Below are 144179 nucleotides of genomic sequence, written 5' to 3'. Positions count from 1 at the left end.
CTGTATTTTCTGTGGTTGTTATGCAGGCTTAATACTGAGCATTATAGCATGGGTGATGGTGAGTTTTACATGTATGTGCTGTTGTATGAAGGAGTGTAAAAAATAAATATACAATAAAATAAAAACAAGCTAAGATAAAACAATTATAACAGAACAAAGGCCACAGTACAGTACATTTGATAGAATCTGTGCATGTATTCTTCACTAAGTGTTCCAGCCACAGCCTGATACCTGCTCATATATGGACTCCTGCCTTTTTGCCTGTTCCCAGCCCAGTTAAGTATGCCTTCCTTTATTTGTGTGCTTGGTTTTAGTAAAGTCGATCTGTTATCTCTATCTGCTAGGTCTTCAAGTCCTGATTTTAGGTCCAAACTGGCCTTTACCACATTGTAACACCTTTTTGAAGTCAGATTGGTCACTTGGACCAAGAATAATGTGTAATGGCTGCCACACAAGTGTCTAATGTTCATTTGCAGATGAATTTGTGCCAAAACTTAGCCTGGACTTCACCTTGTCTTTGTCCTTTACATTAGTCTTTCTTATCACACTGATAACACACTCCGTCTGAAAACAAAGTGCTCAAAGTTCAAACCCAAAAAAACAGTTTCAAATTGAGTGAAAGGGGAAATTCCACTTATTTCATCAGCTTTGTTGAAGTTGGACAAGAGTCAAATGAAACAATGGAGTTTCGAAATGCAAAGAAAACAGGAAGTTAATGTAAAATAAAGCAGAAGCAGAAGCAGGAATCCAGATGAGCTTTTCGTATAAAAAGACATTTAGCAGCAGCAGTGGAAACATTCGGTCCAGCCTAGAGTCCATTATGAGGGGTCTGGTGTTCCTGCTCTTGGTGGCTTTGGCCAGCGCTAAAGTCTACGAGCGCTGTGAATGGGCCCGAGTGCTTAAAGCTAATGGGATGGACGGCTTCCGTGGCAACAGCCTAGCAGACTGTGAGTATGAGCCTGTCAGTCTGCAGACTGCTGTGTCTGGAGCAGAAAATATTATTTACAAGCATTTTTATGATTACTGTGCAACATAACATCAGTTTTAAGGACTGTACCAGCCACCTTACTATATATATGTTTTTACACATAAACATATGCTACAAATTTGAAAAGCTTGCCATACCAAAGTAATGTAATGTTAGAAATTTCAGTCTATTCTTTTCACCTTTAAGGATTGCCATTGGTTTCCATTCATTTTGATACAGCATGGAAATAGCAGACTCTTGTTTAAACAGTTTAATCAATTACAGTGAACTTCAGATTTGCATCAACTTTTGCTGCATATTAATATTATCTCATATAATGTGATCATGAGATTAAGTAGTAGGAAATATGTTTGCTGAGATTCAGATGAGATAACATTCTTTTCAGGTTGTACTGTAACTTAACATAGCACAAACACTGGGCATATGAGGAAACAGCTAGCTGGGTTAGAAACCATTTCAGGGCAACCAGTGGAGACTGCAGGAAATTACTGGTCCCAATCAAGACACACGTTTCCCTCACTTGCGTCTCCTCCTCGCATCTTAGCTCCGCCCTCATAGGAGACGAGGAGAGATGTGACATCTTTTCCTCTAAAGCGTCAGCTGAAGTGACATCCGTTTCTAATAATGGCAGCAGCTTATCACAGCTGGATCAGCTGTCAGGAGGCCTTATTAACAGGTATAGAAACTTTTGATGGAGTTTGTGTCTGCACACACATACTGTTATTTATATAAATAAATATATATATATATATATATATATATATATATATATATATATATACATATATATAATGATACAGATACAGTTATTAGAAGCAGAGCAGCAATGTTTTCTCTCTGTCTGAGAAACACCTGCACATGAACAGCCATCTGCGTTCTGTATATATAATATGCTGTGTCCTGCTCAGAGTTACATAATGTGTTTATATGATTCAGGCCTTTTCATTATTTGCATCTATATTTATTGATATTCTGATTGTAAATTTATTATTTAATTGCCCCGAATATAGTTATGGTGTCTTTTGAATACTGGAAATGATTTATTAGGCCAAATGTTTCAGGGAAAATCTAAATTCTGTAACTCATCAACCCGGTGCTCAGGACTGACCAGCCTCAGTATGACTGAATGAAAATGAGGGTCAGTGATGTAAAAAGTGTTTCTTGCTGACAGACAGACTCTCTGACTTTGATTGTATTCATAATACAAGTTGATGAGGGAAATAACAGATGATGAGATTAAAATCTTTTTAATAAATGAAGAACGTTTGTTTCCTTTTCTTGTTCAGATTTTAAACTAGATGGTGAATCAGAAAACAAATAAAATATAAAACTTGGAAGTGATACTCTTGGGTTTAATCTGTTTTCTGTCTTCCCTATAATATTAACTCCAGTGATGTTGTGATGTATCTGAACAGTCCGCCTGCAGTGCTACACTGTCAAATCAATAACTGATATCCAATCAGGGAGTTGTCGGTTGGTAAAAGACTTGTATCATTGTTTCCCTCCGCTCTGAAAGCCTCCTCATTTCCTCGACTCCTCTGAAATTGAGATGTCCTACAAGATGGCAAGTCTCAGTCGATTTCCAGGTCAAGTGATCAAGGATAGAGGATAGATAGAGGATAGAGGCGTAGACCTTCCAGACAGGGAGTGTCTGTAGGTCTCAGTGTCCAACATCAGTCTTTTAGGGTGTCTACATTGTATATGCGTCTGTTCTGTTTCCTCTGCAGGGGTTTGTCTGAGCCAGTGGGAGTCGGGTTACAGCACCACAGTCACCAACCATAACCGAGATGGATCAACTGACTACGGCATCTTCCAGATCAACAGCCACTGGTGGTGTGAGGACGGCCACACCCCTGGCTCAGTGAACGCATGCAGGATCAGTTGCAGCGGTCAGTGATGAGCCCCCACACCCAAAACTTTAACTACACATGGACATTTTCATCCTATTTTATAACTTGGCATGTTTTCAGCAGCACCCCCAGAAATTTGATAAATTGTTCTTCATTTAGGCTGGTTGTCCTTTTCCTTAAAAAGACAAATATACAGCAATATGAATATAAAGAGTACATTGGTTGTAACATTTACTGTGAACACAAAATCCCCGTTTCCACCAAACACTTTCAGTATGGTAACTTTGGAACCAAAAGTACCCTTCAGACATGGTACCTAGACTCTAGCATTTCCACTGCAAACGTTCACGTTCTTAAATGTTGGCAGGGGGTTGTTGTCACTCCCTACTCCGTCCAGCACTTACTGTATTTCCTCATTATTGCTGACACCGTTGGAAGTCTGCACCTCATTTATCGTCCATAGAACCAAGGATGCATGCCAGCATTTTCAGAACAAAATAAAACAGGCTGCAGTGAGAGTCTCTCTCCGTGGTATATTTAAAAATAGCGGGTTTGTGCGGAGTGAGGATTACAATATATAATCCGGCTGAAATTTATAGATACAGTATTAACGCTTGAAGATCCACTCATTACTAAAAGTGTATGTCATATAAAAGTATAAAAAGTAATGGTCAAGGTTGTCAAATAGAGTATTTAAGGTGTGTTGATTGAGTCACGTCATCAGCTCATGCACTAACTAACTAATGTTCCACCTTAAAAATCCCTGCAGTCGGCCCAGTGAATTAAGTTACATTTTTCTCCGACTCTGGCTGCTGCTTATATTTTATAGTTACAGTCTACTAATGAAACTCTCCGTGAGCTCACTGAGCAGAGTGACCGTCCGCTACTGACCAATCAATGAACTGCAGAGTTCACAGCTCCACCTTTTAGTACCAAATCTGTGTGCTAGCTACCCCAACAGAAGGGGTACCAAAAATGGTAACAGTACAGAATGGCTCCATTGGTATCATTCACAACTTTTTCACAGTGGAAACAGAAAAAAAAAGCGTACCGAACTGAACCGTACCGTACCATACTGTACTGCTCGGTGGAAAGTTTGGTCGTGGCTCGTGGGTACCCATGGAACCCATTTTCATTAAGATATCTTGAGGTGAGGGTTGAAGGAACCCTTTTGATAATTGGCCATGCCAGTTGTTCCCTCACCAAAATTTGGCCTAAATTATTGAGCCCTGTTACCGCCAAGTTATGCTAATAGATAGATAGATAGATAGATAGATAGATAGATAGATAGATAGACCTTTATTGTCATTCACACCATGAAGGAACATGAAGGAATGAAATACAGTACTCAGGTCTCAGTACTATGATTAAAAATAAATAAATAAATACTAATAAATGATAACCTAAGAGATATAAAAAAAGATAAATAAAAACACTTTAAGTCAGTATCAGTAAATAAATAAATAAGTAAGCAAGTTCAGCAGCATTGTGGCTGTAGCAGCATACAGAAAAGTGCAACAACTTAAGGTACAGTCTTTAAAAAGTGCAGTCTGTAATTCAGAGGTGCGGCAATGTGGAACAGTTCAATAGTCTCACAGCATCAGGGAAAAAGCTGTTCTTCAGCGTGGCGGTCCTTGCCCAGATGCTGCGCAGCCTCCTGCCTGAGGAGAAGGGGGGAAAACAGTCCATGTGCAGGGTGGGTGGAGTCTCTCATGATGCAGGTTGCTCTCTCTCTGCATCGGCTGGTGTATATGTCCAAGAGGGCTGGTAAGCTGCAACCGATGGTGCTCTGTGCAGACTTTACCACCTTCTGCAGCGCCTGCTTCTCTGTCACTGTGCAGCTGCAATACCACACTGTGATGCAGGAAGTCAGTGTGCTCTCCAGCGCACACCTGTAGAAGGAGCTGAGGATGTTGGAGTTCAGTCCTGCCCTCTTCAGCTTCCTCAAGAAGTACAGGCGTTGATGAGCCTTTTTGATGATGCTGCAGGTGTTGTAACGCCAGGTGAGGGTGTTGGAGAGGTGAACCCCAAGGTATTTCAGACTGGGAACCATCTCCACAGCTACGCCATCAATGTAGAGAGGAGGGGGTACAGTGCCAGACTTCCGAAAGTCCCCGATCATCTCCTTGGTTTTATTGATGTTGAGGATGAGGTTGTTCTCCCTGCACCACAGTCCCAGACCCTCTACCTCCTGCCTGCATGCCATCTTGTCCTCGTTGGTGATGAGCCCCACCACTGCTGTGTCATCAGCGAACTTCACTATGAGGTTGCTATCATAGGGAGCTCTGCAGTCGTGGGTGAGCAGTTTGTAGAGCAGCGGGCTGAGGACGCAGCCCTGGGGGGAGCCAGTGTTGAGGGTGATGGATGAGGATATGATTTTGTTGATCCTGACAGACTAGGGTCTGGTAGTCAAAAAGTCCAAGATCTAGTTACATAGTGATGTATATGATTGGTACCAATTAATGCCTTAGGTTGCTTCACAACATACAACTACCTGCGCACTAACTTAAATAAAGCATGCCGCAGCCTCCAATTAATTTTGCCAGGAGAGGCTAGTGACGAACAGCAATTGTATCAGGAGGCCATGCCCCCCCCCATGTCCAGTTTCGAAATTGCCATTAATTACAGATTTTTTTTTGTTTGACAGAGCTTCTGACAGATGATGTCGGTGTGGCGATCAATTGTGCCAAACGTGTCGTTAGGGATCCCAACGGCATCAGAGCCTGGTAAGATCTCATCATAATGACTGTGATGTGTTTATTGCACCAACCTGCACATGTTGAGACATGGGTGATGTTCCTCTGTCTGGTTTCAGGGTGGCCTGGCGCCTTCACTGCGAGGACCGTGACCTGAGCTCCTACGTGGCAGGATGTGGTGTTTAATCAACAAACCAGGGTGCTGTCATCGACATAACAGTCCCCCATCTTCTGCTGCAGTGGATTAAAGCTTTTCTACTATTGTATGTTTGATCTCACAAAAGTAAAACACAGTTACTTAAGTTATAGACCAGTGGTTCCCAACTGGTGGGTCGCTATCCAAAAGTGTGTCGCGGGTCCATTCTGAATGGACCTCAAGGGATGCTTGAATGTTTCAAGTTTGAAATAAAACACACTTTATCATGAAGGACAGCAAATTCCCAATCAGAGCTTTTTTTTAGAAGTGCTGTTCCCTGCTGTAGAGTGAGTGAATAACTGACAGCTACTTAATAGAGACAGCAAACTAGCTTGGTGACATGGCCGAACGAAAATATGATACCGCCAAATTAATTAATTGCATGGACCTTGACCTAATGACCTAATGCTTTAGACGACTCTTTTCAAATTGAGAGATTTCAAATCTTTACTTTCAGTGTATTTGTTTATACTTGACATGATGTAACAGTGATTTAAGCTTGTATCTGTTGTATTGCTCATTTAAAAACCAGATTAAAATGCTGATTTCCACTAATGACAGTTGTCAAATTGACATTAATTTCAAAACAATGAAGAGGGATTTGAGGTCACCACAATTGTAAATCAATGTTGCGTTTCTCTCGTGCGCGCGCGCTCTCTCTTTCTCTTTTGCAGTCTCACTCTGTTTCTTTTCTTTTGACTTTTCTAAGATGACAGATGCTGAATATATACCCCCTATCTGATGCTGTGGCTGTTTGTGGTTGGCTGAGAGAGATGTGAACTCATTAGTTTTGTTAATCAAATCAGGTTGGGTTTCCAGTACGCGTGCCAAACGGTGCCAATCCCCTTTGATCTGACATCAGATGTGACGGGACAGTCGATACAGAGATACATTAATGTGCTGATTGCAGATAGCTGCATTGAATAGTGGCTTTTGTGGCTATTTATTGCATTATTAATGTGCCTGACATTCTGGAAACCTGCCTGTGAGATTTTGGTGACGTGTGCACACTGTCTGCTGGTCAGCCAAACTTCCACTTACACCGGATGCTCTCCCCCTGTGCTGACAGTAGAAGTGGTTTCAGCCGGCGAGCTTTTAGCGCACCTTTGGCAAAGCCTTTTGGCACGAAACTGTCACTGCGCCAAGCTGGATCTGTCGACACCTCCCCCTGCTGCGCCGCCACACCCATCTCAGCACACTTAGGTCTGCCAAACTACCAAACTGAGTGCGCCTCTGGTTGCGTTGCTTGAAACTAGCTCTGCGCGGGGTTCGCCACCCTGTGCCACCCTGCGCTGCGCCAGGAAACTAGAGCCCATAAAGTTAAACTCATCTACTGTTTTTAAAAAAGTCTGTGCAGTAAAATTGAAGACAATATCAAACATAAGTCCTCGTGCAGATACCACCCTATAAACAGATTCATTATTAGGTGACATGTACAACTTATTAAGAAGAAGTTGCAGCACTTACCATTTTCTCTTTAGTACAAATGACAAAATTCTTGATTGGATCAGACCTGTCATATGAGCCTTGTACAGACAAAAACACTTGTTTGCGCCTTAGGCTGAATGAGTTTTAAGTTGAATTATTATACCAAAATCAAACTATAAATGAAACAATAGCAAAAATAACCTTAAAGGAATATGTCACCCACAAAATGACCATTTGTGTATCAATTAGTCATACCATGTTACTTTGAATTCAGGAAGAAAACCTTGTTTTTCTTGCATGCCTTCATTGAAACATACAGTTGCATGCAAAAGTCTGGGCACACCCTGGTCATAATTTTGTTTACTGTGGATGTAGCGCCCTGAAACATATTTCACTTATTTCATTTGTTTCTTACTGATTTTATATCAATGTGTGAAGGTAAAAACATTTCATTTAAATAAGTGTTTTGGTTAATTAATATTTTTATTATTAATGGTTAAAAACATTACTTATAGGTATACTTACCTGTTGTGAAGGAATGGAAATTGTTGTACTTACCCTTTAGAAGAGAGCAGTGGCGGCTGCTGGTCTTTCAAGGAGGGGAAGCTCATTTTCAGCCTACATCATAAAATGTGTCTGCTTATTTATACTTAAATTCTACCCTCTGGGGCTGCTGCGCGAGGCTAGTGTGACCGCCTGTGAGTGCTTTGGGATGGTGGAGGGACTCACAGCAGCACCTGCTGCTCGTTGGGGACAGTAACTGCAGAGCGACAGAAGTCAGAGTCTCCAAACACGAGTACAGTCTCCAATAACACCAGAAAAAGATGCTAGATTTGTCACTAGTCGTTTTTAACAAAGAAAATGTCACTAAGAGGATTGGAAAAGTCTCCAGATCAACTCGGAACAATGGAATGAAACTTGAAAAATGCTCCAGTGGTGGTTTATATTTCAAGATCGCTGATTTGCTCATTTCGCTGTCAATCAAAAAGGGATTCAGCCTCAGACAGATCATGCAATCATCATGCAGAAGCCCAGCGTCCAGGCCAGCCGAGGCCAGCCCACTGCCCCATAGACCCCCAGAGACGCTGAGCGTCCCATGGGCGGGACAAAACCGAGCATTTATCCAATGACTGTCTAGTTTCGCTGCAGTGGAACAACCCACTCTATGCTTCCCCACTGAAGTCTTTGGACGCTGAGCTTCCACTGTTTAATGCACTGTGACGCTACGGGAATGAATGAGAAGAAAGTCGCGTCAGTGACCTGTGATAAGTAGCTGAGTCTGAACAAAAGTTGAACGCATTCTAGAGCATATTTAGTCAATGAAATGTAAACACAACAGTACATATTTGACCACTTATTTTTTGACATTTTAGGGGAGGCTGAGCTGCCCTTGCAGTCTTAGAGCAATCGTCACTGGAAGAGAGCGCTGTAGCTTTAAGGGGGAGAGTCTGGGAGATGTGCTGTATGCAGGCTGAAGCAAAATGTGCTTGTGCTGAACTGAGAGATTTTGTTAATAAAAGTTGCATCAAGAAGATCGACATTTTTTGGACGGTTTATATTGAGGGTGCAACATGAGCAGTTAACTAAGTAGAAGATGAACTGACTTCCAAAAGGCAAAATGTTAAGGATGACACATTTCTTTTTTTCATTTTAAGCAAGATTACTTTTTATTTCATTCTTTCAAGGTGTCAAAACAACGAAAAAAAGAAAAGCAACTAAAGCAAAAGTTTGGGCACACTGCATGGTCAGTACTTAGTAACACCCCCTTTGGCAAGTATCATAACTTATAAAGCTTTTTGTAGCCAGCTCAGAGTCTTTTAACTCTTGTTTGGGGAGTTTTCACCTAACCTTCATTGCAAAGCCTTCTAGCTCTGTGAGATTCTTGGGCCGTCTTAAATAGACTGCTCTTTTTAGGCCTACCTACAGATTTTTAATGATGTTTAGGTCAGGGGACTGTGAGGGCCATGGCAAAACCTTCAGCTTGCTCCTTTTGAGGTAGTCCAATGTGAATTTCAAGGTGTGTTTAGGATCATTGTCCTGCTATAGAAGCTATCCTGTCTTCATCTTCAGCTTTTTTACAGATAGTGTGATGATTGCTTCCAGAATTTGCTGGACTTTAATAGAATCCATTCTTTTCTTTACCTGTGAAATGTTTCCCGTGCCACTGGCTGCAACACAAGCTCCAAAGCATGATCAAACCACCTCTGTGTTTAACAGTCCAAAAAGTTATATTTTAACTTCATCACTCCACAGGACTTGTTTCCAAAAAGCATCAGGCTTGTTTAGATGTTCCTTTGCAAACTTCCGATGCTGAGGTTTGTTTTGTTGTGGTTAGGACACAGGAAAGTTTTTTTTCTAAAGACTCTTCTATTATGGAGGTTGTATTTGTACAAGTGTCCCTGCACAGTAGAACAGTGCACCACCACTCCAGAGTCTGATAAATCTGTGTGTCTTTTCCAGTCAAACGGGGGTTTTCATTTGCCTTTCTAGGAATCCTACAAGCAAAAAGTTTTCTTGGTCGTCCAGACCTCAACTTGACCTCCACAGTTCCTGTTAACTGCCATTTATAATTACATTACAAACTGAGGAATTAGCTACCTGAAAACACTTTGCTGTCTTCTTATAGCCCTCCCCTGCTTTATGGGCACCAGTTGTTTTAGTTTTCAGATAATATAGATTATAAAGCTTTGAAATCCAATCTCGTTACAGGAGAGAACCATGAAGAACAAAGGTAATGTTACTGAGCACCATTTGGGAAAAATTATACCAAAGATAGCTTCTTTTGGTACTAAATCTTTGTAGCAATCCACAAAAAACAAAAACAAATTTTAAGTATTCAAAACATGTGTTAGTTGAGGCTAAAGTTAACATAGCAGGCTAATGCGGAGCTAATGTTTTTACTCCGTGGTTAAAATGGTATTACATTTGGTGAAAAGCAAGTCTTGACTTTGGACGTGAGTGCAAAGATTTAAGACTTACTTGTAACTTGCAAAACATGACTTGGTCCCACATCTGGTGAAAGCTCATTTATCCACTCTTATGCTCACTTCCCAAATGAATGCATATTTGGTCAAACTCTTAAACATATTTACCAATACATTTTCAAAACTTTTCCATAACTTTTCCATAATATTTTACCCCATTGCAATAACTATTTTTATTTAACTAGTTTAAAATAAGCAGGACTAGCCTAAAGAGCGATGCAGCTACACATGATAAGATATGCATCTTCCAGGCATTTGCAGATAAGCAAACTGCTAGCGCTTGCTTACAAATTAGACAACTAGCTGCATAGGCCCATTGCCATTAGACCAGACTGGCACATAGAGGTACTTCACAAAATGTCAAGAACACACCTCTTTTTGGGGGTTAGAAAACCAAAGATCCTGTGGATAGATATCAGTGCAATTTGACATGTATTTGGATTACAATTTTTAGAAGTTTTTATACATTTATTTCTCGTTAAACAAACATTTGTTTTATAGGCATGTCTCATGATTGCTTTTCAGCCTTTCCTGAACCTCAGCGTCCATGATTCCTTAATAAACTAATGCTGTCATATTCCTACAGTCTTTTCCCGTCCAAGTAGATCGATGATCATAATAAAGAGGTGGCGACATGCACATCCCAAAGAAAATTTCAATTGGGTGCTGGATCAAAAAACTCAAGTGAAGACGAAAAAGAAAAAGATGATCCGCACACCAAATAGTGCTCCCATTACTTTCTAATTTTATTTTGTCATTCGTGACATTTCAAGCACGCAGACCAAGTCTGAGGAATAGCCTGCGTGCATGAAACATCATGAATGACAAAATAAAATTATGGCTGCTGCGCAGCGATGGGTCGGGTCTGAGCATTTTTAGGCAATTCTGAGCAACAAGCAGAAGAATTGGAAGACATTTAGGAATTTAGCAACACAATCTACCCTTTGCATCAGCTGAGGCTTGAACTCACAACCTGTGAGACTAAGAATCAATTTCTATCTCACTGAGCTAATTAGTCAGTGACAATTCATGTGTAGCTTCACAAATTGACTAAGCCAGATGTGCAGGTTTAGCAGCCGTCCATGCATGGAAAAGCAGATTTCAAAAACAAAAATCTGAAAATACACATATTGCATCTAGACAGCATGGAGATGTTGGTAATTTATTTTAACAATGACTGATTTGCTTCATAAGTGGAAAAACTGATGTTTAACTAGTTGAGCTATGTGCAAAGTGAGAAGTCTCACATGGTTTCACACTAGTATTGACACTGGATCTTTATGCAAAGTTTGGTTTATTTTCAAGCATGAGAAGGCAGATATTTCTAGCAGAAAAAAGACTTGAAGATGCTGCACAGTGATCAGTCACGCTCAGGCAATTTTAAGCAACAAGCTGGAGCACAAGAAGAGGATTACATTACAATGTGGATTCTGCACCAGTTGAGGCTTGAACCTGCAACCTCAGGAATCTAAGACAGTCATACACCGCTCTGAGCTAATTGGCAAGTAGCAACTCAACAGTGGCTTCACAAATTGAGTAAGCCATTCACTGTTGTGTAGGAAAGCAGCCATCCGTGCATGGAAAGGCAGATTTGAAACCACTGTAAAAAATTCAGTTATTAAGACAAAAATCTGAAAATACACATATTGCATCTAGACAGCATGGAGATGTTGGTAATTTGTTTGTAACAATGATTGATTTGCTCCATAAGTGAAAAACTGATGTTTAAATTTACCATTTTTACACCGACTCCAATTGTTCACATTAGAGCAAAATTCAAAATGCTGTCAAAAATTCAGTTTTTGAGATAAAATTCTGAAATTTGCCACACATCATCTACCATGACTCTAGAATTTTGTGATTTTTTTTCATGATCATTGAAGATTTATTTAGCAAGAATTTTCATGTATATGTTTACAGTACCGTTTATAGTCAAACATTTTTATGCACTGTAGGCTCAATTTTTGATAAATCAAAAATCTGAGAAACATAGTTTTTGTAGGACAGTCTGAAGATGCTCTGTAGCAAGTTTGGTGTCAATTGAGCAAAAATTGTGGGAGGAGATAGGTTTAAGAAGTTTTACAGTTTTTGAAAAAAACAGAGCGATGAACTTCATAATTTTTAATAGGTTTAAATGTACAAAAGTTTCTTCAGTATTGGGGCTACAGTTTGATAAAGTTGTGAAGTTGTAGCATGTATGGTTGATATGAATTTTCAAAGTTTTGAACTTTAGACGCTTGTTGTAGCGCCACTATCAGGACTATTGGCTTGAGTTTACAGCTGAGGATATCTGGCAAGAGACTGGACCTTTATGCAAAGTTTGGTGAGTTTTCACCCATGGGAAGTAGGATTTCCTCGGAATAAGAAACAAGAAAGAAGAAGAATACCTAGGATTATAATAGTGTCCTGGCAGCTTAGCTGCCCGGACCCTAATTATAAAGTAATGGGAGCTCTATTTGGTGTGCGGATCATCTTTTTCTTTTTCGTCTTCAGGTGGATCAATGACCCAACACATTGGCTGGATACTACTTTTCCACACATCTATACACGTGTAGATGTTGATACCAGGTGTTTCAATGAAATATGTATATTTGATTGAGCGCTGTCTGTAACTAGCCAATGTGTTAATGGCCAACTGTTTGATGCTGATAGGGGCTGATGCTGCTATACTGTGTGACTGTATTGTAGTGGCATCCCATTCAAACTAATGTTAGCTATCCACAGTGTTGGGGTTAATGTGTTATACAAAAGTAACGTGTTACATATAGACATACATACATTGTGTTTTAACAGTAATGAAGTAATATAACGCATTACCAAGAGGATTTTGGTCATGTTATTACATTTACAATGTCACGTAACACATTACCACCCGAAATAAACTGGGTTTTTTTTTGTTGTTTTTTTTCGTTTTACATTCATCCACACTGATCCACACCGCACCACTTCAGCCAGTACACCACCAGGGAAAACATCCCCCAAAGGTGATAGTGTGCGTTATCATGTCCAGTGTGTTTCCATTCACGTACCAGTACCTACAATTACTGTTCTGCTTTTGTGTCCTAAGGCTGCAAGAAAGTTGCGGGAATAAGGAGCTGGCCTCCAGTTTAATTGTTCCTTGTTCCGGTGATTGACACATTGATGTTAGTATATTTTTATGTGTTTCCATCCACATTCTCAAGAACTGCAAAGCAACACCAGCACACAGTCCCATTGTTATGCATTACTGTTCCTCCAACGCTGTTGTAGCTGACCCGCACACTGGGAATTGGCAGGTGGGTCATCCAGCTCTGATGTATTAATTTGCGCTCGTCATAGTGACTTGACCTCACGCCATTATGTTTGTTGTGAGAATAACTTGCACAACACTGGCAATCCATCAGTTGTTACTTTCACAAGCATCATTTAGCGATTTACCACACTGACAATGAATTCATATATCTTATGTGCCTCAGATCTCATGTACAAACCTTGATTAACCTGCTACACAACAGCTTTTTTCAGCATTTTGCCATTTCTTTCCCAATATGACAGCGCATTTCTTTCCCCCAGAAGGGGACATGGCCTTGGCTTTGGCGCAGTGCCGGTCTGGTCTATGTGCATTACATGATTCAAGTAACATTTCACTGGTCACATAGTACAACACTAGAATTTAAACATTCTCCCTTGCACCTGATTGTATAACAGCACCTCTGCTGTGTGATTTTCTCTCATTGCCCCCTTGGCTGTAAGGGTTTAGAATTTGGTAGTCACTACCAGTATACAGTGAGTCCTGAATTGTCCCCAGCAATAATTCTTGTCAAAAACATTTAAAAATTAACCACAGTTTTCTGTGAGTGTCTGTTTGGTAGAAACACGGTCAACAGGTCTAGGTCTTGACTCCCTAACCCAATATCGCTATCGGACCTTTGCCATTTCTTGCCAACGTGTGAGAGGCTGTCGGTGCTTTTAAAAGTCAAGGATGTTTCCTTGGTAGGACAGGTCCTTCCAAGTCAAGTCCTACAGAGGCTAGACAAGACTCCTTCCTATCACTCAGTGAACACACATTGGAACAGGCTAGCGAGTGCCCAGTTGTGTGTCATTCAAGAGGTCCCGCCTTATTCCCAGAAATCATGCACAAAGAACTATGGATCTTTCATGCCCGCTGAGGATACACACATGCATCCTTGAAAATTCTCTGAAGGAAGGACTCGATCCCCAATGGAATTTGAAGGATCTTTGAGGTTTGAGCAGTCTTTTAGCAGGATTCAGTGATGTAGCCTCTTTGAAATATAGCCATTTAAGGAGCCTTTCTTGACTTTGAGAGGAGCCATGTGTGTACATCTGGTTGTAAAAAGCGCCAAATCTCCGTCAACTTGATGTGCATGAGGAAGCTGAGGAAATCGGCTGTGAGCTACACTTGTAGGTGGTGACGTTAACATGTATGTGGACAATAATGGAAATATTTATTCCTGATCTTAAGTGTTTTCAGTTAGTTTGAGTTTCCCACTTCCAATGAAGAGCAGCAACTTAAACTTTGTCTCATCCAGAGAGAGTCCCAAACTGGGTTATGCGTCTGAAGGGCACACTACCACATCAGCAGAGCAATAACCTCACGCGCAGCAGACTACAGGGCCCCAAGGAAACATGACTTTATTCTCATTAAATCAAGAGCTTATTCACATAATATTACAACTTTTTCTCAAAGTATTAGGATTATTTTCTTGAAATCTCAGTGAACACAGATATGTGGGATATGTTTTGACCACTTTTGCGCGTGGCCCTGCATGTGCAGTATTGCACACCACTTCTGAGTGCATTTCTGTTGTTTTTTTCTCTCGCTCTCTCTCTCTGGCTCCCCTCTACCTGTCTCTCTCTCTTTCTCTGTAGGAGTTGAGCACCTGGAAATAATTGGCTAAGTATCAGGAAAGAACAAAAGATCTGAGGGGCAGAGTGTGTGTGAGACACATGCCGGACAGCAACAAAGTTCTTTTGGGGGATGTTTTTCCTTCCCTTTTCTTTCCCCAGCATGGTTTAGCATGTTGGGTTTTGTTATTGTAGTTTGTTATTGAGTTTGGGTTGGAGATCAATGGTAGTTCAGCTATCAAACTGTGTTTGGATGAAGTTAGTGCAATTTTAGGCAGTTTAGGGGGGTGAGCTGGGTGTAATGGCCCATTGAATGGTTGACCCAGCGACATCCTCATCTTTTGTTACTTTTGGCTGGGATCTCCAACCACTTCTGTTTGTGTCCTTTGAGTTGTAAGTATGATTTCATTTTTCCTTAAAAACAGAACTCGTTGATTACCCCTTTAGACGGTTTGTCATATCCGTTATATTTTAACTATTTCCGTTTCACAGCAAACACACTGTCACCCAATACTGAATTCTATTTAATAATCCATTGACTCAAGTCAATGGGGAAAAATAGCTGTGGTCATGAAAAGGCATTGAAAACTCACAAAAGGTGCGACCACAAATATTTGTTTACTTCTTAAATCAGATAAAGTTATTATTGTTGGCGATTTTAACATTCATGTTGACGTTGATAATGACTCCCTGGCTACCGCGTTTATCTCATTATTAGACTCCATTGGCTTTAGTCCGGGTGTACATGAACCCACTCACTATTTTAACCATACCATTGATTTAGTTCCAACTTATGGAATTGAAATTGATAACTTAACAGTCTTTCTACAGAATCCCTCACTATCGGATCATTATTTGATTACTTTTGATTTCTTTTTAGTCGATTACACGCCACTCAGCAACAGTTACTATTCTAGATGTTCAGTAGATGTATCAGATACTGCTGTCGCAAAATTTAAGGAAATGGTTCCTCCGTCGTTAAATTTAATACCATGTCCTTCAGTAACAGAGCTTTCCCGTACCGACTTTAACCTCTCCCGAATTGATCATCTTGTCGATAGCGCCGAAGGCTCGCTGCGAACAACACTCGACTCTGTAGCACCTCTTAAAAAGAAGCTAACAAAGCAAAGAAAGTTTGCTCCTTGGTATAACTCATAAACCCATAAGTTAAAACAAATATCGTGAAAATTCGAAAGGAACTGGCGATTAACCAAACTCGAAGAATCTCGTTTAGTCTGGCCAGACAGTCTCAAAACGTATAAGAGGGGCCTCCGCAATGCCAGAGCAAACTATTGCTCAGCTCTATTAGAAGAAAATAAGAACAACCCCAGGTTTCTTTTCAGCACTGTGGCCAGGCTGACTGAGAGTCATTCTCTTGAGCCTTGTATTCCTTTAGCCCTTAGCAGTAATGATTTTATGAGCTTTTTTAATGACAAAATTCTAACTATTAGAGGCAAAATTCATGACCTCCTGTCCTCAGATAGTACCTATCTAACCTCAAACACCAGCTGTAAGACCTAATATATATTTAGATTGCTTCTCCCCAATTTCTCTTCAAGAATTGACCGCAGTGATTTCTTCATCTAAATCATCAACGTGTCTCTTAGACGCCATCCCAACTAGGCTACTTAAGGAAGTCTTACCTTTAGTTAATATTCATATATTAGATATGATCAATATATCCTTATTATCAGGCTATGTACCACAGTCTTTTAAGGAAGCTGTAATTAAACCTCTCCTAAAAAAGCCCACCCTGGATCCAGAGGTGTTAGCCAACTATAGACCAATATCTAATCTTCACTTTCTTTCAAAGATCCTTGAGAAAGTAGTCGCAGACCAGCTGTGTGATTTTCTCCATGATAATAATTTATTTGAGGAATTGGCACCTCTCCAGCCACCAGTCCACGCTCCATATTTTGGTCTGGACAGGGACTCAAATAGGCGACCCTCTGGTTCCCAAACCAAGTCCCTATGGACTGAGCTACTGCTGCCCCCAGGTAACATCATTAGAAATCACTCTGCAAATTTCCATTGTTATGCGGATGATACACAGTTATATTTATCGATGAAGCCAGAAGAAATTAACTAATTAATTATTAACTAAAATTAACTAAATTTACTAAACTTCATAACTGCCTTAAAGACATAAAAACCTGAATGAGCACCAGTTTCCTAATGTTAAATTCAGACAAGTTATTGCTCTTGGCCCCAAACAACTCAGAGACTCTGTATCTGATGACATAGTTTCTGTAGATGGCATTGCTCTGGCCTCTAGCAAACCTCGGAGTGATATTTGATCAAGAAGAAACCTCAGAGTAGGGGCGCTGGTGGCTTAGTGGTAGAGCAGGCGCCCCATGTACAAGGCTCTTGCCACAGTGGCCTGGGTTCAACTCCAGCCTGTGGTCCTTTGCTGCATGTCTCTTCACTATCCTATCAATTAAAGGCAAAAAATGCCCATAAAAATATCTTTACAAAAAAAAGAAACCTCGGAATAATATTCGATATTTTAATTCTCATTTAAAACAAACCTCACAGACTGCATTTTTTCATCTGCGTAATATTGCGAAAATTAGGCCTATCCTGACCCGAGAAGATGCAGAAAAATTGGTCCACGCTTTTGTTACCTCAAGGCTGGATTACTGTAACTCTCTATTGTCAGGTAGTTCTTATAAGGCTTTAAAAACTCTCCAGCTAATTCAGAATGCAGCGGCACGTGTACTAACAGGAACTAAGAAACGAGATCATATTTCTCCTGTTTTAGCTTCTCTGCACTGGATCCCTGTAAAATCCAGAATTGAGTTTAAAATCCTACTGTTAATTTATAAAGCTCTAAATGGTCAGGCTCCGTCATATCTTAGATAGTTCATAGTGCCATATTATCCCACCAGAACACTGCGCTCTGAGAATGCAGGGTTACTCGTGGTCCCTGAAGTCTCCAAAAGTAGATCAGGAGCCAGAGCCTTCAGCTATCAGGCTCCTCTCCTGTAGAATCATCTTCCTGTTACGGTCCGGGAGGCAGACACAGTCTTTAAGACCTTAAGACTAGACTTAAGACTTTCCTCTTTGATAAAGCTCATACTGTAGTTAGGGCCGGCTCAGGTTTGCCCTGTACCAGCCCCTAGTTAGGCTGACTTAGGCCTAGTCTGCCGGGGGACCTCCTATAATACACCGGGTACCTTCTCTCCTTCTCTCTCTCACGTCCTGTTACTGCATCTTGCCAACTCGGCCATACTGCATGTCACTAACTCGGCTTCTTCTCTGGAGCCTTTGTGCTCCACTGTCTCTCAGATTAACTCATATCGCAGCAGTGCCTGGATAGTGTGACATGTGTGGTTGTGCTGCTGCCATGGTCCTGCCAGATGCCTCCTGCTACTGCTGTTATCATTAGTCATACTTCTACTGTTATTATACACATATGATTATTGTCAAATTTGTATACTATCAGATATTAATATATACTTTCAACATATTGTACCACAATAGCCAGAATCATAATTATAATATTATTACTTTTGGTAATGTTGTTGTAAGCTACTGTCATTACCGTCTGTCCTGCATCTCTTTCTGTCTCTGTCTCTGTCTCTCTTTCTGTCTCATTGTGTCATATGGATTACTGTTAATTTATTATGTTGATCTGTTCTGTAGGACATCTATTGCACGTCTGTCCGTCCTGGAAGAGGGATCCCTCCTCAATTGCTCTTCCTGAGGTTTCTACAGTTTTTTTCCCTGTTAAAGGGTTTTTTTGGGGAGTTTCTCCTTATCCGCTGCGAGGGTCCTAAGGACAGAGGGATGTCGTATGCTGTAAAGCCCTATGAGGCAAATTTGGATTTGTGATATTGGGCTTTATAAATAAAATTGATTGATTGATTGATTGATTGATTGATTGATTGAAAAATTGATACAAATTAACACACAAGTGATAATAACAAGCATAAACCATCATGCTCCAAACAAGCAAATCACAGACAATAACAATATGTTTTGCTCTCCAGTAGAGCCTTGGTTTGTTTAGAGAGGCTGTAGCATGTTTGGGGGCTTGTTCACTGCGTCCTCAACACTTCGGTGTGTTACTTTGATACTTTGTGTAGTTTGCTATTTGTTGTATAGTGTATACATGTACTGTGCTTGGCAAAGTTTTGCCGAAACGTGTGTTGGACACCATTAATTTTGGTGTTTGTCTTGGTTTGTGCATGCAGGCTGTTTTTTTGTATCAGGCTGAAATAGGCCTTTTGTGTGTGGTCAGCATTTGTCTGATACTTGCTTGTAAATAAGAGAATTTTGATTGTTATTACTGATTATTTTGATATTACTGTATCTAAATATTTGTGAAAACAAATGAGAAAATCTGATTAATGGTCTACACTGTCTGATAAAGGGGTCTTGCCTTGTGACCCTGTTATGCCGAAAATGAGTTCACCTGCTGGGATGCAAAACCCGGAAAAAGGGTTTGACTTGAGGAGCTTGAAATTAAAGTGTGCTTCTCAGATATTAAAAAAAGAACAGAGTAATGAATTGGAAAAACAAAAAATGGAGGAGGAAACTAAAAGACAGCTTTGTTTAGAGGAGGTTTAGTTACAGCAGTCTTTCTCACATACTGTGTCTCAATCACAGTAAGACTCCTCCATTTAGTGAAAAGGATGAAGATAAATAATTCAGTTTGTTTGAGCATGTCGCAAATACATTGAAATGGTCTGAGAATGTCTGGGCTTTGTTTCTCTAGTGTGTGTTTACCGGTAAAGTTCAGTATGCATACATATCTTTGCAGGCTGTTCTCATGCCCTGTTTGTACATTTTCCTTTGAAAAGTAATGTACCAAAGTTTGTACATACAGTATCCCACATAATGATCAGCCATCAATTTGTGCATAATCTACATATTTTGGAAGGCTGTGATAACGTGACCAATCTGCTGACAGGAGTAATGAAGGAAGCGGTTGCAAGCCGTCCGGTTAGGACACAGGCTGGGGCAGTTAATTGCATAACTTAACATTAAGGAAGTAACATGGCAAAACACAGGACTCCTCCCCAGGACACCAGTGTTCATAACTGTATGAACTTTAAGTGAACTTTAAGTTATTTAAGGTACGTCCTCACCAGTGTTGGGTAAGGGTTGCTTTAAAAGTAATAAAATTACTTCACTGTGTTACTTTTTTGAAAAGTAACCAGTTACTTTACTGCATTACTCCCTGAGTAACTCAAGTACTTTTAAAGTACTTTTGAGTGTTCTACATTTCCTATTGGGCAATGGACCACTGCTGAGTACTCTGTTGAGTACTGCCATTAGCATCAAGCTAGCAAACAATGTTATGTCTTCATAATGGAGACTGACATAAAGTAATAACATTAACAAATAGCGGCGGGGCTTTTACTCACCACAACTGCAAAGGCTTTATCCATTCCCGTTGTCTTTATAAAGTTAACATATTGCGCCGTCATTTCAAACTCAACACTTCGTGAATTTGTTTCAAATTAAAAACCCTGTATAACCTCGGCTGAGAGAATCCCTCCATTTTCTAAATAGGCTTTTATTGTGAAACATTTGTAGGAACTTGGTTATGGAGGATACAGTAGCTTGAATGTTTGCGTACGATACTTCAAATGGAACTCCTGCCACCTGCTAGAGCTTTTTAGGTGACTACAACAACATGTCAGCTGGCACATGAACAGACACAGTGACTGAAATAATAGTAAAAGTAATAAAAATAGGACAAGTATAACCTGATGACATCACACACTTCGTGAAAGACGACCGGGGATAATTGGTGAGTACCACTGTGTAGTGTGTCATGTCTGTCGGCCAAGTCATGGCACGATTTTATGACTCCACAATCGTGTAATGTGACATAGTGACTTTCAGAACGGGCAGAAAAGTTGTGTAGTACTAGTGTGTACCAGGCATGATGCAAGTCCTGAGTCTGACCTGTCCGTCAGCGAGTCCTCCTCCACCTATTGAGTCGTGGGGATTTTACTGAAGGATACTGCAGAATGTTTTATACTCCACCATAGACAATGGCAGCATTTCTTCTACCACGTAGCTAGCCACAAGTTTCATGGCTTCTTTCGGACTGATAGGTTTAACGTTATCTCCATTCTTAGAACCAAAAGACAGTCGTTGCTGTTTCAAAGCTGAAGGACCAGCGTTCTAAAAGTAACGGAAGTAACTGATAGCTTGTTTGAAAATGTACTCAAGTATTTGATTACTCAAACAGCAAACTAATGTGTTAGGTTACTCTTTACTGCAAAAAGTAATCAAAGTACTCTAACACGTTACTCTGTAACGCGCTATACCCAACTCTGGTCCTCACCATATTTCTTTTCTTAAACCTAGCCACAGTAACTTTGCTTGCCTAAACCATACCTTCATAACTTCACATTAATTACATAACTTTACATTAAGTAAATAATGTCATTTGTGGGGTGCCAATTCATAAGATATCATATGAGCCATTGTATGAGGATAAGTTGATCTTTGCCACCTAAGTTGAGTCACGACTGTGAGAAAGTAAAAACCGCTGTACTTCAGGCATGTGAATTATCTCCTGAGGCCATTTGCCAAAAATTTGATTCGTTTAAGAAAACCGGGGGACCAGAGTCAGACCTATGCTGAATTTGGCTGTGTGTTTGGTCTGTTTGACCGTTGTTGTCACTCCAAAAATGTCAATGTCATTTTGATAAATTGATAGACCTAATACTTCTGGAGGAATTTAAAGTCTGCTTGCCAGATGAAATAGCTACGTATATCAATGAGCCAAAGGTATCCAACGTATCTGACACAGCTGTCCTTGCAGATAAGTACTTCTCCACACACAGAAATATTTTTGAAAAGTTTAATTCATCCTCTGAGTGTTCCTGTGGCCAAATCATTTGTTTTGCTGATGAAGCCAAGCTCTGATGTGGAGGTGAAGCTTTGTAGGGAAGATGTAGGAGCTAAGGACAAACTATGGCCATACTATAAACGGTTTTGCCTTAAACAAAACAAAAAACAACAAAAGACAAAACAAACACACAAAAACTTTCCCAAAGCAGTTAATATGTTAAAAACAGAAACTTTACCCAGTCAGCAAACTTTGCCTAGTTACCCCATTTGTGGTCAACCCTTTTTGATGTGTGTTCTCCTTTTATTTTGAAAGGGTGTGTTTCTCTGACAGACAGAGACCCTTACGCTCCTGTCACCACTACGAGGGACACTTGCAGCCCCACAGTCAGCCATCCTGAAAGGGGTGTTGCCATTGTCAGAAAAGTCCTCTGTCAATTCTAATGCTTTAGTCTGAGGGTTTGGTATGCAGTTTGTGGGGGTACCTTTACACGCTGTTCAACTTGAAGTTGAAGGAGATGTCAGTTTACACAAATAAACAAAAATCATCTGTGGAGTCCAGCGATCCCAGCACAATAGTATCCCCAAACCTGGGATATCATTTGAAAATGAAAATTTAGTAGGTGGACACACTTAGTTTTGTTATGGAGAACTTTGCCTGCATTACGATGACGACACAAAATGAGGATATGTTGTGTAATGATTGTGTGAGAGCTGTCACTGGTTTTATATCCAGTAGCCACAAAACCACTATTCAATGCAACTATCTGCAATCAGCACATAAATGTATCTCTATATCGACTGTCCCGTCACATCTGATGTCAGATCAAAGGGGATTGGCACTGTTTGGCACCGTTTGGCACTGTTTGGCACGTTTGGCATGCGTAATGGAAACCCAACCTGATTTGATTAACACAGCTACAAACTAATGAGTTTCGTAGTTCCGTATATTTGGACACTGCGAGCTTGGACCTCCCGAACCAAAACATCAGTTTCCTCCTGGGAGAAATTTGGCCGTGTGACACTGCTGCTCTCTTCTGCCATGGCGAATTGAGTAACCTCTCATTACGTGTTCGCACGGCGCATTTAAGGGCGAGGAGAGGGGCTCATTTGATTGGTGTGATGTGTGTAAAACCCACTCCACGCCTTCTCTCCTACCTCTTTCCAACTTGCGCAGGTAGGAGGGATGGAGGTGGGAAAGAGGAGTAGCTGCGCCAGGCGCACGGTGTGCCAAACTTGCAAAATCCGCCTGGCCACACCCAGTTGGCGAAGCGCAGGTGCGCTGCGCCCCTGCCTCACCCGGTCTGCAAAACTAGAGCCCTATATGTTCAATGATGCCTCTCATATTTATTTGTTCACAATCTGATTTCAGTTCACCACCTCACCATCTGCATTGGGGTTTCAGTACAGCGCGCATTCTCCGATGAAGTTTTTTTGTAGAGATCATAACTTTTGCGTGGGAAATGGTGTATGCCTCTTTCAGGCTCCATTTTGTGCTAATTCAAGGGTTATAAATGAAAGCCCTGATCACCTGACGTCCCTCCCAACCAATACACCTTTTCCAACTTTTCTCATCAGCCCTGCAGATATTTACCAGCACATTTTAACTTGTTCCTGAGCAGATCGTCTCATGAACTTCTCACTAAGCACTCCTGCTGCTTGCCTGTTACCTGCCTGTATGATCTAAGGCCTTAACTATAGACTTCTGGCTTCTTGCCTGTTCCCAGCCAGAGAGTCTACCTTACTTTATTTGCCTGCTTGGTTTCAGTGAAGACAATCTTTTATCTCTACCTGCTTGGTGTTTGAGTCCTGCTATTGGGTTCAATCTCCAGAAGTCAGGTTGGGTACTTAGACCACGAACAATTTGTTATGGCTGCCACACAAGTGTTTAATTTTCATTTACAAATGAATTTGTGCCAGAGCTCTGTCTGGACTTCAACTTGTCCTTCACATCAGTCTTTCTTATCACACTGATAACACACTCCACCTGGAAACAAACAGCTTCTCAGAGTTCAAACACAAAAACCCGCATTCAAAATGAGTGAAAGTGAATTTCCACCTCTTTCAAGAGCATTGTTGAAGTTGGATGAAATTCAAAGAAAACAAGTTTGTATAAAAGAAGCAGACGCAGCAGTTTCTTTGTAGCTTCTCAACTATAAAAGGACATTTAGCAGCAGTGGAAACATTTGGTCCAACCTAGAGTCCATTATGAGGAGTCTAGTGTTTCTGCTCTTGGTGGCTTTAGCCAGCGCTAAAATCTACGACCGCTGTGAATGGGCCCGAGTGCTGAAGTCTTATGGGATGGACGGCTACCATGGCTACAGCCTGGCTAACTGTGAGTATGAGCCTGCCAGTCTGCAGAAAATATTACTCATTTACATGCAATCTTATTATTATTGTGCAACATAACACATTGCACAATTTGTGGGTCTGTCTTGTTTCTTCTGCAGGGGTTTGTCTGAGCAAGTGGGAGTCAGATTACAATACAGCAGCCACCCACTACAACTACTACGACGGATCCACTGACTACGGCATATTCCAGATCAACAGCCACTATTGGTGTAACAACGGCCAGACTCTCAATGCAGTGAACGCATGCCACATCAGTTGCAGCGGTCAGTGATGAGCCACCACACCCAAAACTTTAACTACACACAGACATTTTCATCCTATTTTATTACATGCCAAGTTGTTATGCAAGTGTTGCTACCAGTTAAAGCTACAATAATCAGTACAGTGGTTCTAATTAGTAACAGTAAATCTAATAACTGTATTATGTAGAAATGTCTCCCATGGACAATTATTACAAACTCTGCAGCTCTATTGTGCTTTTAATTCTTTCTTTAACTAATAGTTTTGATACACACTTAATAGGACTGGGTATCGCCTAAATATTTTGATTCCATGACCAAATCCAGAACCCTGAAAGTGATACTGATACCAGTAGAGAACTGCATTTGCTGCCTTTTTCTCTTCTTCATACCCGTTATATGAGGGGAAGCACTCAGTTGTGTATGATACCACTACACACTACAGGTGTGTAGTATAGCCATACTTTTTGGTGGCACCTTGTCACACTAAACTGCCAACTCCAATTAATACACCACGCTCGACGTCACCACTCACTCCAATCATATCGCACAAAATTGAGGACCATGCATTTTTCTCTAGATCTGGGTACAAAAAGGATCAAATGCAGGTATTATTTAACTGGAGAAGTTTCTAAACTACTTGGCACTGGATTATTGGTCGTTCACTAAAAGGTATTGAGTACCGATACCCAGCCCTAACATTTTGTTCTGTCTCAGCACTCTCATCAACCTAATCAGCAGCAACAGACAGCTGTTTTCAGAGAAATGGCTTGGATAAACTCACTATATTACCTACTGCGTACCAAACAGCACACAGACACAGTGAGAGACTAGCTGGTGAACATAAAGGGATGCTAGAATTGTACCAATCAAACATAAGACAGAAAAGCACTGTCTGCTTTGGAGTAAAGATGCAAATATATCAGAAAGTATCAGGCCTTGAGAAATGAGGCTGAGTGAATGAGAGGCAAATTGTAAAGAATGTTTGCATAGAAGCGCTAAATACATGTAGTCCTTTTCCCAAGTGAAGGAATCATCACTGAACTGTCAGGAGGGCTTTTTCATTCACTGTGTAGCACAAAATGTTCTTACAACATTAATGTCCAATTTTAAAATTATTATTGAAATCCAGATTTTATACAATCTTTTTGACAGAGCTTCTGACCGATGATGTCAGTGTGGCGATCAATTGTGCCAAACGTGTCGTTAGGGATCCCAACGGCATCAGAGCCTGGTAAGATTTGATCATGTGACTATGATGTGTTCATGACACCAACTTTCACATGTGAAGAGATGGGTGATGTCCCTCTGTCTGGTTTCAGGGTGGCCTGGCGCCTTCACTGCGAGGGCCGTGACCTGAGCTCCTACGTGGCAGGATGTGGTGTTTAATCAACAAACCAGGGCGCTGTCATCGACATAATAGTCTCCCATCTTCAGCTGCAGTGGATTAAAGCTTTTCTACTGTTTGTTTGTTTGATTTGACAGAAGTAAAACGCACAGAGTTACTGAGGCTGCAGATGACTCTTTTCATTAATAATCATTAATTATAATTATTACATTCATTCAATTGTTAATCATTAAATAATCTCATGGGGCACCATTCTCAGAAAGAAAAAAAAAGATAGCCAATAACTTAATTCAGTCTCACAAAAGACACCAAACTATTAATTTGGAATGCTGGTTAATAATTAACAAATACCTGTAATCAAATTCCATATCAATAGTAAAGACTGGTGGATTTTGAAGTCCCTGGTATAGCAGGGGATGGTGATTTATTCACATTCACAGCAAGTATGATTCCAAACACTTTTATTCAAAAGAAAGCAAACAAAAAAACACACATAAAATATCCTAACTAGTAACTACATACAACTCTGTGTGTGTGTGTGTGTGTGTGTGTGTGTGTGTGTGTGTGTGTGTGTGTGTGTGTGAGAGAGAGAGAGAGAGAGAGAGAGAGAGAGAACACACAAAGAAAAAATAGCTGACAACAGGGATAATTAGAAAGAAGATGGCCAAATCAAAGATGGCCACAGATGGGAATAGGAACTTCTGAAGAGGGAACTTTGAGTTCCCTCTCTAGTTATGTCAAAGCCAAATAACATGAGTATGACTGTGTGATCTATGTTGTGTAAATGTTAGTACAAGGAATGTTAAGCTGCATGCTAGACTGTCTGGGTGAGGCATTAGCTTGCCACATCAACTTAGCATTGGCAAAGCCAGCTATCCAATAACCTGACTACAAAGAGACCATAAGAATAAAACTCACTAAAAAAAAACATCAAATCAAGACATGTCACACATAGACTGACAGAAGTTCACAGTCTTGCTTAGCCTGTAGTGTTGTACTAATGCTATGCCCACTTGTTATGTTACCAGTCCATGAATGGAAGGAAGAGTTACGATGTTGAGCTGCTTGTTAACCAGTGGTCATCCAAGGTGGATGGCCTGGCTTAGCAGAAGGGGGATTCCAGTACTGTCTTTGCTGTGCTGTGTTCCAATGGTGCAGCTTACAGTAGACAACAGTAGCTACCGTGACGTCACCCACTGGTTTGTGGACTCTTGTTTTTAAGCCTCGAGTTCAGCCACTGCCATGCCATCTTCTTTTGTGGAGACAGAAGTGTCTACATTTGGACGCAGTGGCGGAGCTGTGGAGGAGACTGTAGTGATGCTTTGCAGACCTGTCAATCAAGGCACCACACTCTTGAATATACATAAATTTAAGCTTTAATAAAATGAAAATGGGTGACTTATATAAAAATTCACCCCTGTAAAGTTGTCATGAATGGGGAAATTAGCTATAGAGAGCAAAACTAGTTTTTGTACCAGACATTAAACATGTTCATTTCTGTTGTTAAGTCGGGCATTTTAACATGGGGGTCTATGTGGACTGACTCGCTTTAAAGGCCAGCCTCAAGTGGCCATTCGAAGAGCTGCAGTTTTTGGCACATCCATGTTGTCCTTCTGTTTCAGCCCCAGATACTGCAGCTTGTATAACAGCACCTCTGCTGTGTCATTATGTCTTATTACCCCCTTGGCTGCGAGGGCGTAACATCTGGCAGTCCCTATCAGTATTGAGTAAGTACTAAATTGCCCCCTCGCAACAATACTGATCAAACAATTAAAATATAACCTGTTACTGTTCGTGTCTCCTTGGTACACATCCAGTTAACAAGTCTTGGTTTTTCCCAGTGTCTCACTTCCCTAACCCAATATTGCTGATAGGATTTGCTTTCCCATTTCTTTGTAACATGTGAGAGGCTGATTGTAAAAAGCACCAAAATCAACTATATGTGCATTTATCCTCCAGTCTTTATTTCTCATCTTTTTTTTTTCTCCAGAATATTTTAACTATATCCTGGACTTCTCAGAGGACACATATGTGGGATGTGTTTTGAATGTGTAAACAGTTTTGAACATGAGCAGAAATCTTGTTGAAACATGTTAAAGTCCAGGGGTTTGTAAATTATTAAAAATTATCGTATCATTGACATGACTAGGTGCCACATGCACATTTAAAGAGGATTTTGCAATTAAGAATTCCAATATATTATTACCATGGGTAATAACAATGGCTTTATTCTATTGTAGTGTTCTCAGTTCTGAAATAGAAAATATACCCATATAGACCGAATCATGATGTTTAATTATAAATACCTTCCAGGTAGAAAATCAAGGCGTCACATACATAAAATCAAAATGTGCCAAGCAAAATAATGATAATAACAATAGTAATAATAATAAATTTTGTTTATGCAACACTTTTCAAAACAAAGTGACAAAGTGCCTTACGTGTTTGAACCAGGAAGAAAAAATTTAAAATAAAAAATACAGGACTGCAATGAAATAAATCAGACAATACAAAATGAAAAGGGAATAAAATACCCCAAAGTAATATAAAAGATAAACAGCAATAACATGTTGGGGAAAAAAAGGGGATTGCATTAATAAAATATATGTTTTGAGAAGTGATTTAAAAGATGTGACTGATTGTGTAGCCTCAGATCCTCAGGCGAGGCCCTCCCTGCCTGGTAAACACCCACGTTTCAGTGCAGACTCAGAGTTTCTGCTGAAAATATCAAAAAGCTCATCCAAAATACAGAAGGATCTGTCTTGACTCCGCAGATAAATATTCAGTTGTTTAAATAATCAATCTGGGCTCAAGGTTGGTGACTTTGTATGCAAAAACAGAAATTAAACATTGTATGTAAAATAAAAAACAAAGGGCCATGACCACAAACAAAAGACACAAACTATGATTAAAAAGTGAATTATACCTAGGCTACATGTGTGCTGACTCAGCAGAGATAATATTAAAAGAGTTAAGTTGATCAGGAGAATAAATATAATATAATATAATATAATATAATATAATATAACAATATAATAATATAACTGTCACCTGAATTTTTGTTTTCCTTTCCATTAACGAAGACATTTCCACCAAAAATTGGTGCATAGAAACTCACCAGAATGTAGAAAATTAAGTGTTTGATGCTCAGAATTTCTAATACTTCCAAAACTGTGTCTATTTTTTCATTTTGCAAGTCTAATATTGTGTGGGTAGAAAACAGTCAATGTATATTATATTTATCTTAGTTACTGCGTTGTTGTCCAGGCCTCCATGAGTAGTTTAGTTAGGTCAGTGTGTTCAGTTTTGTTTGCTGTTTATATCAGATCAGTTCTGTTTCACCTTTATCACCTTTTATGGGCTCAATTAATTAATGATAATCAGTCGTCAGTTGTCATTGTCCCACTCAAGTTAAAACAAAACTCCAGTGTGTCAGTAAACATCTGGAGGATTTATTTGATAGTGTCTTAGCATAAAGACTTGGAAGGAACCAAATATCTTAAGAGTTTATTAGTCATTATTTAATCATTGTCACAAACTGATAACGAATTGACTCCTTTGATTAAGGTCACATGATGTTTGTTTTAAATGAGCAGCAGCTGTTTCTGGAGCTAAATGTCACGTTGGCATTTTTGTTATTTATTTCAGACAAAACAAACCAAAAGTCAAAACTCCATTTAGTTTAATAGCATGTCATCACTTCAGTGGCAGGAACAAACAGGAAGTTGTTGTATCATTAGAGTGAAGCAGCAGAGGGAACAGAAGCTGCTGCTTCTGCTTATTTGTTTTCCCATTAAAAAAACAAAAACAAAAAAGGCTGTTTGTTTGGATGAAATCAATCAGATTAGGTATTCAAAAATAACCACACAAACACAAAAACAAAGCGTACTGATGTAATGGATTTATTGTCTAACCACCACACCACCTTAAAGCGGCCCTAATTAATATTTGTGCACTAACAATGGATGAAATGACATGTGAAAGGGGTCGCTTGTAGTAACACAGATAATTATGCTCTGCAGTTCCTCTCAGTTTTACAGTGTGTCTTTTGGCATATTTCAGTTTTGTTTTGTTTTTTTGATTAATACAATCTTAGTGTTTTGGTTCACTCTCACTCATCAAGTAAGTTCATGAGGAACTCACTGTACTTGCTCAGCACTCAACAGCAGACAGACAGACACAGTTAGAGCATGGAGCATTTAGCAGCTAAATGGACAGATATATTTCTCAGAAGTTGGTGGAGACCAAAAACAGAGCTAACAGAGATTGGACATTGGACTTACACTCATCAAGAAGACACAGACACTCCAAATCAGTGATAATGTTGCTCAGTGTCTGCTGGATGTATCAATAGGCAGCAGATTGTTGACAAGTTAGCCATATCAATTTTAAGGAGTACAGTCAGTATGTTTACATGAACAGTAAAGTCGAACTACGGTTATAGCTCAAATGGGCCATTTTATTCGACTACTGTCCTTGTCCTAGTATACAAGCACAGGAGGGGAATCGTTTTATTGACTGAAGTATGTCCAACTCTGCTACTATAGGTGGTGATACACCTCCTTTCAGCTTGTTAGTATTGGGCCTTATTCCTGTTGACCTATTACGTCACAGACTAAACAATCGACAAACAAATTAGCTATGGTTAGCTAGCGGCAAACTGGCACTATGGTGGACAACTTTACAGCTCTGTACATTTTGTCCGTCCAAAAATGGATGACCCTGGATGTATATATCACCTTGTCTTTAGTGGCTTCTTCTTTTGTTACACATTTAATGCTATTTGACTTTCGGGTCAATGTCTGGAGTTGAAACTGTGGAGCATGAGCAAAGCGCCACAGCCAGTTTGGGTCAGATTGACTGTATACATGCAGGAGTAATTCATCTCCCAATTGCATTATGTTGGTGTGTTAGTCCAACTTTGAGAACTTTGATTTAGTATGATTTCAGTTGGACTAACATGTTTATGTGTATTTTAAAAGTCCAGTTTTAGTCAGATTAATAGAATAAATTGATATTCTCTAATGTCATGTAAGCGCACGGACTGAACAGCCAAAACATTAATTAAAACCACAGGTGAAATGAATATCATTGATCTTTTTTTTTTTTTTTTTTTTTTTTTAACAACACAATGTTCTGCGGAGAAACCTTTGGTCCTGGCATTCATTTGGATGCCACTTGACTTGACACACTCCACCCACCCAAAAACCGTTGCAGACCAAGTCCCCCCCCCCATCCCCACCCCCACCCCCCACCCCCCCCCCACCCCCCACCTCCACCCCCAAACAATGCAAACAGGGAGAGGAAGAGCATAGTTTTTTAAGAGGTTGTTGGCAGTTTTGAAGAGGTGTGTTTTGGGGGCTTTGGAGTTTCTGATGAATTTAGGGAGTGAGCTCCAGAGGGAGAGAGCAGCAATGGAGAGAGCCTTTCCCCCCAAGTGCTGTGGTTAGTCCAGGTGGTGGTGGGAGCCAGGTTGTGGAGGGCTTCATAGGTGATGATGAGGGGATTGAAGTGGATACGCTGGGGTATAGGGACCCAGTGGAGGTTATGAGGGAAAGGGGTGATGTGGTCACAGGTGCAGGAGTGTGTGAGAAGACGAGCAGCTGAATTCTGGGTATAGCGTAGTTTCTTGAGTGTTTTGGATAATGAACGGTAGAAGAGACTGTTGCAGTAGTCGAGTCTCTAAGTGGGAATGGATGGAAGGAGGCTGGCAATGTTTCTGAGATAGAGGAAGGAATCTGAGATAAAATAAAATAAATAAAATATCCTGTGTGCGATTGTTGGGCCGTCGTCCCTGTTCCCTCCACTGTGTTGATGATTCAGAAGCCATATGTTCCATTTAGGACTGTTGTGATTGGATGTTACCATTTCAGAGTTACGCATATTAAGAATTCCTTATTTTCAGTTCCTTATGTTTAGCAGGATTTTTGGCACATACAACACACCCACATACACATACTCATTTTGGTGTAAGAGGGATACCATGGTTCTTCCCAGTTGTCATAAAAATTCACAAATATATTGTTCATAGAGTTTGGGGAAGGCCTTTTCTTGTTTCAACATGACAATGCCCCCATACACATTATAACCTGACACTTATTACTGGCTATTCTGCCAATGCAGCTCCCTTGACCACCCCAAACTTCTCTATATGTATTAGGCTTTCGGCAGGTTGCAGAATCCTTGTTGCTGCTTGGACTGTAAGAGCTCCCTCAGAGCGGAGCCTTTTAACCAAATGTAACTATGACCATTTGCTATAAATGATCAGTTCCTTGACTGAAGTTTCTCTGGCTGAAGTGTACTGAATGGGAGCAAATCCCAGTAGCCAGATTCTAAAATCTGGTGAAAAAGCCTGAAACCAGAAGAATAAAAACTGTTATAGCAGCAGATTATGGTTTTGGAATTATATGTTCATGACTGTAATATCTGAGTGTAAATATATAAGCTTTATCATGACCAGCAGCAGCTTCGTGTCTCTGGTTTAACCTCAGCTACTGTTTTCTGATGCAGAGCACGAACAGAGCTGCTGTTACAGGATGGAAACAGGAATCCCTGGACGAGAGAGAGAGGGAGAGAGACAGAGAGAGACAGAGAGAGGGAGATAGTAATAGAGAAAGGAGCATCTGGCAGTGAAGCAGGAATTTAAATGTGTAGTTGCAGTGATCAGAAACTGGCATCATAGAGCCATTAGCAGATGCAAATGAGGGCAGAGCTGGCAGGCTGGTTTGTCTCACTCTGTCTTTAACACACACAAGCACCACACACAACACAGAGTTGCACATACAGACAAAGTCCAACATCTGGACTGGGAACAGTTTGTGCCAAGTATCTGACAGAACAAACAACACACTGATGATTTAGCTATTCTTAAAGTCTAATCAGCACTGGAGCTAAAAAAGTAAAGGGTGGTGCTAGAGGACAAGCCATGGGGTCATTTAAATCTTAAGGGTTTGTCCTCTGGGGAACAGGAATGTGATCATGAAATTTCATGACAGTCTATGGTAGATGTTGAGATACACTTTATGGCCAAAAGTACACACAAATATTCTAGCCCTATGTGACCATGGGCATTAATCTGGTGATATCAGTGAGCAGACAAAGTTCAGCCTATGGCACATTTAAAAACAGAAGGTGTAAAGTGCTTTTTAGGAAGACAAAAAGGGAGAGAATATAACATGAAGGCAAGGAAGAAAAGCGTGTATAGAGTTTCAACATCCAAACAATGTCATGAAATTTCATGATCACATTCCTGTGATATATATATATATATATGTATATATATATATATATATATATACACGTGTTAATATGTGTATTTTTTTTTACTTTTGACAGAGCCACAGAGCCAGGCTAACAGCTATATATACATACATATCATGGCAACATCCAGGAGGCATCACATCTTTATACAATTATACAGAAGGAAGAAGGACAATAGGGTGTACGTGTGTGTGTTTGTCTTTAAATGTAAGCGAATATAAAAAGAGCAGTCACACACATCCAAAAAGTGAAGATGGTGCTGGACTAAAAGAATTAAACTACACAAACAAAAAAAGTCCGCACACTTCAGCTCCCTTTTTAGGTCCATTTATTCCATCATCATGGATCCTCTTATTGTGTAAGCACAATAAGTGGAAGTTAATGTGCCTGTATCTGTGTTTGTGCCCGTGTGTGTGTAGAGACAAGGAAAAGGAGAAGTAGAGGGAATGTAACAACCATTTCACATAACTGCTACTGCATATGAAAACATGTCCTTCCCCATACAGCTTTGAAATCTGCATGGCACAAAATTATTTGAGCTCCCTCTGGTGGGATAACTATGGACATAGACAAATAATTGCATAAATATTTGACAGTCCTCTGAAAAGTATTTTATATTACATTACATCACCTGTATATGTATAGGTTAATAGGCTTCAGCCAATATTCTTTTTCCTTATTTTGCACAATGAATGAATATTACATACACTGAAAAGCATTCTATTTCATGTCTCCATCGGCTGGTGGGCCACCATGATAAATGTACGCATGCATAATATGATGTTAATTCCACCAAAGAAGAGACTTGATGATCACTAAAATAAGGTGGGGAAAACAGTGGATATATCAGTATCAGTATCGTTTATCGGCAAAAGATCCAATATTGTGCATCCCAAAATTCTTATGGAAGGGATAATGCCCTTCGAGGTGTCCATTATTAGGAAATAATGGCCATTATTTCCTAATAATGGACACCTCGAAGGGCATTAATGTAATTGCCAAAGAACTCTTTAAATTCATCCTATTGTGCATTTTGTAATAAAATACTGTTCCTTCTAAAATAAGTCTATCTCAATTGAAATACTGTTATGCATATTTACTCAAATGAAATGTTAAATGTCAAAAATCTTTGATCTCAAACTACATTTTGAGCTCCATGTGAGGTCACTGACCCAGTTCTCACTGTGGAAAAAGTCATCCATGTTTTCACTGTCATATGTTAAACAGCTTTTCAGCTGACTCAGTAAATCTTCCACAGATGGACTCCAGCTGGTCTCAGAGTCAGATAAGGAGGACCTGTTGGTGTTAACCTATCTTGGCATAAAAACTGGAAGTAGAGGCGAAACAGCTTGCCTGGCTGGTGTGTGTTTGGCTACCAACACCTCTAATCTTTTGAATTAATACATTTTACCTAACTTGTTTGACAAATATTTAAACAGCAAAGTGACAATGTGTGCTTTGTGCTGAAACTAGTGTCTTCTGCTACAACAAAAAGGGTAATTGAAGCACATTGGTACTAAACCTTGCATCCTCACCAGGATGACAAGACTTCAGGCAGCTCCACACAGCTACTTCACCTGACTGTTTGCCAAAAAAGTAGCTCCAGCATGTAATTCCCAATAAAAGCCCAAAATCCTGCTTTCTGTCCCATTAAACCACGAGAGTGAGAGCCAGGCTAACGGCTTCTTCTTGCTTTCAGTCTTTGTGCTAAGCTAGACTAACCACATCCTGACTGCCCAGACACATCAAACTGACAACACAAATCTAATGGCACGAGGGTCAACTGTTGTGTTGCTTCGGAGATGGCAAAAATACATTAAAATGTATTTTGATACAAAATAGAAAATACCCCTCAAATAAATGTATCAAAATAAAATACATGTATTTTGTACTTTCAAATACAGAAAATACTTTTTTTCTTTCTCTTTTTGGCAGCGACCCACAGCTCTATAGGTCACTCTGTCAGTCGGTTAGTTGGTTGGTTGGTCGGTCGGTCCACAAAAGTCCTTGACCAAAAATGCTCAAATTTTGCATATTGCACCTAGAGACCATGAGTAACTATACCAGAAAGAATCCCCACGATTCGTCCATAGGTGGCACTATACTAACTGATTCAATTCTTTTTGTGAATAACTCAAAAAGTCCTTGACCAAAAATGCTCAAAATTTACATGCTGCAATTACAGACCTCAAGTAACTATGCCAAAAAGAACAACCATGATTCATCCATTAATGGCGTGATAGTAGCAAATTTGGTCACAGCTATTGCAAATTTGTGCTTGTTTTCTCACAATTTGGTATAGCAGAGTATTCAGGTTTGGGCTATAGGATATACACAGTTAGCAGTTACACAGTTAATAAGACAGTTAGCATAAGCATCGCTAGCTTGATATTATAAATATCAGCACCATGTATTTATACAATAGGCTATGTATCCAGACTCAGACATAAATCATATATCAAGCCAGCTGACATCTGTCACACTCAGATAAAATATTTACCTTGACAGACAATTGGTTGAACTTGGAAGATGTGAGCAGCAAGGTAGTCTACTGGTAGTGTGGGTCCATCCACATGAGCAGCATGCCTGGCAAGTCGAGTCTAGCTGTGCTGTGAACTGTCCACCAACGGTCTAGCTAAACAGCAGCAACATACTGTAGCTACTGTAGCTAACTAACTTGTTTGCTGTCTAAATTGGAGCCTTTGGAGCCCTGTTCTCAACTGTTTTCAAATGAAAAAGAGAAAAAAAGCTGGGGACATGTCCCTAAAATATCATTTATTGATTCAGATTTAGATTCAGACAACTTTATTGATCCCATGTGAGGCAATTCATTTGTAGCATACTCATCCCAAGCATCAATCACAACAACCTACAATTTCCTATGTTGTTAGGCACAGTCCAGTAAAACAGACCACTAGGTCATTGAAGGGCACATTGAATGGCCCAAGTTTAAAAAAAATATATATAGATACAAATATTTAAAAAAAAAAAAAAAAAAAAAAAGTAAAAAATATTGTTACATCCAATATTCTAAGAATGTGTAGCCTATTATTTTTGTTTTTTGATTCGTGGAGAAAGTATTTTGAGTATTTTAAATACAAAATTACTCCACTCAAAAGTATTTTGTTACAAATTACATTTGCTTTTGCAAAATACTCAAATGTAGTTGAAATACATATTTTAAATACAAGTAATAGAAATACTGCCCATCCCTGCGTCGCTTCACGTTGCAAGTGCCTTGGCCAAAAAAGTTGTACTTGAGCACACCGCAAAGACTACAGCTGACTTCCAACTAGCACATACGTTCTGTACCTGTGTGGGAGGAAATAACTCTCCTCACCAGCAGACAGAGGTACTCTGTATTGGTCATTCAATGAGGGAACCCAGAGGATTGTCAGGACTGATTCAAGATGTTAGTTAGCAAGTTGGCACTTTAACCAAAGGAAACAACAAATTACTTTTATTGTGCACCAGCAAACAGTTAAACAATTACAAACTCTTTCTACTAAAGAGCTAAATGGCTATAAACATTCAATAAGGATAGACTCATTCTGAGAGAAAAGCATAGGTATTTACATGTGCACATCAGTAAGAGAAATGTGAAAAGGCGATTGGACCCCATCGTGATGTCATATATTCCAGAGGATGGTAGAGACATACTGTAGTAGATTAAGGACCGCTGATTGGAGGAAGCGGTGGGAATGGGATAGAGAGAGAATTGTGAATGGATATAGCATAACGAAAGTCTTCCTGATTGAATTTATGCTGAGCTTCATAATCTTACCTAATATAACAAGTTTTTTTTTGATCTCACTCCCTCTTGAGTGGTTTGCCTTCTTTCCTTACTTCCATTTCTCTTCTTGTGCGCTGAGCCGAACGGTCAATCAGAGTGATTTCTTTCACCGACAGGCTCCGTTGGCTCCAACCTCAATTCAGTAAATCAGCTGAATTAAAGCCAGCTAGCACCAAAACTAGGGTGACAGACGCACATCGACAGCCTGGCATTAGCCAAAGGCAAACTGTCGGCTTGATGTATCAGGGTCCTAACATACGGATGTCGATCTTATCTCACTGTGAGTAAGACAGCAAGTTAGTATATTTCCAAAAAAGGCTGTACATTTCCTTTAAAGGTCGAGTTGTCTGCAGTGTGTAGAATATTGATTGTCAGCATAATCAGAAACAGTCATCTATCAGGAAAATTTTTCTTTAATAAAGGCACCATCAATGGGATTTGGAGAGTTTGTGTGGAGGGGCCTGATAAATGCAAAATATATGTATACGTGAAGTTGATATAGTGGATGCATAATTACTAATAAAATATATTCCCAGGGACGTTGGTGGTTTAGTGGGTAGAGCAGGCACCCCATATACAAGGCTATTGCCGCAGCGGCCGGGGTTCAAGTCCAGCCCGTGGCCCTTTGCTGCATGTCATCCCCTCTCTCTCTTTCTCCCCCCCAAACTTACCTGTCCTGTCCCTTAAAGGCAAATGCCCAAAAAATATCTGAAAAAAAAAACCCCATATATGTTCCCAAAAAAAGCTCCAACAAACATTTGTGAATATAATCATTTATTTACTCCAGTCCCAAGAAATGTACACACATGTTCGCTGAAGGTATAAAATTTGTCTTAAATAAGCAATTGTTCTATTTCATATCCATGTAAATTCTTATTGTTTCATTAAAACCCCTGAAGACTTTTTTTTTTTAAAAAAATGACAACAATCTGACACCACAAACAACCAAAATCATCAAAGAGCACAACAAGAGTTAGTAGTTAGCAAAAGCCGTCCAGCAGTTTGCAGTCTGACTTTGGGTTTGATGAGGACGTTGCTCCTCATTATTTTTTTTTATTATTATTTTCATTTTTTATCAGCTTTATATCAAAAAGAAAGAAATATCTCACTTTGAAAATGAGACAAAATAAGCGCTTGCTGTAAAGTTTGAACAGATGATGAATCTCAGAAAGGATTAAAGGCTTAGGTTGTTGGTTTGAGCTGGTGGATACTCAACGTATTGCTGCTGCTGCTGCTCCTGTTCATATTGTGCAGTGTCTGTTGTTTGATGTCATATTGTACTTGCAGCTGGTGTTGCTGGTGTTTTTTTCTCATTGCTGATTCCATTATTGCTACAGTTGTTGCTCCCATTGTTAGTGGTGTTGCTCTGGAAAATCACTCTATGCTCCAGATGCTGACAGATGTCTGGTGTGATGTCATCCTGAAAACGGTTTCCTTAACGGGAAGATGAGGCAATTGCCCACTGAGACAACGAATCAGTGCAGGTGAGTGTCAGTGTCAGTGTGGGTGGTCTGTTTTTGGTTTGTTGTCTGGATTAAGAGGAAGATGATTATAAACCTGAGGCTGATGAACACAGGGACTCTGGGGAGAGGGAGAGAAACAGAAAGAGAGTTATTGTCATTGAACAGAACAGTTTAGTTTCCAGATTTGTAGTTTGTTGTCAAAGTGAACACAGAAGACACATGTGATCCATCAGCTGACTCCCTTCCATCAGTCAGCTGATCCATCAGTTGTTTGGGCTGATTAAGATCAGCTGATGTAGCTGGGATGTGGGCTGAGCTTGACATTGTGTCCTGCCCTGGTGTGCCTGAACTAACGCTGTTCTCAGTTTGGGTTTCCTAAACCTCCAAATGTAGCTCAAATTTTATGCCAGTTTTAAGAATATGGGCAAAGGAAAATGAGGATTTATGTGCTTTTCCAACTACACAAATATTGGAAGTTGGTTAATTGAGATCAGCAGTAGATGGTGCTTTTTCTCCAGTCAGGTGCAGAAGAAGAGGGCGCAACCATAGATGATAAAAATGGGGGGACTTTTGTTTCCAAGCTCGAGAATGAAGTTTAATGTTTAGGTTTCTGCTGTGTGTTGATTATAAAGATCACTGAAATGAAACTGAGAATCAGAAAGTGACATGTGGGAAATTAAGTTTGGTGACAAAGCAACAACAGTCCCTGGGATAGTGTTTAATACTGAAGACAAAGCATATCAAAACAATGCTTTTTCAGTATCTCAACTTACTGAATATAAACATGTGCTATAAAAGCTTTCTGCTTTCATCAGTGTTTAATGAACACAGATAGGACTTCACCCAAACAAAATAATTAAATCTAAGATATACTTTATATACACCCGAATATAGTGAGGGTTAGGCTTAGTTTGTGTTTTGTGTTCAATCAGAAAATATCTAATAACAGAATATATAAAGAGCACTTATGGAACATTAAGGACTTACAGTCAGTTCAAGACATCCTTTGGGAAACTGGGACATAATAAAAAATTGGGGGACTTTTTTTTAAATAAGTGAGGACAATTTTCAGGACATATTTGGAAGGTAGGAACATTTTTGGTAGAGTAGGAAGAGAGAGGTTAGAGAATGAGTCCAGTGGGGACATGCTGTTAAGTGAAAAATACTTAGAGTGTATTTAGAGAGAGTATTTAGAGTGTGTAAAATTTAGGAGTAAGGTCATCAGGAGAATTCAGTGCGAGAATTCAGCGGGTACCACGGAGGAGGTAATCAGCTCGCTCTGTTAACTCAGGCTCTCTGCACGTTCACAAAACAACAAGTCAAATAAAACATTCAGCGCATCATTTGACACTTACAAATTATAGACTGCATGCTGCCTAGTTCCGCCTTTGAAGAATATTTAATTAGTACTGAAGCAATACTGTTGCTACAATTAAGGCGAGAGAGGAATGCTGGCAGAAAGTTACCAATTGTGTAAATTACCAAGTTTACATGGCCTAAAAAATATCATATCATATTCCCTCCACTGGGAATCTATATCGCTCATTTACTGACTATTGACTATAGAGTAACACTATCCTAAAGAATTGTGAAAATAACTTTTTAGCCGATTTCAAGCCGAAACTTGGAACAAAAAGGTTAGGTTTGCAGCATCACACACTGTCATGGGCGAGCTTGGCTTGGTTTAGTTCAGTTTGGGCCATCAGCACAGTGTGGCAGGAATTTGCATTTCCATTTCAACAGGGCTACCTTCTTGAAGGTGTGTCTTTAACTGATGACGGCTTGTCTTGAGTGATGATGTTTAAAAACAGCAGACTGATCCACAGCTAAAACCCCCTGTCATTTTTGCTACATGTGTTTTTCCACAGCAGGGCAGGTAAAAGAAGTTTACCAGTTGGAGGTGAGCTGTTTGTAGAGGTGCAGTCAGAGCCTGTTGTCTGCAGCTCTTCATCAACATCTCGCTGTGGTTGTTTCTGCTTTTATTTTCCTACCTGCTGTATTATAAGACTTGCCTTTAGAAAGCAGAAGAAAAGCCGCTAATAAAGTTCTGCTAATTCAGTGAAAAACACATTTGATTTCCTGTAGATTCTTCACAATAAAAGTCCCCCATTATTTTGTTATGTAAAAACTTTTATTGTGAAGCAGCAAAATAAGGAAATACTGAGTTTTTGAGCAGCAACTTCACACAACTTCTAATATGGCTGATAGTGATCATAAAACAGTAAAATAAAGCAGATATCTGAAGTAAGAACAGGACACAGGAGAGAAACTAAACTCCAAACTACAGAGATTCAGTCAGGAGCTACAAAAGTACTGAAAGCTGAACACACTTTTAAAATCGCCCTTACTCTGGCCACTTGAGGTGAGTAGAATCTTGCAACACACACACAGCTGATTTGTGGGGGGCGAAGAAGGGTCAGAGGTTGGCTGCAGTCGCCAAAAAGTCATTGCAACCTGCTTGAGGGTGGGCGGCCTGGCTTTTGGACCTACTCTGGAGAAGGTCCATCTCTGGCGCAGCTTGGCATGGCACGGCGCGTCTAAGCTGACAATGGAAACGCAAATCGACATGGCATGGCTTGACTCTGTGACACCGAAACTGACAGTGGAGAGGGCCCAAAAAGCCCCGTTTCCACCAAATTCTTTTGGTATGGTACCTTTGGAACCAAAATTACCCTTCAGACATGGTACCTAGACTCTAGCATTTCCACTGCCAACAGGGGGTCAGCTCTATGTTCCCACAGCTCTGTGTCCCCACATTTCCTTTTTCATAAATTTGTATCAGATTTTATCCCCCTTTCTCCCAATTTGGTAGCCAATTACACCCAACCTATTATCCCCCCTAACCCTAACCCTTGTGGGAGGATAGGGCTTAAATTGAAGGGAAATGTAGGAAAACAAGACCTAATTTTGAAAATGTTCTAGAAATGTGGGAACATAGGGTTTAATTTTGAGAAAAATCTTAGAAATATGGGAACTGTGGGAACATAGGGCCTAATTTTGAGAAAAATCTTAGAAATGTGGGAACATAGGGCCTAATTTTTAAAAAAAATCTTAGAAATGTGGGAACATAGGGCCTAATTTTAAGAAAAATCTTAGAAATGTGGGAACATAGGGCCTAATTTTAAGAAAAATCTTAGAAATGTGGGAACATAGGCACGTTCCCACCAACAGTACTCTAAAATGTGGGCGGGGTTGTTGTCACTGCTCTGTCCAGCACTCACTGTATTTCCTCATCACCGGTGACACAGATGGAAGTCTGCACCTCGTTTATTGTCCACAGAACGAGGCTGCACGCCGACATTTTCGTGACGAAACAGAATAGGCTGCAGTGAGAGTCTCTCTCTATGGGATATTTAAAAATAGTGGGTTTGTGCGCTTAGTCCTTCTCAGGTAAGCTCAGAGGTTTAGTGTTGCCGTCTCCCATTGGAACAAGGTTCCGCAATGCTTTTTTTTTCTCAGAGTGAGGATAAGAATATAGGCAGTTCACATAACCCAGCTGAAATTAATATATATTTTTAAACGCTGAAGATTCACTCATTACTAAAAGTGTTTGTCATAGAAAAACTAAAGTAATGGTCAAAGTTGTCCTATGGGATATTTAAGGTGTGTTGAGTGATTCACATCTTCACCTCAAGCATTGAGTAACATTACAACTTAATGTTCCACCTTAAAATGTGCTGGTAGTCTGCCCAGTGAATTAAGTTATTTTTTCTGCAACTCCAGCTGCTGCAAGAGGCAGCAAAACCTTTTATTCTATAGTTACAGTCTACTAATAAGTCTCAAACAGAAGGGGTACCAAAAATGGGAACGGTATGGAACGGATGCATTGGTACCATCCACAACTTTTCGCAGTGGAAACGGAAAAAATGCGTACCATACCGAACCGAACCGTACCAAACTGCTCAGTGGAAATGGGGCTTAAGTTACTATGGAGATCTAGCCAGGTTGAAAGAGAGCCACATTTATAGGACAGAAAACCTTGACTTAAGACTCAACTTTACTAACCCACTTATCTCACTTCATGGTACAGCCCTCTGGTCTAAGTGCAAACCCTATATTCATTTCCAACCTTTAGGTTTTGATGTGTTTGGTTTGTCTTAGTTGAACTTCTCTTTTAATTATGTAATATAAACCTATTTTACTTCCAGCTCATGTGGTCGTCTTCTCTTATGTCCAACCTTCTGCTGGGTTGTGACAACATTTATGGAAAAAGAGCACTTTTTGTTAGAATAATTAGAATAAGGGGAATATGAGAGAGGGCCCTCACATGTATAGAAGTACCAACACGTTTGTGTTTGTGTGTGTGTGTGTGTGTGTGTGTGTGTGTGTGTGTGTGTGTGTGTGTGTTAATGAGCACTCAGGTCTATAGTAATGTCTTCTACTTACAGATAAAGTGTGAATATAATTGTGGGACTCTCTGCAGACACCTCTAAACTAAACTCCGCCTCCTGCCTCCTTCCTCTATTAAACCCAAACTGACTCATTAAGCTTGTCTTAGTAAAACCCACTTAATAAAAACAATCTACAGAACAAACTGTCTCTCTGCCGCCTTTTTTCCACCTCCTGCCGAAACAACAAACATCAGCCTCTGCACAAAGAAACATCCAATTAATGTGGGGAGCCTCCATGCTAATCATTAGCTTCTCCATTAACCCCTCGACACCTCCTCCCTCCTGCTGCATTAATGAGGGGGGCAGGGCTACAATAAGGACCGCTCGTCTGCGGAGGCCTTTTGCCGGCACAGAAAACATTTTAATTATACATAAAACACCAGAGTGAAGTGCTCACACAGCGGGAGAGCAGGAGTGATATCAAACATTACCATGTTCTCCTCCTCCTGCTGCGCCTCCCCCTACAGCACATTCGGACTCCCATATTCAGAGCAAATGCAGCCATTTTTAAAATGTCAGAATTGACAGAAAAAAACAAGTGAGGTTTCTGCCAGACTACAGACTACTGGGAAATCCTGGTTTTACAGCAGTCCACCTTATGAAGTGGTCCTTCTATTTTCTTGTGCCATTTTGAATCCTTCCTTTCATTTTCAATCCTTCATTGTGACATTTTCAGGCCCTCCTTTCAATTTTGAGTATCTCATTTTGACATTTTTAATCCATTATTGTGTGTTTGAAACCTTCCTTCTTTCAATTTAAATATTGTGCTATTTGGAATTGTCCCTCTTTTCCATTTTAAATCTTTATTATGTCATTTGAATTATGGCTCTCCCGCTGTGCCATTTTGAAGCCATTACTGTGCCATTTTGAATCCTTTTCCCCCTATTCTGATTCTTTCATTGTGCCAATTTTAGTCCTTCTTTTTGTCCTCCCTATTTGTTGCTAAACCATTTTCAGTCCTTTGATGTGCCATTTTAGTCCCCATCTTTCCAATCAAAGGAACACCTGATTTTCAACCAGCTCTGTATCACTGGAGTGCATGCAGTTTGTACAGATGAACAGTGTTTGGCTCCTCCATATGATGCCATCGACAGATCTCCCTGCCCATTTGCCTGCAAAATTACACCAGGTGATGCATTTTGCGTAACCTATGACACATTATGACTCATTTCACTTCAACAGGTGGAGCTCAGCAGGAAGATGGGCAGGGATCTCCATGCGCTGGCAACACAGGGGTAAGCCAAACACCAGTCATCTGCACATACTGCAGTGGCATTGCCTGGGTTCAGATGCTTTGCAGCATCATGACGTGATTAGCTGACCTGATTAGCCAATCAGCACCACAGGCAGGACTAACGCCATTTTCAAGCTATTATCAAGTGCTGTAAAGTGGTGTGCTGGAGCCAATGAGGAGCAATAACAATAATGGCACAATAGACCAAAAAGAGAACAAGGCTGTTCTAAATGGACATTATCTTCTCAACATCGCCCGACATAGTATTTGTTTTACTTTTCTCTGCTCCTCTCTTTAACCCTGGCAGAACAAGTACGTTGGCATGGCCACACATCACGGTGGATTTGCTATGATGGTAGATTCAGGCTGATTCGTTGGTCTCTACTGATTGTAAGGAAAGATAGAATAATCCTCCCCCATATAAATCAGTTAAAGTGGACACAATGACTAAAGATGGAAACAGACTGTAATGAGGTGACAATTCTGTCTGATATCAGGCAAGCAATGACACAGAGCTGGCTGAAAATTGTTGAAGTGTCTCTTTAAAATCCCTTCTTTCTGTTTTGAATATTCAATTGTGCAATTTGAACCCATTCTTCATTCAATTTTTAGTCCCTTATTTTGTCATTTTGAATCCTGCCATATTAACATTCTGAATCCCTGATTTTGCCTTGTGAATCCATCAGTCTTCCAATGGAGAATGCAGGTGCCACCAAACAGACTTTATGATAAACTCTTTGTTTCACAGTTTTAGTATTTCATTGTTTTACTGTTTCAGTGTATTAATGTGTCTGTATCTGAATGTTTTCTTCCTTCAGTGCTTCAGTATTTTCATGTTTCAGTCTGATAATCCTCAGCTCAGTCTTAATTACTCCCTAATAATTAGAAAATCCTGATAATCTGCTGCTTAATCGAGGCAATTCAGCTGACTGACAGCACACACACCACACACATTCAGCAGTTATCAGCCTTGTGAATGACTTTGAAGCAGATAATTCTCTGTGTCTCAACATCCACTAATTACCAGCAGCTGAAAAATGCTGCAGGAGTCTGAATCAGCTCCTCTGGAAATTACAAGATACACAGTTAATAATCACACACACACAGACAGACACACACAGACACACAGACACACAGATACACAGACACACACACACACACACACACACACACACACAGGCTAGTGTGTTTGTGTGTCTGTAACGGTCACAGTCTTTTCTCAGTCAGCAGTGTGAATCTTTAGTCTCGATCAGATAAAAACACCAGTCTGCAAATTTAAAGGAACAGTGTAACATTTACTGAAATCCCTCTTTCTTGTCATTAGCAGAATCAAATGAGAAGGTGGATATCAATTTTGCCTTTGTGCATGACCAAAATTTATTTATTCATAAGCTGAATGTTGGAGACAGAAGAAAGTTTTAGGACTGAACCTTTTATATCTCCTTTTGCACTCATAATCAGCCACTGAATGTATCGGACTGCACCATGGTAAATGCGTTACAGATAAATATGTGACATTGTTATTTTCTACATTAAGTACATTAAGGGATATTTCTGACCAAGCTGTGTGTATTGTTTTGACATATTCCACAGTAGATCAAAAAAATAAATAAAAAGAAATAATATATATATATACATATACATATACATATATGGAGCATTCTACCAAATGTGTGCAAAGTTGGGCTGGAAATATTTTGAAATTTTGTATGTTTTATTTCAAAAACTTTGTCCCTATATATATATTGTACCATATGTAAAGGTCACATATCTAGTAAAATGACTGTAAATTTTTATATTGTATTTTCAGACTGTTTTGGAATGTTTTTCGAAACATATAGTGTTATATTACACACAAAAAAAAATATCAACCTGTTATGCTTGTTCCTTCCCTTGTCTAAAGATTTAAATTTTTACAAATTTTTTCTGAAGGTTTTTACAATTAAATCTATAAAAAATAATATTTTAACAAATTTCGAAGTTCAAAGAATTCTTCAAAATCTAAATGCAATCTTTCTTTGTAAAATGCATAACGCGGATCAGATTGATTTCAGAGTTAATAACTGATGAAACAGAACATAAATGTAACCGATTAGCATCATAATGCTTTAGTTGATAACTCAATATACTTTATTTTTTACAAAACACCCAGTGTTTCGGTAGTGACTGCACTGTTTTGGTAGTGATTGTCCTGTTTCGGTAGTGACCATTATACTGTTTTTGAGGTTGCATCATATTCCCTCAAATGCCTTATGGTGGGAATATTACAAAGACAAATGTTTTGTGGTCAGTTAAACAATTTAATTTTTGAGAGAGCAGAGCAGAGCAGAGCAGAGCAGAGTAGAGTAGAGTAGAGTAGAGTAGAGTAGAGTAGAATAGAGTAGAGCAGAGTAGAGCAAAGTAGAGCAGAGTAGAACAGAGCAGAGTATAGAGTAGAGCATAGTAGAGTAGAGCAGAGTATAGAGTAGGGCAGAGTGGAGAAGAGTATAGTAGAGTAGAGCAGAGTATAGTAGAGTGGAGCAAAGTAGAGCAGAGTAGAGCAGAATAGAGTAGAGTGGAGTAGAGTAGAGCAGAGAAGAGCAAAGTAGAGTAGAGAAGAGTGTAGTAGAGCAAAGTAGAGCAGAGCAGAACAGAGCGGAGCAGAGAAGAGTAGAGCAGAGCAGAGTAGAGCAGAGCAGAATAGAATAGAGAAGAGTAGAGTATAGAGTAGAGCATAGTAGAGTAGAGTAGAGTAGAGAAGAGTAGATTATAGAGCAGACCAGTGTAGAGTAGAGTAGAGCAGAGTATAATAGAGTAGTGCAGAGCATAACAGAGTAGAGCAGAGTAGAGCAGAGCACAGTAGAGTAGAGCAGAGTATAGTAGAGTAGAGCATAGCAGAGCATAGCAGAGTCGAGCAGAGTATAGTAGAGTAGAGCAAAGTAGAGCAGATTAAAGCAGAGCAGAGTTTAGCAGAGTAGAGCAAAGTAGAGCAGAATAGAACAGAGCAGAGTATAGAGCAGAGCATAGTAGAGTAGAGTGGAGAAAAGTATAGTGGAGCAGAGTATAGCAGAGCAGAGCAGAGTAGAACAAAGTAGAGCAGAGTAGAACGGAGCAGAGCAGAGTAGAGAACAGAGAAGAGTAGAGAAGAATAGAGTAGAGCAGAGTAAACCAGAGTAGAGTAAAGCAGAGTAGAGCAGATTATAGAGTAAAGCAGAGTATAGTATAGTAGAGTAGAGCAGAGCAGAGTAAAGTAGAGTAGAGAAGATTATAGTAGAGCAGAGTAGAGTAGAGCAGAGCAAGACTTTGGACCACAAAATTATGGGGTTTAACTACTGACTATTCTGTTTTGTCACTACCGAAACTTTATCATAGGTTTCGGTAGTGACTGTTTCGGTAGTGACATTCCTAGCTATTTTTCAGGATAACTAAAGAGTGCTAGCAGTCACATGGCTAACAAGCACATGTTTGTAGAGTTGTTCACACAGAAAAACATAATATTTTGCATAAACCCCCCAAATTTTTACATAATTGAAGAGAATGTGTGTTCGGTAGTGACGGTTTTAAAAGTTACACACTGATTTTCAGACTTCGGAAGACATTTATTTAAAAAAATGATAGGAGTCAGCGACTTACCATGCAGCCATCTGGGACGGGGGTGCAGTACTACCCCCCTTCTCAGAAATTCAGGGGTGTGGCTAAAATCCAGACTCAACCAGTGCAATGAAACTCTTGTGTTTCGGTAGTGGCATGAAAACAAGGGACACTATTTTTTTAGCATAGTTTCTTAATTTAAGAATTAATCCCACAATACATCTAAATCTTTCAACTTCTGTTTAAACTTAATCACAAATATGTTTTAAATTACACTTTTGAAAAAAATATGAAAAATGTTTTAAGTGTTATTTACATGAATTGAATTTTAGAGGTCAGGGTTGGGGACAGCCACTTCCCAGTAGAAAGTACCCTATAAATGGTGATTTTGTATATATTTAACTTATCACTTTTTCATTTAATGTCCTAGGTTTAAATAGGTCATAACATAATCTTTGTAAATATCTATGTCTGAATACTCAATTTAGGGCGGCACGGTGGTGTGGTGGTTAGCACTCTCGCCTCACAGCAAGAGGGTTGCCGGTCGATCCCGGGCATGGGAGCCCTTCTGTGCGGAGTTTGCATGTTCTCCCTGTGTCAGCATGTGTTCTCTCCGGGCACTCCGGCTTCCTCCCACAGTCCGAAGACATGCAGATTGGGGACTAGGTTAATGGGTAACTCTAAATTGTCCGTAGGTGTGAATGTGAGCGTGAATGGTTGTTTGTCTCTATGTGTCAGCCCTGCGATAGTCTGGCGACCTGTCCAGGGTGTACCCTGCCTCTCGCCCGATGTCAGCTGGGATAGGCTCCAGCCCCCCCGCGACCCTCAAGAGGATGAAGCGGTTAGAAGATGAATGAATGAATGAATACTCAATTTTATTATTTTTGTTGTTTTTTTGTTAAGGGACAGCACTTTGCACAAAACCGGATGGTGGAGGGGTTTGCATGTCCCCGTGATTCTGGGAGCTGTGTTGTTCTGAGGCTAATAGCCCCTGGTAGGGTCTCCCAAGGCAAAGTGGTCCCAGGGGAGGGGCCAGACTAAAAGCAGCTCAAAAAGACCAAGATGACACGGCACATTCGGAGAACGAGTACCACGGCTGGACAGTATATTGATGTCATGTTGACATTGTGATATGACAGGAGATACTGCCTTAGATTTTAGATATTGTAATATTGTCTTGCCCTTTCCTGGGTTTACAGGCAGCATTACAGCAACGTGATGCAAATTTCTGATGTAATTTTCTTGAACTGTGGTGGCTGTTCTAATATTTGCTTTTATCCGATTAGCCATTATATCCAAATTCCTGATGATTATTTATCAAAAATCTTTTTGTGTAATTATTTTGTGAAAGTCTACCCTGCAATATCGGCTCAATATCAGTATTAAAGTATTCAGTCAAAAATATAGTGGTATTTCATTCCCTCCATATCGCCTCAGTGTCTCAATTACATAGTTTGTGCACCTCAGAGAACTGACAAGTTTATTTTTGAACTGTTAAATGTCCCACTCACACTAAAATAACCAATTTTAATGGACTCTTATAAGATACTGTTTGTTTATGCTATGTGTTTATGTGAAAAGTGTTTATTAACCTAAAGCTTATTTTGCTAATAGTATTTCTGTACTTTTACTAACATTTGAAGTGTTCCCCCTTCTTGTTTGATTTCTGCAGTATAAGCAGTATTGGTGTGTGACTGCCGCCTGCTGTACCATTATTCTAAGAAAGAGCAGAACATGAAGAGTCGCAGAGGAGAAAGAGAACGGAAGAAACTAACTCAGCCATAAAACCAACATAAATAAATTAGCGAGAAGCAGCAACAAGAGTCACAGCAGCAGGAAACAAACTGAACAGTCTGAGGTTTCTGCAAAGATTTAAAATGGTTGTTTCAACAGCAGCCCAGGAGACACACTCACACACACATACACACACTGGCTGGCCGCTGCCCTCTCTCTCTGGTCCAGCTATAAAAACCCATTAGTAATCACTCCTCGACTCTCAGCGGCTCTTTTCGCCCAAACGACTTCCATCCAGCCAATCTGCATAAATCTGCATTAATGGATGATTTTCCCTCCACAGAAAACAAATGTGCTTTAAAAAACGCCTCCTTATCTGTCGGCTTTTAGAGGAAACAGAGAGCACAGACACACACACCATCCCTCTGACAACACACACACACACACACAATAGCAGCTTCTGTTAAGAACAGATATATCATGACAGATGTATCACTACAGCAACACTTAAAACAAAGCAGAATGTGTTCTGGACTTGACAAATAAATGCTGATGATTTTTTAGAACCTTACCAGTTGTAGAGCTAAAGGTGTCGCTACAGGAAAAGGTCATAGGGTCTTTAAAGGACCGTACCAGTGTTTTTTCACATTCAGCCAAGTAAATCCTACTCAGCTCATCCAACTCATCAATCTCCCACTTAAGCTAGCAAGCTATCCATCACTAGTAACTGTCACCAACATAACTTAGCAATTTACCACACTAACAGTGATTATTTATGTATCTTATGTGCCTCAGATCTCAGTGTGAAAGCGTTGGTTAACTCGCTACGTAACAGGTTTTCATCATTTTCCTGTTTCTCTCCTGATGTTACAGCTCGTTTCTCTAAAAGGGGGCATAGCTTCGGCAATGATACGATGCTAGACTGGTCTTCTACCACAGTGTGATATGTATATCCTATTAGACGTTTGTGTGAAAACTAGGGCCATAACGGTACATGTTTTTGTGCCGTACCGTTCGGTACGCAACTTTGGGTTCGACACGACCCTGTACCGAATTATTGGGCGCAGGAATTTATTTTATTTTGTTTTATTTTAATTCCATTTTTGCCGAGCCGAACCATTTAAAATATCTAGTTCTCCGACGGACATAATTGAGTGACGGACCGAGTCCGACCATAAATCTCCACTTTCACTTTGTGCAGCGCATTCTCACATTTTGACAACATGGCAAGTGAGCCTGACGAACCTGAAGACCCACCTGCAAACAGTCCTCTGTTTGGGAACACTTTGGTTTCAGGGTAAAATACGAAGATGGAAATAAACAAGTTGACAAGACAAAAGCAGTGTGCCGACACTGCAGAACAGTGGTCGGGTATGTACTTGGAAACACGTCGAACATGCTAACGCATCTAAAGCGACACCACCCGAGTTTGAACGTTAACCGGCACGACTAGAAAAAGCAATCTGGTGCAAACTACGATATCGTCGTTGTTTAAAAAGAAAGCGTTTCCCTGACCATCGCGCTAAAGAAATAACCAACACCGTTGGAGTTGAGTAAAATTGTTTCAGCTGCACTTTAGATATAAGCATGTTTTGTTTACTGCACTTTAACAAAGTGGGAAAGCTAAGTAAGTTCCTAGTAAAACTGAATCTGAGCAGGCTTTAAAGCTGGCCGGCTGCACTATACTTTTTATTTTAATTGAGTAAAATTGTTTAAGCAGAAATGTATATTTATATTTTTCATTCAAAAAATGTGTTAAAAAAACAGCAGGATTTAATTTTTCACTTCTATATTTCTATTTTCATTCAAACAATGTGAAAAAGCAGGATTTTATATATATATTTGTTTCATTCAAAAATTGTGTAAAAAGAGTTAACTGCTGTGGTGGTATGTTTTAATAAGGTTAACAATAAGTAAAAGATATTTAATAGTTGTCTATTTTTTTCATTACTGTACCGAAAAAAAAAACACGAACCGTGACTTGTGTACCGAGGTACGTACCGAACCGAGATTTGTGTGTACCGTTACACCCCCAGTGAAAACGCATGAATTCTTGAGTTATGGACAAAAACATATTTTGTGAGGTCACAGTGACATTAACTTTTGACCACCAAATTCTAATCAGTTCATTCTTAAACCCTAATGGACGTCATACCAAATTTGAGGAAACTTTTCAAGGCCTTCTTGAGCTATTGCGTTCACGAGAATGAGATGACTGCAAGGTCACAGTGACCTTGACCTTTGACCACCAAAATCTAATCACTTCAATGGTGAGTCCAAGTGAATATTTGTGCCAAATTTGAAGAAATGACCTCATGGTGTTCTTGAGATATTGTGTTCACCCGAATGAGATGGATGCAAGGTCACATTGACCCTGACCACCAAAATCTAATCAGTTCATCATTGAATTTAAATGAACGTTTGTGCCATATTTGAAAAAAAAAAATCTCAAGGTGTTTTTTGGACATCGTGTTTAAATGAATGACACAGAGAAGGTCACAGTGACCTTGACCTTTGACTACCAAAATATAATCACTTCATCATTATGTCTAACCGGACTTTTGTGCCAAACTTGAAGAAATTCCCTCCAGACTTTTTTGAGTTATTGTGTTCACAAGAATGGGACGGACTACTCAAATACATAGTACCTCCAGCCACAGCTATTGCTGGTGTGGAGGTATAAAAATGAAATGGTAAGTCATTCTGATCATGAGGCTACCTCACAGTTGAAGTCATTTTCAGGTACAAGTTACTCGACATTTTGCCTCTATTCAAATGCAAGAATGCTCTGTTATTTTAAAAAACTTTAGCCAACTGTGTTCAAGAGACCCAAGTTAGCTGGTTGAGAGTTAAGAGGATCCTTTTAGCTGGATAAAATCATGCTGAATCACTTAAGAAACATTTAAAAACTGGGGCACGAAACAGATTTCCATGAAATGTACTGATCACATTCTTGCTCCCCAGAGGATGAACCTGTGTTATTTAATGTCCCATGACCTTTCCTTTATCGCCACCCTCAGGACAAATTGTACTCTGCGGTTAAATTATCTGATGACAAAACTGGACTTAATCAATAAGAACTGGAGTCAGACTGATCCAGGCCGCAGTCGTCAGATGAGACCATTCTCCTTTCCCAGGAAAAAAAATCCTCAGATCTCAAACTCTGCAGCAAAACCTTTTCACACTGAAAGCAGTCTCTGGTCTACTGTGCTGCCCTGTTGCCACGGCGACCCTGACCTGGATAAGCAGCTGGGAAATAGAGGGATGATGGATGGATGTGTGAACTTCTCAAAGTAAATGTTTTTTAATTTGGTTTTGTTTACAGGCTCTGCAGAGTGAAATATAACCAATAACCAAACAAACGTTAATATAACACACACACACACACACACACAGGTATCACATTAACCATTAACACACACTCCAACACCAGGCCCACAGCCCATCAATCACTCACTCACACACAGACACGCACACACACACACAAAGTGTGCAAGTCTGCTGCATGGCTGAGTTTCAATCAGACGCAGAGAATCCCATCAGCATTCACAACAGGTCTCACCACACACACATACACACACAAACACACACACACACAGCCAGACAGGGTTTCTGACAGAGCAGATTGGTTCTGCTTCTGCATGGTTCACAACATTTAAAGCTGTGATCTGTAACTTTCCTCATGTTTAAACTGCAGCACAGACTCATTCATAGCATGTCAGTCATACTTGAGTAGTAAGTGGTAATACTCAAGTGTTACTAGGTATTAGTAAGATACTAATTTAGTAGTTAAGTACTTTAGCAGTTTGTTAGATTTATACGCAAGTAGTTAAGCTGTTTCATTGTGTAACAATTCAGTTGTTCGGTCATTTACTAGTTCAGTACTAAACTAATTTCAGTAATTAGTTGTAATCGTTCCAGTAGCGATAAACTGATCCCCAACTTAAAATGACTGTGGGCCAGGGGGGAACAGTGTGGGGGCAGTGGCTCTTTCCCTACTACCAATCCCCTTGCTCGGACCACACCTATCTTCGAACTTGACCTTCATTTTGATCTCAACTACACACCTGTAATGTTTCATGGCTGCGTCTTGCACGCCAAATCTGTCCACAGACAGACAGACAGACAGACAGACAGACAGTATAAACACCTGGCAAAATACTCAAAACGGCTTCTGTTGTAGTTCCTGCTGCAACTGGTATTACCAGGACCACATTTCACCATGATGACACATGCACAGACTCATGAGGGAAAAGAATACCAGCCATTGTCACGGCTGCTGACTATTTTAGCAGTTAATAGTTGAGCAGTTTACTAATTCAGTCATTCTGTGGTTTCACAGCCAGTAGTTTGGTTCAGTAGTTCTGCAGGTCATTAGTTAGGTACTTTATTAACTTAGTAGCTAACTACTTCACTAGTTCAGTAATTATATACTTTAGTAGTTCAGTTGTTAAGTAGTTCCGCAGTTTAGTAGTTTAGTGGTTTAGCTGCTTAATAATTATGTAGTTTGGTAGTTCAATACATTACTAGTTGATTGGTATTAGTATTAGTACCTAAACAAAGTGTTCATTAGTTCAGTACTTTAGCACTTCAATATTTACATACTTTAGTAATTTATTTGTTAAATAGTTCAGTGTTTAATGGTTCAGTAGTTTACTAATTCAGCAGTTAAGTACTTAAGTAGTTTAGTTGTTAAGCAATTCTGTAGTTTAGTAGTTCAGTAGATTACTGGTTGACTAGTTAGGTATTTTAGTAGTTTAGTTGTTCACTAGCTCACTTGCTCAGTAGTAGTTATATGCTTTAGTAGTTTAGTTGTTCACTAGTTCAGTAGTTTAGCATTTCATTTGTTACTTGTTGTCAGTAGTTGTTTAGTAGTTCAGTAGTTCAATTGTTTAATAGTTCTGCAGTTGAGTAGTTTTGTGGTTTAGCTGTTTAATAAATCTGTAGTTTAGTATTTTTGTAGATTACTAATTGATTAGTTAGGTATTTTATAAGTTTGGTTGTTCAATAGTTCAGCAATTTACTAGTTTAGCTGTTTTGTACTTCAGTGGTTTAGCTGTTCAGTAGTTCACTAGTTCACTAGTTGATTAGTAAAAGGTGTACTATGCAGCAATTGTCTGTTACTGTTTGTAAACAGTATAAAATTGAAAGACAACCCCAGATTCATTCTCATTTTGGAACAAGCTTTGTCCAGTCTGTGTTTTGCCTTGCTATATTTGTGGGAAGCGGGAGAGACTGGTGCGTGTCAGCAATTATGGTCTGGCACCTGGTTGCTACCTTTTAATAAAGTCCCGACCTCACCTGAGCACTGTGTCCAGGAACTTCCAGAACACAGCAAAATATGAACATAAGAAAATCCAGGCAGTCTCTGCAGAAAAATACACTGCCACGCACTGAGAGTGCGTCATAAGTGATGACTGAGAGGGATTTCTTCTGCATGAGTCTATACATTGTTCTGTTTTTTTTTTGTTTTTTTGGTTTTTGAAATTCTGCAAAGTATACTTTTAAGTACTTCAGTAGTTTATTCTTTTGGTAATATACTTGTTACGTGTTTTAGTTTAGTTATTTAGTAGATAAATAGTTTAGTCTTTAGATGATTCTGAAGTTAATTCAGTAGTTCTTCAAGTGGTTTAGTAGTTTGTCTTATTGTAGTTGGTGAGCTGTAAAGTAACAATGTCCATATACTTCTGCACTGACTCGTTGCACATACACATAAACAAATTTTCATCCCGCTATCTCCGTCCATTTGCTTACTTGGCAATATGGATACATTTAATACAAATGTAAAACAAATCATAACACCCCTACTTGTAGCCCTAACTATCGCCAAGAAAACAATATTATTAAACAGGAAAAATAGGAAAAAGGTCAACATCACACAATGGCTGGATCTATTAACACAACAGATATCAATGGAAAAACAATCAGCTTTACAGACAAACCAATTGGAACAATTCAATAATATATATGCAACAATTCTCAGCGCAGTTCCTTTGCCGGTGAGCTGATGCCACAACATTAATATAAGCAAACATAGGCATGTAGCTGGGGGGGGGGGGGGGGGCATAAAATAAAACGTGTATATGGGAACATATCAACAGAAAGAAGATCACCAAACAAAATCCATCCTATAACCCGAAATTCAAACCCAAACAGATCATACTATCTACTTGATTCTTTTTTGTTTTGTTTTGTTTTATTTTGTTTGCTTTTTTTGTTTATCTCAATTTTGTCTTGTTTGTTGTTGTTGTTTCGGGGTTTTTTTTTAGTGTTGTCTCTTTCTTTTTCTTTGGTGTTGCTACCACTGTCGCTATTGTTGTTGTTGTTGTTTGAATTTGTTTTGTTTACATCTGCCTGTTTTATTAATCACTGCTTGTTGCAAGCAATTCCACTGCTTGTCATCTTTATATTTGTCTTCATATTTCTTTATATGTATATATATCTGTATGCACTAAATGGTGAATAAAGGGGGAAAAAAAATAAATAAAAAATAAAAAAAAATAAACAAATTTTCCTCTGCTCCAAATCACCAGAGTCTCAATCTGTCTGAGCAGGAAGCTGCTGTGTGCGGAGGTTGAGGAAATGCGTGTGGTGTGTTATCAGTTATGTTGTTAGGTACTGTGATAATGATGTTAAAAAAAAAAAAGTATACTTGTGTTAGTTACATTTTTCGATCATATGATGATGTTCGCAGATGTTTTAAACCATCTCTTCACTTCACGCTGACTTTTCTTTTCCCTCTTAACCCTGACAGATATTTCATCTTTCTCTCATATTCTGTTTCTGACTAATGTGCACCTCATCTCATCTGCCTGAAAGCAGGTTGTGTTACCATGACAACTGGCTAATGTTAACTATCATCTCCCCGAACCTATTTGCAGCTCATCTGCACATTTGAGAAGGCGTCTTCAAAATGTTCAATACTCATTTCTTCCACTTAGACATGCTGGACACTGTTATATAAAACAGTAGGGTTGAGGGGATTTTTTTTTTAGGTGTGATGACATGTTAATAAACTTGCTCAACAAGGAAATTTTGTCGAACCCGTCTTGCCTGTACAGCAGCCAGTTTAAGAAGAATAAAGTGCAGTAAAAGCCAAAGAAAGAAGGTAAAGAAACTACTGAGGTTCTGTTTGAGCTGTAAAACTAAAAACATGATGAGATCACAGAAGAGTTTTTCTTATTATTATAGACAGTTCATATGAATACAACAGTTCATCTGTCTTACCTGTCTGTCTTCAGGCCGTCTTTCCCTCCAGCAGCTCTCGGGTGTTTTCGGCGGCCCGCGCCAAACCATCAGCCATCAGCGCCTCCTCCAGACTCCTCCTAGCCTGGTACACTTTCAGCTCCTGCTCCCTGCACAAACACACCCAGAGGTAAGTGCTGATGCCTTATTATGGGTCTTATTCGTGCACCTGAAACATCACATCTTCCCGGATGTAAAGACATTGAACAGAAAACATAAACAACACAAATATCATGGATATCATCAAACAGCCTGTAGAATTACAACCCTTAAACTCCAGAAGAAGCAAACATAAACTCCAACAGGGAGTCCTTCCTTTGTAATCCTAATTACTTAGAATTTAGTTCTTCAAAAAAAAAAATATCAGTCTGTCAGTCTGTAAAATCTAAAGTAAATTCTAAGTGTGGTGCCAAAGGAAAGGTCAAGGTGTAATTTCTAAACAAGTTCATCCGCTGGGGAGCAGGAATCGGATCAGTCCACTTCCAGCCCAGTTGCCTGAAGAAAATGTTAGCATTGTATGTTTCTGCAAACAACAAATTCATCACGTGAGTATTGTCTTGTTTCTGAAGTGACATAATACATGAGCAGACTTTGTCCCAAGGGGGGGGGGGGGTTGGTTAGTGTTCGAGACCAACAAACAATATAACTTATTTTTTTAGTGACTCAGTGGGTGTTTTCTAAGGAACCTTTACTGTGTTTCCTGCAGCTTTTTAGCCTCCAAGTGTGGGTATTCTTTGGGACCTGTTGCTGTTTGTCCTGCAGCTTTTTAGCACCCAAAAGTGTCTGTTTTTGGGACCTGTTGCTGCTTCTCTAGCTGCTTTTTAGTCTTCTAAAGTAGGTGTTTCTTGGGAGCTGTTTCTGAATGTCCTTTAGCTTTTTAGCCCCAAATGTGGATGTTGTTTAGGGAACCTTTTTTGTTTTTTCCTGCAACTTTTTAGCCCGCCAAAGTGGCGGATTTTTTGGACCTGTGGCTGATTCTCCTGCAGCTTTTTAGTCCTCAAATGTGGGTGTTTTTTGAGACATGTTGCTTTTTTCCTGGAGCTTTTCAGCTCCCAAATGTGGATGTTTTTTAGGGAACCGTTGCTGTTTTTCTTGCAGCTCTCTAACCCCTTAAACATGGACGTTTTTTAGGGACCCATGACTCTTTTTCCCAGCGGGGATAGTGGCACAAAAAGCTGTTGTTTTTCACCAAGCTCAGAAAGTTAGAGCCAAAAAAAAGTTTCTTTTTTTCCCCTAACCATAACCATGTGGTTTTTGTGCCTAAACCAAACCACTCATTAACCACACCTTTGTTGAAACGTAAAACTTCAATGTATTGGCTACATAGGTGCAAAAGTAATGTATTCATGGTTTGCAGAAATGTACAATGCCAACATTTTTTTTCCTGGCAGCTGTTTTGTTAATGCATATGAATTCAGCTTTCTTCTTTCTATTTTTTCTATTTCTGTTTTAAAAATTACATAGTCCGACTTAAATGTCTGTCGTTTGAACTGGCATGTTTAGCTATCACACTGGCCCAAAATGGTTGAGTGTCTTCATTCTTATGGCCATAGGGAGTATTTCTCTCTTACTAAAGCTGTTGGTTAGACTGACGTGACCGTCCTGAGGCTCCTCCTCTAACTGACAAAACATGAAAAAGGAACTAAAGAAGCAAATTGACCTTAGTGATTAAAAACAGGGTTTCTACATGTTGAGCTGTTAAGAATATCTGCAGGTTGCAGTGATCTCAAACAGCTTCCTCCACTTAGACGTCACATCAGCTCTTCAAAGAAGATGTGTGTTTGTTTCTCCTTGCCGTCACATGCAGACATTGAGAGGATGCCCACCGCCTTTTGTCAAAAACAACAAAGACGTAAAGAAACACAGAGAAAAGACTGAATCTGAAAAAGACTGAAACAGCCAGAGATACAACAAGACTTGGCTGCTTCTGTAAAAGAAAAAAAAACAACAGATAACATAAAGGGGATTGGGGGGGGGGGGGATGGTCAATAATTTCAATTCAATTCGATTTTATTTATAAAGCCCAATATCACAAATCACAATTTGCCTCACAGGGCTTTACAGCATACGACATCCCTCTGTCCTTATGACCCTCACAGCGGATAAGGAAAAATTCCCCAAAAAGGAAGAGCAACTGAGGAGGGATCCCTCTTCCAGGACGAACAGACGTGCAATAGATGTTGTACAGAACAGATCAGCATAACAAATTAACAGTAATCCACATGACACAATGAGACAGAGAAAGAGAGAGAGAGAGAGAGAGAGAGAGAGAGAGAGAGATGCAGGTAATGACAGTAGCTTACAACAACATTATTGAAAGTAATAATATTATAGTTATAGTTCTGGCTACTGTGGTACAATATGTTGAAAGTATGTATTAATATCTGGCAGTATACATGTGTGACAATAGTCATATGTGTATAATAATGAAAAATGAATACAGTTCAAAGTATAATTAAAAGCTAAATTAGAAAAAAACTGTAGGCATGCTAAAAGATAGAACTATACTTGACAAAAACAAAATTGAAAAAGAAAAAAGCCAATAAACTGAGATGAGAGGGCATAAAAGAGAGAGAGGGAGAGATGTGTGAGTTTGATGTAGAGGAGGAGGTAGAAGAGGAGATGAAGAGGAGGAGGAGGGAGAGGAGAGGAATGAGAGCGATTTAGGATGACAAGCACATTCAACTGAAGAGAGGGAGAGGAGGGAAGAGGGAGAGAATTGGAAATTAATGGAGGGGAGAGATAAGAAAAGAAGGAGGAGGAGGAGAGGAGGGAGGAAGGCTGGAGGGAGAGAGGATATATAATAGGAGAGGAGATACATGGAGGAAGAGGAGGAGGGGGATGAAATGGAAAGAGAGGAAGATGAAGATAAAACAAAGGAAGGAGGATGAGAGACGAATGTATTCTTGGAAGGATGAAGCAATAAGAGAGTGATGGAAGAAGATGAGGAGGATGAGAAGATGGATGGAAATATTAAAGGAAAGAGAGAAGGAATGTAAAGAGTGAATGAAAGAAAATAAAGGGAGGTAGGAAAGGAAATAACTCCAGGTAAAGAGAATGGAGTGACTGAAGAGGGGATGGACACAGTGAAGATGGAGAAGAGAAGATAAAGCATGGAAGAAAGGAAAAGACTGGATGATAAAGGAATAAAATAAGGAAAGGAGAGAATAGTGGGAAAGAAGGAAATAGGAAGGAAAGGGAAGGACAGAATAAATAAGGAGATAAGAAAAGATGAAAAGATGGAGGGACTGAAGAAAGGGAAGGAAGGAGTGAAATCATGGGAGGGAAGAAAACTGAAGGATGGATGAAGGGAGAAAGAGTGATAAAAAAATGGAGGGAAGAAAATATACAGAAGGACTGGAGAGGATGTAGTGATGTATTCCAGTGATTCTGCTGTAATGGCTTCAGCCAGCTGTTCTCTGCTCCGTTTTCTACTGGACACACACACTAACACCACACACTCACTATCAATTGGTGTGTGTCCCCACAGTGCCCCCTTCTGTCAAGTTGCAGGAACTGTCCATGTGGTTTACAGGAGCTCTGATCTGAGATCTTATTCTTATCCTCATTCTTTAAAATGAAGCATTTATTTATGTTCTCTGAATATGTAAATGACAAAACAGGGCACACACACACACACACACATATATGTGTGTATATATATATATATATATATATATATATATATATATATATATATATATAGTATTAGTCATTCTCCCTTTGTAAATCCCATGGTTGCCAATACAAATGAAATTGAAAAAAGAATTAAACTTGACAGTCAGACTCCTTCAGCTGACTAAAGAAATAAATCTCACTTTTCCTCCATCGGTCTTTCATCAGTTTTTAGGTTGACTTCCTTCCTTCAAGCAGCCATCAGTTTCAGTTCATTTCTAAGAAATTCAAACTTGCAGTAGAGAGATAATCCATCAAAGTCAATATTTTAGTCAGTTGCTGTCGGCAGCCAAATCTGAAACTTCAGATGTTGAAGTGTCTTTGAATGCAACACGGCAAAAGCAGTTAGCATCACCAAACAGCAGCAAGAAAAGCAACATTGGTGTTTTTTTTTTTGGTGGTGGGGAGCAATGGAAACAAGACAACACTGCCATATCATCACCTTTAAAGTTGATATAGTGAACTTAGAAACATCATCCATCAATATCTTAAGTGGTCTTTGTGTCAACCTGATGAATGTAAAGCCTAATTCACATTACACGATCAGCAGTCTCGCCAACTGTGTTACGACCTGTGTGCACACAGAAAGATTTCTCCACCGAGCCCTCGCCGACAGAGCCCCAGATAACGTGATGACATCACCAAACTTGGAGACGACACATCCTAAAGGCATGGATATTCTTTCCAGTGTTGAATCAGATCTGTCTCCAGGGCCTGGGTCCAAACAGAACATGCTCCCCGTGATCCCGTGGACGCTGACATTGTTGTTGTTGCTTGCCGGCTTGTCAGTGTTGCCAGATCTTGGGAGAGGAACAAGCAACCAGGGCTATGGAAACAAGCCCAAAAGACGCGACTATCATGCGTTTAAATAACTTATTAGACGGACATATATAGAGAAAGGTGATGTTTAGAGAGCACGCCCAAATAAGCAACTCCACTTTAGAAACAAGCCCAAAGTCGTGGCTAATAAGCGGACCTGGCAAGCGGCAACCCTGCGGCTTTTCCTCCTCACATTTCTTCCGTCCTCCTGCGTGCTGACGTGGGACGTATCCCGCCTCTCATTGGCTGATGCTCTTTGTCAGTCGTGTCAGGCTTCTCCAGTTTACTAGCATGCCAGATATCCAGTCCCAGTCACAGATGAGGGGCCGACTTGCTTGTAGGCTTGTTCACACATGAGGACTCGTCATGGCAGACTATCCGCCGATTCTACTCCGACCCAAGGTGGCTCTCAAGATCCTCTGTGACTTCAAAATCGTGATGAAAATCGTGTAATGGGCTATATTCACTCTCTTTTAGCTCTGTTTTTGTCTCCACCAACTTCTGAGTGAAATATCTGTCTCTGTAGCTGTTAAATGCTCAACTATGTTCACCAGCTAGTTGCTAACTTTACCTGTGTGTCTGCTCACACTAGGGGTGTATCGAGACGCCACTATCTGTATTCATTCAACCAACAAAGTTATTTGTCTCTATATCAGTATTCGCATAGAAGAACAATAGTGGGCGTGGTTTTAAGTCATGTTAAATTGGGAAATGTTGTATTACATATATATATATATATATATATATATATGTATATTATTACTAATATTTAGCATCAAATTTATTTAATATCGGTATGTAATTAATTCTGAAATATATTTCCACATCCTCAAACTGTACTGTTCATCTCTCTCTGTCTTGTTTTATTTTTAACTAAACACAGTTTTCTTAACTGTCTGAAACCCTACCTCACCCCATATCAAAGAGTCTGTTCTGCATTGTAGAAACTATTTACAGTAAAGACATATCCTTTGGTTCCAATTATACTGCATTTGCAATAATTTATATTTCTACTAGGTTTCTAAATGAAGGAAATTAACAGGGAGACTACAGCAAAAATCAAGTTTTAAGCTTCATTTATGATCTATAGGTTGCGGAGAATAAAAGAAATTCAGCTGTAACACCAGGCCGGGAACTATGATGCTCGACAGACCTGCAGGTCTGAGTTTGGGAAGGCTTACAAGTAATTATCACAGGCTTAGAAAGGCAGATCAAAAACTGACAAAGCAAAGTTCCACGTTATAAATAATTGCATGCAATAGTCTACATTTAACGTGTGCCAAAGCACAAATACAATTAAAAGGGAATAAATAAAATTTGCAAGTGATTACACAAAAGACGACAGTCAACAGAGCAAAATAGCTAATTATGCATGCTGATCAGTGGCTTAAGTCCCCTCTTGTTTTCGTTGCATGTGTTTTTCCACAGTGGGGCAGGCAAGAGAAATTTACTTGTTGGCAGTGAGCTGTTTGCAGAGATGCAGTAAGAACCTGTTGTCTGCAGCTCTTCATCAACATCTCACTGTGGTTACTTCTGCTTTTACTTTCCTCCATGCTGTATTATTAGACTTGTCTTTTTTTTAAGAAAAGCCGCTAACAAAGATCAGCTAATTCAGTAAAAACACATTTCATTTCCTATAGATTCTTCACAATAAAAGTCCCCCGTAACTTTGTTATGTGTAAACTTTTAGCGAGAAGCAAGAAAACATGGAAATGTTGAGTTTTCGAGCCACAACTTCACACAACTGCTAATACGGCGGATAGCAAACATAAAGCAATAAAATAAAGCAGATATCTTAAGTAAAAAAGGACACAGGAGAGAAACTAAACCCCTTTTGCACTGCCAGATTTTCGGTGAATGTTGGGCCGGTTTGCCTGCAAGCTGCGAGTGTTTAGACACACAGAGTTGGATTGGCGAGTTGATCCGAGGTGCCCAATTTTCCGCCTAATAGGGTAGTCATATTGGCGGAACCCTTTTAGTTTAAAAAAGACCGAGGCGGCCTTCCGCAACGGGAGGGGCTGTTGAAGACTTGTGGGAGGAGCTGTTGATGACGCCGCACGTGCAACCCACTGACGGTGGATAAACAACAAACACCTGGTAGCAGGAATTAGCGAGCAGCTAGTAGCAAGAGGGAAACACAAACCTGACAGACACTGTAAAGATGAGCAACTGGGGAGACAAGGAATTGCGCGCCCTCCTTGCCCTCACAAACTAAGAGGCCATTAACCGTCAGATGACAGGGACGCAGAAGAACGGGCCGACTTACGAGAAAATCGCCGAAGGACTGACCAGCCAGAGCTTCCCTCCCACGTCACTGTTTATGTCACACGCTGAGCTACACGTTTTATTACCTGCTCGCGCCCCCCATTGCCCCGAAAACTCACTGACTTTGTTACTGCCAATGCTGAAAAAAGATTGATTGGGCTTTCCTGCAAATTTGCACAATTCCTATCTAAAAAGGGCTACTGTTACCCACTTGAAGGCGGGTGGCCTGACTTTTGGACCTACTCCTGAGAAGGTCCATCTCTGACGTGGCTTGATGTGGCACAGCCAAGCGTGACAATGGAAAATGGTGTCAGACATACACCTTGGAGAGCACCGCAGCACTCGGTCTTGTCTCTGTCCTGACAATATTGCCACAGTAAAGCATAACGTTGGCTCTTAATGAGTCAGAATTAAAATAAAACTGTCCTACATATCAATCATGATTCTTAGAATTAACACCTGTTTCCCCCATATTATCTGTGCTCTCCCAAATAACATTGATATTCTGCTCATCCCCAGCACACACTACCTGTTTATACCTGCAAACACACACTGCTGTATATATATCCAGTATAGTGAATTTATCCAGCCTACAATACAGATTATTCTTTTTATCACTACTGTGCACCACAGTATTATATTTCATATCCATTTTATTTTTATCTTTTTTCTCAACTTTATAACAGACGGGTGACAAATTCAAGGGAAAAAAAGGGGTGGAGACATATAGTCAATGCAGAAGCTTCCACACAGGTGAACTGCATGGTACAATTAAGCGATTAAAATCCAGTCATGCTCTGTGTTACGTATAGAAATGCTGAGCAGACTCAGTTGATTCAGATTTTGTGTCAAGATGACAAGAGGAAAAGATCTGAGTGACTTGCAAAGAGGATTCATTGTTGGGGTGCGGATGGCAGGAGCCCCAGTCACTGCTCCACTGGCTGGTGTTTCAATAGGAAGAATGACGAAAGTGACATCTGCATTTAGATTTATTGGAAAGACATCAGTAAATAGGGTCGCAAATTGTGGTCGACGGACAATGCACATTTGATGACAGTGATGCTCGTGCATTAGTGAGATATGTAAGGAAAACCAGAGGAGCAACTCTTCCTCAGGGACTGAGAGTGTCACTACAGGATGTGATCAGACTGTGTCAGCAAGCAGTTACATAGAGAGGGATATTATAGTAGGGTTGCAGTGCATAAACCCCTCATTACAAAAGGCAGTTTTGCACAAGGCAATCTCACGTAATGCAGTTGAAATGCTACTCTTCATTTACACTTTTACACACACTACACACATGTATATTCAGAAAGGTAGCGCAGCGTCAGACATATGAGGGTGCTACAATGACGAATTTAAGGGATTCGGTGCCTTGCTGAGGAGTACCTCTGCAAAGTGGTGCCTTGTGCCAACTGCCAGTCTACACTCCATAATTGGTTCGTACGGGGACTTGAAGCAGTGACCTTCTGCTTCCCAAGCCAAGTCCCCACAGACTCAGCTACTGCCACCCTATGCACATTTGAAAGTTCAATGGTGCAATGCAAAAACCATAGGCACTGGTCTACAGAGAGGTGGAAAAATATGATACGATCAATTGAGTCATCCTTCACCATATTCTTGACAAATAGGCAAGTGCATGAGCGACATACACCAAGAGAACAACACAGGCCTGGACGCTTGACCCCTACAGTGAGGGGACCCAGTGGCTCTGTTGTGGAGGGCAATTTGCTGGCATGGTTTGGGAAGAGTCACTGCAAATCAATACAAAGTTGTTCTGACTGATTGCCTTGTTCTGTGATGAAACATTTCTATCCTGACGGCAGTGGTCTCTTCCAGGATGATAATGCCCCCATCCAGTGGTTAGATGAGTATAAAAATGATGTGAAACACATGCTATGACATCATTGCCAATGGCTACTCCACTATAATTGTTGTGCATTTGACAAAAAAGACTTGAAACTTCATTATAAAATTACTATAGACTGTATAAATAATGGATGTAGCTACAGTGATGTCATCTATTGGTTTGTGGACTGCTGTTTCAAGCGTTAAGGTTGTTTGAATTATTTATATTATAAATACAAAGAGGCATTGCTCCGTGTTTCCCTTTCATCTAGCTGCTCCTAGCTGTGCTTTCTTTATTATTACCACGGCTGGATTTACTTATTTGGGGGCCTGGGGCCCCAGACAAACTGCCTTGCTTTATTTTAACACTTTCTCTGACTGGGAATGTTGGTAGACTATACGCAGTTTTACAAGAAGTAGGCGTACTCAAAACTTTTTTTCTTAAGTAAAACGATTAATAGCACACAACAAAAGTTCAAGTCCGGCAGTCAGAAGAGGTAGGCCTATTAGCAGCACAACGTATTTAAGTTTACTTAAAGTTTGTTGAACATGGGGCTTTTAATTCTGATAATGCTGGATAGTTTAATACATAATAACATGTCATATTTTATTTGTTATAAGTAAAAATCTAAATCTGAACATATATATACATATATTCCAGTTTTATCAGTCAGTTTTGTCAGTCAGCCTGCACTATAGTTTCCTAACAACTACTAATACTTTTAAGATCATGATTAATAATTATTCTGAATATTAAAAAAGTTTTTGAGATTTCAGTTTTTCAATGATAAGAACCTGTACTATGAATTAAAAATAATGTGCTAGTGTGCATTAAAAAAGCATCAAAATAGAGCCTGTTTATAAAAAAAAATACTTTTTTTTCTTTTTTTTTTTTTTTAATAAAATAAAAACTCGGTGAAGGATTCCCCCGGATCCCCCTACAGAGGTCTGGCCTAACGGATGATTAAACATATGGCACCAAAATCTCACTCCAGCCAAGTACCCAAATTTGGCAACCCTGCTGTAAACATGTTTATTTCTGCTGTAAAGTTGGTCATTTTAACATGAGGGTCTATGGTTATTGACACACTCTTGGAGCCAGCCTCAAGTGGCCATTCAAGGAACTGCAGGTTTGGTCATTTCTGCCTTGGCTTCGTTTTTCCAGCTCTGGAGGCTGCTGCTTGAAAAATACTGATAAATTAAACTTTAACTCCAGAGCTGTCGATCTCAAAAGCAAATTTGTGGCATATTTCAATAAATGTTCACGCATTTTTAACCAAACTGTTGTCCCCATAAGCCAGAGCCGTTCTGTTATCCCAGCGTCCTGGGAAAAAAGGGAATCAATCTAAAATCTGATTGGATGGTGGGGGGTAAATAAATGTGACCTGTAGCTAATGTGCTAACGTGCTTGTCCTTAAACAGCAGGTGTTACCAGTCTGTTTAAGCTGGTGAAACGGATATATCTGCAGATGGTGATCATTTTTAGCTGATGACTGATTTAGCAGCTCTCTTTCAGCAGCTACCTGAATGTTATTTGGTGTTAATATCCCAATGTGTGGGGGCTGCTTTTCTTCAACATCATCATCCTCCTCCTCCTCTTTCATGCCTCATTATTCCTTGTCTCTCATCACCCTCTCATCCTCCTCTCTCCCAACAACTTATAACTCCATCTACCCAGCATGCATCAGTCATCTGCACTCATCTAATCTGTCTCAGGCTGGAGAGAGAGAGGCTGGATTCACCCTCTTCAGGGTTGTGTCAGAGGGTGGAAAAAGTAAGAAATGACATCTCTACATGTCTGACATGTTTCTGTGATATTAAACTGTTTTTACACACAACATTGCTCTGCTCACACATCTCATCACTTTTTAACTGAACAATGAGAACACTTCCAAATATAGTGATGATAGCTCTTAACGTGAAACCTAAGTGTTTGTTTAGGCAGACACCCTAAGACTCCAGATAATGACACTCAGTAATGATATTCGGGGGCATGACAGCTGTAACATTCAAGATATTTCAGTAATACTGCGTACATATATACATATATATATATATATATATATATATATATATAAAACAAAAAAACAAGACGGCATCGTTATCTACTGCAGAGCTGTATACACGGCTCTGGTTTGCTGGCAATGTGCTACATTTGTTGGAAAAAGGGTTATAGTATAACAGTAGCACTCACTCAATGATATATATATATATATATATATACATATATATACATATATATATGTAGCACATCCAACTCAACTGGTAACTCTAAATTGTCCATAGGTGTAAATGTGAGCGTGAATGGTTGTCTGTCTCTATGTGTCAGCCCTGTGATAGTCTGGCGACCTGTCCAGGGTGTACCCTGCCTCTCGCCCGATGTCAGCTGGGATAGGCTCCAGCCCCCCCGCGACCCTCAAGAGGATGAAGCGGTTATAAGATGAATGAATATATATATATATATATATATATATATATATATATATATATATATATATATATATATAGATATATAGATAGATAGATAGATAGATAGATAGATATAGATATATAAATAGATATATATAGATATATATAGATATATGTCTGTCTGTAAGAAAATAGAATATAGCACAACATTAAACACTAAATTGTTACAGGACATTGTTATTTGTTAAAACATAAGCCCCTTGGACTGGACTAAATAAACAAAACAAAATAAAGTAACACTCGCTAACATCTGGCTTTTGTATGTAATGGGCAAGGTTATAACCAGCATTCACTCCTGGTACAAATTACTCTGCAGTAGTCACAGGTATTTATTAGTTCCAGCTCCGATCAACTCTGATCAGCAGTGGTGGAAATACTACACCCAGTTGGATGTGCTACTTTAGCCCCTTTGGCCACACGATGCAACAATGGGTCACAACAAATATCTGTCCATCGCCATCCAAGCAGCGATTGAATATCATTCAAAATTTAGTTGCCACTGAGTTTGAGAGAGAGACTGATTTAGTAAGAGATATATTAAAGAAGTAACCGCTGTTACATTTTCACTGGCCTCCATGCGGATTTCTACTGTTTACTTACCTATTTTCTGGCCCGTCCGTGACATCACACCAGACGCACCAGAAAAAAACAAAAAAACAAGACGGCATCGTTATCTACTGCAGAGCTGTATACACGGCTCTGGTTTGCTGGCAATGTGCTACATTTGTTGGAAAAAGGGTTATAGTATAACAGTAGCACTCACTCAATGATGACTCAAGCCCTTTCCCACTGGACAAAGAAACCCAATAATGCCTGCTTTTGTATTTAACAGGAAAGGTTGCAATCAGTATTTACTGACTCTGCAGTGTTGGCTCCAGCTCATATTGGCTCCAATCAGCAGTGATGGCAATACGGCACCCAGATGGACACGCTAATTTAAGCCCCCTTGCCAGCACAATACAATGACGGGCTGCACCAAAATATGGTCCGTCTCCATCCAAGCAGCGCTTGAACTTCATTCAAAATGCAGTCCGCACCAAGTTTGAGAGAGAAACTGAATAAGCAAGAGAAGAGTATGAAGTAACTACCGTAACATTTTCACAGGCCCCCATTCTGCCTTCTACTGTTTACTAACCTGTTTTCAAGCCCGTTTATGACGTTTAACACGACACACCAGACACAAACAAAAACAGAAAGGCATACTCATCTACTGTGCAGCTATGTACACTGCTCTGGTCTACTGGCAGTGGGAAGGCAGTCTATTGCCTATTTCAGTCAGGACCACTTTAGTCAAAGAAAGCTTTGTTTCCATTTGCAGTACTATATTTAGCGGTATGGCTCTATTCTAGGGCCTCTCTGCCTTTTCTATAGGCCTATGCAGAAAGCCTAAAGCAGAGAAAGTACACCTCTCTGCCCTTCCATGCATATATGAGGAAAGCCTGAGGCAGAGAGAGCAATCCTCCCTGCCCTTCCATGCCCCTACATATAAAACCTAAGACAGGGGGAGCAGCAGCAAAGATCCCGAGAAGAGAACAGAGTAGGTATCAATGACACTTATAACTCAGACACAGCATGAAAAGGAAGAGCTGGGGTGGAGGTGGGTTGCAAGTGGTTTGCAGAGGAAGCAGCAACAGTAGGCAGGCCAGAGCAGTTTTAATAGGGCATCCTGAATGAGATTTGCCAATTGGTTGCATAGAAAAGAATCATGTGATCTATCAGCTGACTCCCTTCCATCAATCAGCTGATCCATCAGTTGATTGGGCTGTTTGAGATCAGCTGATGTAGCTGGGAAGTGAGCTGAGCTTGACATCATGTCCTGTCTGAACTAACAGTTTGCTCAGTTTTTAACAGGTTACCTCACATTTAAAAACCCACATACATGCACTAATTTTGTTGGGGAAAAGGTAATGGTGTAACAGTAGCATTGACTCAGTAATGTCAGTTACACAGCAATATCTATCCAAAGTTTGCTAATATAAGCCACAATAAGTTACTGGTTATATCACACCAATTATGGATTGGGGAGCAATTGAATCAAAAAAGACTTTTTTTTCTAAAGTTACATACTAGTCTCACTTAAACAGGTTAACAATAAGTTTTTAGAAACTATGAGCTCAAAAGACATCTGATGCAACATGATGGAATGTATTAGTATAAATATTCCCCCAAATCATAATACACATTGCAAGGCTTCAAGGTTGACAGTATGAATGTCAAGTAGGAAACATAGAATTATTGCTGAATAAGTCACCAGCCTCTTCTATCATGTACAAAAAAAAAAAAAAAAAAAAAAAAAAGAATGTCAAAACCAAAGATGCTGCTCATTAAATGAGAGCCTGACATGAATGTAAGCTTTCTTGTAATTACTAGCAGTAGTGGTAACAAAAAAATAGGGGCTATAACAATAGGGCTGTTGAAATACAATAATAATGATTACTAATTCTTTGGTCCAGAGCTGTAGAATAGCCAAAGAGTGTAAAGGGGCAGCAACTGGAGCTACATCAGCTGGTATAAGTACACATTCCTGAGAGTCTCCGTTGTCATCCAATTAGCACCATTAAAAGTAAGCAAAATTAGATATTAGAAGTTCCAGTTTGCAATGTACCCACAGATAAACAGACTGTCATCACTGGATTACTTTGGTAGTGAAGAAAACTTGATGATGATTATCAGGCAAGTTCTGCAGGTAAATTTGTTTTATTCGCAAAATCTATCAAAGATATCCTCAGAAAGTGTCTGTATCATGAATCTAAAAAACTGTGTATCATGTCCATGTGTTTATATTTGACCTACTTGTAATCTTGAGAGAGTGTATGTTTTGAGTCAAATTGGGGCAATCAGACACTAAGGGTTTTAAAGTACCTTAATGGCCCCACGAGCTGTGTGTGTTGATTTGTGAGACTTCCTGTTGTTTTTAATTAACCAGCATGTACTTGTCTTTTTTTTTTTCTTAACCTTGGACGGTATCTTTGCCTGTCTGGCTGTGTCTCTCACCGGATGTGTTCATCAGTAACAGTGAAGGCCTTGCACAGTGGCTGGGACGTGTTGAGCCAGATGGCAGGATTCTTCTCGGCAGCCACAGACGTCTGTCCTGTTATTGGAGAAGAGCTCATGTGCAGAGCGCTGGCGATGGCAGACAGCAGAGTGTCATCACTGGAGTCTGGACCAACACCTGAAGAGACAGAGAGAGAGAGAGAGAGAGAGAGGTCAGAGGTCAGAGGTTTCAACTGAAACATGGTGGGAGTTCAGGCGTATGATATGGAGACTCACTCTGCAGGCCTTTGGGCAGGTCCATGGTCCGCAGGACTTCCTCTGTGACATCTGATGACCGCAGACCTTTCAATCTTCTCTCCCAAAACAACTGCAAACAGACAGACAGACAGACAGACAGACAGACAGACAGATAGATAGCAGACAGATTTGAATATTTGCTGTGGACTGTAGGATCCCGGTAGTTTCAGTTAAGTTTCCTTCCTTCCTTCAGTCTCATTGTTTTCTGATCGGCCTCTTGCCCGAGCTGGAGCCTGCTGTTGTGCTGGGATGCTGTTGATGCCAACCAAACTATTAAGAGCTTTCCGACAGCAACCACTGGGTATACTGTGAAGCAGCTACAGAAAGTGTTTTTAGTGGATCAGTTTTAAGTATCGCAAGGATGAATCTTAGACTTGGGTGGTATCACAGCATTACAGTATACCAGGGTATTTATGATTTCAATACTGTACATAAGTACAGATGCTTATTTTTCCATTAACCTCATACTGGAGAGGCTGTAATGAGGATGTATTGTATCATATGGTATCGTGCTGCACACAAATGCCGTCTTTTACTATATGCCCCCGTGAAATTTCAGGAATTTATGAAGTTATGAAAAAAAGGACACCCCCGAGCCTAAAGAACAATGGAATAAAATACAACCACAAAACTTTACTGTTGATCCTGACCTACAGAAAAAGAGTCACAAAGGTATCCCAACAATACAGTATCTTTACAGGAAATATGAGGTGAGAACAACAGGGTTATTCAGTAGGCTACAGTGTAGCTGCATACATTTCCTCAAAAATGTAAGTACTTGTCCAGGCGACAGCGGTTATGGAAACACTACGTGAGGACAAGATCTGTGATTGGTCAGCTTGGGCTGCTTTCCGCAGCGATCCATCAATCTGGATCTATATATCGACTCAATAATAAACAATCCAATATCATCAATGCAAACAACGAAGTTAAAACATCAATCATATCATCATCTGTAGGTTACACCTTAATTTTGAAATTCTGCATCACCATCAAAAAGCAGCAAGCAGATGGCAGGCAGCCAGGAGAGAGGCAATGAGGATAATGTTATTTACTTGGGAAAAAAATTTGCAGAGTGAAAATATTTTCAATTATACAAAAATATCGGTCAGCAGACAAATCAACTGCCGTATGAAAACAATGTTGTTACAAGATAAAAACACGACGTATCTGCTTGGACAAGCATCTTACTCTAACTTCTAACTACAGCAACATTAGCTGCTCTGTTTCAACAATGTTCGACTGAAAAAAAACGTACAATCAGGCTGAAATTCAACCAGCTGTTCTGTCAAGAGATGCAGTGACTTTAAACCATAGCTGAGTAAGAAAAATGATAATGTTACATATCATTTATTAAGCTGCTATTAAGTCTGCTATGAGTGACTAGCAAAAAAACTATTGTTTTGTCGATGAACCTTGACAGTTATTAATGAGCTGATTTTGATATCTTTGGTAAATGATCTTGTTGGTAAACCATATTTTATGGCTGTTAAAAGAAGTTTGCCTTCAGTGTTTTAAGCTTGAGAGTCCTGAAGTTTCATATAAAAGATCATGGTTTGGGTTAAAATGAAAAGATTTCTTCCAGAAAGTGCTTTCCACCAGAAAGCCCTGAAGTTTAACTTATCCCATGTGCTGTTTCATGTGTGTTAGTGGAGGCAGTTTAAAATAAACTTCACTGCACTTATTATTTATGTGTTGTTTTTATCTTTTATGGCCAAAAACAAAAAAGAAAGGGGGTGACAGCCTCTTTTGTAGTACATTGTGTGGGCGTATAATATCGTCTCATATTGATTGCAGATTGTGATATCGGCAAATATGTCATCTTCGTCCAAAGAATCAATATGAACTCATATCATGATGAAACTGGTGATTTACACTCCTACAAGTTTCTGATACTGATACAAACCTGATACTCTTTAAAAAGTAACAGTACTACTACCTATACAATACTGCATTTTTATAAGATACTTTACACTACAGACTTGACTATAATGAAAGAAAACAAATAAAAGAATGATAGAGAGTTTAACAATTCTCTCTATTTTGCCTCTTTCTCTGATCTCTTGACTACTCCTTCCCCTTTACATTTTCTACTCTCTCCTCATTTATCATATTCTTCCTTCTTATTTTTCTCCTTTTCATCCCTCCTTCTCTGGCAATTTCTCTCCTTCTGCCTGTCATCACATCATCTTTCATTCCCTGTGCAGAGTACACTGTGTTCCATGCTGCTTTTTTCCCCATGATACCTCAGCACCCTCTAGTGGCTTATGTCACCATGACAACCTGGTTTCCTCCAGCGCTGTGTAACAGCCTGACCTCGCCCCCAGGCATTACCATGGCGACACCACAATGAGTCTGTGTTTGTGTGAGTGTGTTAGCTTCTCACCTGTCTAGGCTGCTCGCTCGCTCTCTGCAGGTCTGTCTTCACCTTGTTACCAGGGTGATTTGTAACCTTCGTAACGGGCTGTTTAAAGATGGACGCCGTCTGTCTGATTGGCAGGGCTGTGTTCAGGTCCGGTTTTCCTCCCTGGAAGAGACAGAGATAGAGTCTAGGTGTTGGTCACATGTTTTCTTAACTTTCTCCTGTCCTTCTTCCCTACTTTCTTTTTTATTTCCTCCCTTCTCTCCCTCCCATCTTCCCTCCCACCTTTCTTTCCTTCCTTTTCTTGCTCTTTGCTTCTTCCTTTCCATCCATCCTTCCTTCCTTCCATTGTTCTTTCCCTTTATTCCTTCCTCCTTTCCTTCCTTCCTTCCTGATCTGGTGCACCTTCCTTAATGTGAGACAGGGTGATACTGATCCTGTAAACTGTGTGTATGTGTTTATATGTCTGTGCGTACATGTGTGTCAATTGAGCTTAAATGGTTAACTCTACATTGAGGTTTCATAGACAACAACAGGAAGTGTGTATGTGTGTACTCCCAAGTAATGATGTGTGAAGAGCAGCAGCAGAAAGGTACAAACCATGACAACGCACACGCACACGCACGCACGCACGCACGCACGCACACTTTTGGTATCAGTCTTCCCATCTCACTCTTACAGAGAAATCATGGAGGACACATGACAAAGCAGGCTGCCAGGCATCAGGCCCAGTGACTGAGAGGGCAGGAAGTGAGGTGCTGGCTCAAAGATGCATTTTATAGCTGGGCGCCCTGTGAAACGGCAGAGCTTGAGTCCATCAGTGACTTTGAAACCACTGTTGCTGGTTTTCAACCAGCTCTGTTACTGCAATGTGTGCAGTGTGTGCAGATATTTGTGCCACAAGCACCCTGCTCTTTTGCCGGCTGACTTTGCTGACTTTTGCTGGCAAATGAGAAGGGTGCTCCAGGTGTTTGGCTCCCCCCTGTGCTACCAACCCCAGGAGCTCCCTGCCCATCGCTGGCAAAAGCCAAACGCCGTTCCTCTGCACACACTTCCCACAATCTGGAGGCTGGTTGAAATGAAAAACAAAAAATCCTGTTAACTACCACTATTACTATTTTTCAGGCTACTGTAGCAGTCATAGCTCATGGAGACTAACTTTTAGTGGCTGTAGCAACTTGCCAGCTCAAACCACCCTCCAACACCCAAGCAACCTTTTGATTTGTAGTCTTCAACTGGTGGTGAGTGAGGAACAGGGACCGCAGGTTGGGCTAGCTAGCAGCAGTTTCCTCCATGGGTCTTGATGTCTGGCAGCCTGCTTTCATCATGTGGACATGGATGTGGTTTCACCTAAATTAGGCTGGACAATGATAGTGACAACCAGCATTAAAACCAGCTGTGCTTCAAAGGAGAACCGACCTCTTCTGAACCTTTCTACACGTCTGACGTCTCTGTTTCAGCTGCTCAGTCAAATTATGAGGACATGTGGTTTTGCTGACAGTTGCAGTGTGTCACCCATCCTCTTCTCTGTTTTGCAATTATGTGTTGCAATTTAATAAAACTTTTCTTCAGTGTAGTTTCAGTTTTATTTGAATCTCGAGAGTGCATTGTTGGGATCTCTTGAATATTTTGATACATGTGTTATATGAGTGGTATAGCTTATTTATGGAATACCTCAGTGCATAGCGAGTGTGTGACCAAGTGAGATAGAGCATGACAATGGATGCGCTCAGAGCAAAAAGCTGTTGGTGATTGGAGCAGAGAGGAAATTAGTGGTAACGTTTTTGAGTGGTAGTAAATGTACAGTGTAGGTTTCAGTTTGCCTATGAACAAACACTGCAGCTCGTCAACACCCAAGTAAAGTTTCCCTGTTTTGCTTCCCAGCTCCTAGGTAAAGTGAAGCAAGTTAGCCCTGGAATGAGCATCAACTTAGGTCCTAGAGGCAAAACAAAGTCTTCTCTGTGCCTTCTGACCATGATCTGGAAGCTGTTGCAGCAATGGTAAACGTGTGCTCTCATTAACTAAACTTAATGACCTTAATGTGGCTACAAATAGGCAAACCGAGATTTTTTTGAAAGTGTGAGAGATTGGAGGTGTGTAAGTGTTGGGCAGGTGTTAAAATTTTCTACCAGTTTGATACAAAGCCAAACCTCAGGACAAAGCAGTGTACCGAATTTGTCGCACTTCACTCAGTAGCCAGTCCTAAGTGGAACATACTTAGAACTGGCTCTGCTACTACCTCCACTACCAGCTTAACAAAAATGGCCACCCATTCCGTGTTTGTATGTTTTTTAAAAGGGAAATGAGAAAGCCGTCTCGTCTCGTACGTCACCCCAAAAAGCCTGGCAAGCACATCTCCCACCCTCAACTGAAATTGATCTCCATCATGTTGCCTGGCCTCAGGAGTACATTACACATGACCTGTCAAACACTAGCTGCTCCAGTCAGTTAGTGTATAAACATAATATTATGTTAATCACATTGTCAAATAGCTTATTACTTACACAAGTTGGATTTAGCACCATGACACCATTGGCACTGGTTGCTGATGTAGTCTACTTTTAATTTGCCAAAACGTGTCATTATGACAAATGCCCGTTCAGCTGGTTTGTTACAATCAAACCGGTTTAAGCTCGTAAACCAGAGCAGCCCAGCAAAACCAGAAATCAACTCAACTTTAGAGTGCCTCAACCTGGTTGGACTGTAGAAGGCTGTGCGTGGCCTAAAAAGTTTGGGAACTGCTGATCAAGGTTATATATGCAAAAATACAATGCAAAAAAAAGAAACAGCTGAAAGCGAGTCTGAACAGCAGTCACTGTACAAAATATGGCACTTTATACTGTGGGTAGCGTACATGCCATGAACACCTTTTTTTTCCCAGGATTCAGAAGTCTGACACTCAAACTGCACATATAATGCTGGAAGGTGATTAGTGCACTATATAATAAACTGTGATTGATTTTGAGCACAGTGTTTGAATTTATTCTCATTTTCCAAGATTCTTCTGAACCACCTGCTTTGAAGACATCATCACAGGGCAGCCTGACTTGAATGGAATGTAATAACAAGCAGCTAACAGCACACATGTCTCCTAGAGTGCTTTCTTCTTGCTTTATGTTTGTATGAAAAACTGTGACATGGCCAACAGATGGGCACATAGTCATCAAGTAAGTGAACAACATATGAGGATGGAAGTTTATTCTTGACATTGGGTATGTGTGACAAATTAAACTTTAGTTAAGGCCCACTTACTATCTTTTTTTAAGCTTTCAGCTATATGTTAGGGACTTCATCAGCGACATTTGTTGACATTAGCCACCATAAGCCACTGGTCATAGCAGACCAAGTACGGCTGCAGCAGCTAAACCCCTGCGTGTCCTAAAGCGAGCATTGATGTGTTTTATTGCTCATGAATTCAACCTAAAAGGAACCCGTAAGCTGGTTTGCCAACCGCAAATGAGTCCAAAGGCAAAAAAGAATCCAATGTTAAACTTTTAGTAAGAATGTGTCATTTCTTTTCTCCAAGATTCACTTCATTGCCCCACACTGCAGGTAATTTGGATTTGGCTTCCACCACTGCTAAATCCATAAAACACATTCCACGGACATACAAGACGAGTGAGACAGCTACAGCAAACAAGAAACATACCAAATAACATAGTACTTACAGTCTGCTAAAACACAAAAAAAACTACAAAAAGGGGCGTCGGTAGCTTAGTGGATAGTGCCGGCGCCCCATGTATAGAGGTGATGCCTTGCTGCAGTGGTCACGAGTTCGACTCCGGCTTGCAACCCTTTGCTGCATGTCAACCCCCCACTCTCTCTGTCTCCACCATTTCACACTGTCCTGTATATTAAAGGCAAAAAGCCCAAAAAAATAATCTTTAAAAAAAAAAAAAAAAACTACAAAAAGCACTGCAATCTGAAAATAGTCAATCATCAATTTATTAGTGAAAAAAACGCTTGCGTTCATCTTTATTTGAGAAGTTTTGTCGTCATACATTAAAGCCCAGTTCAGACCAATAATACGCAATGATACCTCTACCTACATCTCCGGAGAAAACCAGAAAACCTCCAGAAAACTCTGACAACCATTTCACAGGTTATCAAAGTTCATAAAATGTGCTTACTTCTAAAAGCATCACTCTGAAACATTTTGGCCTGCGAGGACTGATTTCCTGCTCTGAGATGACTGGTACACCCGAGCTCTGATTGTCTTCCTGCTCCCCAGAGGATGAACCCTTCAGATGTTAACAATTCCATGACCTTTCCTCTAGCGCCATCATCAGAACAAGCTTTACATCTATAGCTCTACTGCTGTCACTTTCATGTTGTGGTTGTAATGAACACTGCAGCCTCTATGGGACATGAGCAGGACTTTCCACTGGTATTCCAGGTTACTTCAGGTCATGAAGGTCACATGAGAGTTTATAAACAGAAAACTGTACCTGATGGTCAGACCTTCCTTCCTCATACCTCAACTTCACTGATTGATTTTTGTCACTCTGTGCGTGTTAAAAAGCACTTAAAAAGGAACACTGAGAAGTTTCTTTCTATACGCTCTGCTGTTTGGGAGGAGTCAGTGCTGCTGATATCTTAGAGACTGCACCACACAAACACAAAACAACACACAGACATGCATACGTGCGTAGAGGCATGCCAGCACACACGCTTGACCTCACACACACACACACACACACACACACACACACACACACACACACACACACACACAGCTGTGGAAAATCCTTGTTTCTGATTGGCTGTCAAGTAGTTCTAAATAAGAGCTACAGTACTAACACTTTGGGGCTTTGCTAGAATCAGTTAATATTGGAGGAGGATTTATCCCCCCTGTGTCACGTATGGCCCTGTGTGTGTGTGTGTGTGTGTGTGTGTGTGTGTGTGGAGAGTGTGTGAGCTGACCAAAGGTTGTTGTGAGGTTTGTTCTTAGATGTCAGGAAAATGCAGCTGAAAATGCTAGATGTGATGCAGCCAATTAAAGAGGTGTGGACAAACAACTAATCCACCAGGCCACTGAAGTCATGTCCAAGATGAGACCAAGACATGTCTGAGTGAAACAGCCAGGAGACTGAGAAAAGCCAAAACACCCACAGGTGTCAAAACACCTATGAGACTGAGATAAAAAAAAACCCACAAGACAAGTCTGAAGGTCCAAACACACTTAAAGTGATAGTTGACGCACCTCATTAGACACGCATGCTTGATGTGCATTGCAGGCATCAGATTTGAAATGCCAACACCACAGAAAAAGGTCAATATTTATATGTAGGCAGGCAGAAGATTGTATGCTTTACAGATACTCTCATTAATTTTCTCTACATCTCTACATTGGGTAACCTATGATGTTACATAAAGCAGTCAAAATACACGGAGAGCAAGAATCAAATGTCCATGACATTGAAACATTCCAAATCAAGGCACTGAGAAGAACCGAAAACGTCTGAGTCAAAACACTGAAATGACAGAGACATGTCTGTGTCAAAACACCCACAGGGCATGTTGGATTCAAATGTCCAAAAGATTGAGTTATTTGGATTCAAATGTCTACAATCTTGAGACAAGTTAAAGCTATAGTGCGTAACTTGTACAGGTCCGTAAATGTCCGTTTCACCCAAGCCACTACTAGAGGAGATGACACAATGCTGATTAAGCCGATCGGCTCCTCTAACATCTTGCGGTATTTTTCAATATATATCATTTTTAGTATGCGTGTCCACTGGCGACATTCCCACGCAGACACACAGGAAATGCTTCCTCACAACAAGAAGGGATGGGGAGGAAGAGCGGAGAGTGTCATAGCAAGAGGTAGAGCGCAGGTAGAAAGAGAAAGCAACATGGCGGAGAAGCGGCCGAGACCCGGTTCAGAAGTGGATCCTACCACAAAGGAAAGTGTTACTCTGTGTACGGTGTGTGGCGACTGGCAAGTGTTACTCTGTGTACACGGTGTGTGGCGAGTGTTACTCTGTGTACATGGAAGTGCCGCCAGCTTATTAGTTGTAATAACACATTATCCGCTGGGAGGCGACAGAAGTTACGCACTATAGCTTTAAAGTCCAAACACCTAGAAGACAAGTCTGAATCAAAGCATCAGTGAAAATAAGACAAGTCAGAGTGAAAACCAACAAGCCTGAGATGTCCCAGACAGAAGTCTGTGAACATAACACAGATGAGACAGAGAAAGGCCTGGTCAAAACACCCAAACTGACTGAGACAAGTCCCTGTCAAAAACACTCATAAGATAGTGAGTGAGAGGGTTAAGTGTTTGTCAAGTGACCTGCTGAACTGTTGACCTGTTGCAGGAAGAGCTGTGTTAATCTGATAATCTGATAACAACACAACCACAGCACAGCCACAGCCCTGGACCATCAGTGTTACCTTGGCCAAGCTGAACGGGTCATGTCGGAATCTTTGTTTGTTCTTCTGCATTTTTCCAGGCATCATCTTCCCTGTCCGGAAGTCGAAACATCCCAGATCCACTGTGTTTCCAAGGTAACGGGACAACTGAGGCTTACTCCTGAACTTCTTCCCTGAAGGACTGAAGGAAAGAAGAAGAATCAGACAGATAAAGATATTGTAATTAAAGATATCATTATCTTAATTTTAGATATCCAAAAAATAGAATTTGCAGACATTCAATTGTCAGGAAAAACTACAAGACAATACAGCAGTCCACAGAACACACATGTTGCCTCATATCTGTCCATCATTCAGAACACCTTACCTAAAGTCTCATTTTATCCTCAAACATTTGGATCATCAAAGTTAATGTTTAACTCTGTCGCTGGATAAAGTCTTCATCCACTCTGATAATTACACTCCTCATTATTAACACTGTCAGCTGCCATCTTCAGTCGATTGATGGTGCAACCATGGAAATGCCTCCCACCCACAGGACCTGAACGCAGTTTGAGATGCAAGGCTTTTCTTAACCGGTGCTCTTGTTTGTGCTTGTGTTCACATTTAGTCAAGTACTACCCAAGGGCCCAGACGTGTTCTTGCGCAATGCATTTTATTGGGGATTTTTTGTGAGCTAACTTGTGATGACTTGGGGTAGACAAGCATGCATTGCACATAGACCAGTGACAGGGGATGTTGGCAAGAGTCTTTATTGTTATTATTTCAGTAATACTACTGTTGAGTTCAAATTCTGATTTGAGATCTATTTCAGACATTTTAAAGACATTTACTTTAAAATATGCTGTTGATTTATCATTTCGAACTTGATCATTTGTTCTGACTTGTTCATAGATGTCAGGACCCCTAGCCAGACAGGACCTGCTGGTCAGCATCCCTGGTGGTAATTAACTGATGGCTCTGCTGTTTTTGTAGCACTTAAATTAGGGATGTTGTTTTTTTCTTGGCCCCATTCCAAGTCTTTTAACATTGGGTATGTGCCAATAGACGTCTAAACAGATATTTATTAAAATCCCAGCAGAAGACAATTAAATTGTTGATTAAATACTTCTGTATGTGGTACACTGAAATTAGATGTGTGACCTACTGACTGGCCTACCTTATTTTCATGAGCGACTTCATCCAAATATTTAGTTCCTGGTTCTAAACTATTAAACTAGGTAGTTTAGATTATTAATATGATATGAATTAAAGTTCAACTAAAGAATGCATCTCCTGAAACTGACGTGAAGCAATCACCTAGAGAGAGGACCTGACACTCAGTTGCTAGAGCTACAAAAACACTCAGGGCTCTAGTTTCCTGGCGCAGTGCAGGGTGGCGAACCCCGCACAGAGCTAGTTTCGAGCAGCGCAACCCGAGGCACGCTCAGTTTGGTAGTTTGACAGACAGAGTTGCGCTGAGATGGGTGTGGCAGCGCAGCAGGGGGAGGTGTTGACAGATCCAGCTTGGTGCAGTGACAGTTTCATGCCAAAAGGCTTCGTCAAAGGCGCACTAAAAGCTCACCAGCTGAAACCAGGTCTACTGTCAGCGCAGGCGGAGCGCAGCCAGTGCAGGCCGAAGTTTGGCTGACTGGCAGACAGTGCGCACGTCACCAAAACCTCACAGGCAGGTTTCCAGAATGTCAGGCACATTAACAATGCAATAAATAGCCACAAAACCACTATTCAATGCAACTATCTGCAATCAGCACATAAATGTATCTCTGTATGACTGTCCCGTCACATCTGATGTCAGATCAAAGGGGATTGGCACCGTTTGGCACATTTGGCACGTTTGGCACGCGTAATGGAAACCCAACCTGGTTTGATTAACACAGCTGCAAACTAATGAGTTCACATCCCTCTCAGCCAACCACAAACAGCCACTGCATCAGATAGGGGGTATATATTCAGCATCTGTCATCTTAGAAAAGTCAAAAGAAAAGAAACAGAGTGAGACTGTGAGAGAGAAAGAGAGAGAGAGCGCGCGCTCGAGAGAAACGCAACATTGATTTACAATTGTGGTGACCTCCTCCCAGGCTACCTTTGCATCATCAGCCCGTGGAGGTCTGCTCACAGTTCTGTATATTCGGACACTGCGAACTTGAACCTCCTGGACCAAAACATCAGTTTCCTCCTGGGAGAAGTTTGGCCGTCTGACGCTGCTGATCTCTTCTGCCATGGCGAATTGAATAAACTCTCATTATGCCTCCGCGCGGCACATTTAAGGGCAAGGAGAGGGGCTCATTTGATTGGTATGATGTGTGTAAAACCCACTCCACGCCTTCTCTCCTCCCTCTTTCCGACTTGCGCAGGTAGGAGGGACGGAGGTGGGAAAGAGTAATAGCCGTGCCAGGTGCACGGTGTGCCAAACTTGCAAAATCCGCCTGGCCACACCCAGTTGGTGAAGCACAGGTGCGCTGCGCCCCCGCCGCGCCCGGTCTGCGAAACTAGAGCCCTCAGTCTGCTGATAATGAGGTTTGGGTGGTCTCAAGATGTTACGGTATAGCGAGGTATTTTGAAATCCAGAAGGTACGATTTTTAATAATGTCAAAAATACAGATGCTCCTCTATCTGTTAAAGTGATATGGAGATGCTGGAATCCGGAGTCATTCAATCGCCATTTAAGTTAGCAGAGCATTAAATAGGAAGTAGCCAGCGCAGTCAGTGGAAGTCTTGAGTGCACCTGCTCTATGGGCCACACAGTGCAGAAGCATCATTCAGGTAATACTATACATGAGCAGTTCATGTTTTTTGGCTTCATGCATCAGTTAGCAACTTTCATAAGAATGAACAAGGCCCCACCCCCAGTGCTTTATCCAGTTGTGTTTAACGTCCATGTGCAGGATTAGTAAAAAAGAAACATTCCTCTGCTCCTGTTTGGGAGTACTGCCACATATCATTTTCTTTTGAGGTGACCCTCCCAACTACAAAAGCATTTTATCAGCTACATGATTGAATTCAACACATCAACATTCAGCCCACTGATATTTCAGTATCTGCTGCGGCAGCAAGTGTCATCAGGTCCTCCAGCAAGGCTAGACAATGAATTATATGCTACAATGACTTCTATCACCAGTAACTCAGCTTTTGAGGTTGTTGTTGTTTTTTTTTTTTTACACAAATACTGTCATACCCTGGTAAAATATCAGGAGGGCACAGAAAAAGAAGAGGCTGCCAAAGCCTTCTGGTGATTGTACAGTGGGCAAAACAACTATGTACAATATATCAATATATTTTCAAGCAAGATACACATTTAGACAACACTGTTTACATCCATATAGGGTCAAGTTGTGTTACATAACACTGTTCTTCCAAAAAGCCATGACGGTGTGCATCTTGCACAGCTCCGCCCCACTCACTCACTCACAAGTTCTCCAGCAACACTAAGAGCAATACAGAGCTGCTCCTCTGTTTAATCTGTCTGTTCATTAGTATACAGTGTGACATCGCTCTATAGGTTGCATATGTTGCGCTAAACCAGTCTGTGAGATGAATGAATTACCGCAGTAGCACACGTGCAATCCAGCATTGCACTTCTAGTTTGTGCATGAGGTGGATCATAGCACATCACCATTCTTCTTGGTAATCGTAGTCTAATGTGTGACACTGAGACAGTGCCTGGATGCAGGCGACAGAGGTGTTAAAAATATGCAGTGATAACACAAACATTTTATATACAAGACATGACTCGCTTCTTCCCTCCCTCGGCCTCCTTGTTGTTGCTATGTGCATAAATAAGATTAATAATATATAAATCATTTTCCAGCACTAGATTTACTTGAAAGGTCATGGAAAATGACTATTTAACTCCCCCAACAAATTTTTTTATTGTTTCAGTTGCAGCTGGCTTTTACTTGCAACTAAACATGTAGCCCATTTCATAGATGATACAGAGATATGTGTATCACCATTCAGCCTAAAAATAGTGAGATATGAAATTTTGTTCCTTTTGTTTAAGTTTCTACATTCTAAATGATCTTTGGTCAAGTATAGATGCGGGCTTACAGAGGGCACACAAACCTGATGACAGACAAGTTTGATTTTGGACTGTCATAAAGTAACTTGCAGAATGACATTCCAGCTGATATGAGCTGTTAGCAGTTGATTTGCTTAAATCAGCTTTAAGATAAGAAGCAAGGGGAAACAGCTAGCCTGGCTCTGTACAACAAAACAAAATTTGTCGAGCAGCACCTCTAAAGCTGACTGACTGACACGTTATATCTAATTTGTTTAATCATACAAAAACCCAAGTGCAAAATCACTACATTTTTGGCTCTGAGCAGTTGTCAGGTATCCAAGGAAGACTCCATGACGTTACTGCTCCACCTGCCAACTTGCATGATTCACACTTAGCATACTCTGTATTGAGAACAGCTGAATTAGTCAGCAATGACATCACATCTGACACCAGCAGGAACACTTCCTCTGCACTAAAACACCTAAACCCTAAAACCCAGCTCTAACCCTCAGACAGCCCTGTGAAGAAGTGAGGGACAGGCAACATGTCCTCACTGTCTGAACTGGTCCTCACAAAGACAGAGGTACAAGAGCAGACACACAGTCCTTCAGCTGTGTCTGACATGTAGGTCAGCAGCAACGACGCAAAGATCAGAGACTCTGTGTGTGTGTGTGTGTGTGTGTGTGTGTGTGTGTGTGTGTGTGTGTGAGTGAGTGTGTGTGTCACAGCACCTTATAGAATATTGTGTTTCATCATGATTCATCATTCATCATGCTCATTACTGAAGCTATATGGTGCTGACACCGAGTGAAATATTCTATGTTTTTTATAGCTGCTGATGTCATATGCATCACTGCATCACAACTGAAAAAAATGTCTGTCTGAATAAAGTTCCTGATAAAAAAACACATGAGTCTGTAAAGACGGAGCCATCAGAGGCCTCAGCAGGGTGTTGCTGCTCTTCCAGTAAGTAGACATGCTGACTGGTTTCCTTACTGGAACTGATGAGTCACATTACAAAGCAAACTGAAAGAAAGTCGAGCCTCAGCTCTGAACCGCTGATCTCCGTCATGTTGAAGGTTCAGGATGTGACGGAGGTCAGGCATTTCTGATTCTGAGTTGTCGAAGTGATCGCGCAGTGCCTCCGCTCCGCTGATCAACAGGAAGTGAACAGCCGATGGCTCTGCTGCGTCACAGCCTCACCACAGACCTGCACTAGGAGTGACATGATTCTCTCTGCGATCTAACAGTGAGGATGCAGAATCAGGAAAAATTTAAAAGCTAAAACTTCAGAGCGAACTTCGATCAGCTTTAGAGAAGGGTTGAACTAAAATATGATGCTTACTGAAGCAGAAAAACACAGACAGACAGAAGGTAGTTAAATGCTAAGATGTTACTGCCAAGCTCTTGTACCTGTGGAATATGAACTCACTTATTTAGAGTCGTTGGACAAAATATGATGATGCAATATGAAGAAAAACTGCATAAACAATACAAAAATAAATAAATAATAAGGCTGCAACTTACTCATAACGATTTTTTATGAAATATTCTACTGATTAAGTGCTGCACTTCCACAGAGTTGTGGACTTGTGAGAGACAGATCATAAAAAAGCAGAGGCTGAGATATCCTGATTTGAAGTCTGCAGTGCGGCTAATTTTTTGATACTTTTCTTGGCTGGACCACAGAATGTAAAGCCAGCCCTATAAATGCAAAAGTCTGTCTGTGATTGAGTGATGAAGCTATACCATTGGTCGGCGTGAGTGAGGACATGCCTGTTGGTGTTCCCGCATTGGCTGTTGCTCTGTTTGAAATTAATAGGTGCTGACAGAAGCATGTGGGCACTGACAGTCTTGTATTACGTTCTCAGGAGGACTTTTTGTTTACAGTTGTTCCTTTATTCTGAATTTATTGCACACTACGATAATGGCCGATGGCTGTCCAGCCTCCACGAGTCACGCAGGGACTGATGTGCACCCCTGCAGAAATTTAAGTACTATGGTAAGTACACATTGCTGCGACGCAGACCTCCTGTAGATTGTGTAAGCTGGAAACAAAGCTTTCATTTATTTTTATTTCACAGATAAGAAATCATAAAATGTGAAGACAATAATGCCCCCATACAGTTGCATTTGAAGTCTTGTGTGTGATTTATCCTGGCTTCATATCAGTACTGGAGGTAAAGTCTGCTAGCCACTAGGCTAATTTATGCAATATAAAATGTCATAAGCTTATGCTAATAACGTTATCATGTTGGATTTTTGGGGAAATGTGTCTAGCAAAAGACAGCTGTTTCATCAGTGAACCTTGTGAGTTATAATGGAGCTGAATTCTGTTTGTTAAAGAGGCAACAAATAGCATATTTTCCTAAATATATCATTATGAAAATAATGTGGGTTGCACAGGGTAGTGGCCGCAGTAAAATCAGACTATCAGCGTTTACATAGGTTACTTAGTGGCTTTGCAATCTTTGCAATAAGCTTCTGCCACCCGTGCCGGAATATAAAAAAAATCTGCTTTACGGCAGGAAACGCGTCATGCGCCACTAGCTGCTGGGCTAATTATTATTATTTTTTTATATTTCCCTGAGGGGAAATTCTGCAATATAAAATGTCATCGGCTTATGCTAGTAATGTTAGCATGTTGGATTTGTGGGGCAAAAGACAATTTTGTCAGTGAACCTTATGAGTTATAATGGAGCCAAAATTTGTACTTCTATTCTATTCTATTTCTACTTCTTCTTGTTGCAGTTAAGCAATGTTTTGGGCTTTAGGTGTGCTAGTTTACTTAAGTGCACTTCACAGAAACCCAACACAGTGGCACAGAATCCCCACTGATAACTAGGGTTTTGGTTGTGTAATTGCAGAGCGACGCAGAGACAGGCTATGGTGTAGACTCTGCGTAGAACCTACATGCAACTATAAATCAGCCCTCATGCCACCCGCTGGAGCTGAAGAGGTGATGATTGTGTTAAATAGAGCAAAAATGAGCTTGACCAGTGGGTACAGCTCCACAGAAAGCAGGTCCCTTCTGGTGTGAGTACATCTCTGTGTATTTATATTAATTTTTTTTGGCTTAATTGTAACAGTAGGGCCAGTACTGTTAGGGAAAGTCCATGACTGAGTGAATACTGCCACTTCCTCTTTCAAATGAAAAGCCACGGTTACATACACAGTCCAGCAATATACTTGGTTTTGACCTATATGTTACTGCAAATTGCATACATTGCAGAATTCTCAATTCAGTCTTACAATATTCATATATTATATTGAGCTATTTTTGCTTATATATAAATAAATGGCATTAATATGTATTGTACAGTATTGTACATTTCAGATATAGTTAAACAGCACCGGAATCTACAAAATGATCATACTGAAACTGTTTCAACAAAAACTGAACCTTCATAAACAGAATTTTTTTACACGACAGCTGTGTCAAACTGCATTCGCTGTAGCTGGGCATATCTTATAAACTGGCAACTGAGTGCAGAATTATAGAAATATATATATATATATATATATATATATATATATATATATTAATTTAATGTCTATTTGTGCACTTGTTTTATTTTAACGTATTTTATTTTATTTTATTTTATGTCTATTTTATCATGAGCTGCTGGACAGCTGAATTTCCCTTCGGGGATTAATAAAGTTCTTTCTATTCTTCTATTCTGTCAGCCAACTGACATAGCTATGATTTTGTTGTTGTGTTTTTCTAAAATTCTGTGTTTGTCAGATGTTGTGTTTTTCTGAAATATTGTTGTGTTTTGACCTTTAGTGCCACCATATATACCCTCTTCCACAACATAGCTATGACAGCTGTCTGACATAGCTATATGATTATTGTTGTTGTGTTTTTCTAAAATGTTGTGTTTTGTCATTGTGTTTTCTGAAATGATGTATATTTTGAAATAACGCTGTAATTTCTGAGATGTTGTTGTGTTTTGACCTTCAGGGTCACCATATATATCCTCTTCCATGCATCCTAGCCATGTCAGCTAGCTTTAAAAAAAAAAAAAATGATGTGAGTGGGTTTTTAGGTATGTCAAAAGGTCATTTAAATGTGTGTTTTGTACAACTCCCATTCAATAATTTTCTTCAAAAAATTATAATTTTAAGCTTCTGGCACCATAGTTTACAGTACCCATCTGGCAACACTGCTGTTCGAGCCCATTCATTCTGAAAGAGTACTGGCCAGTGGGGAGACTCCAACACTCAACCGACCAATGGTGTAACTTCATCACTCACTTATTCAGCAAGTTAGGGACAGACTTTAACATTTAAAAGGCTGACCCCACTTTGCTGCAGTCCAGCCACAAAAGAAGAAACTAAAGAACACACTAATAATAATTATAGGTACATTAGCAGCCATTGGATTTTGACCGATATGTGATGAAAAGTTGTATCTGTCAGTGGTACATAAGCATGCCGTGTTTATTTGGCATATGTCAGTAAGAAGAGTCATGCAGAGGAAGAGTGATACCAACTGTCAATGTGGCATAGACTGCATATTAACATGACACTAAAACAAGAGTGTAGTATCATCAGTGTATAGGCTACTGGTGGAAAGGTATCTGCCAGTGAATATATGTGATGCCCTGTCTGTAAGTGGCATATGTCAGTAGATAGGCAGCGGCATCCCAGTGATAAACTACTCAGAAATGGTAAAGGAGAGGCGTGTCATCAGCCACATTTCAATCTCAGCTCAGTATGTTTTTAGGCCAATAAAGTGATATAGGGACCTTGCTATGGCCCTGAGTTAACCATCAGCTTCAGTTAACAGCTCGTTTACAACCACAGAGCCGATGTGTAAACATCTACAGAAGAATGATTTAAATATTTATAGAATATTATAGGATTGTTATTAAAAAATTGAATTTTCCGCTGACACCGTGTTGGGTACCACAGAGCCACTCTATAAACGCCTACAGGAACATGACAGAATGTACGCTACATTGTAACTTGTCTGACACTGACTCATTTAACACTTTGTGATCAACTTGTCTGAGCAGTAACGTTAGTTCGCTCAGGACTGACGATGACAGACGGAGTTAGGATCTTGAAACACAGGCTGACTGATCGATCACCGGTTTACTGTGGGACCGGACAGATCACTGACTGATCGATGAGTGTGACGGAGTACCTGTAGTAGTAGACGTCGCTCTTTCCAGCGCTCAGTCCGGACTTCCTGATCACTTCTTCTTTCTTCCAGCCGGGCGGCAGAGCGGGACAGTCCGTCCTCTTTCTCTCCATCATGACACACTTCTCTATCCCACAATTAGGCTCCGTTAGGATCGATCTCCGCTCAGTAAACACCGATAAGGACCCTCCAGACAAACAGCGTGGTAGTAAACCGAGCGGAGCAGCAGCCCGGGCGGACCGACGTCACGGGCGTTACGTTAACGGCGGCTCTCCCTCCCTCCGCCCCGGCTGTTTATGCGGGTTATTTCGGGTTAAGTAAAAATAAAAAGTGCCCCGGCTCAGTGTGTGGGCTGGGAGCTCCCGGGTTAAACTACCTTCAGGTCCGAATTTAGTTTAGTTTGCCCCCAGAGAGAACCAACGGCTCATCTGATCTGAACTGAACTGGACCAACGGCAGGCTGTGACGTCTGCGATATCACACACAGCCTACACACACACACACACACACACACACACACACACACACACACGCTTTCAGAGATCGTCTATTTGAGACTTGACTCACTCAGAGGTGGTTTAAGAAAAAGCTTACGTAGTCCCAATCATACAGAAAGCGAAAGTTAAGTAGACAATATTGTATCAAATAAAATATACAAATTGAAAATAATCACTCTAAATCAACCACAATGTTAATTAATTCAATCAATGTTGAAAAAGTAGGTCGACAATTTACTCATAGCAAAAAGGCTAAAAATAAATTGCCCATATAATCACAGTACAAAAATTAGGCTACTTTATGAAAAAAAAAAAAAAAACAGTTTGGTTTTTTTTGCTCCACATAACCTGAAACTTAGAGCTTTTACATCTTAACCTGTTGGGGTTTGAACAATACAAATCTATAAAACAAAAAAGGACAATAATTGAATTTTATAGCCTATTAACATATATAAAATAGCTTAGATTGATTATTTATGTATTGAAAATATAAATAATATGTAAATCAAATGGTGCAGTAGACTACAACAATTTTGCCTTTTAAAACAGTTGCAAACAAGTCAATTTAGTGCTAAATTACATGAATGATATATTCATATATATATATATATATGTATGTATATTGTTGCTTTATAAAGAGAGGCAGCTCTGATGGGAGAGCTTCCTGTGACGGTGTCTGTTATGTTTCTGGTGCGTGGATTTCGAGACAGAGTGATCACTCTTACCTCTTTTCCCTCACATCGCACTGGTTCAGTCCACAAGTGACGTCACAGAGTGTTTAAAGGGGCCTGCAGCACCCATGAACACTGGAGGAAGTGACCTTGGATAGCGGAAGTGATCATTATGGCGGAAGGTTTGAATTGTTATATGATGCTCTGCTTTTTTTTAAATTAATTAAAGGAGTTTGACTTTAGATTTGTGGACCCTGGGACTTCATAAGACTGGGTAGCATACTGAGGGGAGCGTTTGGTAGAGATATTAACCGACAGCCTCTGCACGTCTGGATATTTTTACAGTTCATTACAAACTCTGAAGGATGGCAGAGAGGGAGACAGATGGTGACAGCATCACCATGGAGTTTAGTGTGGAAGAGTGAAACTGTAGTGATGAAAGGAATGAGAGTGAGTGGGAAGAGGTGGTGAGAGGAAGAAGATCCGAGGGCAACCAGCGATAACAGTGATGCTGTGAAGTGCCGAAAGTGGAGGTTAGAGTTGGATTCTTGGGCAGGGGCAAGATGTTTTTTTAAGTGGAATATCTATTGAGGTTAAAGCTGGGTCAGAACTATAGCGCATGGAACACCTCTGCAGTGGAGTCTTGTCAGCCCTGCTTTATTTTGATAATAAATGATACATTTGTAAATGTGCAAGTGGATATGGGAAGAGTTAGTGTTTGCAGATGACAAGGCTCTGTGGAAAAGGGGGAGAAATGGGGAACATATAAAAACACATATAAGCCTATATATAAGATGGAATTCGCGTGAATGGTTGTCTGTTAGGCTCCAGCCCCCCCGCGACCCTCAAGAGGATGAAGCGGTTAGAAGATGAATGAATGAATGAATAAGATGGAATTCCTGATGTTGAAATATAGCAACCAAGTCAAAATGTTGGCATTGTACAATTCTGCAAAACACAAATGCGTTACATTTGTATGTGGAGCGGAAAACTTGTAATTTTACGTTTCAGCAACGTTGTGGTTAATGCATAGATAGGTTTAAGCACAAAAACCACTTGGTTAATAGGGAAAGATAATATTTTGGCTTTAATTACCCAGTTTTTGAGGCTTAATCCACGTTGAAAAGGCAGCAATGTCTCAGTAAAAAACAACCCCAAAAACATGTTGTGGCCCATAAGTCAAGAATTTATATGGTAATTATGACAAAATTTCACACAAACGTCCAGTAAGATATAATGATGAAGTGATGAAATTTCATACTTCACAAATCCATTCACTTTGACGTCATATTGTTATGCAAAAACGCGGTGAATGAAGTGTATAAAGCATCCATGTTTTCAGAAATATGGGCCGTGTATGTCTCCGCTGATAACCATGAATATACTTTATTACCAGATTTTTGAATGGTGTTCGGTCGTAAAGTCTCCGGCGGAAACCAACTGTGCTAAACTGACTCCAGACCAGCTAAGTGAGTTAGCTTTCACCTTACCCGGGAGCCTTGAATAATATACTGCTTTGAACAGTCACTGTATACAGACGGCTGGACAAGAAATATACTGAAGGAAAAGGAGGCATTATGGACTGAAGATGTAAGTGTATATTTTCGTCTGATACGGATTCACGGCTTTGATAGAAATATTTCAATTCTTGTTTTACCCTGATAGTAACGTTACTGCTAAGTTCACTTTTGAGACTTCGACAATAAAGTCAGCACAGTTGCGATGGGCGTTATAAACAGTGTATATACACGAACGTTAAACCACCGTTATATAAAACACTTAATGTCAACGTTTCTAATTTCTGAATGTATGTATGGCCTTTTACGATAACGTTATTGTTTGCTTTGCTTGTGTTTTGGTCGTTGTTTAGCTAGCTAGCATTAGCTAGTTAGCTAGGCTAAAGCCAAGTTGGGAAACAAACCCCCAGTCAGGCTCTCCTTACGTCAAAATAACACAAGCTCGAAACTGACAGACAAACAGCTAGGCCAAAATCACTCGACAACACACTGTCTTTTATTCTGAGTGGTTGTCAGTTCATGGTTAGCTAGCATATCAGTGTGTGTCTGAATTTCACTCCTAGCATTCGAATTAGTGATGGGAAAAACTGACAAATGCGTCACTGGTAACATAAGCTATGTGGCTTCACAGCCTGTGGTCCGTCAGCCTGTATGACCTGTTAAGGAATATCAGTTGTAGGATCATACGTGTTGATACATTTTGTTACAAAAGTTGTTTGTTTTTTTGTCTAGATGGAGTCCAGCTGCTTGATTGGTGAATTACTATCTCCTGAGTCGACGGTGACCTCACTACTTTCAAGCTCAGGTCACCTGAGGAGCAGCCTGCAGGCTTCTGAACACAACGCCACCTTTGGATATAAACACAAGGTTCACTCTGCTTTTAATGTTTCTACTGGTTTCTTCAGCAGTGATTACTGTGGAGAGGATATGCCTGTCTTTATCCTCTGTCTTGTAATGATAACTGATCCAATTTTGGCAGACAGTCATCCAGACAAAATCATGTTGCTATGTTGTAGACCAATGGAATGCAAATTGTAAATGGAAGTTCTGCACTGGGTTAGAGATAAAGAAAATGAGCATTGTAAAGATCAAAGGAATGGTACCTTTAAATTTCTGTTAATTTCTGAATGACTTCAGTGCTTCAAGTTAAAATCCCTCCAGCTGCTTTACACTGCCCTGCAGTTATGCATCTAGGATTCCTGTCTTGCTGGCTGACAAATTTTTTATGATGCTGGACTGACTAAATTAAAGTACACATGCTTATCGATTGATTGAATGCAGAACTATGACTCAGCCACAGCGGCGCTGGATGCCTACATTGCAGACTTTGAGAGAAGTCGTCAGAACAGCAAGTCGTTAACAGGAAAACTGGTTCTGCCTCAGAGTTCCCCCTCCACACCATGCAGACCCAGAGTGAGCATGCTCAGAAACAGAGATGGTAGGTCACCATATTCATCAAGTAAATAAGTTTATTTCATTACAGTGTGTATCAGGTTATCTGCATGTCAATGCCTTTATGTGTTTTTGTCTCCAAGTTCTTAGGGAGCGTTTGACAGACAGGGAGCTGGACTTCCTGAACCTCCCCGTCAGCTCTCTCCATCACCGCAGCAACCGAGACAGACTCTCAATGACGACAGACGAGCTGCTGTCTATCCCTTACGATGGCTCGATGCCCATCACTCACACCTCCGCCTTCATGCAAGGTCTGTTAACACATCACACACCTCCACCTTTATCTGAGGTCACTAAAAGTTTTACCCATACCATTGCCATCACATGAGGTCATTAAACATGCCACTCCCACCTCCGCTTTCATCAAAAATCTTACATCACCCATATCTCCGCCTATTTCAGTTCTTTGACTTGTCTCATCTGCTGATCCAGGCCTCCTGTCCCGGTCTGGAGCCTCCCAGCCCTGCCCCTTGTCCAGACCAACACACAGAACCTGGGACAGACTCAGCAGCAGTCTTCCTGCTCCCCGACCGAACCATCACCACCCTCATCCAACCAGGATGCCAAGGAGTTCCAGGTTCATGCTGTTGGCCATTATCTGTTTCATTTGGGACGTTTCTGAAAGATCTCTGTTCTGTCCTGTACAAGATCTGCATTACATTTCACATTTCATTACTTTCCCCTCCTGTCCAGGTGCAGAGAAAGACCAGAGGCAGCCATGTTGAATCCAGATGTTGATATCCCCTCAGTCAGCTGCTATAAGGTGACAATCATCAACATGTATTAGTGTTTTTGAAACTGACTCAGAGTAGGACTGTAGTGAACCTCTCTTCTCACTCCTTCTGTCTCTAGCAGTCTGCACACAGAGTGGGAAGGTCAGAGTGGGCAGAGCCATCTTCGTCCCTCCACCTCCCTCGCTGGTTCACCAGTAACAAGACCGACATGGACTGTTCAGGAATCACCAGCGTGGCGGACCTAAAGTACCCAGCCTGGATCCAATGGTGTGATATCAGCGAGCCACCACCACTCACAGAGTCAGAACTGTGGGATGACCACGGTACAACACCCCCTGCATGCCACCAATACACATTGCACATCCCTCTGTGTTACTGAACCCACTTGGCACTACAGCATTACTCTGTCATCTAATTAGCAAAAAGTATAAATATGAGAGTGCAAGAGCTTCAAAACAAAAATGGTGCACATGTTTTCAGAATGTAGTCCCCAACCCTGCGTGTTAAGAGCTACTGCCCTGCATGTTTTGTGTCTCTCCCTACTTTACTGATTATAATAATCTGCTCATTATCAAGCCCCTGAAGCTTTTCAAGGACTTGATAATGAGCAGATAATTTGAATCAGATGAGTAGAGTAGAGACCTAAAACATGCAGGGCAGTAGCTCCCCAGGAGCAGAATGTAGAAATGTAGACTAAGGGCCTGTGTCCACATTTTTTTTTTTTTTCAGCACCAGTATCCTTTTTTTTTTTTGTTTTTTCCAATTGTTCCCAAATAAGGAGCTGGAGCCGGCCGCCTGGAGAGCAAGGGGTTTTTTGTTTGTTTGTTTGTTTGTTTGTTTTCTCAGAGTGCGCCGCCTTTTCTGTGCAACTGCTTTGAGCTCTTTAAGTTGAAAATCTGAACTTTTCATAAAGGCACTGGTGATGTCACTGCTGCTTCATTTGCAGGGCTACTGTGTACTGTTAGCCTGGAAATCCAGACCCTAATCTAGAAAGATTTAGGGTCTGGCCATGAGTAATGAAAATGGCCCAACTCGAGGGGCGGCACCAAGCATGCATTTGTAAATATCACTGCACGCAACTGGATGACACTACGACCAATCAGAACAATTCACGGGGTGATGTATACGCTTAGCTACCAGCGGAGCTAACTGGTAGATTAGACTCTTGCCGTATCCGGTCGGCAAAAAAGAAAAAATGTCCTTCTTGCAAAGGAAAGATTCGAGCACCGTCTTCTGTTCCTCTTTTAGAGAAAAAGCCAAGTCTAACTCGTTCATTGTAGCGGCCAAAGCCGTTTCAAACAACTGGTGTTCATCCGTAGCCATCTTGCAGTGTTTACTGACTGATTCTGGACTTCGTCGTCGCAGCGCTGTCGTCATCTGTTTAGCTTGTCTCTGGCCCGCCTATATCAGATACACCGATGTGATTGGTGCAGCTCGGTTTCATGGGCATAGGTAATGAGCATCATTACCGATTGCCAGAGTGACTCGCTGAGCAAATTCAAATTGTGCTCTCGCGAGAACTCTGGATTTTCAGGGTAGTGGACTGTCTCAACAAAGACAGAAAAGGTCATTTTTTTGGAGCAGGCTGTCACTGGATGTTGCTGGTGGGTGCTGTGCTTTTATTACAGCTGGCTTTGTAAGCTTGAAGTTGACTGTGTAGTCAACCCTCTGTTAATGTAGTATCACATTAGCTATCTGGCTGATGTTAGTGTCAAGATATTGTTGTCGTAGAAACAAATCCCATGCGCAGCACGTCATTAAAAAAGCGCTGTGTTGAAACGCTCCCCAGCGCTCTGCCAGCGCTTTTTCGCTGACAAAAAAATGCTATGTGGACACGGGCCCTAATGAACTAACAGCATACAAAGCTAGATGTCTGTATCCTTCTTTAGTCTTTCCAAAACTGAAAATTGTAAGGAAAGAATCAAAAGTGTTTGTCTGCTTTAACATAAGCTGCGTTTGTTTGCATATCCAGCTAAGTAATTTACTAACAGTAGTAAATGGTAGAGTTGGGGGGCCGCACTAGTGTAGTGATTAGAGTACTGGGCTTCCATGCGGAAGGTCCAGGTACGAACCCTGGTGGGGTCAACATCAGCAAAGTCATGCAGTCGCAAGAGGTTCCCACTGCTGAATCAATTGGGATCAGATTAATCTGAACCAAGTCCTCAGCAAGTGCGAGTCTCGAGCCTGTTGTAGACAGGAAGCTCCAGACACAAAAGCAGATTCAGTAACTGATAGAGTTGGGCAATATGTTTAAATTTTCTAACAGCAGTCAGCCTGACAACTGGTAATTGCCGATATATTCCTGCAGGTGTGTGTGCAACACGCTTTGTTAACTCATCATAAAACACACTAAATTCAAACTTGACAGAGACAACATAAAACTTAAACATAAAACTCAAAATTGCCTTTGATCATCATTACACTGTTTCAACATTTGGTCTGGTTTGGTTGAAATAAACCCTTAATTCACAGAGTTAGATGTAAAAATATGCTGACTCTACATGTTTTTTTCCCAGCTGTTTCTCTCTGCCATACTGGACTCCTTGTGCTACTGCATTAGCTCGCTGAACAAGAGCCTGTCACTGAGTAGCCAGAGCTATGTCTGCACTTTGTTTTAGCACTGTGCCAGCTGCCTGCTGAACAGGCAGACCAATACATTAACAAAACAGAAGGAACCCCCACCCCCCCAGCCAGTCGATATAGTTGTCTAGTCGTCCCAACCCTAATAAGTGACCATTAATTCCAAGGCCAAGGAGCACATCATTAACTAACTGCATTAGTTTCTGGGAATTTTTACATGAAAGAAGTCCACTTCAAAACAAGCCCATCCACTGTGTAGTATGTTCCCATTTTATTGAAGCTGGTCCTGTGCTGTGTTCTTTGGACTGGGATAACCAAGGTATCAAGAGTAGAATGATGACATGAGTCTGGAGTTTGTGGTTCTTCAAAGCTGGTCTAAAACTCACCCAAAACTGTTTTCAGAGCAGAAATGAGAAGCTGCTTTTGTCTTTTTTTTTTGTGAAATTGAGAATTGATGAGAACTGAAAACATTTTTTTTAATGCCAGTGAAATGTGAGCAGTCACTCTGCCACAGTTATTGTAAACTGCATATGTGCTGTGCAAGAAAAGAAGCTTGACAGGCATAACAGGTAGTAAGAGGGATAGGGCTCAACAAACAGACCATTGCGAGTATAACATCATCATCATCATCATCATCAAGAAAAACAGTTCCTTTTTTTTAAGCAAATAATACTAATAACTTTCCCATTAAAAAAATATTAATGATGTGGAATATTTTTAGTATCAAACAATCATTCTGCTTTTTGTTGTTGCTCTTCCAGGTGTTCTTCCACCTGTATCTCCCAGAAGAGGAGCTCCATCCTGGGTGGCAGAGTTGGAGGATGAAGATCCCGACCAGACACCTGCAAAGGTGAGAGAACAGAATCAAAGTGTGAACTTTTCAGTTTGATCAGACGGCAGCTCATGATGTCTGATGAACTGTTTCTGACCTGAAAAAGGGTGGCAGAATTGTCCTGAGTCAAGAAAATGTGTTTAACACTTTTCTTATATAGGTGGAGGATCTAGACTCATTTATTTTTCATGATGTGTGACAAAATAATCCCTCCTCAATGTCAGCTTACTGGCTGTTACGGAGCTTTCAGCTGCATCTCACAGTCTTCATTAGTAGCGGAAGCTGGCTCAGGTGTCATCATGTGACTTAATTGTGGAACTACCTATTCCTATCACTCATGTAATAACAGGTAGTAACGTCAGTCTCCATTCACTGAAGAAGTCTGTGAGATGCGGCTAAATGCTCATAAAAAGCATTGTTTCCTTTTATAATTGTACAGACGTAGCAACAGAAACCCTCAATAGGCCAAACATAACCTGCCATCGAGCAGATTAGGTTCACAGAGTCAGTTACTGTGGTAAGTTACCACGTATTTTGAAATGGAAAACCCAGAGTTTCCCTCATCTCAGGATTAACTAACTCAGAGTTTTTTAGTAAACCTGCTTTCTAAAAAAGGGCCCTGGTGTTCTTCACCACTGTTTTGAAGAAGGAAATAACAGGTTAACAAGGGGTCTGTTTTCTTTTTTAAACGAGTGTTGTGCGGTCGATCTAATTTATAACGATGTGAAAAGTGGTTCATGTGACTTTCGAAAAGTAACTGCTGAAAGAAATTTGAAGTATTAGATTTGAGGACAGAATTTGATGTGGCGGTAGGTGCTACAATGACTGTTGTTTCAGCGCATCCCACATCCCCTGGCCCATCTGCCAGAGCAAAGTCAACCTAGGGAAAACACTTAGTAGTTAGTATGTATACATGCACAGTTAAGTAGAGCTAGAGTCATAGCTCAAATAGGCCATTTAATTGGACTACAATCCTTGTCCCAGTATACTAGCACGGGAGGGAATTGATTCATTGACTGAAGTATGTCCAGTTGCGCTACGATAGGTGGTGATATGCTCCCCTTCAGCTTGTTATGATTGGACCTGCTCTGGATGTAGATTTCACCATGGTGTTATCGGCTTCTTCCTCTATTATGCATTTAATGCTATTCAACTTCTGGGTCAAAGCCCAGGGTAAAAACTGTAGAGCAGTAGAGCCAGTTTGGGTCCAATTGACTGTATACAATTCAACTCCCAATCCCATTATCTGGGTGTGTTAGTCCGACTTTGAGAAATTTGATTTAGTACGATTTCAGTCGGACTAACATGTTTACATGTATTTTAAAAGTCCTGTTTTAGTCAGACAACCGCAATAAATCGATTTTCTCTAATGTCATGTAAACACACTGTAACGAGCTTAAAAAAAAAAAAATCCCTCCTGTGCTGCCGTCTGATGTAGCGTCGCCTGTTACCCCTGGCCACCCGTGGCCTTAAAAGATGATGTCACGCAGCGTCTCAAAAAGAGAAAGAGGCACAAGTCTACTCTGGTTGACTGAAGTATCTCGCCCGTTTAGTCCGCACCCTGCAGCAGCTCAGGCAAAAAGCTGAGGTAGCTAGTCCCTCGTATTTCCTCTGCCACTACGGACGGAACGGATAATCCATACCGGGACAGACACAACGGAAAAACGCATACTGAAACAATCATCAGCTGATCATTACCCCGGTTGTCCCTTCTCCACTACATTTATTCACGCATTCATTCATTTTTTTCTCTTTGAATACCAAGAGTGACTCTCTTCATGCCCTGAAAAGAAAAAAGACTATACTGACTGATTTGTTTAATATCACTCTTCCTTGGTTCTGAACTTTTGATTGGTGAATGGACATTGGTGTATTGACTTGTCATTGTGTGTTCTTGTGAAAATATAAATGTGAAAAAAAAGGAGAAAAATGGTGTTTGGTTGATCAATTTTATTTATTTGAGGCTGTATAAGTGTGTTATTTGTGCATCCTTTGTGTTGTTTTTTGTTCCCTTGAGTTGACTAAAAAAAAGGTAATATAAAATAAAATAGTCACTCAATAAAACTGTCACAACACTGACTGAAAAAGCATGGAAGTACCTTTAAATAGAGATTATTTTGTCACACACTACTGTTCCCAGTGTCAAGAATGACCTTGCACGCCCAGATATTTAAGTGATTATCTGTGTGTTTGTTTGTGTTTCCAGGGTGATAGCCAGCAGACTCTCAGAGATCTGAGGCTTCAGTTTGCTGAAGAGATTTCTCTACTCGCTGCAGAGAGAAACAGCTCTGACGTCATGGAAACTCTGTTCAGAGGTAGAAAGACAAATTGTTGTACATCAAATGTGTTTTATAGGCCCACAGTTATGTTTTTACTGTTTGTGTTTTTCCTCCTGTCAGACAACAGGATTGAGTCTCTGATCCAGAAGGCGGACCAGGTGTTGAACCGTCTGTCTCAGAGTTATGGAGGAGCAGACTGTCCCGCAGATCCAGGTGAGACCAGGACTCAACCAGTTGCTTACAGTTGTAAGCAACAAAGCTAATGTCTAGGACATAACAGACACAGGCAGTACCAAATGAGCACACACACTGCTCAGATAACATAAACAAATCACAAACAAGTTGTTGTAAAGGTTTGCTTGGAGTTTGTTCTCCATCTCATATCAGCTTGATGTCTGCAGCAGGACAATTTTCCAAAAAGGTGCTCGTTGCGCTACATTGTCCTGATCACTGTGAGGCAAACAAAACAATAAATACAGTTCATGTCCAAGAAGAGTAAACTGAGCAACAAGGTAACACTGGTGGCTAATTCAAACATACTCAACGCAGCTGCTTTACAGTAAAAAGCTTCCAGCTGCAGTTTATCTGAGGAAGCAAAGAGACATCATTGTGTGGCTTTCACTGTGAAGCTTGATTTATATATTTATTTATTGCATTTTCCCTTGTTTAGATGGTAAACAGTATACTACGTACAAGGAGATAATATAAGAAGAGAGAGGAGGGGTTAATGTGCAGCCAGAGTCCGTGTTCAGAGTCAAAATTTGGGTGTGGCAGTTTTTACAGACTAGAACACCTGAAGATTAATTTACACATCTGTATTAAGGGATAATTACACTGTAGCTGTGTAGCCTCACATGTATCTTACCTAAGCCTTGTTTCCACTGCACAGTATGGCACAACACAGCTCAACTTGACTTGCTTGGAACTGTTCTTTTTTTTTCTTTTTCTGTCTGTTGGCCAAAGTTGTTGCAAGTTCCTGGTACTTTATTTTGTACCACCTTGGCCGAGGTTTCAAGTGCGCTGATGCTAGAAGGTGGAGTTAAATCACTACAGACCACTTATTGTACAGAAAAAATAGACCCTAGCATGACACAGGACATCCTGCACAAACCCATTATTTTTAAATTACAACGCTACCATGAATCATGGTCACAATCTTTTTGTGCAGTCAGATTTATAAAAATGGCAGCTCAAAAAGCTAGACAAAATGATCAGTCATTCCTCTGTTGGGTTGCAGATGAAAGAATTTAGTGAGAGCTGCATGGAGCAACGTGGTCTTTGTTGCATTAAAGATGATGTCACTGCAGTTTCACGCGGAGTATGTCACAGTAATTTCATGTGGCATCGCTGAAACAAACAGCTGAAAATTCCGCATACACTGATGGGGTATGATCTGCAGTGGAAAATCAAATAGAGGAAAGGATCTGGTTCCAAAAGTGAGGCAAGTGGAGTCAAACCATGCAATGGAAGTAACGCATTAGCTGATATGCACCTCTCCAAACGCTGGGGTTGCAGCCATGGAGAGAAGATGTCGCTCCCCTTCCAGTGTCCCTCATTGGACCTTATTTCAGAAAAAAAATATGTACAGTAGTCAACGGTAAAAGACAGCTAACTTTTTTATGCCTTCACACCAGCGATAGCTATGGCCAGAGGGTTGTCCGTCCGTCCGTCCATCCGTCCGTCCATCCGTCCGTCCGTCCGTTCGTTCCATCCTTGTGAACACGATAGCTCAAGAGCACCTAAAGGGAAATTCTTTCTTTCTTCAGATTTTCTTTCTTTCTTCAAATTTGGCACAAATGGCCACTTGGACTGACCGATGAACTAATTAGTTTTTGGGAGTCAAGGGTCAAATGTCAAGGTTGCGGTTACCCTGTGTGTCTCATTTTCATGAATGCGATATCTCAAGAACAGCTCGAGGGAATTTCTTCAAATTTGGCACGAACATTCACTTGGACTCAGTGATGGACTGACTAGATGTTGGTGGTCAAAGGTCAAGGTCAGTGTGACCTTGTATCTGTGTCATTCTTGTGAATGTGACATCTCGAGAATATCTTAAGGCAGTTTCTTTAAATTAGACACAAACATCCATGTGGACTGAAGAATAAACTGATTAGAATTTTGTGGTCAAAGGTCAAGGTCATTGTGACCTCACAAAATGTGTTTTTGGCCAGAACTCAAGAACTCATATGCTAATTATGACAAACTTCACACAAATTTCTAATCGGATAAAATAATGAAGTGATGACATTTTATATCCAAAAGGTCAAAGGTCAACTTCACTGTGACATCACAGTGTTACGCAAAAACACTTTTCTGGCCATTACTCAACGTTATATCCCAAGAACAGAGAAGGAAATATTTGGTCAGATACTTAATTGGTGACTCTAAGCTTGGGTGTCCACCTTAAAACAGTGCTGACTGTATAGATCTTCTGTGCTGTCAGGGGGAGATGGATGTGAGGCATCCATGTTTTCACAGACATGGCTGTGAATAAGAAAAACTTAACTGGAGCGCGGAGGCTTACGACTGCAGGGTGGTAATTCTAGTTTCATGCCAAGACAGTCACAGATTGTCTTGTGAAACCACTCGGTAAACTTCATCTCTTGTCTTGCACGATATATGTCACAAACACCAGCTAGCTTGCTACGTAATTTAGCTGTGTTCCACAAACAAATGTGTAATTGATGGCACAGATCAAAGGGGAACAAAAAAAATTGTCTCTCCATCACCTGCCGTACCTGCCTATGGTGGTTCACCAGAAGGGGAGGGATGTCACTTCTTTATGGAGATACCACATACAGACTGGAAAAGCTATGATAGGCCAGTTTGAGCATCTTGTGTTTTCTCATACAAATTTTTGATGCTTGTAGATGTTGTTGATAGCAGGGAGCAGGTTGAAGACAGGCTCAGTCCTCATTTTCAGTCACGCTACAGCAGTGGAAAGCCATTCCCACTACAAACCTGTACATTTTCACTCAGTATTACAGTGAATGAAGGAATGTCAACTACAACTACATGACCGTGAAGCAGCTTAGAGTAGAATACATATACAGATGTGTCTGTTAGCCTTGTGTTGTGTTGTTTGATGCAGGTTTGTTTGTGTCTAAATGTGCTGGCCATTGGTTTCTGTCACAATCTGAAAGACAGTAGCAGTAAAATCTTTATCATAACACCAACACTGCATCAAAGGAGTTTATCACATACTGTGTCCACATGGTGCTGTCTTGTTCTTAATGAATATCTGTTGTTGTTGTAGTCAGTCCTACTGATCATGTTGAGGAAGCTGTCAGTCCAGTGAACACTGAGGAGCTGCTGCTCTGTTCCTCCTCACACTGTCCTCCATTCTCTAGGTAAGACTTATTGACAATCCCTTTTTTTCTTAGTTCTGTTGCACCATGAGTAAACTCACTGAATGATGTGTGATTGAACCTGCAGGGATTCAGCAGCAGTTGCAGGGGCTATCACAGAGGCTCTGACTGACAGAAGAGCTCAGGTAGGTGTTACTGTGTCCTCCTTCTCTCATCGCCTTTCACTGATCCACTGTATTAACTTTATTGTTAACTTTTATTTTGCAATATAAAAATCATAATGAAGTAAACTGAATGATTAGCAACAACTGAAGTGAACAAGGGTAAGTTAAGTGCACAGTGACCCTGCAAGATGGATAAGATGGCTTACAAGGGAAAACAATTTGCTTTTGGCTGGGTAATGTGAACACCACTCACTGACTTCACTTATGGATAAACACAAGCAAAATCCAGATTTTTAAAGTTCAGAATTTTATTGAATAATGAGTACAGGCAGGGGGTTACAGCACAGGCACATGAATGATATCGTTATCGACCAATCACAAGGATGTTAACAGGTAAGGGCGATTGATGATTGACTTGACTGACATATGGTTTCTGAAAAATAATAGAAAAATAAAGGGATGAAAGCAAAAGGCTTTCACCATAAATGTAGCCTTAATGGCACAAATGAATCACACTGACTTTAAATAATGGTCATAATACAGTATGAGGTTAGAAACAAGGTGCTAAAATGGCATTAATAGGTGACTATTGCTGGGATTAACATTTGTGAATATTAATTTACTGAAATCAATTTCTGATAACTGCTAATGTTTCAGTACACTTAGCAACATGAATAGTGACAAATGACAACACATAGTGAGGGTCCTGCATCACAGACAAATGAATGAAATAAGGAATAGTGACATGGCACACAATCCTGACAGTGTGTCAGTACAGCGCATAATAGACAAGTGAAATTCAGCAGGCAATAATCAGCCTCCTCGTTCCCAAGGGCAAACAAAACGTTAAAAGTGGACTTATATAGGCAAGCACTCATCGGATCAGTCAATATGTTTAGAGGATTAGATGAGATGGAATAACATGAATCGCAGCCCTCAGAGGCCTCCTCCTTATTCATGGCTGTATTCAGGGCATCCTGCACATCCAGGCAGTTTTTATTGAGTGCACAATGAACGGGAGCGTGCCGTGAGACAGCCACGTTCAGAGGAAACGGAGAGAATTCTTCCCAACAAGATCAACATCTCTCCATTGTGAAGTTGTTTCAAACATTGTACAACCAAGGTATCTATAAACATCTATAAAAAAAAAACGTGGTCATCATCATCATCACTATCACCATCACTATCAATCATCACATAATCATTACAAGAATAACAACCACCCAAGAGAGTAGCATCAGTACTAAGTTAGACTCTTCCATTGTCCAGCATTCAAAAGAGATTACAGTAGGGATGCAAGAGTAGATATATCTGTTACTCTCAACAGGGGGAAATCTGTGCTGAGAGCCAAAAGGCAAAAACTGAAAGTCAGAGAATAAGGAGTGGGAGCTGTCGGAAAGGATGACTTTAGCCTTCCTTCCTATCTGTTTTTGAAACAGGACAGATAAAGTACTCTGCTGAACTCCAAAGATCTTGCTACTCATTTTCATTATACTACTTAGAGCATTTTTGGTCTTGATGTTGAGATTCCCAAACCAGCAGAGATGAGAGGGGGTCAAGACAGGATAATAGGATAATAAGAGACTTACTGACATGAAACCAAGGTATTTATAGTTTTCTCCAGAGTCAACTACTTGTCCCTTGATGATGGTTTTTTGAGAGGTTGAAGGTTTATGCCTAAATTCAATACAATAATAAATTCAATGTCCTTATTTTTTTAACATTTAGTGACACCAGTCTACAAATTCATCAACTGCAGATTAATGTTTGTTTTCATCGGCATGGAGGAGACCAACTATTATGGAGTCATCAGAAATTTAAAAAAATAATCTGTTTGTTGTCATGCCAGCTGCAGCAGTTGTTGGTATAAAAAATGTAGAGGACAGGGAAAGGACACAGCCCTGGGGAGCCCCATTGGATGATGTAAACTCCCCGGACATGCATCCATTCATCCTCAGTCTCTGTGTTCTGGATGGTAAAAATTAAACTTGGTTTCACATGTGGTTCCTACGACACGTACTAGGGATGACCCAAATGCTTCCATCATTTCCATGGCAATCAATTTCCAAATCAGTACTTCAGTGCTCTGTTTTTCTATGCCATTACTCCATAAACTCAAATGGCTCATAAATTAAGAAATGGTAATTCAAAAGAATTCATTATGCATCATCAATTATTAGTTATTCTCAGACAAGGACATTTAAATTTAGTGAGAGGTCTAGTTTTGTGACTCTGACAGTTTGACGGCCAGTGACGGGCTTACAGATACAGTGGTCGGAAAAAGTCAACCATCCGGAATAGTTTCGAATCTACAAAGAAACTCAACTGCCAGATATGCCAAAGGAAACTAATCTACAACCAGCTAGGCAAATCACCTGGAATCTGTAACAGCGCAGCCATCTTGCATAGCATTCGTTTTTTTAGTTATTATGGCAAATGAGAGCCTGACCTGGGTGCTGTACACTGACTCAGCAAAGCAGAGTGTTTTACCTGAGATGCCTGAGGAAATTCTCGGTACCCCCTCAAATACTGAGGAATTTGTGTGGGACTGAACATGGGGCCCCTTACCAAACAAAAATGGGCATCTTAGGCAAAGTCTTCCCATACAGTGAGCTTCCTCATCCAAATATTATTGATAAAAAGAAAAAAACACAGGTACCTTTTATTTTATTTTATTTTATTTTTATTTTTATTTTACAAAGATGAGCATCTCTGCCTTGTTGCAGCTCATTCTATGTCTTTTCTCATCTAAGATGTGAGACTGAGCTGAACAGCCACTCACTCTCCATGGTTTTGCATGAAGCACTTAGGTTTTTCTGCCAGTGCTGGAAAAAGGAGGTGATTATATTTCCAGTATCCAGTCTCTTTTCTGGAAGGGAGCCTCTGCAAAGAAACATCTCACATCAAACATCTCATACTCCCACAAGGCCAACATTTTCTTTCACACATGTACAAGGCACCTTTTGCCCTCTTACATCATGCCAGAGTTGTGTCCAGCCAGTGAATTCTTCTCTGAATTAGCAGCTAGCACAACATTTAGCCTGCTTAAAATACATGCGAAACAACAGATAAATATCTGCCACTGCCATAGGTGAATGTTATCTTGTAGGCCTATGGCAGTCAACAAGGCAAACATCAGCTAATATAGATGCTCAGCCGATAAATCGATTCACCTCCATTAATGATCCCCTGAAAGTGCCTCCTTCTGTTTGCTGTCTCTCCCAGGCTTGGGGATCTGGCCTCCATGGAGACAGCACCTTTAAGCAGCCTGGTCCCGTGGAGGCTCTGAAACAGATGCTGTTCAGACTGCAGGCAGTGGAGGCAGAGCTTCAGCGACAACCGCAGGCATCAGCAGCTCCAACACTCACTGACAGGCTGCAGACAGTTGAGGTCAAACAAGTATGAACCAGCACCAGCACCAGTCTGACCAGAAGTGTGCTCATTAAGGCAGCATGTTTGGGAACAAGTGTTACAGGAAAAATATAGCTTGTGTTTGAGATTAAACAAACACTAAATAGGGTTTATTCATTTATTCATCATTCACATAGAGCACCTGAACAAATATCAGGGCTCCACTGTCAACATTCAGCTGCTTTTTGAGCAACAAACCTAACTCTGTATTGTTACATGCTTTGTTACATATATAGAATGTTAATAAGTCTGTGTTTGCAGCAGAGGCCTGAAGGTAAAGCAAAGCTGGAGAGTTTTCCAGGTGGACCGTCACTACAGAGGTAACTGACACTGAACACATCACATACCCGATTTGTCACATCAGCATCAACATTAGAGTTACTGTGTTGTTGTCACTTATCCCGTCAAATAAATCTCAAAATCTTTGTAATGGACTTGCACCAAATGTGTACAGCCTCAGCTGTACTTTGCTATGTTTCAGCTGCACTGCTAAAGTAAGATGATGAACAAGTTAAACATTATTCAGACTAAACATCAGCCTTCTAGCATTGTTGTGAGCATATTATTATGTTGATGTTTAGCTCGAAGCACTGTCCTGCCTAAGTATAACCTTAGAGAGCTGCTAGCATGGCTGTAAAGTTAAGAATATTGTTTTTGACGAATATTTCCATTCTCAGAGCTCTGCATCACCTGAGCCGTCTGAAGGTTTTGGTGGAAGAACCCAGAGAGAAACGCACAGAGGAAAAAGAAGAGAAAGGCGCAGAGGAGAAGGATGAAGATGAAGGACGGTATTCCTCTTCTTCTGCTGACGGGCTCATCTGCGCTCAGCAGAAACCCTCCTGACGCTAAAGGCTTGTTTACAAGAGCAAAGAGACTTCCTGTCAGTGTTCTCACTGTCATCTAGTTAGTGTTTCCTGTCACGTCCAGCAGCAAAAGGAAGCAGCAAATGATTCTGGATGAAGTCTGCTCTGGAATTTTATTTTAGGTGAAAAAATGCAATTCATGTAAACAATAACAGTGCAGAGGCCAAACCAGACTCATGAGGAAATTCAGGAAATGTGTGTTGAAGTTATGTGAAGTGTTAACAGTGAAGGACGCTGTGAAACTTTGAGCGCAGTTTTTAACCACCATAACAGAGATGGAAAATAACCATTGTCCATGAAAGGAACAGTCTAGAACAGAGTCAAATGAGGATGGTTTCAATATTTCTTTTTTACATTTTTTTTTTTAAAAGATGTAACTTGTAAATCAGACAGCTTAAAAGTTTTGAGGTTGGATATTTTTTGTATTTAACGGAGCGAGGCCCCTGCTTCCAGTCGTGGTGCTAATGCCCAGAACCTATTTCTGCATTGTACACAGAGCTGAAACTGTTACCCATCTTTTCATCTAGCTCTGTAGAAGTCACAAAAATGAGAGGCTTTATCTTAATGTCACAGTGTTGCTCTTTAAATGCCAAATGAGAATGGAGCTCTGCAAAGTTTCATCAGGCTCCCTCTGAGAGAAGAAATGACCAGAAAGACAAAATGTCAGCATCTTACTGCATACTTACTGCACTCATACTGCAAGCACCTGTTCAGCTGCTGAGGAAGTGAAAGTGTCCAATTGACAAGTGAATGTGCCAATATGAAAGGGTTATAAAATGTCTAATTGTTTGTTACTGTACTGAAAGGCTAACAGCAAGACTCTGGACATGGCAGGGTCACAATGCTAGTTGGACAGCTTTAATATTCATTAGCATGTTAGCAAAGTACTAATTCTAAGCATGTTGAATGTGTTAGCATATTAACCTGCTTATTTTTTTTGTTACAATAACATGTAACTTGCTAAATGTTAGCATGTTAACATCCAATGCCGTTTATGATGACATGCTAACTTGAGCATGTCAAAATATAATGTTAACATGTCATCTGTAAGTGAAGCCCCATTACCAAGTTAACATTTGCATTTGAACATACCAGCATTAGCATATTATAATGCTTAATATTACATGTTCATGTTAGCATGTTACCCATGAATCACAGTAAATGTTACATGTTGTTAAATGTCATACAAACTTTAGCATGTTAGCATGTCATAATGCTAAATAATACATGCTGAAATGTAGCATATTATGCCGCTAAAAACTAGAATGTTACATAAGAATTTTTAAAAAATGAGTGTCCAGCGTACTCACAATGAAAGTCCATGGCTTCTTTGGCCACTGTACAGAGGATAATGCTGCGTTCACATTGTACAGGATTTACCACTTTCTGGGATTAATGGGTATAGTGCTGAATTGAATGTACACTGTATTTTTATTCATGGTTTTTTCACCATCCAATTATGTGAATATTCACAGGCCGTAGACATGGGAGTCTTTCCCATGTCTACCATCCATCAGATATGATCTGAACACAACACAAACACTCTGTCCTCTGGACAAACCTCAACTAGTCGAGTATTGTATTTACTGGTGTGTTAAGATTATTGCAGCCTCACACTGTTGTGCCTACAGACTCTTAGCTTTGTTTCGACTTTATGAAATACTCAGTATGATTTGGAGAGGAAACAGAAAATTAGATTATTGATCTAGCAGTATTTTTATTCACATTTTTGTCTTTCAGGTGACGAAGACAGACTATCAGGTTTTTCTCTTCTGCCTTAAAGTCGAAACCACTTAAGTGCCATGTCAGCATTTGGGCAGACAGATGACCTAAACATGAGCAGATATTTATTTTGTACCAGATGTGTGTTAATGGTTAACACAAAGTGTTTTTATTTCCATGTAGCAGCCTTCTCTCCGGTTGCTCTGAGATGATTTGTCTTTTAACAGTTCACAATAAAGCATATCTTGCTTTATACCTTCATGGTGTCAGCTCATTTTTAGATTTATTTGTTTTTTCCTTGAAGTGTGGTGAAAGTTAGTGGGAGGCCAAAGAGGACATTCATCTCCTGTGACTGGTTTCCATGAAGTTAGGAGCCTTGTGAAGGACAGTTTTTAGACAAAATATAAGCAGCTGGAGCCGAAATATCCTGGCTGTTAGTTCCTGTATGAGTCATGCTCTAAAAACACTGGATTGTACATTTTTTAATTTCCCTCCATAGCATTGTTTTGTTAGACACTCCCTCCTTCATAAGAAAGTACTCCTAGTTTGTAATGCGGTATTTTAATTATTAATTTGATGTCTTCCAGATAACCCTAATGACATCAAGGTTATGTTTATTTTCTTGACAAAGCTCCTCAAGGAGTACTAACCATGATCAGCAAACTGAACTTCAGGCGTGAAGTCTGTGGACTGCCCTTTAAGTGTCCATAACCACATATTTTTATAATGTATGAAAAGTGAAGGCTCTGTCTCTTGTGACAGTAGTACACATCAGCAGAGATTTGGACTCATGTCACAAATTTGACCATTTTAGCCTCAATTTGAGAAAAACAAATGAGACTCCATTGGACTTTAACACCAATAACTCGATTTCATTTGGACTTGAGCCTTTTGGCTTGAAAATATTTGAGACTTTCCCCCTATGCTCAAAGATTAAAAAGTCAGTTATTTAAAAAGTGTGCCACGAATCAGTACATTTTCTACTAACCTTAACACTTTTCATTTCCAGCAAATTGACACCAAGATAATCCACTTTGTTTAAACCAATCTGACAGCATCCAAGAAAGCTGCAAGAGAGAACTGTGAAGAACTGTCGTTACGTTACTGAGTGCCAGTTGGAAAAAATGACACCAAAGATAACTTTGTTGGTGTGCAAAAACTACATAGTAGTCAACAAAAACTGAATCGCAGTATGAAATATACAGACATTGACAGAACAACTTCCAACAAAGTTGTTTGAACAAATACAGTTCGGTTTAGGACTAGATGTTACAATCCCTTGATGCACATACAGTACTTGAGACTGTAAGTGGGAGTGAAAGTGCTGTCAGGGGTCCGAGTTGGAGCCAAAGGGTTAGATGGATAGAAAAGTAAGAAAAGAGCATAGGGAAGGCAGTGCCAAGAAGAGATGTCTGTGAACAGAATTCTCCCCTGTTGTCTCTGTGGCCATTTATTCTACCTCCCCCTACTTCCTCACTTTGATGAGGGAAGAGAGAGAGGAAACTAACAGGAGAAAAAAAGTGCTTAACTTTAACTGAGATGGAGTTTAACTGGTCAATTGTTGCTACACATACTTGCCATTGTGAGTGATAGTTGGAGTCATGCTGGGGGAAGGGGTGGGGGTTTCACTGGTGTTTTGATGATAGGCCCACAACACCCCAGAGGGCTCGTTATTCTGCTTTTATTCCCTTGAACTCTGATTTGTTAGTGGTATTTCAGGGCCCAAGTGGTGTCTCTCCTAATTAATAGCCACTGGCTTGCCTGTTCAGCTGCACCAGAGAGGGCTTTGATGGCCTGACGCTGGGCTTGGCCTCGAATTCCCATGTCTTTATGCAGCCTGGTAGTTGCCTTGCCTACCGAGCCTCTGTAGCCTACTTTAACTGGGCAAACCTTTGCTTTTCAGCCGCGTTGCTCAGTGTCAGCTACAGGCTCAGCGTAGTTAAGGCTCTCGTGCTCGTAGGCTTCCTCCACAGCATCCTCCCAGGGCACAGTTACCTCAATGATGTAGCCGAGGTGCAGAGAGGAGAAACAAATTTTGAAAAGCATTCATGATTTTTCTAGACTTAATATATTATTACTCTGTTGTTAAAATGGTATTAAATGAAAGGTGTTCAAGGTAAATGTTCTTTGAGAAAATGTTTATTTCCCAGAGTAAGCCATCAATAAAGAATCATGTTGGTATAGATTCTAAAACTCTAAAAGGTGTTGTATCTGTACTAGTGTCAACAATATGTGTGAGGGAACTTCATGATTGCCACAAGGAAGCAACATTTTAAAATGTGATCATCAGCTGGTTTCACTTCAGTTTTTCATTTTCTTTCAGTCATGCCCAGACATTAATCATCCCATCACTCCCTGCTGACATCACAGTCTCTCCTTTGTGGTCGAACCTCACACTCTGCACCCCATCACTGTGTCCCTCCAGGCTGCTCACCACACCAGAATCCACCTCCACCACTCTGACCAGACTGTCAGAGCTAGCGGCAGCCAGCGTCTTCCCTGACGGACTGAACGCCACCTGGTTAGCAGCCAGTGGCCCAGTATCTACTGTGGCCAGTGCCAACGCAGGATTCCTTTTGTCCCACAGGTTGATGTTGCCACGGGAGTCACAGGAGGCCAGGATGCTGCTTGCCGAGCTGAAAGTGGCATGGTTGCAGGGATGCTGGTGTCCATGGAAGGTTGTGGTGCAGACACCCAGTCTGGCATCCCACATGGCAAGGGTTTTGTCAGCGGAGCAGGTGAGGAGGAGGTTGGACAGGGGCAGGAAGCAGACGCTGTTGACAGAGGCAGTGTGGCGACGCAGTGTGAGGCGGCAGCGCTGGCTGTTCAGGTCCCACAGCTTGGCAGTTCTGTCAGCAGAGCAGGAAGCCAGGAAATGACCACAGGAGTGGAAGGAGCAGCCCCAGGTGGGCTGGGTGTGACCAGGCAGCGTCAACACACAGCAGCCACGGGAGAAATCCCAGAGCCGCACCTGAAGGAGGAACGATTAGAGAGTTAAGCATAAAACAAGAAGATCATGGAAACAGAAAAAAACACTAATATTATGTTGGTTTTACATAAACCTGTCGCCCAGCTGTTCACTGTTGCAGTAGTATATTGAGAGTTTTAGTGTGATGAAGATGAACTCACTGTAGAGTCTCCACTAGTTGTTGCCAGTTTTGCTCCGTCAGGGTGAAAGCTGCAGCCCGACAGCCAATCAGAGTGACCCTCGCCTGTCAGTACCATCTGACCAACCTGGCAACATACATTACACAACATTACATCTTAGTACATCGGCCAGTCAGAGCGAGCCTCAACCATCAACAGTATTATGTGATTTAGTTGACTCCTGTTTCTAATGACACTGCAGCCTGAGGCATTATGTGTACGGGTTGTACGTCCATCCCTCTCTTGAATGTCATATCTCAGGAATGCCTTGTTGGAATTTCTTCAAATTAAGCAAAAATGTCCACTTTGACTCAACAATGAACAGATTAGACTTTGGTGGTAATAGGTCGAAGGTCAAGGTAACTGTGACCTTGCGGCCTTCTAATTCTTGTGAACAGGATATCCCAAGAACACCTTGGGGGAAATTCTTCAAATTTGGCACAAATGTCCACTAGGACTCAACGATGAACTGATTCGAATTTTGTGGTCAAAGGTTACTGTGACTTTGCGCCGGCCCATTCTCTTGCACATGATATCTCCCAAGTGCCTTTAGGGAATTTCTTTTCTTTAAATTAGGTGCAAATGTCCACTTGGACTCAGCAATAAACTGCTTTAATTTTGGTGGTCAACGGTCAAGGTTACTGTCACTTTGCAGCCATCTCATTCTCGTGAAGCCATATATCTCAATAACACCTTCAGGGCACAAACGTCAACTGATTAGAATTTTGTGGTCAAAGTCAAGGTCACTGTGACCTTGTGTCCGTTTCATCCTCGTGAATGCAGGATCTCAAGACTGCATTGAGATTTTCCTCAAATTTGGCACAAATCTGAACCATGACAAAGGTCAAGGTCACTGTGACCTCACAAAGTATGTTTTTGGCCACAGAATAAAACAGAATAAAATGATGAAGAGATGACATTTTATGTCCAAAAGGTCAAAAGTCAAAATCACTGTGACATCACAATGTTCTGCAAGAGCACTTTCCTGGCCATTACTCAACGTCATATCTCAAGAACAGGAGGGGAGACATTCGGTCATATACTGAAGTGGTGACACTCATCTTGGGTGTCCACCTTGAAACTGTGCTGATGGTGTAGATCTTCTGTGCTGCCAGAGGGAAGATGAATGTGAAGCATCCATGTTTTCACAGACAGGGATGTATCTTGTAAGTGTAATTTGACTGGATCATAGAGGTATACAACCTAGCTCTAATTTTATAACATTCAGTTTTCTCTTGCGTCTCATCTTATCGCAATCCATTACATCTTTTATGTAATCTCATCTCATCTAACGGTTTACATAATCTGATTTTATCTTGTGCCATCTCATCTCATATGCCAATGTCATCTCATATGTCATTCCATCACATCTTATATTTAATTTCATCTCATCTCATCTATCATTCACTTTAATCTCATGTATTGTCCCATCTCATATGTTAACACATCTAATCATGTGTAATCTTATCTCATCTCATATCCCATTTTATCTCATATGATATCTCATCTCATGTCATCCCATGTCCTTGCATCTCCTATATGATTCTGTCTCATTTTATCTGATCTCATCTCATCTCATCTCATCTCATCTCATCTCTTACAGATTTGAATGCATGAATGCCTTTTCCTCACCTTCTCTCCATTGGCCTGCAGCACCCACAGCCTCCAGCTGCAGTCATCACTGGCAGTAGCGAGGATCAGCTTTTGTGGATGGAGGTCAATGCAGCTGATGGGAAGCTTGTGGGCTCTGATGGAGTAGGACAGGCTGAAGGCACTTGGTCTCTTCCATTTTTGAAATTTCACCTGATCCAGGTTCACCAGGCTACTGTAGACAGGAAACTCTGTGTCCTTGGGATGTCTGCTTATGGTGCTTTTAGCTGATAATGTGTCAGTGCTGTGGCTCCTTTTCATGCTTTGGTCTTTCATTTTTTGGGATATTTCCTGATTCTGTCTCGGGTTTATAATGTTTTGAACTCGGTCCTTTTCTAAACTGATTAACATTTTCTGCCTCAGAGCTGCTTGATACTTGTCCTCCAGCTGCCTTAGTGTTGGCTTGTAGGACTCAAGGTGTTTCTTCAGTTGTTTGACGTCCTCAATCAGCCTGTTTTTGTCCTCAGCGACTCGTTGGTACTGTAGCCGGTGGAAATCCCTCTCCCTCTGCATCCTCACCAGGCTGTCCCCCAACACCAGCACATCCTGCCTGAGCAGGTCTGTGTCTCTGCGGGCTATCTCCAGCTCACTCTGGAGGAGCTTTCTATGTGTTAGAGCATCAGGAATGAACAAGACGCCCATCGACCCCATCCTCAGAGTATGTGTCAGGAATTTCTGCGCTGAGCTGTACCACTCTGCCTCAAAGTTGTTGAGAGTCTGTCTCAGGCCGACCCTCTGGAGGAAGTTTCTCAGGAAGTCATCCACTGCCTCTGGGATTTTGGGAATGATTTGCTGTCTGGATGGTCCAGGTTTTCTTCTGGAAGCAGTGGAGGAGGCAGCCTCCCTTACTGCCTCTTCAAAGTCCTCCTCAACACTCCTCTTCTCCTCCTCCTCCTCTGAGGAAACCTCCTTGTTCTCCTCCTCTGCTCTTTCTTTTCCTCTTGCTGACATGTTCTCTGCCCTGTCTCTGAGCTTTTTGTTTACCTGTTGCCCTGGTAACTGTGCACAGAGCAGTTGACTTCTGTGTCAGTTAGGTTACCCTGTTACCATAGCAACTCTACGACACCTGTGCTCTGTTTTATATTTTCTGATATGAAATCAGTTTTGTAAATATTTTTTCATACATATATACAGTATATTAAAATATATCTACTTTTTGTTTAATATGTCATTGTTTTGCGCTCTGTTAATTGCAAGTATGTATGTTTTAATTTTTATGTTTTCATCATGCAGTAGTTTTTCTGTCATGGGATTTTCATGCATGTTTCACTTTTTTTTATAAAATTTCTGATTGTATAAGTTTTTTTTATTTTATATTATTTCATTTTTGTAGAGCACCACGTAGCATAATAACTAGAAATTAGATTGGTCTGTTGACACTGTTTTAATTTTTTGTTATTTATTTGTTTATTTAAGTTAGAACCCATAACTAACAGTAATGTTGAACATCGCACTTCCATATTACAGCTCTAAACCATTCAAATGTTTAACATTAGGTCAACAAGGACAAATGAATAATATCAATAATTTATAAAAAGCATATGAAATGAATAGTCTGTGCCTAAGGTATTACAGGCATTCAATAAACATGAACAGTTTTTTTTTTTTTAATAAGTTGGAGTATTCTGCTAAAATTCTTGATTTTTATGTGTCTGGGTTATTAGGCTATTATTCATTCTGTTGTAGCGCTCTATTCATGTATGAGGAATCTGTAAGATTCCTGTTTGAGGAATATAGCATCTCTGCCCAGTCAACATTTGTTGACCCACACATACATTATAATTACTGCCTTGTTTTTTAATAATGTAATGACAACATTTCATCGAGTCAATGGTCTTTTTGTTTTTGACTGGGTTATTTAGAAAGACTTGACATGTAAAAAGGTTAATCATAGGAATTACTTTAGAAAAACGCCATTGTGAATAAACAAATTCCCTGTCATCATAACATTTGCAATATGTTTAATTTCCTAGTCATTCCATTTATAGTGTGACACGTTGGCCGCGTGAGGGCGCTCCGGGTTCACCACGAGCTGTCTGCGTCACATGAACTCGTCACATGACTGATGAGGATAAGCACAACAGGAAGAGAGTTTTCTCTTTGTTGCTGTAGTAAATATTTCACATCTTATTACATTCAGAATATGACAGAGAAGCAGGGCTGAGCTCCAGGTGTGACTTGGATCCAGATAACGCTGATTCCGTTTATGCGGAGTGAAGGTTTTGTTCACAGCGGTACGTGTTGCCGTCTTGCACGAAGAAACCGAACTCCAATACAAATCTGCCCCATTGAAGATAATCTTGATTATCGGCCGAGGTACGTAAATATTAAGACACGACAAGGCATTTTTGTATAAAAAGCGATTCACATGTTGTTTCGGCATATGTGTTACCTTTCAAATATTATTTAAATTCGCAGAATACAAAAAAATCTGACTTAATTTTTCAATATGGCGGCACACATCAGTGTAGAAAGTAGGAGCTAACTGGAGCTTCTGGGCCACTTCAAGTTTTCAGATTTCTTGAATGTATCTTATTTAGTATAAGGAATCAAAACTAACCTACTCACTACAGAAAAAAACCGTTACATTCAGATTCAGACAGCCAACATTTTATTTGATGCTTTACACTCTTAACAAAGTTACAGCAGTTTAGTGCAAAGTCAGAACTTAAACGTATTGTAGTAATGTGTCAAGCTAATGCTTCTCTATCTCAGCAGGAGGCGTGCTTATGCAGAATATGAACTTTAGGGTCGAACCCCAAGTGTGTGGGGATATTCAACAGGGCTTAAATCACTAAACTTAATCATTTTAGCAGTATATATTACTAATAAACTTGATCAATAGATGAAGCTTTGTAAGGTCGTTAGGCTGCTTAAGACTAGCTGGACTGGTAATGTTATTGTGATATTAATAGCTCAATATAGCTAACATGATGCCATTTACGTTAGGTTTCTGGTATTTGTTGTTTATATTTTCAATGTAATTTTGACTAATGAACAATGGTGAACTGATCTCATGATTTGTTCTGTTAGTAATGATAATGTTTCAGATGTATTATTTCCATTTGATATTTTGTAGGGATGCACAATATTATTGGCATGTCATTGGTGTCGGCTGATATTTGCTTTAAAATGAACTGATCAGATTTGGCCAACATACTTTTTCTTATTTTGCACAATGAATGAATATTACATATATTGAAAAGTGTTGTGTTTCATGTCTCAATCTGCTGGTCGGCAATCACGAGAAGAGTATGCATGCATAATATGAAGTTAATTCCACTACAGAAGAGACTTGATGATCACTAAAGTTAGGTAGGGAAAAAGTGGATATATGGATATCGGTTATTGGTCAAATGAGTTGTTATATATCAGCATATTGGCAAAAAAAATCCAATTGTGTGCAAACTTAATATTTAGGACAATATTTACAACAGATAGCCTATTTTACAAAAGACAAGGCATCCACAGTGCAAGTGGGCGACACATTTCTTACTCAGATATATAGTGTCATTAGTTTTATCCAAATGCAGATATGCAAGCATCATTGTTCGCAGTGAAGAAGATCCAATTCTCTGCCCCTTCCTCTGCCCATCAATTGTTTTGATCTAGGAGGTTCAGTTTGATACCAGCTAGGCTGAAAATTAGAACCAAACACCAGCCCAAAGGCTGGTGAAATATGCGAGTGGCTGCTAGATTTGCTTCACTCACCAGCCAAAAAACTTTGGTAATCTACTGTGTGGCTGGTAGATTTTGGAGTCCACCAGCAACAATGGCAGATGGACAAAACATTCCCACCCTTGTTGTCGCCTTTTTGCAGACCAGTCATATTTTACAGAGATGCAGTTAGCTTCTACTGTATGCACTGATCTTACACACAGGATCTGGACTGACACTATCATTGACCTTGTTGAGTGGACTGGGTAGCTGTCATGTTAATTTGCATTTATATAATTCCAATAACTTCCATGAAGTGAAGTTTATAGAAATTTAGGGGAGAGAGCTTTCATTTGGGTATTCTTTCTGAGCTGATGTATCTGCATCAGTATCAGGATAGAAAAAGCTGAATTGGAGCATCCTTAACTTTTTTTTGCTATTATAAGTACAAGGTTAGAGGGTGGGGCAATATATCAATATTATATTACTATCGTTACATGTGACTAGATATAGTCTGAGACTTTGAATAATATCAGATTGGACTTTATACTTATAGCAGGAAAACTGTGTTGTGTAACTGTATTGTACACTGTATTACATTGTACCTCACAGGGTCAGAGGTCACCATGGGGTCAGCAGTAGAGAGGACAGATGAACATGTGAGAGAGTATCTGATCTACCGCGGTTTCACCAACACTCTGAAACACCTGGACAGTGAGATCAAAGCTGACAAGGAGAAAGGCTTCAGGGTAGGACTGATGGGAATATAATTTTTTTTTTCTCAAGGATTTGTGTAATGGTATGGACTCTTTTCAGAAGAATGCTTTTTTGGTTTGTCTTAAATCTAAACATGTTGTGCCTGCAGGTGGATAAGATCATCGATCAGCTGCAGCAGTTTGTCCAGAGCTTCGACCTGTTTGGTTTGAAGGAGTACTGGCTTTACCTGGACAGACGTCTGTTCTGCAGACTGGAGGACGTTTACAGATCAACAGTAAACAAACTGAGAACCAGCCTGTACAGATACTATGTCATCAACACCATCCAGGTAATATCCTGCAGAGAGATCACTAGACTGTACCAGTGGTTGCAAATCTCCCTTTGACAACCATGCCTTGTCCTGTGTTACTTTTAGAAAGGAAACCTGGAGAAGACTCAAGAGTTTTTCCAGAAGCAGGCGTTGGAGCTGCAGAGTCAGATTGAGTGGCGTGATTGGTTCATTCTGCCATTTATCCCCACACCCGAGCAGAACCCAGCCTTCTCTCCATACTTCTCTCGACAGTGGGCCGACACCTTCCTGGTTTCACTGCACAACTTCCTGTCAGTCCTCTTCCAGTGTATGCATATCCTTCAACAGAATCCACAGCTGTGATGTTACAAGTTTGCATTGTGATGTCCAGTTTATGGCTACGTTAGATTTAACAGTGAAGACATTGTAACAAATGTCTGAAACTCTAAAGGGCACCACAATGATTCACTGTGTCTGAGTGTCATTTAAACTCTGGATTTGTTGATTTCTGTTCCTTAACTGGTTCTCACCCCAGCCGGTCCTGTTGAGTTTTGATGCTGAAGTCCAGAAGATGACGGGCCTGACAGAAGAGAACGAACAGCTCCGCCAACTGGTCAGCATAAAATAAGAATATATATTGCATTCATTCATTCATTTTCTGTCTAAATAGTCTTCCACACAGCCCAACAGCCCACTGTGTTGCACTGCCATGTTTCTACAGTAGCTCAGAATGGACAAACCAGAGAGGACCTTTCACGTTTTGTACATTACCTTGGGGCCACCGTAGGTTCTCTACATGCTTGTTGCAATTGGTAACCTCACTGCTAGATGCCACTAAATCCTACATACTGGTACCTTAAGCAGTTCTTTGAAGTGGTTGGAAGTTCCATCAGTTTATAAAAAGGTCCAGTGAGATTTCAATATTGTTTAGTGTCAAATTCAAAGTTTTATGTGCATCATTGTGACATTGAAATATTCCCAGATTAGCTTTAAAGGTCAGTTTTAAAATGTCCATGGTGTATCTCGTTTAGTAAATAAAGTATCATCATATAGTTTTAAAACATAACATCATTTAGTTAAAACTCCCATTTTGTTAAAAAAGGCCCACTCTTTATTCCATCAACTGGTTGAAACAGACTCCCATCATTTATTTAAAATGTACCATCATTTGAAAAAGTTCCATAATTTAGTGAGAAGGTTCTGTCTCCATTTCTAGAATATCCCACTGGTTATAACACATATCATGAGATTAAAAAAAAAAAAAAGACCAATTCCGCCTCCCCACCAGGTTTACATTTAAATAGCTCATGACTTATAAACAATCAATTTTTCAAATGTCCCAACATTTGATCATTATTCAAATTTAATTAAGGTATAGCTTTTTTTCTATGGCTAATGTCATTTGAAGCCAGAGTCTGTGCAGTAGTGATCAACAAGTGGAGCCACAGTAACGAGTTCCACCTGTCCCAACCAATTGCGAGCAGCACCATTGATTGCGAGTACACTGACAGCACACACACTTCAATCATGACCCCCTTTTTATAGCAGTCAGTAACTAATTAAAACCAAACACTTGACTGCATCAACATCAGTGTGGAAAGAACTACCCAAAATGACAGAAACCATCTTTGGGAACATCTATTTGATGTGTACTTTTAATTTCTTGTTTGGCCGATGTTCCATCCACTAACATGGAAGGGGGTTTCACTATGAGGAGCTGTTAAGCTGCCCATCTTTATATACAGTCAATGATCTATATCATGACACACGTTTGTATATGTTAATAGTAAAATGCAATGCACGTGTGGAGAATTTTTTGTGGCCTTTTTGGATTATCTGTACATATAAATACGCTTTTGTATGACATTTTAAGGTTCTTCCTCTTTTTGCTTAGAACTGTGTTTTCTGTGCCCATAGGTGTGTTTATATGGGTGGGGTAATAATTTTCAAACATTTTGACCTGACGGAGATCTGACTCAGATCAAACTGTTGTCTATTTGAATACGTTTTGTAGCTGGGAATCAGTGTGCAAGGATTGTTTTCTTTTATTGATGCAACATTTGTTGTTGTGAGGTGGTAGTGGGCTATCATTTTTTTTGTTCTGACCTGTTTGTCTCGTCTCATCTCATCTCGTCCAGCTGTTTGCCCTGCAGACTGAGAGTCGGGACCAGAGAGAAGGAGACGAGATGGTCCACCACAAGCTGCCGGTGTACGTCCAGAACATGGACCGTCTGGGAGACACTGAGCTGTGAGACACTAACATCACTGTCTTTACTGATGACTGACTACAACTAAGATGGCTGCCATTCTGTCAGCGTTTTTAATGTTCATTGTGCTGATTGAAGAGAAAGTCAACAACATAATGATTTTAGCCAAAGTTTTTTATAAAGTCAGGAGTTGATCCGTTTTTAACATGGCTGACCCCGAGAGAGAACTTGGTATTTGATCCAAAAGATTTTGCAGGATGTAGCAGTGAATGCTTCAGCAAAGTCCATGGCTGTCTTAACCTGTGAGTGCACGTTCATATTTAATATGATAACGTGGGTGCACCTTTGTAAGATTTAAAAGTTGGACTGAGTGGCAAAGTATGGGCTAGTTTAATTTCTACAGCTCGGAAAATTAGGCAAAATAGACTGAGAAGTACACACATTTAATATGAGATCAGTTTATTTGATGCACGTCCAGTATGAAATCATACAGAATATACTGATCATGATTTCCTGTAATTTGTATATTTGTCTCACACCTGTGTACATGGGAATTGATTGTCTGCTCTGTAACCCATCTGGGCATCTATTAATGCAGCATACTGCATTTATGTCAGAATCCAGACCGTCCGTCTGAGTCGATTTTTGTTGTTTGACATCATTTATTTAATTTAGATGTCAGTATATTTTTAGCACTATTTAGTTGTAGATATTTTCCAGTATACCGTTGAGATGGCCAATTTGAGAATTTATCAGCATCCAGGTAGAAGTCATTTGAAAATCTGCAGGGAAGTCTAACATTAGTCGTGATTGCAGCCGTGCCAACAACACAAGGAGCAAAAATAGAAGTATATCTTCGTAAGTCGATGATCACAAAAAAAAAAAACACAAAATCATCTCAGATTGAAGTTATAGTTAGGTGTGAGGTCTTCTGTAGGTTTTATTTTGGGGTTTGGCAAAAGATTAGGTTATTAAACAACTTATAGGTTATGGGTTTTGCTAGCTTGTCCAAAAGGCGCCAATAAACGTGCATCAGGCGCACAACACTCTGTATGATGCAGGACATAAAGCACCGCCCAAACTAAAATACCTAATTTTTAGTGAGTCCCGAACCCCAAAAGGTTCAAAGGTTCAATACTCCTTTGGTGCCCCCAGATGGCTGCCATGCTTTAAATGAATATTCTTATTCTGATGTATCTGTGGATCGAAATTGTTTAAAGATACTAGATCAACAGATAGAAACTAAGTCCTGCTTTTATATCCGTTTAAGCACCTAAAGGAATGTGTTGTTACAGATGACAGCCATCTTATATCTTCTCTCTAAAAGGTCTTTCCATTCATCGCAATTTTGTGTTTTTCACCCTGATGGCTTTGTTTTTGTTTTATTTTGAACCACCAAAAACACAGGACAGACACTTGAAATGTTTCTGATGTTAGGCCTGCTAGCTCCTTGTTCAGTTTTACCTCAGTGCAATGACTGACTGCATTTGTTTTACTGGTGTTTTATTTTTAAAGTTTTACTGTGAAGTCTAATATGTCAATTGTGAAGAAAAGAACCCTTTGCTGAATTTTAGAACATATCATGGCCGACCACCTGCTAAATTAAGGGCGCTAAAGTTCTTTGCTAATGCTACTGAGAAGTTAAAAGTATGATTTGAGTTCTGAGATTTATCTCTGGTTTTTGAGGATTAAGTAGAAATATGTAGACTTAAGTCTGAAATTCAGAGTCAGAGACTAAAATCTTTTAAAAATAAAAAAAATTACACTGAATTTTCACAATCTTTAAATTAGGATAATTTCTAATGTTTTGGTGTTATTCATCTTCCGTGCCAACAGCTGTTTTATGAGAAGAAAATTAGATGAGGAGGAAGAAATGTGAGGGAGTTTTAATTCTTCCAGGCAAGTTGTAACAGGCTGTCATACATACATCTTCATCCCAGAGTCACTTTTATAAGAATTTTGAGGCACTTTATAGCAGAAAAAACTGCAGAATTATTTTCTGTTTATTCATCTAAAATATATATTTAAAAACCTTTTAACTAACTTATTGTTTATGATACAGTATTTATGCTGTTTTACACTGTGTGCTGTGATGCAGTTGATGTTGCCAAATAAACAATTCACCTGATGAATTGTTGTTTCTTGTCAGTACGATCCATTTTTTTAAATTTTCACATAGCAGTTTCACACGCTGACAGAGGACTGTTGACTGAGCTGACAGATATAGTACACTCTGAATTTAATACTACTATTAAGACACTTAAATATACAGTAAAGTATAATGACATATCAGGGACAGAAAAATATAACACATGTTGGTATGCCAGTAAAGGCTAGTTGTAAGAAATGATTTTAAAGAACATGGTGATTTGGAGAGCCTAAACTCCTCAGACAGGTTGTTCCAGAGCCGACCAGTCGTAACAGCAAAGGCATGTTTACCTCCTTGTCACAGATCATGTTTTAGTCTTGAATGTATAGTCACGGAAACAGCCAGCACATTCTTGTCAGAGGATCTCAGACTGTGCACAAGCTGTTGAGGGGAGAGCAACTCAGAGATTTTAACTGAAATCCTACCCAAGTGAGCAGTGAAATAAATGGGTAATCAGTGCCGTGATGCTAAGAGTACCGTAAAACTTCAGTTAATAGCCTGGGCTATTATTTGTTTAAATCACTGAAATCAACAGGCGTCTATACGGGACAGGCCTTTAACTCCTCTCAAAAAACCCCCAAAAAAAAACGTTGCTCAGCAAAGATCAGGAAACATAAACAAATTGTTTATTTAAACCAGTATGAATATTACTTGTGTAAAAATTAGGCTTCAGATAATATATCAATTACGAATCATTCATTTGATCTAGCTCCAACAGACAGCACATCAGAGAGAGACTTTTGTCAAAAATGAACTTCTTGGCCGCTAGATCAGGCGTCTAATTGAGACAGGCCTTTATCTTTCGAAATGTGCAGCCACACCGGGCTAGTGAAAGGGACCAGGTGTTTTACTGAAATTTTATGGTAATATGTTCTACTTTTCTGGCTTTTGTTTAGCAGCCATATTTTCCACTGGCGTGTTGACTGCTCTCTGGCTTAAACCTGTGAAAAGATCATTTCATCTTTGAAACTCAAAACTGGGATATTGCAGAAACGGAACTGGATGTGCTTACTGGTGTTACTTAAAGACAGAGATATGGGCAACTGCTAGAATCTTATAATCTTAAAAACAACTTTCAGACCACAAGAGCAAGTTTGATGTTGCACATAGCCAGCTGTGTAAACCTTACTGACGTGGAGTACACTGAATTTCTGCAAGGTTGTAAAGAAAAATCCCCACAGCAAGTTTTCAATGAGACTCAGGTCCTAGCAGGAGGTGGATGTTATGGAGGTTAAAGTTTTAGACACGAATGACAAAGAAAATCATTTTGAATTTGTGAGGGTCTGTTTACTCTCTGGTTCTGCCAGGACAAATTTTCAAGCATTGGCAGATGCATCAGAGCAGATGAAGATACTAGATTATTAATTACTATTGCGATTGTTAACATTCCAGTGTAGTCTGCAGCATTGTTTTCTGCGCTTTGTTCTATTACATTATGTAACCTATGGAACACAGCCAGTTTATATCATAAGTAGGTTGGAAAATAATGGACACAGACCGGTCCTTTGTCAATGTATTTGTTAGAGATAGAGGGCTCAATTTAAAAAAAAAAGAAAAAAAGGAAATCAATATGTTGCAGGCAATGTTGACATTGTGGCTGTCTGCCACAAATTAATGTATGGGAAACCCCGGAGTTTGGTATTATCTACATAGCAATGAAATTAACATTGTGCTTGCTAATTATGATCTCTAGTGGTAGTGGTGGGCAAAATATTGATTATACCAAATGCTCAGTAGGTTGTTCCACTCTCTCCTAGGTGATAGTGTGAGTAGGCAGGGCGTGTGATTTTGTAGGTGAATAAGTGAATAAATCCTCATGTTTAACATCACGGCGGAAACAGTTTAACTCCCTGCTAGCTGCTAACAACAAGCTGTTGACCGAAAGCTTCAAATTCACAGCAAAAACATCAACACTTTTGTCCCGAGTTGAGCCGGGTGCTTCAGAATAAAAGCATCAGGGGTTCTGCTTTGATTAAATTCATTATAACAATACTTTATTAAACTTAATTATAACAGTAGTCTACTTGATTTAACTTTATTGTAACAATACTTCAACTTTATTCTAACAGTAGTTTGTTAAACTAAGTTATAACAGTACTTTATAAAATAAGACTAGCTGCTTATTTTGAACTTTGTTGTTAATGTAATTTATTTTGAATTTTAGTCTAGTCCCCTAGTTTAAAGGATATTTAAAATATCAAGATATATATTGTGTATCACGATATAGCCCAAAAACATTGTGATATTATTTATACGCCATATCGCCCAGCCCTGCCCGTAATGGGAACATTTACAGGCTGTACTTTAAAGAAGCCTACAAAGCAGTAATGACAGAAGGAAAATGTTTCTCAGAGGACATATCAAAAGAAATGTCACAAACCAAAGTGATTTTTTTTCTCTCGGTAGCAGTAACCATAAATGGTTTAGTCAACAGTAACAAGCTTTTCACTCAACATATATAAGAATCTAGATAGATTTTGGTAGATAACATACAAAAGAAATACATGAACACAACTCACAGCTCAGAGGTAGAGTGGGTCGTCCACCAATCGGAAGATCAGTGGTTTGATCCCCGACTCCTCCAGTCTGCATGTCGAAGTATCCTTGAGCAAGGTACCGAACCCCAAATTGCTCTTAGCGATACTTCCATCGGTGTGTGAGCGTATTCAAAACTGAGTAGCACGTGGCACCTTTTATGGTAGCCTCAGCCTCCAGTGTATGAATGTGTGTGTGAATGGGTGAATGTGACTCGTCGTGTAAAAGCTCTTTGAGTGGTTGGATGACTAGAAGGGCGCTATACAAATGCAGGTCCATTTACCATTGCCATGCAACAGGATTAAACATGCAGCTCTTAATTCAGATGAATGCTCTTTGTCAGTATTTAGACTTAAACTGGACACCACCTTCTGTTAGACAAGACAAGAAGAAACATAGTGACCCAACAACATGAGATTCCTTGTGTTGCAGTTCTTGGCTGTGTGTGTTTCAGTTTGTTCTGTGGTCATTCAATGTATAGGCTGCTGCAGTATAAGAACGACAGCTAGCAGCTAGCCTAGCTGTTCTGTGAGGCTGTAATGTTAAGTGTAGAAAAATGGTTAGAAAAGAGCAATGTATTGGACAGCTCAAATTGTTAACCTGTTGGTGGTGCAGGATAAAAAGTCAGGAAATCACCAAAGTCAGTTGGCTTCATTCTCTTGGAACCATGAATGTCTGTATAAATTTCATGGTGGTGGACCGCCCATCATTCCTAGGGCCACATTGTTAGCATGGCTAAAAACAAACATTGATACATTTTTACTTTTTCATCATCACCTTTCTCCCCACTAATGGAAAATCCCATCTGCTTCGCTAACCAGAATGTCTTGTCACCATCTTCATTTTTGTTCTTGTCTTTTAATTTCATTGTTGATTATGTTTCTTACATTCAAAAATTGCAGTTGTGTTTTCTTTGTCGCTGTTTCACATCGCTGTACGCTGTTGTCTTTATGTGTTTCATGCCGCCATCTTTGTTGTAGAGCTCCAACATTGTTACAATGATAATATCTAGTACCAACCTCAGGATGAAGCCGATGCTGAAGTACCAAAAACGGCAGTTTCCGTCGAATGGCCACTTGAGGCTGTCTCGAAAAGGGAGTGAATCCCCATATACCCCACCCATGTTAAAATGCCCAGCTTGACACAATAAACATGTTTACAGTGTGGTATGAAAAATATTCCCATAACTGCAATTGATAGAAATGCACATTAGTTTGCATTTTCTTTTGCAGTTTTAGCGGATATTTGGTCAAAAGTTGTTTTAAATCTAGAAAAATCAAAAACTGGCTAATGGCATGGCAAATGTACAACAGTTGGTCTTAAGTCTAAAATGTAGGCAACAGTAAAATATGGGCAAAGGTACCATACAAAGTCTTTATCAATGACACATGGAACATTGTATTTCATGACATCAAACCTGCTTAGGATACCTATGAAAGCACTGCAGCCCACCTATTTCATAGTGCAAAGGGAACACCACTCCACACCTTTGTTGCTACGCAGATGACATTCAGCTCTATCTATCCACCAAGCCTACTTCCACTCTTCTACCCAATTCCCTTTATGACTGCTCATTGGTTATTTAATCTTGGCTGTCATACAACTTCCTCAAACATCGTAGTGATAAAACTGTGGTTCTCCTTGTAGGTACTAAATCTACTTTGGCTAAACTGCATAGTTTTTAAACATTGACAGCTCCAATGTCCATCCTTTCCCTCAGGTTAAGAGTCTGGGTGTCATCCTGGACAGTACATTGTCCTTTGAGGCACACATCAAAAATGTTACTCACTCTGCATGTTTTCATCTATGTAATATTAATCGTCTTCACCTGTTACTTACACCTCACAGTGCCACTTTACTCATTCTGTCTTTTGTTACATCCCATGTTGATTATTGCAATTCTGTCCTCTTTGGTCCTCATCTCAAGTGTCTTCATACACTTCAGTTGGTCCAGAATTCAGCCCCCCATATCATTACCAGAACCCCCTCCACAGATCATATCACTCCCATTTTCCAGCACCTTCACTGGCTTCCTGTTAAATATCGCATCAGTTTCAAGGGTCTGCTTCTCACCTTTAAGGCCCTTCATAATCAAGCCCCTTCCTACCTGTCTGAACTCCTTCATATCTACACACCCTCTCATACTCTTAGATCCTCTTCTGCAATCCAACTCACCATCTGCCATGACTACCATGGGTTTTAGAGCCTTCAGTCGTTCTGTCCCCTGCCTTTGGAACTCTCCCCCATGACATTTGCGCTATTGACTGCCTTTCCACCTTCAAATCTCATCTGAAAGCACACCTTCTCAAGCTGGCATACTCGGTCTGATTTAATGGTGACACACACGGAGACTTGCACTGATCATGACTTTGTGATGATGATTTAATACATAGATTTTATAATTCTGATTTTTGTCGTTATTTTATTAACTTATTATTGTATATTACTGAATTGTTTGACTTCATGATCCATTGATACATTGCTTGTTTTAACTGTGTCTTGTAAGTGCTTTGAGGAGCCTATAAATAAAATGCATTATAATTTATATTATTATTACCTTTGTTGTTCATGAAGTTATTTTACCCCCTTGATGTTATTGGAGGGTAGCACCAAGGTGAGATCAACTCCAAAATGAGAGGATGTGTCGATGACAAGGTTTTGTCCAGCTCTTACCAGTCTGTCTCTGCATGCTCTCAACTCTTGACTCCATTACAGCTATGTACTCGTTCAGTTCTCTGTTGTCAAACTTCGTCACTTTTTGCCCCCCCATGCCCTCTTAGGGACTTGGTGTCGAGCCAGCGCCCTGTCAGCACTGCCACTACTCCTTCCAGAAACTTCTTCTCTACATTCCTGCCGCAGGGCAGACGCACGCCGGGAAAACCCCCTCAGCCCACCACTGGGTCCTCGCCAAGCCAGGTAGCAGTGGGTAGGAAGGACCTACTGACCAATCCGGTAAGAGTGGGGCAGATGTTTAAAAGCTCAGAGGTTTTGGCACAACTTCAGCTCCCAAGAGATCATTTGCCTTCTTATTCTCCGAATCTCAATGGACATTTTAAAGGTGACCATCCCATCACCAAAGATCATTCAGAGTAAAAAAAACTCCAAACCCAAAGTGACCATATTTTTACTCTGATTGATAGTTTGATTGGTGCCTCATTCTATCACACTGTCATCAGCACCACACCCCTTTGCTCTCAGAGGATGTGGCTTTTCCAAGCTTTAAAATGTCCCTTTGGAGCCTTGTTGGGGGTTACACAGGTGTTTCAGTCATCCTCCTGCAACTTATGGCTGTAATGTCTGGCAACCACATTAGAGGTTCTCAACACCGAGTGGCTGATAGAATTCTGACCTGAGATCATTGTCTGTATCTGACATTAATTTGTCTCTTCTAGCCTACAAAGTCAAAAGAGGCTGTCCAAGCTAAGGAGGTGAAGCCAGTTTCCAGCCAGGCATTAGCCAGTGAACCTGCGAGCTCCCAGTCCCAACAGTCAACAAACCAGTCAACAAACCAGCCATCCCATCCCAGACATAAGAGAATCCAGGACCATGAGAAAGAGAGGAAGGAGCTTTTCTCCAAACCACCACCACAGGTACCTGATGGGTGTCACTGGTAGTGACCAAGTCCGTCCTTTGCGTTGCCTCACGTCATCTGTGTCTAAACCAAAATGTTGCATTTGAGCACATCGCAAAGACTATAGCTGATGGCCAGCCAGCAAATGATATCTACTGTGCACCAGTGAACAATAATACAAACAATGATGAACCATTTCAACATGCTGAATCGGCTGAAAAATAGTCAACAAGGGCAAACGAGCACCAGGGGTGCGGGACACTACACAAAAAGCAGCCTGACATTGATCAACTGCCGACCATCGACTTGTTGTGTCAGGGCCCCAAGTATACAAATAGAACCAGGTAGTTATTAGCTTAGCTTAGCATAAAGACTAGAGGCATGAAGAAACAGCCAGCCTAGCTCTCTTCAGAGTTAAAGAATATGCCTTTCAACACCTTTAATCTGCACCAATTAGCACGCTTTATCTTTTTCTACATAAACAGAAATGTTGTGAGTGCTGGAACTAATTGCTGCGCATAGGTACTTCCATGTAGGGAGTTGTTGGGGTCAACAGTTCTGTAACCAGAACTATAACTATAATATTATTACTTCCATTAATGTTGTTGTAAGATACTGTCATTACCTGCATATCTCTCTCTCGCTCTCTCTCTCTCTCCCTCTCTCTCTCTCTCTCTCTCTCTCCCTGTGTCATATGGATTACTGTTAATTTATCATGTTGATCTGTTCTGTACGACATCTATTGCACGTCTGTCCGTCCTGGAAGAGGGATCCCTCCTCAGTTGCTCTTCCTGAGGTTTCTACCGTTTTTTTCCCCCGTTAAAGGGTTTTTTTTGGGGAGTTTTTCCTTATCCGCTGTGAGGGTCTTAAGGACAGAGGGATGTCGTATGCTGTAAAGCCCTGTGAGGCAAATTGTGATTTGTGATATTGGGCTTTATAAATAAAATTGATTGAAATTGATTGAACATATATTTACCTCACTCGGCGGCACCATAAATGTTGGGGTCAACACACGAGGCTTCACACGGAGGCACCAAATATATTGGGATTTAAAGGGGCAAAAAGCAAAATTGTTTCACCGCTAGGTTCGCTGTTGTGCACTAACTGGCTGTGTTAGCAGCTGAGTGAAGTGGAGCATGAGGAGGAAGCACCGGATAGCCCCCACTTTCACTGCAGGCAGATTAACTCGCCACAGGGGCGAGTAAATAAAACCTAACTAGCCAACTTAGTTTAGCAGTTAGCAATGTCTTTCTCTCACTCTCGGTCTCTGCTGTGTTTAGCTATTTCCCTGCTTTCCTGTTGGCGTTAGCACTACTCGGCTACCACGCTAACGCTCCAACTCCAACTGAGCCGGGAGCCGGGCTCACGGTCTCATGGAGAAGAGTTGGAACGTTAGTATGGCAGTCCATTAGTGCTAACGTCCCCACGCTTCTCCGCCAGGCTCAGTGAGTCGGAGCCGAGAAGCGTGGGGACGTTAGTGTTAGCACCAGTCGGCTGCCATGCTAACGTTCCAGGAGCCTGCTTCTCAGCTCCGGCGACCTCTAGCGTGGAGCCTGGCAGGCTCACGGAGAAGAGAGGAATGTTAGCGTTAGCTCCCAGAGTTAGCACTAGAGCTACTACGGCTACTGGAGTAGCTTGCAGCTATGGAGCGCTTCTACCAGCTCTTCTAGTCACTGAGCCTCGCCTCCATTTCAGCAAATACATTGCATTTATTACAGGGACCATCATCATTGAAGTAGGCAGGGGAATAGCTAAACACAGCCGCCAGGCTGCCCACCGGGCTACATTTTACAGTGCTAATTGCAAATGTTAGCTGAGCTGCTGGGCTACTCACCTAACACAACCGAAACGCCTGACCCATTACTGGGACCGAGCCGCTAATAACTCAAGCTCCGGACATTAATCCATGCTACGATTGTAAATTTAATTAAATCGACATAGCGACATGTGCCTAACGTTACTGTAACACTAATTAAAACAGACATTTGACTTTATGTTGTACCTGTCCAGGAGAAGAAGAGCTAGCTCTGAGTCAGATTGTAGCCCCTTTAGCTCTTGCAGTGCTCTCCACCTTGGAAATGCAAGGCCAATGTTAATATGAGTTCTGTCCCTTTCTTTATCCGACAACTTCTTCGCCAACAACCTTTGTTTCTTTTGAGGTAATGTCAGATCCCGGTCGTCTTCAGGTGGACGTTCCGCTCTCGGCCATTTCATTTCAAAAATACGCACTGCCATTGCTCACCGGCTGTAGCCTTTTATAGGGAGGGAGGGCCAAGGGCTCCGAGAGGAGGATATCTCTCGGATCTCATAAAATCCGCTAATCTATTAATTTGGAGTTTGATTAATAATTAAATTAATGACAACAACCAAAATTAACACTAACGCCTGAAGGATTTTGGAGTTCTTGATGCAGCAGAGGTTGACTATTCATTCACTCTTGTGCAACATTAAACAGACAGCAGGTATGATTCCAAAGAATTATATTTATTCACAAATTAGCAAAGCAAACCAAAACACACAAATTCTAACTAGCTATATACAAGCTTGGTGTGTATATGTGTGTGTGTGTGTGTGTGTGTGTGTGTGTGTGTGTGTGTGTGTGCGCGAGAGAGAAAGAAGAGAAAGACAAAGGCGGGTGTTGTTATCAAGGAGCCGTTTGGCCTACAAAGCAAAATGACTGACAACAGAGAACTACCAAAATGGCCGAATCAAGGCTGCTTCAAAGACAAAGGAAAAGAAGCGGGAACTTTGAAATGCCTGTTTGGGTGTAGCTCTGTTGAAAGCCTGTTTGTTAATGAGTCTATGTCAATGTGACGTGTGTTGAAAACAGTCTGGATTAGTGCAGAGATTGTTTAGTTGTGTGCAAGAATCTGTTTGTGAACAGTATTAGCAAACTAAACACTTAGCATTGGCGAAGCCAACTAATCAATGACCTAACTGCCAGCAATCACAACAATAACTCAGTGAACAGCATCAAATCACATACAACAAGTCAAACAGTCTTGCTTAGCCTGTAAAGCTGTGATAAGCTATTCCCAGTTGTTACATTACCGATCCTTGAGTGGATTGAAGAAAGAGTGACTTGGTGGTGTGCTGCTTTGTTAGCCGGCAGAAGAAGGCTGGGAAGGTGTGGTTTCAGCTGCAGTCTTTGTTGTGTCCTTTGTTTCAAAGGTGAAACTCAGAGGAAGCTGGTCGCTCAGGATTTCGCAGAGTTAGACGCTGGGTGCTAACTCACTTAGTTCCTTGTTGCTGGAAAGCTAGTTGCAAACCTTGTGTTTGCCAGAGTCTGTGATCAGTTGCTCTCCCTTTAGTGGTCTGGGCCTCTGGAGCAGGGGTTTGGGCCTCTGGGCTGTTCCAAGCCCAGCCGGAGAGTGGTGTGAGCTGTTGAAGCTCCAGGGCAAGAAAAAAAGGGCGCAGATCTTGTACAGATGCCTGTGACATCACAGAGTCACATGTCACTGTAAAAGGTCTTGTCCAATCAAGTTTTGGGACTTGAGTCTCACTGAGGTATGAGTTGAGATCTTCTGTGGAGACGGGTGTCGCATAGCCCTCTTTGTTTGAAGACAAAGAGCATGCAGAGGAAAAAAACCTTTAAATTTTCCAGTGATGATTTTACCAAATGATAAACCATCTGTGGTCCTGTGAATCCCAACAGAGTCCATACTAAAAATACATTCCCTTAAATAATCAGTTTTAACTAAATGATTAGTACTGAGTTAGCTGGCTTGCTAAGTGGTTATTAGCTAAAGGTAGCAAGCCAGCTAGTTTACAAGCTGTTTTGGCTGACCAGTGCAGTGTGTTACCAGCTAGCTAGCATGCTCGCTTATAGCTTGCCAACCACTGTACCTCTTTGCCTTAGTACCCTGACACACCAAGCTGATGGTGGGCAGTCAGTCAATGTCAATTTTGGGTGAGTGGCTGTCATTCTGGATTCTTTACTGTGTCCCGCACCGTTTGTACTAGTTGGCCCTTGTCAGTGTTTTTTTGGCTAATTTGGTTTGGTGTGTCTGGACCTTAAAACCCATACGCAGTAGCTTCCAGCACCAGCTATTGCACAAGGGTGCACAAATAAATGTTCTGGTCTCGCCGGGCACTTAGAATAATAATTTATTTAGCCATGAACAGCTTGAATCCAAATGAACTGCATCATGTTGCATCATGGAGGCTTGCTGGGACTGGACATCGATTTTATTTACACTGACAGTATCCTTCCTTGTGATATCTTCAGACACCAGAGAAGAGAGGGGAAGCAGGAGAGGTAGAGCCTTCTGCTGAGACCTCCAGCGAACCTTCTGACTCCTCCTCAAACAGTAGGAGCGGAGGAGGAGGAGGAGGAGGAGGAGGAGGAGCAGAGGGAGGAGGTCTGTCAGCTGAACAGCCGTTCATCAAACTCAGTCAGGAGGAGTACGGAGAACACCACTCCTCCATCATGCATTGCAGGTCAGCCTTCAACACACTTCCAGTTTGGTTTAACTACTCAAAATCTCACACATCTCTGAGCCTGCCTAAGAAATGACTGAACACCATCAGAGGACTGTACAATTTTAACTACAGGTGGACTTGGCTTTTAAAGTCACATAAAAGTTAGAAACCAAACCTAAAACATTCGTTCTTCTCTCTTCTCTCTATCCATTTCTCCTTCATCTTCTGTTTTCCAGGGTTGACTGTTCTGGTCGTCGGGTTGCCAGTTTGGATGTAGATGGAGTCATCAAGGTGAGTCTGCATAATTTATCGTTTGGGGTTGTACGAACATAGAAAAGAAGAAAAACTGCATATTATTATACCTAATAACACATTATAAGGTAAAAATCCCTCCTCCTCCTTTTCCTCAGGTGTGGTCATTCAATCCCATCATGCAAACCAAAGCCACCATCATGTCCAAGTCTCCTCTGCTGTCTCTGGAATGGGCCACCAAACCAGACAGACTGGTATAAACAAGACACAGACTGCACATTAACTTTACACTGACATTAAAAACATTAATCAGGGTTCTGTTCACACTTACACCTGATAAATGATAACACTCAGTCATTAGTTAACTGTTGTGCCCAGAAAATAATCTGATTATCAACACAGATAGAATAATTCTGTGAGCTATTCTACCAGTCTTGGGGAATGTATGCAAGTCAGTGAAAGGTCTAGGGCTGTCCTAAACGATTAATTTTCTAACGATTAATCTAGCGATTATTTTTTTTCGATTAATCCACTAATCTAACAATTCATTTTTCGATTATTTAAATGATTATTTTTTTCGATTATCGATTATTTTCCCATTGTTTGATTGAGGCAGTTTAAACAATATGAACACCAAAACATTTCTTATTAACATTAACATTTATTGAAACATCAGTGTTTCCTCTACCATTATATTAGGGGGCGCCCCACCCCCCCCCAGTGGCACACCCTGCCCCCCTTGAAGGTCAAGTTAATTTTATTGAATTTTATTTTCTATATAGCACCAGATCACAACAGAAGTCATTTAAGGTTACCTTTTCTATAGAACAGCTCTATACCTTGTCCTTTTATTAAACAAACTAAATAGCCTTGTGCTATTTATCGTATGTAATTTCTGTCTCTACATGGTCGGATGTTTACAATTCTCCTCTGCTCTCTGCGGAGTTCGGCCCCGATGCGTGCACAAACACACACACACACACACACACACACAGGTGAGCACACTAGAGTGCGGTTCGCACTGCATTTTCCTGACCGAACTCGACCAGAGTGAGACAGTTATAACCGTGCCCGGCCCGAACCTGCAGCATGGCACTGTGCACACAGTCAATGGAGCGGAGCCTGTGTTGCATTCAGGCATTGTCACATAAATACAAAATTCCAGCATTTGAATAGGCCATAGCACAATAGCACAGCACTGCTGCTGCTTCTGCACGCTGCAGTTTTCTTGTTTGAACCGACGCGTCAGTGCAAATAATTCGCGCAAATAATTCACGTATTTACGTAGTCGATGACGTTGTCGATGCGTCACCCCAGCCCTAGGATGGTCCCACTAAGTGACAAAATATCTGTGTGTGTGTGTGTGTGTGTGTGTGTGTGTGTGTGTGGTCAGTTGTTGCTAGGCAGCGGTGTTGGCACAGTGCGGCTGTACGATACGGACGCCAAGAAGAATCTTTACGAGATGAACATTGACGAAACTCATCCACGGTAAGCCTGCTTGTCCCTTCACTCTACTGTATGACAGTAGTTTTAAACAATTGTCAACACATATTTCTCTATATTTAGTTCACCTTTTAAAACAGTCAGACAGTTTTCTTTACTGTCATTCAGGCCAGCACAACAGTTAATCTAATATGCACCAATGCAACCAAAACACTGCATACACATCTCAGGATCAACCCTCCAACCAGAAACTGACAATGTCTTGTAACAAGAAACATGTTGACCCCAGCAATTCTACCAACTTGAAGAATTAAAATATTGTTTGTTGTCTCTAAAGTATCTTTTGTGTGTTTATTTATTGGCATACAGCATACCGTAAACTAATATTCCAATACAACAAAAACAAGGAGACTTCTTTGTTGTATGGATAGTGCTGCCTTACAAAAATTAACTTTGCAACAAAAGAAAAAGAGAGAGAGAAAAATACTGAAGTTATTCTAGTCATGCAGTACAAAACTACAAGGTACTATACAGCGATCAGCCGAAACATTAAAACCACTGACAGGTGAAGTGAACAACAATGATCATCTTGTTATAATGCAATGTTCTGTTGGGAAGTTTTGCCACCTGACACACTCCACCCATTATGCCCCCCCAGCAAGACAATGCGCCATGCCACACCACAAAAACTGCTCAGGAATGGTCCGAGGAACGTGACAAAGAGCTCAAGGCATCAACCTAGCCTCCAAATTCCCAAATTCCCCAGATCCCCATTTGATCAGACATCTGTGGGACATGCTGATACACCACCTCAGCACCCGCAGGACTCAAAAGATCTAAAGCTAACGCTCTGGTGCCAGACACCAAGGGACACCCTGTAGAGGTCCTGCGTCCATGCCTTAGCAGGTCAGAGCCAAGTCTGTTCCAAGGAGGACCCACCATGGATCGGGTGTACCTCTGGGGTACCAGCACGTCCCTCAAATGTTCGATCAGGTTGGGATCTGGGGTATCTGAGGTCAGGTCGACACCTTGAGCACTTTGTCCCGTTTCTCGGGTCATGCCTCAGCAGTTTCTGTGATGTGGCATGGTGCATTGTCTTGCTGGAGGGCCACTGCCATTGTTAAGTGCCGTTGCCATTAAGGGGTTTATTTTGTTTGCCAAGGTGTTTGGACGGGTGGAGCACATCAAGTAGCATCTCTATGAATACCAGGACCCAAGGTTTCCCAGGAGAACATTGCACTGTAACAAGACGATCAATGTTATTCACTTCACCCACCAATGGTTTTAATGTTTTGGCTGATCGGTCTATACTCACTATACATACTTGTATAGGACAGCTACAGATATAGAATTACAACAGTGCTAGTCAACCCTGTCCTCTGCATTTTGCCACATTACACCTGTGAACGTATCTTTTTGCATGCCTGATCCATCCCCTGGCAACCTTGTGCAGGTATATCCAGACAGCCAGCATTTATTGTGTCCAAGAGGGACATCTGATCATGTGGCTGGTTGACATAAACGTTCCACCTTCACTAGAAAAGTAATTCAGCTATGAGATTGATGAATAGAGAGGAACGTTAACAGACAAAAGACAATGTCCTGGGATAGGCTGTAGACCACTCTGACTGGAAGAGAACAGTGAAACTCTACATCGTCCCATACGATTCCAAAATGTCCAACTACTTGACTCCTTTCCACGTCTTTATTTGGATTTATTTTAGATGTGGCACAATTTAGCTAATTGCAGTCTGATATATAGTAGCTTTGGGTTATGTTAGGTTTTTGATGTAATTTTCAATTGTTGACAGTTGTTACAATGGAATATAAACATGCTAAATGGAGATTAAATACACAGTTTCAGTGGTAGTTGAAAGAGAAAAAACAATGCATTTTAGATGTGTCATTGAATACATTTTGTGTCAAAACAATGACAAGTGGTCCACAGTTTAGTCTACATTGACTGCTGTTTGTGTGAGGATTTTTTAAAAGTGAATTCAGTGTTGAGAGATTGGGTGAGATCAATTAAAGAAAAAAAAGAGCTGGAGTCAGGATGTCGTTAACCTATCTTAGCACAAAGACTAGAAGCAGGGCAAAAGAGCTAGCCTGGTTATGTCCAAAACCTTAAAACTACACCTGTCAACACCTCTAAAGCTCACCTTATTAACACATTGTATTTCATTTATTCAAACTGTATGCCAACACAAATGTTTAAAAAAAAGTCATGCTAGCAGCTCTGTGTGGCTGCTCTTAGGCACAGGAATGATTTGTGCTAAATGCTGACGTCTGCATGCTAACACAAATGCTCATGGCAACTAACATGCTTAAAATGATAATGTTAACATTCTAATGTTTAGTGTTTACCATGTTCACTGTCTTAGTTTAGCATGTTCTGATTTGCGCAAATTAAAGCTGTGGCTGATGGGAATGTCATTAGTCAATCAGGCATTTGGGGTCATAAACCAAAGTTTGGGTAAATGAAAAACCACTTTGAACTTTGATGTCACCTGATGATGGCGCTAAATGAGGAATAAGCAGTTACCAAAGCAATTACAGTTAATCCCGAGGGGAACATATATGTTTGTACCAAGTTTCATGGCAATCTATCCAGTAATTAATGGTGAAACTTCTACTTGACAAAATAGACTAAAATAAACCAGGCGGACACTTGGATAAACACTACATGTTTGAGTTCTACATTTTGTCAAATATCAGTTACTAATGTTCACTGTTGAAATACAAATTAGAATGGTAATATGTTCATCCTCTGTTTCTCAGTATCTTGTCTTTAGCCTGCAGTCCCAGCGGTTCGTCGTTTGTCTGTTCAGCTGCAGCTCTCAGTCGATCAGGAAGTGGTGAATCTGCACCTCGACTCCCTATTCCGGTGTCTGGACAGCTGCTGCTCTGGGACACAAAGACTGTCAAACAACAGGTAAGTAAACAGTTCAGTAAAGTTATTTAGCTAATGAGCAAAAATCAAACTGTTCAGAAAGTCAGCATTGATGCAACAAAGGCAAAAATATTGTCTTTTTTATTCCACACGTTATCCTTACTTGTCATAACCAGGTGCCAACTAGGTTTGGGCACAGTAGGTTAAAATTTTGCAACTGGCCACTGTCAGCCTGACAACTGGTGATTGCTGATACATTCAGAAGTGTGTGTGTGGCTTCTGGGCTGCAGTGTTTTTTTTAGTTGGTGTACCACAAACTGGCAGCTAGGCTGACTCTGACACGCTGTATCAGCTCTGTTAATACATGCATGACCTATCCACTGTGTGGTGTCCATTGTTAGGCATCAAGCTGTACATTGTCAGACATTGTGGCGTAAATTGACCACTCATGTGCTACCAGGGTCAGCGGCCTGGTTCTCATTCCCACCAGACTCCACCCACTCATTTGCTTGTCAGTAAAACTGTCCGCTGAGGTGATCAGCTGGAATAAAAACCTTCAGATTGTTGGCTCTACAAGGCACATGGTTGGACACCTCTGAACTTACTTACTACTAACTTAGGGTCATGTCATATGAGACGGATGATAGTGATGGGAAACATTGTCACGTTTTTCAAACTTGTGAATGTTCAGGTCATCGTAGATGATTGTTAAGTTGGTTTTGTGAGGATTAACTACTTGCATTGATAATACAACATATCCGTAGATTAATTTACCATAGGTGATGGACCTTGGCTGACATGATGCATCCGTGTTTGTTTACCTTTTCAGACATTTACATTTTAGGCACCAAGAAAGGTATATCAGTTTTCAGAAGAGATTTTAGTCATAATTACAACTTGGATGTTGACATTAACACCATCCATAAGTCAGTGTACAAGTACAGTAAGAAGGTAGAGTAAGGTAAGATAAGGTAAGGTAAGAGGGTAAAGTAAGGTAAGGTAAGGTATGGTAAGAAGAGAAAGTAAGGTAAGGTAAGGTATGGTACGATAAGAAGGAGTAAGGTAAAGTAAGGTACGGTAAGAAGGTAAGGCAAGGTAAGGTATGGTAAGAAGGTAGGGTAGGGTAAAATACGGTAAGAAGGTAAGAGTAAAGTAAGGTAAAGTAAAATAAGGTAAGGTAAGGTAAGGCACGGTTAGATGGTAACGTTAACAGCTGCCACATTAAAATGCTCTATGTACTACTAAACTATGCTAATGTAATGTTCATGCACACTAACATCATAAAGGTTACACTCTCACACTTAGAGGTGGGACCAAGTCTTTGCGCACAAGTATCAGGTCTAGTCCCAAGTCAAGACTGACAAGTCCTAAACCTTGAGTTTTGAGTCCTACACAAGTCATAATGCGGTCTTTCACTGAATTTAATGCCAGCAGAATAATAAGTCCACACTAGGGTTGCAGCGATATACGGGTTTCAAGTATACCATGATAGAAAAGTTGATGGTTATCATACCATTTACTTTTGCTTAATTGCAGTATTGACAAAAAATGCAACTAGACATTGAATCTCCCCTTTATTTAAGTTATTTTCTAAGGGGAGACTTTTTTCACATACTTCCATTAACAAAATGGTTTCACGTTTCAATGATAGTAAGAGAATGTTTGTTCAACAAACAATGACCCTTTCATTTTCATTCCTTTAAGAGTCATTGAGACTGATGATAATATAAATTCTGTAGTACCGCAATACTGTGAAACTATGATATTTCCTGAGACGGTTATCGTACCATGAAAATCATACCATTGCAACACTAGTCCACACCTATGCTAACACTTATAACTTGGTGTGTACACTTGAAGACCAGCATGAGCATGTTTAGCATGAGCTTTAGTATATGTAATTCCTGTGGCTGTGGTCTAATCAGTGCTCTGTCTGTTTCTCAGCTCCAGTTTTCTTTAGAACCTGAACCAGTAGCCATTAACTGCACAGCCTTTAACCACAATGGAAACCTGCTGGTGACTGGAGCTGCCGATGGAGTCATCAGACTGTTTGGTCAGTGTTTATCAGAGACACAACAAATGACTCTTTTCATTGTAGATTCCTCTGTCGACAATATGATCATTTACTAGGGGTGGGACAATACGAGTAACTCACGATTCGATACTGTGACGATATTTGGCCCTCGATAACAATAATATCATATATATATATATATATATATATAGATATATAGAGAGATATAGAGAGATATATATAGATATATTGCAAGAAATTTCATCGATATATCACAATATATGTGACTGAAAAAGAAAAAAATACCCATATTATTCCAAAACTTCAAACATTTTTTGTGCAAAACTGCTGACTTAGTACATGAAACAATGTACAAAGAAACATGTGCATGAATACTTTTGCATAGTGCCTCACTGCCTCCTAGGCTTGTAAACACTGGACAGCTGGACACATTAAAGTGCATGAACATTAATATGTGTGTGTTGTAATAAAATATCAATATTTGCCTTCAGTGTATCGATTATTTATTGCGAGAGAGAGCACAACAATATATTGCAAAAATGAAAATGACACCCCTATCACGTACAGTGTCAAATCTCAGAAGTAATGTCGGATGACCTTTAATGCTTCAGGACCTCGAAGTGACAGTGTTTTTTTTCTGACTAACAGTCAAAAAATCTCAATCATTCTCTCAGCAAAGACTTTCACAGCAGTCCTGAGCATTTAATATCCTACTGAACCAGCTCAGTACATTAAACAGCACATTGCACAGTACAGTATAAAGGCGTGTAGTTACATTCAGTTTCCGTATGTGAACATAGTTCTACTTTTTGGAGTACTTTCTGTGACATTTACATATGAATCTTTGGTGTAGATATGCAGCGATATGAGAGTGCTATGAGCTGGAGAGCTCACGATGGAGAAGTTTACAGTGTGGAGTTCAGCTACGATGAAAACACCGTCTTCAGCATCGGAGAAGACGGCAAGGTGTGTGTGTATTGTTGGGAAAAGCCATCCTAGTTATAGAATGTGTACACATTCCACATTAAAATGTGTTTTAATGTTGCAGAGCATGTTGCATGTTTGGAAAGACACTACCATAGCACTTTTGAGTTTATTGAATAAATGTGTCTGTGTTCAGTTCATCCAGTGGAACATCCATCGTTGTGGGGTGAAGCAGTCGGAGCAGATTTTAACTCAGGATGCCACGGGGCCCTTCATCCTGTCAGGATATAGTGGATACAAACAGGTAAGTAGTGTTACTGTGGAAACAGGTTCACCTCACAGTCTGCAGTGCTTTTTTTTATGAATTTATTTATTTTCATCATTTACTTCTCATTTACTAAAGTACTATAAAATCAGGATGTCATCATAGTTAAATTAGGTCAGAGGAAAATAAAAAAACTTCTGATGGAGTATTAGGTAAAAGAATGAAATGGATAAAATGAATTTAATGATACATTGATGTCTAAATTTATGACTCTTGTTCAGGTTCAGGTTCCTCGAGGTCGACTCTTTGCTTTTGACTCTGAAGGCCAACACATCCTCACCTGTTCCAGCACCGGAGGACTCATATACAGAGTAAATACACCTTCACTAAATAAGATATGATAAATATGCAGTAAACCTGGGGTTTAATGTACAGCAGTTGCAATTTGTCAACATATGTGCACCTCTCAGCCACACTCAGCTGTTCTGCTTTTATCTAGAATATTTTTATGTGGGACACCCAGTAGCTCAGCTGGTAGAGTGGGCGCCCCATGTACTAGGGCTGTGTCCCTATCACAGCAGCCCAGGTTCCATTCCAACTAGCAGCCCTTCGCTGCATATCATCCTCCCTCTATCTCTCCACCTTTCCTGTCATTCTTAAGCTGTAGTATCAAATTTTTAAAAAGAAAAGGCAAAAAAAAAAGAAGAATATTTTTATGCCTCTGCACCGGCAATAGTCGTGACCACAGGCATGATGTTTTCGGGTTGTCCATCTGTCTGTCCATCCATCCATCCATCCATCCATCTGTCCCGTTCTTGTGAACACAATATCTCAAGAATGTCTTGAGGTACTTTTTTTTTTTTAATTTGGCACAAATATTCACTTGGACTCAAGGATAAACTGATTAGAATTTGGTGACAGAAGGTCAAAGGTCAAAGTCACTGTGACCTCACAAAACATGTTTCTGACCGTAACTCAATAATTCAAGATACACTTACAATGACAAAACTTCACACAAATGTCTAATAGGATATAATAATGAACTGATGACATTATATATCCAAAAGGTCAAAGGTCAGCTTCACTATGACATCATAATGTTCTGCAAAAACACATTTCTGTCCATTATTCAGTGTCATATCTCAGGAACAGAAGGGGTGCTAATCCTGAAATTGTGCTGACTGTACAGATCTTGTGTGCTGTTGGAAGGAAGGTGGGTGTGAAGCATCCATGTTTTCACAAACATGGATGTAAACTGTAAGAGGAACATGACTGGTATGCAGTGGCATACATTTACAAGGCAGTAATTCTAGTTATTTATATCTCAGCTTCTTAAAATGCTCTTAAAATGTATATGTTGTGTATGTTTTTCATTAATTATGATATGTATGTGTTATTTTTTTTATTTAGTTTTAGTGTTTTTATGTGTATATAATATTTATTATTACATTTATTGTAGTTATTTTTATGTGATTCTCTTTAAAAATAAGAAATTGAATAACCATCAGTTAAGTTTTTCCTGGTTAAACCAGCATGAATATTTAATTTGAAATACTTTTAATTGAAATACTTTTTTGGTGTTTTGTTTTCTAATTTCCCATCAACTGCTGTTTGTTTCAATTTTGACTTAAATTCCGGGCTGTCAAATGATTTAGTACCTAATTGCTAAATTTTAATAGTTAATCATGATTAATTACATTTTTAATGGTATGGTTACAATGGTATGGGGGCTTTTTGCCTTTATTTGATAGGACAGATAATGCGTGAAAGAGGAAGAGAGAGGGGGGATGACATGCAGCAAAAGCCCATGGTTTGGAATCGAATCTGAACCCTCTGCGGCAAGGACACAGCCTTTGTACACCCATTTAGCAAATGCTACAGTTAGTTTCTTAGATTTAGATTCATCCACAGGTCTGTGGTGCTTCCCACACTCCAAAATAGTGCTTTGCCATCTTTGGCGATGTGGTTGCCCGCTGACATCAGTTTGATTAGCTGCACCTGTGAGCTTAGCTCATCGGTGGTAGCCCAAACTTTAAGTACTTCTGTGATATTGTAATGACACAAGGTGCATATTATTTTTTACTTGTCAGCTAAACCATCTGGGAGTTTTTTTCAAGTGAAAGGAGCTATTCAAAAGCACTGTGGTGTCTTATTTTCCATCACTGCTGCAGCAGGAAGCAGGAAGCCGCTGCAGTGGCTTAACAACAGTGCATTGAAAGGACAAAATAGCAGCACACAATTAACGTGTTTTATTCAAATGTTAACGCCGCAGCCCTTTTCTGAATTATGTTTATATTTTCTGACATGTCTTTCCTTTTTCCAGCTGACCAATGGGGAGCCAGCTCTTGAGAGTGTGCTGTCACTGGGTGGGCACAAAGCACCGGTGGTGACAGTCGACTGGTGCTCGGCAGTGGACTGCGGCACCTGTCTGACCGCCTCAATGGACGGGAAGATTAAACTGAGCACACTCCTGGCACAGAAATCCTGACTGATGACCTGATAAACCTGAGGGGTCAGAGGTCATCAGAGTTTATAATAAACTGGATACGTTTGCTCAGTTGCTGATGAAGATTATTCCAGAATCATAATGTTTCATAATGTTACACAATAAAAAGTCACTAACCTGTTATAAATTCATATTAACATTAAAATCCCACTGAAAGTTCAATCTGAGAGCAGGTTTCTTCATTAAAGCTGCATTGATGAGATTTCTAGGCCTCTAGGGTGCAGAGGAATTCTACGACCTCCTGACACACAGATCTGACATGTTATCACCTTACAACAAGGATTCCCAAAGTGTAGTGTGTACACAAGCTGCCTCTAGGGGATGCATGAGAGAAAAAATGTAAAGGTCATTTTTTCAGGTGGGATCTTTCAAGAAATAAAAACATGATATGTAAATGTTTCTTTGTAAAATAATAAACCTACATTTTAATTCTTTTCTCATGTAAACATCTTCTCTCATCATGAGCCTATCTGCTTCTGAGCCTGTGCGTGTCTCAGCCCTCACCCATCCTCCTTGCTCTTTAGATGAGACGGCTTGTGTATAACTTTGTTGCAATTTATTGAGACTTATGCCTACCATTAAAAGAAGAAAGTGTGACACCCTCTCACATTTAAAGACAATGTGAGTGTTTAGTCACACACTGTACACACCTGGGGATGTTGCAGGGTCACTACTTGCAAGACTATAACTAGATCCCTTCTGAGAATATTTCCCGTCCTTCTAGTGGTTGAAAATATAACAAACTCACTCTTTAAAATATGACATATTAACAATTCCTTATGTGTCCACAAAAACACATAACTCTAGAA

The 144179-nt window shown here is 40.4% G+C and overlaps 6 protein-coding genes across 11 annotated transcripts; 4 read left to right on the top strand and 2 right to left on the bottom strand.

Annotated features, from left to right (window-relative positions):
* Positions 1–736: 736 nt before the first annotated feature.
* On the top strand, positions 737–6285 carry LOC125905767 (lysozyme C-like). The gene is made up of 4 exons (XM_049603957.1): positions 737–947; positions 2716–2877; positions 5486–5564; positions 5654–6285. Exons 1-4 carry the CDS (start codon positions 752–754, stop codon positions 5718–5720), a joined length of 504 nt encoding a protein of 167 aa, XP_049459914.1. The 5' UTR covers positions 737–751; the 3' UTR covers positions 5721–6285.
* Positions 6286–23975: 17690 nt separating this feature from the next.
* On the top strand, positions 23976–25901 carry LOC125905766 (lysozyme C-like). Its single transcript, XM_049603955.1, is given in 4 exon segments — positions 23976–24135; positions 24251–24415; positions 25547–25625; positions 25714–25901. Coding segments are annotated over 4 exon segments (531 nt in total). The 5' UTR covers positions 23976–24008; the 3' UTR covers positions 25874–25901.
* Positions 25902–37549: 11648 nt separating this feature from the next.
* On the bottom strand, positions 37550–89171 carry mbd2 (methyl-CpG binding domain protein 2). Its single transcript, XM_049603953.1, has 7 exons — positions 88686–89171; positions 79555–79714; positions 73183–73323; positions 70776–70866; positions 70500–70677; positions 56412–56539; positions 37550–38373 (listed from the first exon to the last, which is right to left on the bottom strand). The coding sequence occupies exons 1-6, from the start codon at positions 88796–88798 to the stop codon at positions 56422–56424; spliced, it is 801 nt and encodes a 266-aa protein (XP_049459910.1). The 5' UTR covers positions 88799–89171; the 3' UTR covers positions 37550–38373; positions 56412–56421.
* Positions 89172–91202: 2031 nt separating this feature from the next.
* On the top strand, positions 91203–110165 carry lg18h18orf54 (linkage group 18 C18orf54 homolog). Of its 6 annotated transcripts, none has more exons than XM_049604520.1 (15): positions 91203–91439; positions 92099–92233; positions 92648–92804; positions 92902–93069; positions 93251–93395; positions 93512–93581; positions 93671–93875; positions 96894–96982; positions 99171–99279; positions 99364–99456; positions 102500–102593; positions 102679–102736; positions 105941–106105; positions 106391–106446; positions 106804–110165. In XM_049604520.1, exons 2-15 carry the CDS (start codon positions 92099–92101, stop codon positions 106967–106969), a joined length of 1710 nt encoding a protein of 569 aa, XP_049460477.1. In that variant the 5' UTR covers positions 91203–91439; the 3' UTR covers positions 106970–110165. The 6 variants fall into 6 exon arrangements, with proteins under 6 accessions (XP_049460477.1, XP_049460476.1, XP_049460478.1 ...); XM_049604519.1 differs by having other exon boundaries at positions 106388–106446; XM_049604521.1 differs by having other exon boundaries at positions 91204–91439; positions 93674–93875; positions 105941–106114.
* Positions 110166–110829: 664 nt separating this feature from the next.
* LOC125905935 (sperm-associated antigen 16 protein) lies at positions 110830–114480 on the bottom strand. The gene is made up of 3 exons (XM_049604263.1): positions 113491–114480; positions 111841–111945; positions 110830–111682 (listed from the first exon to the last, which is right to left on the bottom strand). Exons 1-3 carry the CDS (start codon positions 114457–114459, stop codon positions 111035–111037), a joined length of 1722 nt encoding a protein of 573 aa, XP_049460220.1. The 5' UTR covers positions 114460–114480; the 3' UTR covers positions 110830–111034.
* Positions 114481–115558: 1078 nt separating this feature from the next.
* wdr91 (WD repeat domain 91) lies at positions 115559–143532 on the top strand. Its single transcript, XM_049603384.1, has 18 exons — positions 115559–115824; positions 117778–117914; positions 118031–118210; positions 118298–118505; positions 118702–118784; positions 120310–120419; positions 127843–128014; positions 128455–128652; positions 132862–133073; positions 133292–133346; positions 133466–133561; positions 134701–134795; positions 137529–137682; positions 139585–139693; positions 140529–140641; positions 140796–140903; positions 141146–141235; positions 143188–143532. The coding sequence occupies exons 2-18, from the start codon at positions 117792–117794 to the stop codon at positions 143350–143352; spliced, it is 2271 nt and encodes a 756-aa protein (XP_049459341.1). The 5' UTR covers positions 115559–115824; positions 117778–117791; the 3' UTR covers positions 143353–143532.
* Positions 143533–144179: the final 647 nt, after the last annotated feature.

This window comes from Epinephelus fuscoguttatus, linkage group LG18 (genome assembly GCF_011397635.1).
Source record: "Epinephelus fuscoguttatus linkage group LG18, E.fuscoguttatus.final_Chr_v1".
Lineage (NCBI taxonomy): Eukaryota > Metazoa > Chordata > Actinopteri > Perciformes > Serranidae > Epinephelus > Epinephelus fuscoguttatus.
Note: the sequence above shows the minus strand (reverse complement) of the source record. Positions and strands in the feature narration are given on the sequence as shown.

Bases quoted from the DNA above. Each gene is read 5' to 3' on its own strand.
- LOC125905767 (XM_049603957.1), top strand. From the start codon at position 752: ATGAGCTTTTCGTATAAAAAGACATTTAGCAGCAGCAGTGGAAACATT. The intron at 948-2,715 runs GTGAGTATGAGC...TTTCCTCTGCAG, and splicing joins TGGCAACAGCCTAGCAGACT to GGGTTTGTCTGAGCCAGTGG. The intron at 2,878-5,485 runs GTCAGTGATGAG...TTTGTTTGACAG, and splicing joins ATGCAGGATCAGTTGCAGCG to AGCTTCTGACAGATGATGTC.
- mbd2 (XM_049603953.1), bottom strand. From the start codon at position 88,798: ATGATGGAGAGAAAGAGGACGGACTGTCCCGCTCTGCCGCCCGGCTGG. The intron at 73,324-79,554 runs GTAACACTGATG...TGTCTCTTCCAG, and splicing joins ACCCGTTCAGCTTGGCCAAG to GGAGGAAAACCGGACCTGAA. The intron at 56,540-70,499 runs GTGAGAGACACA...GTGTTTGTGCAG, and splicing joins GTTACTGATGAACACATCCG to GGAGCAGGAGCTGAAAGTGT.
- lg18h18orf54 (XM_049604516.1), top strand. From the start codon at position 92,099: ATGGAGTCCAGCTGCTTGATTGGTGAATTACTATCTCCTGAGTCGACG. The intron at 93,582-93,670 runs GTGACAATCATC...TTCTGTCTCTAG, and splicing joins CCTCAGTCAGCTGCTATAAG to CAGTCTGCACACAGAGTGGG. The intron at 102,594-102,678 runs GTAAGACTTATT...TTGAACCTGCAG, and splicing joins CACTGTCCTCCATTCTCTAG to GGATTCAGCAGCAGTTGCAG.
- LOC125905935 (XM_049604263.1), bottom strand. From the start codon at position 114,459: ATGTCAGCAAGAGGAAAAGAAAGAGCAGAGGAGGAGAACAAGGAGGTT. The intron at 111,946-113,490 runs GTGAGGAAAAGG...GTATGTTGCCAG, and splicing joins TGCAGGCCAATGGAGAGAAG to GTTGGTCAGATGGTACTGAC. The intron at 111,683-111,840 runs GTGAGTTCATCT...TTCCTCCTTCAG, and splicing joins CAACTAGTGGAGACTCTACA to GTGCGGCTCTGGGATTTCTC.
- wdr91 (XM_049603384.1), top strand. From the start codon at position 117,792: ATGGGGTCAGCAGTAGAGAGGACAGATGAACATGTGAGAGAGTATCTG. The intron at 117,915-118,030 runs GTAGGACTGATG...TTGTGCCTGCAG, and splicing joins ACAAGGAGAAAGGCTTCAGG to GTGGATAAGATCATCGATCA. The intron at 118,785-120,309 runs GTCAGCATAAAA...CATCTCGTCCAG, and splicing joins ACGAACAGCTCCGCCAACTG to CTGTTTGCCCTGCAGACTGA.